At 35.5% G+C, this 128,286-nt stretch overlaps 6 protein-coding genes and 3 long non-coding RNA genes across 16 annotated transcripts; 5 read left to right on the forward strand and 4 right to left on the reverse strand.

The window, feature by feature from the left end:
* The first annotated feature begins 3,526 nt into the window (after window positions 1–3,526).
* LOC120328202 (NIF3-like protein 1) lies at window positions 3,527–6,378 on the forward strand. The gene has a single exon (XM_039394629.2). It carries the CDS (start codon window positions 3,995–3,997, stop codon window positions 5,063–5,065), a length of 1,071 nt encoding a protein of 356 aa, XP_039250563.2. The 5' UTR covers window positions 3,527–3,994; the 3' UTR covers window positions 5,066–6,378.
* On the reverse strand, window positions 6,193–9,165 carry LOC120328201 (uncharacterized). 2 transcript variants are annotated; one of them, XM_039394627.2, is made up of 3 exons: window positions 9,029–9,165; window positions 8,257–8,395; window positions 6,193–7,926 (listed from the first exon to the last, which is right to left on the reverse strand). In XM_039394627.2, exons 2-3 carry the CDS (start codon window positions 8,378–8,380, stop codon window positions 6,314–6,316), a joined length of 1,737 nt encoding a protein of 578 aa, XP_039250561.2. In that variant the 5' UTR covers window positions 8,381–8,395; window positions 9,029–9,165; the 3' UTR covers window positions 6,193–6,313. The 2 variants fall into 2 exon arrangements, with proteins under 2 accessions (XP_039250561.2, XP_039250562.2); XM_039394628.2 differs by lacking the exon at window positions 9,029–9,165 and having other exon boundaries at window positions 8,257–8,919.
* A 1,596-nt stretch (window positions 9,166–10,761) lies between these two features.
* LOC144425189 (uncharacterized) lies at window positions 10,762–14,701 on the forward strand. The gene is made up of 6 exons (XR_013477374.1): window positions 10,762–10,847; window positions 11,841–12,001; window positions 12,113–12,226; window positions 12,922–13,113; window positions 13,891–14,050; window positions 14,625–14,701. It is a non-coding gene; the product is annotated as an uncharacterized LOC144425189 (long non-coding RNA).
* Window positions 14,702–15,227: 526 nt separating this feature from the next.
* LOC144425179 (uncharacterized) lies at window positions 15,228–17,576 on the reverse strand. Its single transcript, XR_013477360.1, has 2 exons — window positions 17,222–17,576; window positions 15,228–16,964 (listed from the first exon to the last, which is right to left on the reverse strand). It is a non-coding gene; the product is annotated as an uncharacterized LOC144425179 (long non-coding RNA).
* Window positions 17,577–23,617: 6,041 nt separating this feature from the next.
* LOC120328323 (uncharacterized) lies at window positions 23,618–27,977 on the reverse strand. 5 transcript variants are annotated; one of them, XR_013477348.1, is made up of 6 exons: window positions 27,255–27,977; window positions 26,756–26,859; window positions 26,577–26,611; window positions 26,082–26,138; window positions 25,764–25,815; window positions 23,618–25,249 (listed from the first exon to the last, which is right to left on the reverse strand). It is a non-coding gene; the product is annotated as an uncharacterized LOC120328323 (long non-coding RNA). The 5 variants fall into 5 exon arrangements; XR_013477347.1 differs by lacking the exon at window positions 26,577–26,611 and adding an exon at window positions 26,991–27,142 and having other exon boundaries at window positions 26,082–26,516; window positions 26,756–26,844; XR_013477345.1 differs by having other exon boundaries at window positions 26,756–26,844; window positions 26,991–27,977.
* Window positions 27,978–30,619: 2,642 nt separating this feature from the next.
* On the forward strand, window positions 30,620–43,810 carry LOC120328287 (uncharacterized). Its single transcript, XM_039394730.2, has 14 exons — window positions 30,620–30,649; window positions 35,757–35,832; window positions 36,285–36,363; window positions 36,844–36,905; window positions 37,114–37,151; window positions 37,703–37,763; window positions 38,285–38,335; window positions 38,444–38,637; window positions 38,737–38,816; window positions 39,133–39,233; window positions 39,621–39,733; window positions 40,227–40,365; window positions 41,220–41,317; window positions 41,861–43,810. The coding sequence occupies exons 1-14, from the start codon at window positions 30,620–30,622 to the stop codon at window positions 41,978–41,980; spliced, it is 1,242 nt and encodes a 413-aa protein (XP_039250664.2). The 3' UTR covers window positions 41,981–43,810.
* A 5,280-nt stretch (window positions 43,811–49,090) lies between these two features.
* LOC120328126 (uncharacterized) lies at window positions 49,091–73,291 on the forward strand. 3 transcript variants are annotated; one of them, XM_039394532.2, is made up of 16 exons: window positions 49,091–49,164; window positions 63,530–63,749; window positions 64,720–64,908; window positions 65,245–65,415; window positions 65,653–65,765; window positions 66,175–66,347; window positions 66,700–66,861; window positions 67,643–67,751; window positions 69,030–69,100; window positions 69,728–69,898; window positions 70,237–70,397; window positions 70,647–70,795; window positions 71,343–71,491; window positions 71,736–71,830; window positions 72,320–72,468; window positions 72,627–73,291. In XM_039394532.2, coding segments are annotated over exons 1-16 (2,310 nt in total). In that variant the 5' UTR covers window positions 49,091–49,162; the 3' UTR covers window positions 72,853–73,291. The 3 variants fall into 3 exon arrangements, with proteins under 3 accessions (XP_039250466.2, XP_039250467.2, XP_039250465.2); XM_039394533.2 differs by having other exon boundaries at window positions 49,101–49,168; XM_039394531.2 differs by lacking the exon at window positions 49,091–49,164 and adding an exon at window positions 61,796–62,475.
* An 8,409-nt stretch (window positions 73,292–81,700) lies between these two features.
* LOC120328348 (GPI ethanolamine phosphate transferase 1-like) lies at window positions 81,701–92,367 on the forward strand. Its single transcript, XM_039394808.2, has 9 exons — window positions 81,701–83,024; window positions 85,517–85,737; window positions 86,186–86,402; window positions 87,082–87,215; window positions 87,789–87,915; window positions 88,262–89,631; window positions 90,805–91,004; window positions 91,446–91,577; window positions 91,794–92,367. The coding sequence occupies exons 1-9, from the start codon at window positions 82,789–82,791 to the stop codon at window positions 91,938–91,940; spliced, it is 2,784 nt and encodes a 927-aa protein (XP_039250742.2). The 5' UTR covers window positions 81,701–82,788; the 3' UTR covers window positions 91,941–92,367.
* Window positions 92,368–95,198: 2,831 nt separating this feature from the next.
* On the reverse strand, window positions 95,199–107,475 carry LOC120328539 (uncharacterized). The gene is made up of 12 exons (XM_039395057.2): window positions 105,068–107,475; window positions 104,576–104,712; window positions 103,906–104,205; window positions 103,003–103,164; window positions 102,155–102,283; window positions 101,787–101,960; window positions 101,232–101,338; window positions 99,956–100,073; window positions 99,487–99,660; window positions 99,023–99,120; window positions 98,380–98,592; window positions 95,199–98,090 (listed from the first exon to the last, which is right to left on the reverse strand). The coding sequence occupies exons 1-12, from the start codon at window positions 106,020–106,022 to the stop codon at window positions 97,943–97,945; spliced, it is 2,715 nt and encodes a 904-aa protein (XP_039250991.2). The 5' UTR covers window positions 106,023–107,475; the 3' UTR covers window positions 95,199–97,942.
* Between the last annotated feature and the right edge of the window lie 20,811 nt (window positions 107,476–128,286).

Raw genomic sequence — 128,286 nt, forward strand, 5'->3', positions numbered from 1 at the left:
TATAGGTATGATATCATAAAATAAACTATGCAATGAACAGCATATATATATATGTGCAGAGGTGTTACATCAATATTTAAAAGAGTTAATAATAATAAATTCTTAATAATTATAACTTCACTTGCTACCAATGTACATATTGAAATGAAGAAACTAAAATATATGCATGTCTGAACTTCACTCGTCCTTTAGACCAGATATTTTCAAAATAGTGTGGCTTATTTCATCATTGGTACCTGACAGTGGCGTAGCAAGACTCTCGTGGGCCCCCTCGCAAAAATATTTCGTGGAAATGACCCTAAAAACTCTCGGACATAAGCTAAAACATTTTTTTTTTTATTTCGTCCAAAAGCATAACATGTCCCAATTAAAAGACAATGATAACCTAAAATTTGCCGTTTATCTTGGTTACTTTAATTTTTTCATACGTGCTTCCTCTTCTGCCCTTTTTCTGCGTTTCTGACAGCCTTCGTAATTTTGCCGGTGCGATCAAGATCAAACCACGAGACGCCGAAAATCGCCTGGCATTGTTGCGTAACAAAACGATTTGAGCAGAACTAACATCAACGTTATAAGATGTGCACTACTGGTTTTGCATTGCAGCTTTTGGTTTTGCGGCTTAAATTTCTAAATTCTAACCGCTTGATGCTACGCCACTGGTGCCAGAGACTTTTTGCCCGATGGTATATTACACGGGTGGCCAGTCCGCTTTCGACCGCGATCGACTAAAATCTTCAAAATACCTCCCGATCCACAATAAGGTCATACACAAAAATGAATGAGTAGCCTACTGAATATGCAGACAACTGCACACACGCATACAAAAAATTCCACCGCGGCCAATAGGATCGACTCTTTTTACGTTCCATTTAATTTGGTTATGTGATTGTACCGAAGAAAATGCCTATTTTTTTGCCATAAATGTTGATATTTCCTCCCAAAAAAACTTGCCAAATATCCATGTAATATCTTAGCAGCAAAAAATATATATTCTCAAACCATAAATGTTACATGATTCCTCTAATCTCAGTATATAATTTGCAATATCTCCGAATCCGATTCTTCGACCACTTGGAATTGTGCATTCTGATGCCACTGCTGCCGTTGCAAATAAAATTTATTACACTACTCTTGGAGTAAGATACTGCAAAAGTTATTGTGGGATCTTTTTTCAGTCAACACAACCGACACTCGAGAATCGGTTAGTTTTACCCTAAGACCTAGACCGTAACATTATGCCAAAGAGGCGCTGTCCCTAAAAGCTGTACGTCGATCGTGGCTTTCATGTCGTTTTGTCACGTTGGGGAGCTCAAGCAAGTTTGTTTGCTGTGAAGAAAATGCGTGAAACCCGGAAACAAATCTTGTCTCCATGTTGTTGGCAGAATGTCACTGTCCCAGACCTAGCACAACCCCAAACTACGAAAATGTAAATTTCTGCTATGGGGACAAAGTTCCCAGGTATGGGCTATTTTTAAAATTGTCCGGATGTGCCCCCTGACATGAATATTTACGAGACAAATAAACCAATCACATATATATATGTCATTGAATAAACATACATACATACTAGGGTTGGATTATCCGGATAGCGGTTAACCGGATAACCGGTTAACCACGAGTTATTTTGCTATCTGATATCCGGATATTATTGTGACGGTTAACCGGATAATAGAGCAGTATAAATAATACATATGCGCGGCTAGCGATTTTTATATTTTTTTGTTGAGTGGCGACTGACATCTCCCAGAGCATATAATAACAACTTTTTCCACTCTAATCTGCCTATATATATTTTAGCCATCCGTAGAATCAGTGGCGTAGCAAGACTTTCGTGGGCCCCCCCGCAAAAATATTTCGTGGAAATGACCTTAAAAACTCTCGGACATAAGCTAAAACAACGCTTTTTTTATTTCGACATCATTCTGACAGCCTTCGTAATTTTGCCGGTGCGATCAAACCACAAGACGCCGAAAATCGACGACCCCCTGGCATTGTTACGTAACAAAACGATTTGAGCAGAACTAACATCAATGTTATAAAATGTGCATTAATGGTTTTGCAATGCAACTTCTGGTTTTGCGGCTCAAATTTCTAAATTCTAACCGTTTGGGCCCCTTTTCGCTGTGGGCCCTCCCGCGACCGCGGGGGTTGCGGGGGTGGATGCTATGCCACTGCGTAGAATGCTGGAGTGAACTTCACTATAACATCACAAAACACGCAGAACAAATGTGATTATTGCGCTTATTAGAAGAGCTCATTCCTTTATAAAGTTAGATTTGAACCGGAAGTGCAGTTTAAGCAAGATTAACTACGGATTCAGTTGAAAAGTATTGGTTGGGTGGGTGTGAGTTTGTTGCTTTTTTGTCGGGTGTGGCTTTTAGTTGTTGCGTGTATTGAAGTAACGCATATCATCATGAAGTAAACCAGTTTAAATTTCGAGGACTTATTTCACAATACTTCCGATTCCATGTAATCTGTGTAGCATTTTAAAATTTTGGGTACACAACCGCGCTTGCTTTTAACTTTGGTATATATGTTTTTTCAAATTTCCTTGTATCAATCAATATTCCAGCCGAAATAAATCTATTCTATCTAAGTCGGGTGTATGTTAAACTAATTGAACTTAAAAGCTTAAAGAAATGGTCATGATGAGGTCAGGTGAGTCTGCGACACCAAAATTTAGTACGAGTAAAAGTATAAAGAAAGTATGCTCTAGGTCTAGACAGAAAAAAACTTCCAAAAAATTTAACAATAAAAAAAGGAATAATATAAATTATTACATAGGATTTGAATATGAGAAAATAACTTAGCAGTGGAGGGAAAGACAATTAGGACACAGTATTTAAAACAATGTTTCACTATATTATTCAGCTGCAATTCTGTACGATTACAGAGCTTAAATTTTTATTTATTGACACATTCAACATCAAAATGCACAATCATTTTTATTCGAGAAAAATAATACATATGTACGTATTTACAATAGAACTGTGTGGTGATATTTAGTCAATTCGTCGCAAAAATCTTGTAAAATCGGTTCTCTGAAATTAGCAGTAACTATCCGGTTAACCGGATAGGTAAAATACGAAATACCCGGATATATCCGTTATCCGGATAGTATAAATTATAGGTATCCGAACTAACCCTAATACATACCTCTGCTGAGTCTGCTCTATGGTTAGTTCACCTTTATATTATCCATGTGAGGTGGGTTTACTAAGTCCTATTGTATGCGACTCAGAAAACAAGTTAATTTAAGCTCATTCTTTACGTGGCTACACTTCTGTATTGGATGAAGTGACGTCAATCTACTATAAAAATTGTATTTCTAAGAACAAGGGCAATCGACGACCATCATGGGCATTTATTAACCGAATTACAATCACGGAGAATAATTCTAGGCAAACGATTGGGGGAATCTGTCTTGGAATTTAATTAAATGACAACTGCCTAATCGCAATTGAATTTAAAAACTATTTTACAACAGCCGGGTCCACCTAGGTATTCAATAACATGTGGGATTTTAGGATTTACATATTTATCCATATATTTACATATTCATTTTATGTCATTCATTCATTCGTAATCGTGTGAGTAAATTAATTTTTATGATTTTTGCTACTGGAACGGAATCGATAGTGGAAATTTTTAAACTTGGATTAAAGGAAATCTACTAGGCAGACAACATTTCACATCTATTCCCCAAATTTGTTACAAATACGCGTGCGCCATTTCCCACGAACTATCCAACTGTTGTCTCTCGCTCCACCCCATCCCTGGAAGAATTCTACTCATTAAATCAGGTAATGTAAAACGTGTGTCAAATTATATGACAATTTCTCTGGTTTCCCACGACTTCTTACGGTGATATGCTCAAGGACATATTTTATTTAATTCTACTAGCTACAGGGCAAAAAAATCTACGCCCGTTTCTCAGCGTGTCGAATCAGGCGTGTTGTTCTTGGTCAACAACTGTCAATTCCTGTGCTTACGAATGTTCGGTTGCAGGCTGTATAGCTCGTTTGGATCAGGTGTTATGGATTTATCAATCGTAGTTTCAGCGCTGAATAGGATTGCTCCAATAAGATTGGCGGCAGAATGGGACAACGTTGGCCTGCTTGTTGAACCCAGTTCACCTCATCTAGTGCAGCGTATAATTCTTACAAATGATCTAACCTTGAACGTTTTGCAAGAATCAATAGACCAGAATGTCAACATGATTGTGTCATACCATCCACCGATTTTCAAGCCTATGAAAAAACTTACAGAAAATCATTGGAAAGAGAAAATTCTCATAAAGGCCATAGAAAATAGAATCGCGATCTATTCACCTCACACTGCGTCTGACGCAGTCCAGGGTGGTGTCAACGACTGGCTTGCAACAGGTCTAGGTGAATTAACAAGCACTCGACCAATTACTGCGAACAAATTTGTAAACTATGGTGGCTTGCTATTGTGCAAAAAGGCTGATGAACAATTGTTCATTGCACCTGTTGAAAATTCTAAAAAGCCTTCTCCTCCTACAAAATTCTCAACAGAAAATGGAACTTTGATGCAACTTGAAAGTGAACAAGTTTGTCAGGTTGCTGACATTGTAAGGACTCGTGGCATTTCAGATAGAAATGTACAATTCTTTCCAGCATCACAATTACCGAATTCTGGTACTGCTACTGGGGCAGGTAGAATTTGTGTTCTGCGTAAGCCAAATACTATGAAGAATGTCATTGATAATATCAAGGCGCATCTTAACTTGGACCATGTAAGATTTGGGTTGGGTGCAGGAAAGAGTCTGAATGATTTAATATCAACTATTGCTTTATGCGCTGGTTCTGGAGCTAGTGTCCTTACTGGTGTTAAAGCAGACTTGTATTTGACAGGAGAAATGTCCCACCATGAGGTCCTAGAGGTCACACAAAAGGGTGGAAGCGTTGTTCTATGTGAGCATAGCAACACCGAGAGGGGTTATTTACAAGTTCTCAGAACTAAGCTTCATGAAATTCTTGGTGAGGACAATCTAACCATTACTATTTCTCATCTTGACAAGGATCCCCTGGAAATATTGTAATTTCATTTTTGTAGACCAGTAGCCAATAGTATCATGTTTAATTTTACTAGCATTGAGGCGGTGGAAAGACTGTAGCTTAAATTATATAATTAAAAGTAAAACTGTTATAGACATGTAACTAACCAAAAAAAAATTGTGACAACTTCTCCCCATAGGAACACAGAACTTCTGAACTTGGAAAAGCTGACATCTTAAGCCTTTATCCCACACTGAATAAATCAAAATCTTCAAAAATGTATCAACAAGTTTTCAGTATTATTGGATCATTAGGATAGGATAGGATTTACATATTTATCCTGGGGGAGAGGAAAGCCGATAAGACGGCTTATCCATATGGCGAACCACGGCGGGTATGGGATTAGTTTTACTGTATTGTTTGTTTTCGGAAGAATGGACTTGGTGGTGGAGGAAGCCGTAACCGACACCACCCAACGACGACGAAGAGTCCAGCAATCCTCTCGCACATAACCATCCCTGCATGGGATTCGAACCTGCGAACCCACGCAGAGTAATTAGAGGTGCGGTGGCGAGCGTATTCCTAACACTTAGCCTGTTGAGCCACACCGCCGTGCCAATTTTTAATTCATGTCTTAGCATGTTGATGGTGGTGAAGGTTTGGAAAGAAAATATGGTTGTCATGACTTTCACTAATAGCACTCTCACTGTTTCGCTAAGAACCACTTATATGGGATATACTGGACAATTAACAGAATCATTTTCCATTCACCTCAACAGTGGCGTATTTACATAAAATGGCGCCCATGGCAAAATCAAAAAATGCGCCCTCTTAAAGTTATTTGACAATTTTTAACGACTGTTGTTGAATTGAGATATTTGTACGTTATTATTTGAGTTTCAGGTATTCCCAATCTGAAATTATTTTGTTGAAACTTTTATGATTAATACTTTTCGCCATTTTTGCGCTATGGCACGAGCCATGGCTGCCACATCCTAGATATGCAACTGCACCTCAATCGTGGTTTTGCAAATTCCTAATAAAACAAGGCCATGATAGAATTTTTGCAGTGATTCATCATCCAAGGTCAAAACAGCAAGAGCCATACTATACAAGTTCAGTTTGATTCAAAAGAAGAGGTCAGTTGTTATAAATTAATTAACAGCCAGTATTCAAATGAATTAGAGCTCGTCAATTGCCAATTTATTTTCATTCCTCACGATTATAAACTGTAAATGTCATATGACCATTATCACTGTATTGCAACTGTATTCGTAAAAGATGCATAGTAATTAAATTGAACTGGAATAGTTATTTACAAATATTGTTAACTTTTTCGCTCTTTCTATTATTTCAGGTCTTCTAGGCATAGGTTTTGATACACCAAATATATTTAGAGTGAACTTATCTTCCACTAAATCAGAAAACTTTCCATGTTGGCCTCCATTGAAGTCGCACCATTCGTGGGTATTGGCATAATCTGGGATTTCATGAATATTGATTACATGAGGGAAGTATTTATAATACAGCTGAAGATCATATAGCATCCGCAATTTCTTTATGAGTTGACATGAAATTGAACCTGGAATAACAAGGATTACCATAGCATCTGATTGATTTATGAGGTCATCCAATGATTTTTGCAGGTTGTCTGCTGTCACTTCAGTGAAATTAATATTTGCATAATTTTTCTCCTCGCATAAAACATCCATTTCAGTTTCACATTTCAAAGGTAGCGCCATTAAATAATGTGGCAAAAGTGGAGTTTTATACAAAACAACCTCCATGTTATCAATATGTGTTGCAGTTTTTGCCAAGTAACCTAAAAATTCCATGCTGTGCACAGCACCACCATACTTGAATATAGCATAATACATAAAACCAGATAGATTGAATAAACAGTGAATTATGAAAAACACTTTGTCAGAGGCGACATATTGAGAAACTAAAACAGTGATTGGAACAATAACTATGCACATCTGAAACCCTACACGACTTGTGAAAAATATGCTTAGAAAGATTACTAATAAAAGAGTATAAGAGAGTATTGCATCCTTGCGCTTCATTAGAGTTGAGAAAGTTTGTCTACATAAAATCTGTTTTCTCACTTCTTTAAAAATATATATCACTACAGGCCCATACATAGTGAACAAAAGTGAAGTAATTTGTAAAGTATTATCAGAAATATGGCTGTTGCTTTCAGGCTTTATATTTGAAAATGATGGCTCATAAAAACAAAATCTCAAACCTAAAGCTACAAGTCCGGTGGTGTCAAAATTTTGAAACAATTCTGCTATGATGTCGATGTTAGAATAGGTATTCCACATCACCACAAATAAAACTGACACAATTAAAAATGCAACACTAAACATTAAGCTTTTCAGTAAACACTTTTTTATCGATGAAAATGGAAATACCACCCAAAAACTCACTGGAATGAAAGCGAAATATGCGAGGCTTGAATTAATGCTTGTACCCAATACAATTAAAGTTGCCATTAACAATATGTTACTGATGGTGTCCAATTGTTTTTTCTTGATGTTGTTTGAGCTTTTTCCTATTAGGATTAATTCAGCAAAAATAATCATTTCGAACACGACATGCACGGTTCTAGTACAGTATATCCATGTTACATAAGAGCTTGCAAACAATGTCATTGACGTCAGTGCAGTTTTTTTATTACTTCCACAGTCAACTGCGATTTTGTACACAAGAATATCAATAATGATGCTGCAACATGCCATCCAAATTCTTGGCGAAACTAGAACTAAATATGATGTGATAACATTTCCAAAAATACCGACACTGTTTACGACGCGAAGAATTATGAATGGTATTCCAGATGTTATAGATGAATAGAATATTTCTTTATCTCCTTCATTACTTCCAGGTAAACCCAATATTCCTGTAAAATTTAAGATTAGCTGACGAACAGATAAGGTATTTGCATAATTATGTAGTTTGCTCGACATAAGTGGTTCTCAAACTTTTTAAATTGTGCCCTCTTTATAAAATTTGTCAAGTCTCGCGCCTCCCCTCACAAATAACAGATAGTAAAGCGAAAGTATGTTTTATTAAAAAATACGGAACATAAAAATTACCAAAAGCAGGCAAGATCAAATCTAACATATTTTTTCATTTTTAGTAGCTTCAGACCCCCTCAAAAATAGTCTACACCCCGTCGTTCGAAACCACGGCCTTACATACTGACTTGTTGACAGGCTAAAACACATACCTGCCATTGACTTTGGTGAATCAAACTCTTCAATATTTACCAGTCCATATTGTGGTATGATTGCAAAAAATAGTCTTAATCCAAACAAATTTGACCACATTAGCTTTAGGTACAATTCATCCATTTCACCACTAATTACCTTGAGCGATGAAAAATTTGAAAAAAATATTTATACGAAAGAAAGCATGTTGGCCTGAATTTATAGTTATCTGAAAATATACATTTTTAGACCTCGCAATCTTTTTTAAAAAATTCAAGGGCAAACAGAAATGCTCAATATGTATGAATATTCCAAGAAAATGGGGATAACATAGCCGTACTGTACATGTTTTCTTACAACACTGTTCCAGCTGAACCATGGCCACCCTTGGAGCAGGAAACTGAACTACAGAACTAAGTATTCCTGAGCACACATCACCTTTTCATGAGCATTTTCATATTACAGTAGACTACGGTATTAGCTACGGTAGTGAATGTTGGAGGTGCGGTACCGTACTGCACCCTGGTGCTTCAGTCTAAAACACACCCAGACACCCAAAAGAGAAATTAAGTTTATTGTTTTTAGACCAAGGTTTACTAAACCTGCTTTGTCCACACTGACATATATCACTATCAGCATATGCTGATATGTTTGTACCGGTAGGCCTAGGTACCGGTACCATATGTTATCTTAGAATTGCACGGCAGACGGCAACACGCCGCTTTGGAATATTTTGCAAGCCATTGAATTAATGTCGCAGTTTCCATGGTTCTTGAAAATATATAGGCCTACTTCCTATTAACTGCAAGTTCATGCAAGAAGCACAGCGGGGACCGTTTCACAGGCCATGTGCAAATATAGCCGGCTACAGCGGGGCGCCAGTACATTGCATTTGGATTTTGCCGGCGCGGCGGGGAAGTACCCCAACTTTCGAAAGGTCAAAGATTGCGCTCGGTCTCTCGTCCAGTTACGGATACCAGCCCATGTCGGGTATGGGATTAGATACATCAATGACATTAAACAACATGATGCGCAACTCCGGCATTTTTGTCCGAAGATCGTATTCGATAGCACGCTCCAATGCACATACTTGACGAGACGAAAACGAGCGGATGTGTGCTGCTTTCAAGGCGTAGCACGAATGATGTTCGTGCCTGCTTTGACAGTTGTTGTCGATTTTAATAATATTTTCGTAAGTTGGGGTAAAAAGAAATCGGTAAAAGGTAAGGTGAATACTATTGTTGTATATCACACCCGGGCATCGCACTGTTAAGTACATGTGGGAAAGCCAGCCTTTGTCAAATACTACGAAGTTATTAATTCAGTACGGTACGTAGTTGCCCATTTGCCGAAATTACATATTTACTTACCCCTTATGGTTTCAAATAGTTCATGCACCTCCAGTTAGATTTTTTTAATCAGTGAGGATATATACTCATTGTAACATACTATTACGCATTCACTTTTATTTGCGTATTGAATCAAAGTGTTAACAAGTTCACCTAACATTTCACTCATACCGGTCTATATTGTATAGTCTGATTTCTCAAGTATTTGGAGCCACGAATGCTTGTAATTTTCTGACTAAACCCTTTTATTAGTTGGTTTATATACCAAATTCAGTAAAATATTTTTTAAATAAAACATGAGATATTGGATTTATTAGCTTTTCCATTCTGAATCATATAGACTGCTTTATTTATTCTTAACGAAAATTAATAAATCTCCTCTCTTTCTTCAGATGTGAAAGTTGTGGACAAACCTGTCTAAGCATTGTGAGACTCTTGCAGCACAAGAGGCAATAGCAGAAATAGTAAGTATATCAATCAAGAAATTAAGCCGACATAAAGCAAAACTTTCAACTATTCGTCTAATCTCAATTTCCTATTATTTATTCACAGGACAACTATAGCAGACGGGGAAATATCAGAAGTCTGGCGACATATCAGTGACAGTGTGATTCCAAGAAATATAATGCATTTGAAAATAGAAAATTGCAATAGAAAAACAACCTATGGAGGCATGCAAAGACATTTGACCCTCCGGTAGAGTTGTGTATGGCCCCCACATTCTGCAGGGCTTGAGGAAAATAACTAAAAATTCCAAAGCGTAAGATTGCATAAGCGGTCTTATTTGTAAAAAGGCACAAAACACGCCAGACATACTTAAAACAGCTTTGGAAATGAGGATTACGGGTACCTCACTGCACCTGTGTTATATTTGGTTCATCAACTTTTGGTAGTACTATAGAAGAAATTCCGGAAGGGGTATAATCATCATTCATGATAAAATACTATCATATATTTTTTGAACAACTTCCCAGATAGCACAACTACGTTGGGCCAACGTTATAATCCGCCGGCAACCGTTGTACGAGGTTTTACAACCATTTACCATGGTAAGGCCATGATTGGCCTTCAACGAACACGCCATTATGCGAAGAAATGGGCGCGCGATTCGAATATAGCACATGAGGTCGGCATTCATTTTGGCGGTAGGCCTACTCGGAATGGATATCCTGTTGCGAGGTTTTTGCCGTGGATGGGACAGTGAAATTGAACTTTTAATGCTTTCATAGTAGAATGGCGAAAGTAGAGATAGTTGTAACCGTGTAAGTTAATCTCATTGTACCGGTACCCTAAGTGCGTTGTCAGGTCACGGTTCATAAGGGTGATACCATACCTGTTACATATTTATCCCTGGATACCGTAGGTACCGGTAACGACAGAACGAGATGAGGTACGGTACCGTACCGTTCTTGGCATTTTTTTGTTAAACTTTCTTAGGTTGCCATCTCTCGTTTACCAGTATTCGTTATCGAGTACCCGTACGGTACCTACCGGTATGGTAGATACCGGTAAAAGTTACATATTTATCCCTGGACACCGTAAGTACCGGTAACGACAGAACGAGATGAGATACCGGTACGTTACTGTACTTGGTCTTTTGGTATTTTTTTGTTAAACTTTCTGAGGTTGCCATCTCTCATTTACCAGTATTCGTTATCGAGTACCGGTATTGGTCCTTCATCCCTGGATTTGATTTTTTATATTTACTTTATTTGTCTAAGTGCAAACATTTCCGCAGCCCAAATCCAACCCGTTGGACGACTTAATCCAGCAATCTGAATAGTTGTACATTTGTGAAGCTTCTGTCTGATGAATTTCAACAAATCTAAATACAGATCTCAATTGGCTGAAATCTAAAATATGTTTTAACAATTGCCACAATCAAACTGAAACTAAAAATTGATGTTTTTAGGTAAAAAATAGCTCAAGGATTATTGTTTTCCATTCTTGTTTTTGTAACACTTTAAAAAAAATTTTGTTTTTAAAGTATAACTTTTTACGCCACACATGCGACATGGTCCGCCAGTCTAGGTGCGCAAAATTTTTGCACGCGGTGCGAGAACTTTGCCCAACCCTGCTTTAGTTCATATTTTCAGCTTTGTTGAGAAATAAATTACTGATTTCTGAATAATATCTATTTTGTTTTAAAGTTCAATAGAATTATATTGGGTATATATTAATATAATTTGTTTTCAATATGTATGCTATGTAAGCTTACCCAACCAACCTTAATTAAGTGTTATTATATTTTAAAGTGAATTGGAAAGTAGACCACCAGCAAAAAAGGTTCGGGCGACTGGGTCTGTACAATGTACAATGACTGCCAAATGTGCATGCAACTGTGCAATGCCCAGCGACTCTAAAAGCATGAAGTATTGTACGACACATCCTTCACAAATATTTGGACATATTTTGTGTAATATCCATTTTTTTCCGGTTATTCTTAATAATTATTACCGATTAGATATTCTGTCAAGTGTCAATATTACCATTGTAAGTTTAATGATATATACCATTTTTATAATAGGCCCTATGACAATGGACTAGAAAATTCACCTGCTTCAATTCCCTCTTTCACGCAGTCATACACTGTGTCATTTCAAGCATCTCAATGTTTCAATGCGGACAATGCCCAAAACAGGTGTTTTTGTTTTATAGTTTGATAGTAGCTCCTTGCATATCTGTGCCATGAAATATTGCACAATAGCTAGATATATCGGTTGAATAATTACCTAGTACAACATCATGTGGTTAATACTGTATTTTCGGCAAATAAGTTGCTTTTCTAGACCCAAATTTTTGGCCTGATTTTGGGGGGGTCGTCTTATTAGGCGAGTATGATCATTTTCATTTTTTTGTCGCCTTGTTATTGAATCCGGACAATAAAATACCTTCGGCGATAGCATCCCCCACGTCCTCATCAGGTTAGTTTAAATAAATCGACATTCTCGCGCTGTGAATCTGGAATTTCAATGCTGTGATTATCATATTTGCATTATCATATATGGATTGAATATTACGCTACAAGAAAAAGTCATTATAGGCTATTTTAACCAATGCGCAAACGCGGCGACCGCTCGAAAGGCATTGCATGGTAATTTGAGATTCCCGACGTTGATGCGATTTTACTACCCCGACTTATCGGCCGTTTATATGCAAAAACCCATTTTTTTCAGGCTTAATAAAAACAGGCCTCGTCTTATTCGCCGGAAAATACGATAAATAATATTAATGAAAAATTTATATTCTGGTAAGTAGTATAGGCCATTCGTTCACGTTTATCATCTGAAAGCCAATCATGTACTATACATTGGGTAACACTAATTTGATTTTCAGAGATCAAGCCATGCTCCAATCCAGTCCATGGAAAAATTGTTGGGACAGGCGGTAGAAACTCTTATGCTACAAGCTACGGCATCTGCAACTTTCCACTGATTATAGTGTGGACTCGGACATACCGGAATTGATGAAATTCATTGTCTGATTACATTTTGATCCAGACTACATTCAAGGATGAAAAAATGGCTCGTAAGTTGAATATTTTTATAGGCTGATTACGGACACTTTACGGCGGTGGTTCCCAAACTTTTTTTTCCGCGACCCTAATTTTTGTGAAATCACAGACTACAGATACTTGCGACCCCACAACGAGAAAACATTAAAAATCAATTTATTCTATTCTGAATATTCTATTTAATCATTCTGATGAAAATCGACTGTAAGTTTGCGGGGGGCGTTGGTGTAACGTGGTTGTACTTAACTGTTTAGTACAGTGGTTCCCAACCTTTTTACTCCAGCGGGCAAGCAAAATTAATTTAAAATAGTCCGCTGACCGGTAACACATGCCATCGTATGAAGACCACGATGTAAAAATCTCTGAGATTCAGAAAATTTGTTTAGTCTTAGTACAATGTTAAAATATTGCAGATTACTCCATAATTAATTCGAAAGCTAAACAGAACATGAAAGTAAAATAGGTGAAAATACCTTGCTGTGTCTCATTTTATTGAGTGCCTTTTATTTTTTGTCGTTTTATTTTTGACTGCATGGAGCGCTTCGAAATTATGTATGAAATACAATGCCCCATATTTTCGCTTCGTGTTCAAGGAAGATTTTTTAAATGTCTAAATACGATCCGATTGCAATATTAAAATTGTTCACTTTTATACGAATGCGATGTGGACAAAACACATATGTGTATATTTTAGAGTAGATACTCGCGATAATTAACATAGAGCTTTTGCAATGGATGGAAACCTTTCCATTAAATGTATTCTCATATTTGTGCTTATTTACTCATTCCAGATAAGATATTTGTCAAGTCTCGGGAGGTTGCTCCAAGAAAGACTGGTTTGGAGTATCATGAGCTCGGTTATAACAAATTTACTCGCCCGCTTTTTCAACTGTGCAGGACGCGGTGGATAAGAAGCAGTGGGTGGGACGCCCTTAGTTTCTGCTATTAAAGGTACCGGTATGTAATATGTTTATCATATTGTACCACCATGCTCTACCCTCTTCTATTTTATAAGTATAAGATTATTTTGACTCCAAATCAGCTTAAGATAATTCATAAGGGAATTGAACAAAAACAGTGGTTTTCGAACTTATTTGTATCATCGCTCCCTTACAGTACTTTTTATATTATCATCCCCCCCTAGCACAACAGCAAATGATGAAGTTACAAATAAATTTATTGTAAATCAATTAAACAAATAGCCTAATCATGGTGCATGGTGTTTCTAATAAGATAGATAAATTTCAACAAGGAATATTTGAAGACTATTTAGCCAGATAAAATCTCAAATATTTCCTCAAAACATTGTCTACGCCCCCCCTGCGGAATCAAGAATTTCTGTATTTTTCAATTGTTATTGTCTTGTCAATGCAAGCTTCACTCACACATTTGCGACTGCAGAAACTTGGCTTAAGATTCCTCTTCTGAAAATTTGTTGGGATGCAGTCATTCAGACTAGGCTTTGAACTCTGGTGCTGTAATTTGCTAATACTGCAACTTAACACAGAATTTTTATATTTTTCAGCTCTGGATGATTTGGCAACGAACTCCGATTAATTTTATTACATGTATACATATTTGTAAAATAAAGACATCTTGTTATCTTTTGTTTTTTTATTATATAAATAATGTTAGACTAGTGGGAAATTTCTATGTAGTATAGATCCATACCCTGTCTGTACAACACATCGCCTAACTTGGCCCGACCATATGCCACGATTATATTACAACGTGTCGCCTACGTAGGCCCGGCAATATGTCACGATTGTGTTACAACGTATCGCCCACATTGGACCGGCCATATTTCACGATTGTGTTACAACGTATCGCCTACGTTGGCCCGACCGTTTGCCACGGTTGCATTACAGCGAAAGGACCGACGTTGGCCCAGCGGCCAAATCTTCGCTGGAACATGGTTGTTCGCGATTATTGGGCCGGTGGTTTGAACAACGTTCGGCCATGGTTGTTCCGACGTAGTTGTGCTATCTGGGTTCAATCTAGACCAGGGATCTCAAACTCGCGGCCCCAGAGAACTTCCAGTGCGGCCCTCGAACGTTTAACAATAATTGTAATAGTATTTTGGAAGTTTTTTTTTTTTATCTAAATGTAATAGATTTTTCAAACCTTCTAAAGTGAAATTGATTATTCACACAGAAAACAATTTACTGAAAGTAGTTTTGGAATATTGATTTTTTTTGTCCACATTTTGACCCAATTAAGAATACACATCAAGCTAGCAAAAGAATACTTGAATAAAACACTTGAGTAATTAAATTAAACGCAAAGTACATGAAGAAGGTGGCATTTTCGAAGAAAATGGGAGTTGTAACATTTCTGCTCTTCACAAAATTCTGAAGCACATTGTTTAATTTGTCATATTTCCATCAATACCATCAAAAAACACAATAAGCTCAGCAGTCAATATGACAAATTCGAAGACCAACTTCGAACAGAAAATTTCCATGTGGGTGTATATTAATATAATTATACAACGACTTAGTTACTAAAAATCAATATCAATAATAATTCAAGCAATCCTATGCCACGCAATGTAGTGCGAAATGTCTTGTCGAAAAAATCTGTCATTTGTTTTTTTACTGATCTATACATGAAATGATAAAAGTAACTTTTTTGCATTACTGGAATTAATTAAACATTCGTAAAGATCCAGATAAACCCATGATCATGTGGCCTCGTTAGTTAGAGTTGGTACTATAAAATCATTTCAGACTGGCCTTAGTATGCTGGTGACACAAAAAAGATGCCAAACGCCAGGACAAATGTAATTATTAAAACATTGAGTTTATACTGTAGTATTTTTGTTAATTTTAGGTTCATATATTTAGATTAAGTTATTTTTAGTGTATGTATTATTCTTTCCTTATTCAAAGCTTGTTCAAAAATGATTTTGATGGTTGTACATAGAATTTTACGATTTTTTATAATAAATACTGTAACTTGCAAATGTTGCAATAATAGTGGAATGCAAATATTAATATGTAATTGCATTTGAAATTGAAGAAAATAATAAAACTTAATCCAACTGTTTAGTTGCATCACAATATATGTCACAAACTAAAACTATCTTAAAAATATCTTTTAAGTATACATTATCAAAAACTGTTTGCGGCTCTTTTTACAATTTTCAAAATGCAATGCGGCTCTCGAAAACCCATGAGTTTGACACCACTGATCTATTCTAGACGATTCAAGCATTGCTTTGGAAAATTATATCACTTCAATTAAATTGAAATAATCTCGCTATATTAAATACAAAATCTTTGCTATCATAAAGGTAAACCAATTCAGCCACTCGAAATATACTGGCCTTATCAAAGCAATGGAGGCAAAATTGAGAGTTCATGAGCTATGAACATTTGTTCTTTTCTTTGTCTTGAACTTTCCATACTCCACAGCCCCTATTAATTTTTTTTTAATTTTAATTACCATGTGATGGTCATACATATCTTTAACTTGTATTTTCTGTCATGATGTATTATCTCAATGTGCCAAACTATTAATTAGTGTGCATATTTTGCTTCCAGATGACATAAATGTATTGTCATGTTTATTACCTCAGCTTGGAGTATTGACAAGAAAAAGGTGCCAGTAAATTAGGTAAAAAAATTTTCAACTCATTGTTATAATCAGAATTCACAATCAATAGGAATTATAAACAGCCAACAATCAGTGAGAATTATATGCGAAATCCCTCAGAATAAATTTGTCTAAAATCGGAGGAAGGCAAAAAATATAGGTAGTTTCCATCCACACAAGCATTTCAAGAAGACTTGCTCGAGCCAAACTAAATGAGCATCGTCAGGTGATCGGTAAGGCTGCAAGTTGAATTCAGCCCTGCAACCTCCTGCATAGAAGATAATATTAATTAGTGGGCTATGAGCTAAATTCCTAAATTTAAACAAACCTATCTACGATGCATTATGTACCAGCAATGTTACCTACGATTAACTGAATATGGAATATGTCTAATAAATTCACCTACAAAAGCAAGTTCGATAGGTGCAAACTTTGTGTTATGGAATTGTATCGCAGCACAGTTTTGTATGACACCCTCTTTAAATGAAATTTCAATGATTAAGCGCAAACATTAAAATTACTAACTTTGAACTTTGTCATTATCTGCAAAATGTTCCACACAAATCTTTCCGCTATCGCGTTTGTAATCTTCTCTGATAAAAAAAAACGTCTATGATGTCCAGAATTGCTCTTTACAGCTTGCCTGTTATTCCAGCTTTCCAAGTAAGCAAAACTTCTTAGATATAGAGATTATTTTGTTTCGTTACAGGCGCAAAAAGGCAGGTACTATACGTAAAAAAGACGCCGAGTAGCAAGAGCGAGCGGAAAACGGACGCGAAAGGCGACGAGAAATATGTGCATTGGAGCGTATCATGAAATACAATGTTTTGCCTGTAGTCTTATGGAGTGACGTCAGAGTTGCCTATCATGTTGTTTAATGTCATTGGATACATAGACTTGATGCGGTTACGCGAACCACCCTACAAACAGTTTTGTATACTCCATCTTTATCCCTGTTATCACACCCACCCTTCTTGCACAACTATCTGTATGAAGGACCATATTTTACGCATTTGATTTATTGTAATTTATACTTATCGTAGAGGGTGCATGCCACACATTCGCGTGTGTTTAGGCCAGTATGGTCTTGTGCATACATCCCGTCTGCAGTATTGATATTTACCAACTTTTTTATATTGCTTTTACGAGACGAATAAACATACATACATACATGCATAATCAGAGGTGCGGTGGCGAGCGTATTCCTAACGCTTATCACGACGCGCGACATCGCCGAGCAAGCTGCTACGTGATACCCAGATGAAATTCTGTCAGATGGATAAAAAAAGGTAGCGTTATAATGCCTATTAGTAGACCTAATATTTTTGTTAGGTTACTACTGACTTACTAATCATAAGGTGGTGAAAAACGAAACACGACTTGAATGATGTACCAAAAAAACATGTACAGTTGTCAGTTGAAACAGGAATAAATTGCAATGAAATGAAAAATCATCTATCATAGTCAAGCCTACCGACCAACAACTACCAGATGTTGTAAGTATCTACTGCTAAAAGCTTACAAGTTACAACTTGTTGAAAAAAATAAATGAAGTATGAAGAATACACTCGACTCTGAGTTCCATCATTTATGCACCTGCATACTTTTGCACACACGGACATTTACACCTATGCACAATTGTAGGCCTACTCATTCATTTGCACCCGCATATTTTAGCAACTGAATACAGATTGCACCCATGAACATTTGCATCCACGGACGTTTGCACCCACGTATATTTGCACGCAAAGAAATTTACAACGATGGACATTCGCGCCCTTGTATATTTGTACCCATGGAAATTTTCACCCTTGTACATTTGCAGTTTGCACCAGCGCACAGTTGCGCCCACGTTCTTATGAGGACTATGATCCGACACTATTTAAACTGAATTAAAAAAAAATCCGAAGTTAGTTTGTTAGTATATTAATGAAAATTCAGCCAATAGAAGGAAAGTAATCAGTACCATCAACACTTATCAAATCCCCAATTTAAAGATGGAAGATAATTTGCCTAATGAGGCAACTCAACTTTGTCTATTCGTCAACTAACTAGTGTACTAAAAATGGCGCTCCAGAAGTATGTGCACAACCAGTGATGAGCTGGAAAATAGTAACAACCGGAACGCGCCTAATTCGCAAAAATGTAATATATATACAACACGACGCAAACCTTCACAGAAAGTTTTGTCCGTCCTAAGATAGAGTCAAAGAACTGCAATGAACGAAGAAATTATGTGAAATATATCTGTGTATAATTAGAAGAATATTCATAGCAATTTAATACTAATGTTATTATTAGAAAAGTATGGAATGAATTTCAATGGGGTCAAAGGTCGGGGAAACATATATTTACTGCTGAACTAACTACTTCTGTGATGTGATGTAAAAAGAATTACGGATTATGATGTAACAAAGCATAAATTAATAACCAGGGTTACCAGAAAAACTAGACTTTTTTACCATAATTTTATTTCTACAACATGAACGCAAATGCAGTAAAATGTCCAACAACCGGAACGCTGCGCCATTTTGGCGCACATACTTCGGGAGCACCCTAAAAAGAAATAAATCTTCGCGGAACTGCCGAAAGCCTGCGCCTGAACGGCACCTTTATGCTGACCAGCCGTTAGGAACCCACTGCTTAATGCAAATTGATCTTATAACCACAGCGATAAGTTTTTTGTTATTATTCGCCATTTCGATATTCAAACTGTTGAACGAAATCATGGGAATAGGCAGTGGCGGCGCGTCAATAGGGCCAACCGGGGCAATGCACCGGTTGTTTTTTCGGTATAATAAAAAACATTCGAAAAATACCTCAATATCGGTTGCACAGACTGTCTACACTAGCAATATTCTCCCGACATGGTTCATTTTTCGCTCGCAAAGCCTTCGCCGAACGTCGACAGGGCGACGCCGATTTTGCCCCGGTTGCTCATTGTATATCGTATTCTCTCTTTTATCTTCCACTCGCCGCGTTTGTCTCGTTTGTTTTCTGTTTCTTTTACTAAATCATCGGGGCCGATCGGGGCTAGCTCCGAAATTATGACGACACAATGCCGACGTTTCTTACAACAACGTGTTGACATATTCACGCATTCCTTCTCGAGTTGATAGATTCCTCGCCTTCGTTTTTGTCGCTTGTTTCGCTATTTGAATCAGTTAGAGACCTTAAGTCCATTTGCTTTTGATTTTCCACATTCCTTTTGAGCTCCTCACTTCTTTCCGGCTTCGCATTTCTTAGCCTTAGACCTCATAATGAATAAGGTTGATGCACTACTTCGCACTCCGTTTTCGCAGCTGCCGCTGGAACAAAAATTAGAGGTACAACGTCTTGGGCCTTATCAACCAAAAAATTGTTCACTGGAACAATCCCATGACGGAGGAAAGCGTCGGCGTACATTCTGCGCAGAAACTTGGTATAAAAAACACAAATGGTTGTGTTACAGTGAGGACAAAAATGCACTTCTTTGTTTTTATTGCCTACTTTTTGCTACCGCCCGTGACTCACGTCGGTGTAAATTTGGTTTTAGAGATCTTAAACATCTTTCCGAGCGTGCCAGGGATCATCAATCTTCTATGGAGCATCTGGACAATGCAGTAAAATACCGAACATTCGGAAATGTTAATATTGCAGCACAGTTGGATGAAGGACGCGCGGTTTCTATTCGTCGGCACAACCAAAACGTCGAGAAAAACCGCCATGTTCTCGGTCGATTGATAGATGTTTTGAAGTTCATTGGTTGTCACGAGCTGTCCCTCCGTGGGCACGATGAACGGGCTGGGCTGGCTCTTCTAATAGAGGGGTATTTTTGGATATGGTGGAATACACCGCATCCCTAGATACAGTATTGAGAGATCATCTTGATGCCGCAACTGTTTCGAAAGGGACATCTAAGGATATCCAAAATGATTTGCTCGACTCAATGTATAAAATTTATTTACAACATTTGGCTCTGGAAATTGAGAATTGCCAGTTCCTTTCGATTCAGTCTGACGAGACAACTGACATCACGTGCGTTTCCCAACTGGCTGTGATTTTTCGGTTTGTGAAAGATGGTAAACCTACCGAGAGATTTCACAGCTTTGTACCAATCGTTGATCGCACGGCTTGTGGGATATCGGCTGTACTGAAAGAAGTGTTACAGCCTTACAACGCGAAGTCAAAATTGATAGCTCAAACTTATGACGGCGCGGCAGTCATGAGTGGGTCGAAACATGGTGTTCAAGTTTATATAAAAGAAGATTTTCCTCATGCGCATTTTTTACATTGTTATGCACACCAATTTAACCTCGTTATTAAAAACATGTGTTTTGATACCCCTCTCGTCCGTATATTTTTTGCAAATGTTTCGGGGTTTTCTTCATTTTTTTCCGTTTCGCCGAAGCGCTCTGACCTCCTTCGCCAGATATGTAGCCGCCGTCTCCCAGCTTGTGCACCAACACGTTGGAACTTCCAATCACGCGTGGTGCAGGGCGTGTCCGAAATTAGATCTGAGCTCATTGAGTGTTTCAATGGCATTCAGCGCTCTCCGGTTTGGGACGAACGCTCTGTGAGGGAGGCGGCAGGTCTAAAGCGTCTGCTAGAAGATGGTGAGTTTTCATTTTTTCTCGCTTTTTTCTCCACAATATTCTATCACGTGGATGTATTATACCTATACGGCGCATTGCAGTCAAGGCTAATGGATGGAGCGTCTGTGCAGTCGTGTATTTCAGACTTCTGCGATGCTGTATCTCGTATCCGGGAAACAATAAAATACGACGACACATGGAGTGCTTCTTTATGCCGCGGGCAAACAACGCAGCGTTTGATTTTGTCTGCAAAGGAATGCTGTGACGTTCTGGTGAATCAAATAGGCGATCGTCTGCGCACTGAACACCTTGCCGCGTTCTCTTTGATGAACCCCAAAAATTTTTCAAAATTTGCACGTCAATTTCTCATTCATTTGTTGGCTACTGTCTCCAAATTTTACCCCATGATAAACGTGAGTAAATTGGAAAATGAATTGCGATGTATATACACCAATCAAACTTTTTTGAACATCACATCAACTTGCGCTCTCTATGGGTTCCTCATAGATAACACTCTAGTAACTACCTTTGCGGCGTCTGCAAAATTCTGGACATCATTTTGACGACGCCTATTTCTTCCGCCGACGCAGAGCGAACATTCAGCACGCTGAAGCGTATTAAAACGTATCTCAGAAACACAATGAAGCAAGATAGATTAAATTCCTTGGCTGTTTTATCCATTCACAGAGACGTTATTTCTGGGATGCATGACTTTAATCAGCGCGTTACTGAGCATTTTGCTTCCAAGAAACCGCGGCGTGTTGCATATATGTTCAAGCAGTAGAAGTATAGCAGCATATATATAGGGCTGGGCATTTTCGAATACCTGATGATTTCAGAATCGAATCGAATAATTTTTTTCGAATCGAATCGAATCTCGAATACTTGGAAGGTATGAAATTGTATGTAAATTTCTTAGTATTTTAGGTCCTCCAGACACATAAATTACTGAAAACATAGAATACATCACTGACAATAAAAAAAAAAACGTTTTCATCAATACCTCAATACAGAAAAGAGTCACAAGTCAGAATTGTGTTGAAAAAATATGGCTTCAATGAAAAAAAAATTGAGAAATTTACCTCGACCATTGGCGGAAAGAGTAAAACAAGATGGCGGCCATTCGAAAATTTACTCTAAACCGATTCGAATAATTCACTATTCGATTCGAATATTCGATTCGAAATGCCCAGCTCTACATATATATATCTATGAGTGAGCGACGCATGTCCTTATCTTTGCATTACCTTTCCTTTCTTCATAGTAACGTTTTAAATCTTATTTTAGGTTTTAAAGACACTTTCTTATCGTTAAAAATTGTCGCTTTTGCCGATCGGTTGTTACCGATGGAATGGTTTTCATACTCATAAAATGATGGGAGAACTTACAGCGCTCATCCTGTCCCCGTAGATGGGGGTGACTTGGTCCCGCAGTAGCTTGCCCCGGTTGTCAAAATAACCACGCGCCGCCACTGGAAATAGGTATGGTAAATCTAGCTTAATATTTAAATTTATAACACATTTCCAGTGTATTGATAACAAACACAAAGGATGCATCAAATAATTGTAACAATCGTCCAGACGGACCAAAATTGCTGATAACAACGGAATATCGTAATGCCAATGATTCCTATTTGTGATTTGTTTACGAAAATATCACTGCGTTTGTACTTGCTTTAATATGTAAATAAATAAATATAATGTATGTAAATCCTATCCGAAAGATATTTTTTAATGAGAGAAGAAGATGAGTCTTTCTAAAAAGATCCATGGAACATTTTAAGACTGTAATTGGAACTGAAAAATATAATTTGGCATTGGTTATTCGTTTACGCATTTATCGAAATACTAAACTTTAAATTTGTGTTCTACTTTACTTAAGCATAGACACACTCACTAAAAGGTTTATATTCAAATGAATCGAAATTAACGTAACTGCTGTCCAAAAATATTTACACTTCTGGGCCATGATCCGCTTTTGTGCGTAAAGACGTAGAGTTACGAATAGCTACTAATGTGCGGGGAAATTATGGGGAATTTTGTTCTTACCGTATTACGAGTTATGTGCTTTCTGTATTATGCGCTTCCCGTTTTAGGGACTAGCAAGCATCTTGAGCTCATGAAGCTGTAACAATTGTATTACTGAACGAAAACAGGACGTCGCCACAAGATTTTGAACACGGAAAACTCTCGGTATCTCAAAAATGTAACATCCTACTAATTTTAGCGTAGTTCTCCCATTGTTCTGAGTTAGGATAGAAACATATTGCGAACCAAATGACTAAAATTAATATAAATAGTGGAATTCGTGCTGATTTCTTAGTTATGGGATAAATATAATGTTTTGACAAAATATCATTTATGTGAAAGGAGATTCATACAATGAGACAAGGCTTAGATAAGTGGAGCAAGACAGTTTTGAAACATCCAATTTTCGATACTTAACCTGGTGCACAGCCTGAGTTCAGGTTGTGCGCCATCTTGGTGCGCATACTTCAGGAGGTCCAAATTTTCGTTATATTGCTCTAAATTGTCGTATAACCAAAAAAAGGGACTGTAGAACTGTACTGACTATAAGTGAGGTTTTCTCGTGGCAATGTTAAACATGAAAATAAAGTTTATTAATCAAGTATTTCAGATACTATATATATTAAAAGAACGGATGTACGATCATTGTACAAAACATTATTTTAATATTGGACTGAGTCTTAAAAATAATATTGATAAGAAAAATAAAAATACATATGACCAGCAAGCAAGCACAAGGAAAATTAATATCAAGATGAAAATTTTGAAAAATCAGCAATGCTCAAAGCAGTCAAGGAAAAGAATCAGTTAGTTGCAGAGGTGAAAAGTAGTAGAGAGCTTCTTGTAAGGAAAATGAAAACAAGGAATGGAAATAGAAAAAAATCGACCACGTCAGTCAAAAGGAAAAATAAAGACGGAGATCAAATATTTAGAGAAGCAAGTCAAAGAAATAAACCAGTATTGGCTATCGAGCAACGACACCTATGAAAAGTCTAACATTAGGTCATATAAAAGTAAAAAGTCAACGTGAAAAATCTAACATTAAATTATAAAGAACAGGATCGGAACGCCGAAATACTAACATGGTCTGTGGCATAAATATGTTTGAAAAGGCCGGATATTCCCGAACTCACTAGTAGCAAACGCCGACTATCAGATTACCATGACAACTAAAGCACAGATACAGTAATATAACTGGGGCCGGATAACGCAAGCTGAGCTGAGTTGCAAAGCTTGAGGCCGGTACCGGCACTGTGCTGATGCATGGTTCCTGAAGGCTAGGGACGAATTTATACATGAAGAGAGAGAAAAAATGAATAAAATGTATCCAGATTAAAAGGTCACGAAACCAGGTAATTACAGTAAGTTGCAATACTACAAATAGCCAATTCATGCAGAACATGCAGGCGCAAAGTCACTAATTTACAGCGATTTAAAGTCACACGATACTGTGTAATGTAAATAAGGTAAAATCTATTTTTGTAAATATGTAGATGACGCCAAAAAGTACAAAGACAAGTGACTCAAGACAGTTGTTTATAACTTCTTTCAACTCTCATCTTTCAACTGATCGCTGATTCAACGTTCCACTTGCATTATTTTCGACTTTTATCGGACTTGAAACACATTCAAAGGTGAGATTACCCGAGTGCAATCACTGATACAACTTCCGATAGTTCAAAAGTCAATATATATACCTGTCAGGCCAATCAACCCAGCTAAAAACACTGATTCAACGAGTACGTAATTACAAAACGTCACCGGAATGAAGGATATCAAATTTAAATATTATGTATATATATATATTTATGCTACATTAGAGCGAAATATGTGCATATAAAAAATCAAAACAAACAAATATTCAAATGCACGTGGGTTGGCGTCCCAGTAGTTATGGCTAAAAACATTTCTTGGCGTTTCGGCATTCCCTGTTGCTGCTGTCAGTCTGTCACCTGTAAACAAGAGATATGAATATCGATCTTTGAATTTTTGTAGACTTTTATAAAATATTGTATCCCACGTGTGTTGCGAAATGAGTTTCTTTTTTTTTTTAATAAGTTTTAACATGATAGAAAATTAGAACCTCCCGACTTCGTGAATGAATTTCCATGCTTCTAATTTGTATTCCTCAATTAAACAACGTTGTGTACAAGTATATTAGGTATTGAACTGCAGGTCCTTTCTCCTTGTCCACTTCGTATGTACATAGCCAAAATGATATAGATTAAATCCTTCCGCATCCTCATAATTCAACAATTATTAAAATCTTAACTTTGCAAATATATTATATTATATTTTGCCTCTCGAACTTAGACTATGACCCACCGAAAGCTCACAAATACACTTTCTATTATGTTATTATTATTTGACTGCATTATTTCTAGATAACACAAATGTCGTCATATTTAGATTGAAATTGAGTTGAATTTGATATTTGAATATAGCGAAATGGACTATGATACTTACCAATATTGGTCTGATGATGTTTTAGGATGTTTCCTGAATTTGATCGTTCAAACTAAAAAAAATAAGCGATTCTAATCGTGTCAAAAATGAAATGTGCGAGTCATTGCTTTAAAAAATATTTTTTTAAATCTGTTCCGAAAAGGTGCTTAATAGCAATAATAAAATCATAATAAAATTTGGTCAAAAAGTTGTCAAAACACTTACCTCCAAAATAGGATAAGACATATTTCACACAAACTTGACATAGCAATATTGATCCGAAATTTAAACTCAAAGTGAAGAAAAAGTATAAAAACCTAGTATAAATAAATACCAGACCTTCATTTTAGATATTCCGAGCTCTTCATCCATATGCCGAAGTCTTTCTTCTAGTTCCTAAAAGGATGAGGTCATTGTTTTTTTCACTTTCACGGGGCTGTAGAGCCTGAGAAAATTGAAATCGACTCCGCCGGACGATTTCCGGACTCAAATCATATTCAAGACCGACTCCGGGTCGTAAAAATTTTGACTCCCACCCCAGCTAAGAAATCCAAAATATTCGAATTTTTGTAACAAAACTACGACTCTGGGGAATTTAGAAAATACGACTCCTGCTCCGACTCCAGTGAAAACATGCCCCTTTCTTTATCAGCTTATAAAAACTTTTCGAATATTTTTTTTAATGTTTCTGATATTATCCGCCTCCTGATTGTCTTCATTACTTTTCTATTCTATTCTTTGAATTTTCCAAATCCACTTAAAGACGAGAAGTACCTTAAAAGTACGTTTCAAAATTTTAACTCATTTTAATAAATGAAGAAAACCAATACTCACAGACGTGGCCGAACGTCGTTTTCTTCAGAAAAGAACTTGAAACAAGAAATGAAACGGATTAAGAATTATCATAATTGATCCTTTCTCTCACTAAAATTATACTTATCAATCATTGTGGAATATTAAAGAAATATATATATCAAATTTTAGTTCATAATACATTTGATAAATATACTTACTTTTAATTCACGCTTGAAGCAGATCTCACATTTGTAGGACTGCTGGGAATCGTCGATTTGTTAACCTCACAGTTAACAAAACATGGTGTCTAAAAATGAAGACACTACTGCAATATTAGAACAAAGTAAATAAGTAGTGCAGCGCATAGTAAAAATCAGCCAAAATTACGACATTAGCCGTATAAAAATGATGAATGATTAGAGTATGTAATGTGTTAGGATAAATATAACTGACCTTCGAATTAGAGAATCTATGGCTTATGTTCAGCGTCATTTCATGTCGTTTCTAAAAGTCGATCGGATTTTAATCAGTTTTTGGTATAAACAATTGGTTTATTTTGGACTGGTTTAAGCTAGTGGATCAAATTGTTGCATCGGATTACAATTCTGAAAATATCAAGTATAATAAAATATTGACAGCTACTGTACATACTACTAATGCTGACACAAAAATTGCTATGAAGCTTTTTTGTTTGTTTTTATAAACTAATATACTTACTGTTGTTGATAATAAATGAAGCACAGCCGGTGTTAGCAAAACGATGTAATTTGCCGACGTTTCGAATTTCTATACAGAAAAACTTCATCAGGGCATGATATGGAAAGGACACAAGTGGATATATATAGAGCAAGAAAAAGAAAAAAATGAAAAAATTGTCATGGCGTCAACTCTAATCTAAAGGATGATGATAAGATAATATGTATAAATAAACAAACTAGCGCAAGTTCAAACAAAAAGGGGACTATTTGAACAATGATTTATACACAGGCGGGAAAAGTGTGGTTTCTTTCTCATTCATCGAATTCTTCTTTTTGGACACGTTTAGTGGTCATAACGATCGTTTCAATATTATGTTGTTGTTGTTTTGTTCTTGTTCTTTGACACGTTTTTAAAAAATCGCTTTTCTCTTCGAATACTGGACCAATTGCTTTGAAATTTCAGTGGTTAAAGATTAATTTCTTCGCTAGAAGGCTATTACTTTTATTTATTTCAAAATTTTGCGTGAATTCTATGAAATTTGATATTTCGTCTAAAATTTTGCTGTATTATTTTTTATCCATGGGAACACGGATTTTAGTCAGTGTCATGACTGGCTGTACGTTTTGATTCTGCAAAATTCTTGCTACTGGAAATTCAGAACTTTTTTGAGGGTACCGGTAGCGTCAAAGGTACCGGTAAAGACTGATTCGCTCTGGTCTAACGTGTCCATATATTTGTGCGTAGCTCTAATGTTTATTTATGTGATAAGATTCGAGAAATAGTCTTCTCTAGTATTGAGTTTCTTTTTCTAGTATCCTGCTGTTTTTCCAGTCGATGCTATGGTTATTAGAAAGGGCGTGTTTCGAAAGGGCCGACTTGTCAATTTTCTTTTGTTTAATATCTCGTAGATGTTCCTTGCTTCGAGTTTCCAGGCTTCTTTTGGTTTCTCCAATGTAGACTGAAGAACAATCGCAGCAAGGTGTCGCAACTGGTGATTTTCAAATCGCAGCAGCATGTTGTACCGGTCAAGAGAGGGTTGATTTTATTATTTTAAATTAAAGATATAGTCATATAGATTGTAAAAAAGTCAAATGAATTTCATCAAAAACTTAAAATTATGTGAATTTTTCGATTGTATTTTGATAATCTTACACAAAATTGACGTAACTCTTGTATGGCGATTTCGGTGATTTTCGAAGCCCAGCAGCATGTCGCCACGCTAATAACCGAATTGCGTAAGTAATTTTTGGCGATTTTAAGTTTTTTATGTCTGTCTGAACTCAGATTTTATTTTAAAAATTCCGAAACCCATAAAAATGGAGATTTAGTATGACATTCACATTTTTTTCGTCATAAAGAAATTATCATTGTTACCGCAGGGCTATTGTGACGTCACAGAGGCACAATAACCCCGGCGAAGTATATTCAAGTTTTTGTATCTCGGATTCCAGATTAGCGCGTATCAATTTAAATTTATACTACAGTATAGGAAGGCGTGCACTTGTGATATTCACTGTCCGAGTCCAATTCACCTTGGTTGGCTTTTATATTGAGTGCATTGCTGTTTTATTCTTTATATTTAATCTTAGTCTTATTTCGGTGGGTGTGCAGAACATGTTATATTATTGAAATATATATTTATAAACATAAAAAACAATGTAATTGAAACTGATTAGTTATTTGGGTTAGACATTGTAGATACTGAAAATTACATTCGTTTTTGTAATGTTTATTTTTCAGGATTGGTGCATATAGTAAGGTTGCAAAATTGCGTATATCCCCAAGTCATAGACACATTTCTGCCTAAGTCACAGTGCGCCATTATGACGTCACTTAACTGCGTCATACAAATTAACTTGAATCCGGCTACGATCAAAAAATTGAACCATGGCAAATTATTGACTCTCAATGGCATAACAATATCATTAGGAAGTTTTTTACGTTTTTCTCAAAACTGTTAAAAATGACTTACGCAATTCGATTATTGGCGTGACGATGTTGTTCCGGAAAAATCTTATACATTTTTTAAACTTACAATACTTTTTATAACTTACAATTTTAATGATTGTATCTTTCATTTGAATTATTAGAACCGTCCCTGCGCCGTTTCTTTACTATATATTAACAAGAAAAATCATTGGAAACATTTAATTTTACGCGTGGATAGTTTCTGCGATTCTGTCAGTCTTAATTTCGTGTTTTGCTGCTAGCTTCACAGACGTTTTGGTTCATCAGTATTTGGTGGAAGAGCATGTTTTTTTTTGTATCGTAGATTTAGTGTTAACTTGTAGGGAAATTGGGATTGTATTTCATGCAGAGATGTGTTAGGATAAGAATTAAGGTATTAGGTTAATACTTATTTATACTGTTTTATCGTGCATTCAGTTACATCTGTGTATCTGATCAATTGAGGATTGGAAGCATTGTAGTCCAAACTATTTTAAATCAGTTAACCTCATACCAGTGGCCACAAAAGTGCTGCTTATACAGTTGAGTGGACGAAATAAAGCAAGTGCGTTTCGAAACGGTGTCTGGTTTTGTGCATGAGAAATTCAGCGGCTGTCCGGTTCATCGCACCCAAGCTCGGAAAGGTTTTAGTGACTCATCATAAGAATTCTTGTCACCACAAATACTTGCTGATTGAAGCCAGGGAGTGTGTGCATAGATCTGCTTGCCATTCCAACCAATGAGTATTTACACTTTTGTCCATATTTATGACATTATTGCTTTCATGCTCACAAATATACGTATCGTTATATATTTTTAGTTTCACAAATGGGAACAAAGGACATTTCCGTGTTTATATAACAGTACTGACGTCTAACGTCACAACGGTCTTACCGAAATAATTCCCCCGAATTTTTGTTAAATTAAACTCGTACGTATGAGATCAGGCATGTGACTGTTGAAGCGATTGATAACTTATTTTTCTAATTACATTAAAGTACTTTCACGGCAGAATAAAGTTGAGAGATTGAAAATAACTATTGTCTTTATATGGTTTTGTGAATATATCAGCAAATTTTGAGGTATTTCAAAAAACTCGTTATTGCGCAACAGTAACATGGGGATTTATTAATTTTTAGGTACAATACTCACAGATAGTTTTTAGACATGTTTTAGACTTTTGGACAATGTGCAAAGTTGGGAACAAAACTGTAAGAACAAAAAAAGGACTATGCCATTTGTAGACAAATAATCTTGTAGACAAATAATTTATGTTACAATGCTTTGGACAGGCAGCAGACTTGATAGTAATCAATACGCATGGAATTTTTCTTATGATAAGTTTCGATTAGAATAATACTTTGTTTGCATATATCCCAGAGTACCTATTATAAAGCTAAAGATTTGGGTATCTAAATCGAATCAGGAACATCACGATGAGTGACGTTAATGCCAATTTGCCGCAGGTAAGTTCAAGTTTAAACAAGTTTTAAAGAGTATTCACATAAAATTGTTAAAAATCTAATTGTTGTTTCGTTGAATTATTGAACACAGAAAGTAATGTGATGGTTAATATAAAATGAAAGTATTAATCAAGGTTCACTTGATCTATTTATAAATCTTTTTTCAAGTCAAATTTTGAAAAAGTACATAAAACATTCACTTGGGAAAATATCTTAAGTACGATACATTACGAATGTTCATCTAAGACAATATTTTTATTATAGACGTTTAGTCAAAAAGCGGCTGAATGCGTATCTCGTTACGTCGGGCATTCAATCGGGGGAGTTGTATTTTTTCTAGCATATGCAATGGCAAACACTGGGATCGTGACATTCAGGCAAGTATATGAAGTATGGTAGCAATTTAGTGTGTCTTAATTTGAATCACACGAGTAACTTCGAGGTCCACTCGTCACACATACGTGTGTCTTACATGCTTACCTATAGGTCGTATCCATCTAGTACAGTGTTTCCCAACCTTTTTAGGACGCGGACTACTTTCTCACCGGCAAAAACCTTTGCGGAATCAACGTGCGTTGATTGCAACCGTAGGCCTACTCCGTGTGAAGAAGTAATATAACCGAACACAACAAGATTTTAAAGGTATTTCAAAATCGGGAATTCGCCGCAATCACGCGTTTGTTAAAAGAGCTGCATAAATGGCCTTTTCTGTAGCATAATATTCAATCCATGACAACGACGAGAATTCAAAAATGTCTTTATATTTTAATTAATTCAATTGTGTTCATGATCATTCGCGGTTGCGTCGATTGACAAGATAAAAGCATTACTTCTTTAAAATGCCACGACAATCTGCGAACATAATAATGTGAGACTATAGTGCCTGATTATATTTAGTTTTGATACATATTTTTTGCAATCTCGCGATCTCTAATAATTGGGGTATATTAGTAAATCAAAAAAAAAAAATATATATATATATATATCCATCGCCTTGCTTCAATATTAATTTAATTTTGATCATTTTAATCGGCGGTTATGTTGACGAATAAAAGCAATACTACTCAGAATTACTCAAAATATCATGACAATCCGTGGACACAAAAATGCGTGGTAATTTACCGGAGGATATTTTGTTTTGATTCGTATTTTTGTGAATTCGACAAATTTGAGCTGTTTGTACAACACTTACAGCGTATACTACGGTAGTCGTAGCACCCGAAATTTTGCGATTTGCAATGTCTAAAAAAGCGTTTTTAATCGGTCGCGAACCACCATAAAACAAAACTTATGGTGTTCTCAGTTTTATTCTCAGTATTTTGTATGGCCGCTCTCCAATTTAGAAAATTTAGGTTGCCACCAAAGCCCCACCATTGACACCTACCAGAAAAAAAAATTCTTCTTCTTTGTTCGAGCTTGCGAGAAACACCATTCAGGTATCTTTATTCACTCGTGTTTTCGTCGGAAATCCGCAAGTGAGTTGTGAAATCCAATAGTTTGATTAGGCGTTACCAAATTTTACCTGTTACCAAATTTTCGAATAGTAAATTGCTATTCTAATAGTTGAAAATTCGAATATATGCCCAGCCCTACTCAGTATCCAGTAATTATTCAATAGATTAATGTTATGTGAATAAACTTGCTTTTTATGTTTTATGTAAATATTAACGTACGTCGTAATTTGGCGGAAGGTTAAGTTTCGCAAAAACGTTTGCGGCCCGCAGTGAATTTCTGGCTCGTTGCGGACTCATTCGACCGCTCCGCGGACTCATTTGTGAACCACTGATCTAGTAGAACACGAACATTATTATAAATGCAATCAAAGAACAATTTTGCCGAACTCGAAACTTTAATAGTCTGTTGGTCGTCACAAGGTTTACGTGTTTAGTTGTGATCTGATGCATAACCGATGACGTCAATTGTGGCAAACTCTTCTAAATTTATTTTATGGATTTATCATCATTATGGTCGGTCATGTATAACCAACCGGTGGCTCAGAGGTAGTAAAAAAATAAAGTATTTACATCGAGCCAGCGTGTATAGATGACAAACTTAGATTGATCGGCCATAATGAGCTTAAAACGACACAAATATTATTTATATATATATTATATAAATTATGTTAGTATAGGATAGGATTTACATATTTATCCCGGGGGAGAGGAAAGCCGATAAGACGGCTTATCCATATGGCGAACCACGGCCTCTCGTCCGGTTACCATTCCAAGTCGGGTATGGGATTAGTTATACTGTATTGTTTTGTTTTCGGAAGCATGGACTTGGTGGTGGAGGAAGCCGTAACCGACCAGCGGTTACGTGAACCACCCAACGACGGCGAGGAGTCCAGCAATCTTCTCGCACATAACCATTCCTGCATGGGATTCGAACCTGCGAACCCACGCAGAGCAATTAGAGGTGCGGTGGCGAGCGTATTCCTAACGCTTAGCCCGTTGAGCCACACCGCTGCGTTACTAAAGCTATATATGATAATATAACTTTTAGAGTAAAATGAATTTATAACTGGATTGTGAAAATACATCAGCAGGCTTTATTAAAGATTACTAACTTATTTCAGATCAGATAATTTTCTGATTACACGACAAAATCTTTATTAATGTCATTAATTCATCAACTAACACCTTGACACCATAAATAATGTATACATCAGGTTGGTTGTTATTTTTAACCAAATTCATTAACAAGAACCCAATTAGGACCCTTTAAATTAAAAAGTATAAATATCATAAATGACAATTCAGTCAAGATATTTTAACAGTCATTTGCAATTATATTCTGCAGAATGGTGAGGTATAACCGCTATTTCAGTTCAATTGAAATGATTTCTCACTGTCGCTGACTGGATGACTCATTGAGTCTTTGGCGACTCCGCGTCAATTGCTATGAATCAATGTTTCTCGTTTTTTTAGTTTAATGTGTTCTTCTTTTGCTTTCTATTGATTCTTGCATGACGAAATAAAATATCTGAATCTGAATTACTGAATATAAGAGTGATCAGCAGCCTTGTCCATGGGCCACATTTTTTTGTCTCATCCCATCCCATGGAATTCTTATTGGAAATAATTTTCAATAAACAATGCTAAATTTATTTTTGGCGTCTACTAAGTGGAACTACGTGTATAAAGAGACATGCAAAACGACAAATTTGTTGACTTCGTTAACTTTAACAATTCAGAACTATATATCACTAACAAATGAGCTACGGTATGTCCAAACGCATGGACACGATTATACGAAGTCCATAGCGAAATGTTTTGCCGTCAATTCCCCGAAAATCATACGGTAATTTTGGATGAAATATCAGATTTCATAGCATTCATAGAAAATTTAGAAAAAAAAGTAATCGTTTTAGAGGAAAGCCATTTTTATCATAACGATGAAAAGAAAAATCTTTGTCCCATGTGTGTTGTCCCAGTGCTATCCCATTCCATCCCGTAGGCCGTTTCTCATGGACAAGCGTGATGATTAGTGATACAGGAGCTGGATAAAAACCTATTTTTGTAAACGCTTAAATAATACAAGATGAACCTGAAGAGTATAAATTTGTGTGAATTATTGCTGTCATATTAATTTGCATTTCGAATCATATGAATCAAAATATTATTGGCTTTATTACTATTCGAAAGGAACAATTAGTGACTTTCTAACCTTTAAACGTATATACCTCATTCAATGAAAGACAAACATACTGCTATATCAGGCGGACAACGCGTGATTAGATAACCACACTAATGTGTCTGTTTTTGATAAATGAGAAATTACTGTATCGTATACAATGCATTTCGCAATCATCGCCATATGGTTGCAATCTATGAAAGTTTACTTGAATGAAAAATACTATGAATAAAATTACCGAATACTAATAATTTACAAAACGACTATTCAAATAATAATTATGTACCAAACAAATGAGTCTCGAATAGTTAGTCCGATATTGTATATAATTCTGACTGTAATTCTGAAGATTTCAAAATGTTTATTGACAGTGCTTTTTGGTCAGTGGGATTTTAATATCATTGAAAAATAGTTATTTTTGCAGGCCTATAGTTGATTAGCGTAAAATAGTGTGTATATACAAAGATATTACAGTCTCAAGTCTTGACGAAATTATACAAAAACCACTTCAAATATTCATTAAACATATATCATTATTTAAGCGTTGTCTTGGCGATGGAAGCATATTTCACTGGATGTTCGCTTCTTCACATACAAGAGATGGTGCAAGAATAGAATCGAGGAGAAGAACGTATAAATTACTTTGTAAGCTTTTAATTTATGTTTTCTAGCTGCCATTTTTTAAATTGTGTCAATCTCTTAATATTTTACCCTCGTCGACCAAGTTCAAAAATGCTCTATTATTAGATCATCGGCAAGAAAGATGAAATAATGCAAAGAGCATTCAATTCTAAATCGTTGTCAAAGATATTGAACTTTTTAAATTACCTCCATTTCATCTACACCTGCTTTCTCATCATTTGAAGAAAATTGGGTCTAAAATAGTTTCATAATAGGTTTCAAGCACTGGGATGCTCCATTTAATCTTGCCTTGAAATCCAACTCACAAATATAGGCGTCACGGCGATGGTTCTACATTGCCTCCAAGTCCTTGGTATATGAATGGGAAACTGGCCAACGTCGAATTGATCGCCTGGTTAATACTAGCACTATGTAATAAAATAATAGCAGTTTTTCCTGAGCCCGACGACTGTAAAATTTTTTTTTTGAACCATACTTGGCAGTAACACGTCGAATTTGAAAAAAAGCAGTTTGCACATTTATCTGTTTACATTTTTTCGTACTCCCGAAGTATGTGAACCCAGATAGCGGACACCGGAACGTAGTATGTGTACCGCGTTAGGGTTAGGTCATAATTTCGGGTACAAATACTACGGGAGTCGTCACTTGGCTAGTCCCCGAACTCGTAATAGAACCAAGATAAGAAAAATTAGAATAAAATTGTGGCCTATCTCTAACCTGGTACACATACTACGTTCCGGTGTCCGCCATCTTGGTTCCCATACTTTGGGAGTACCCATATTTTTTACATACCTGTAAACGTATAATATTTACTTTCTATATTCCAACATTTCAGCTTGCCATTGAAAAGCATTTGTGCAAGAAAACACGTCAATTTATCAGATTCTTGTTTATCATTGACGTGATCAACTGTGAGTACCATTACATAATTTTACCAGTTCAAATACGAACTACAAAGTTGAATCAACTGTTCCATGAAACTTTATGGGTTTATGTCTTTAATTAACAATGGATTTCGGGTCAACTCGCCGTAGACTATTGAAGATAGATTTTGATCTTTTTTTGCTAAGGAGTTTACAACGTCTATTTATTATTATAATATATGAAAAAGAGGCTGTTTCCATTTCCCAAGCATCTATGAAATATAGAATATGTGACGGGTGCAGTGAAGACAAGAAAAGTCTGTTTAGATTGTTAATTGCTCATAATTCAGCAGTAATAGTTAACCAATCTATCTTATATAAGCTGTTCACCTCAAGCAAGCTTACTAGAAAAGTGGATTGCAGTTAATATAGCACCATCGGTGTAATAAAGATATTAGTGCTGATTTTTTTTATATTCATTCAATCTATTTTTCACGTAGGCACCGCTTTCTACTACAAGATTTGTCAATCATTATTTGAGTCTCTTGTGTTTGAAAACCATGTTGAAGTTAAATACAGGTGATATTTTCTGACACTATTCTGTTTTTCAATAGAGAGCAGGCAATTATATTCAACTTAATATAGTATTCCTTATCGCTAACACGAATTATTTTGGGGTGAATCTTACGTAATCAAGAGAATTAAAACATTTATTTCTATATCTCAACTTTGAGTGTCCGGGGTATAATTTGGTCTATCATTGTACTCGCATTCCTGGCTCACAATAATTATTTTTATGTAGCAAGATATTGACTTTAATGTAACTTTGTTGCATCATCAATCGTCTGTGTGTTGACTTTTTGTTATCACGACTAAAGAAACTCAAATCGCTCATGCTCACGAATTGCTCACGCTTTTATTAATATGACAAATTTATAGACTATTGAACTTGTTTATGAGAATCGAATAATTATACTTTAAAGATGTTTTTCAACATTTGCCATCGTATAGCATGTTGTTAAAAAATCATTTGAAAAATATGTTGAATTATGTATACAGAACTGGAACAACAGTTATTGCCTGTACTCTGACCACGGTATTCCTCATCGGAATGGAATATGGTAAGATTCATATTTCGTAAAGAAACTGTAGGTGATATGTTATCCCCACTTTAAAAGTTCAAACTATATTTTCTGCAATGCATGGCGTATGTAGATAATAAGCCTTTAGTAGCTTACCAAATATAAGGGTTTTAAAAATCTTAGCACGGTTTCAATCAAATAAGCGTTGTTTAAATATAACTTATGTTAAACGCATTCAATGTTTTAGGTCAAAAATATTGGCTGAAGTCTCACAGATCTTCACAGGTAAAAACATATCTTTATTTGGCGCTCCAGAGGTAGGTGTACCAATATAGAGGTAACTAATTTTGTTCGCCCATTTTACATCATTTTGTGTAAAGGAACTGAAAACTATGGGCAAGGAGTATATTCACTTGGCTAACACAGATAGTTCCGAACTCGGAAAGGAAAATCGGAATAAAATTATGGCCCAACCCTAACCTGGTACACATACTACGAGAGTACTCTTTTTTCATTGTTATGGCTTAATTTATAACAGTAATTATCAATCATTTTCAAACTAACTTCTTGAGATTTAAAACTTTATCAAATTCTGAAAATCGCTATTGTCAAAGGAGATTTTTTGAAATAATCAATTCATTCAATACAAAAATTAGAATTGCTTTTATTATCTCTAATAAAAACTATTTGCAATGTTTAATTGCACCAAAGAAAGTAAACAATGAAAGCGAGGCAATGACAAATTCATAATGTCTATATTAATAAATACAAATATGTGATTATACTTAACTATTACCAATGAATCATTGTATTCCTATTAAACTTTTTAATGGCAGAAATTGATTACAAGCATCAATATGTCTCGGGTTCAAGCTGGTGTAATTCTCCTTGACCAAAGTGAGTAAACTTTGCAACCTTGATTTTACTTCACCGACCTAAAAGATAAACTTATTCAATAAAACATAGAGGACTAAAAACAGTGTTTAATTCGCATTCGACAAAATGTATTAAAATAGAATAAATGTTCATTATAAGCATGTTTATCAAAATTTAAACTGGCGTTGTGTTTTTCATTTAACGTTGCGCAAAATATGATTTTTGATATTACACTATTTTGACGGCTTTATCAAGTTTTAGTGTGTTTGTGGTAGGTTTTGGACGGTTTTTATAATTTTTTACTCAAGATCTGCACTTTGGAGAACCACAAAAAAAACTCCAATTCGTTATTTCTCTAATGTTTAAATAAGCTTAGTTTTTAATTGTGACAGAAGATGTAATTTGGCTAGTTATTGTAACTGGTATTAATGGTATGTTATAATGGATATTTTAATTTATAACTCCCGATTTGTCAATGCAATATCGTTTTTGCGAAGCAGTTCTGTATGTTTTTCCTAAAATATGAACTCATTGCTTTATAGGTAACAGTCACAGAATACAGCCTGAAAAAGATAAAAGAATAAATTTGGAAGGTAAATGTATATATTTATTTATATTTATTTGGAAATTAATATCGAAAAATGTTAGTGTGACGTAACCAGGCATAATACATACACTACAGCGTATTTTAAATATTTCAGCCGTTGAAAGAGAAATGAACAACTACAATCGTAAACGACCAGTATTACTCCTTCTATTTATGCTTTTGTTATTTTCAACAATTACCGTCAGTTACGACACAGTCAGCTCGGAGGAGTTGAAAATAATATTCAATGCAAGCACTCAATGCTCCGGATTGTCGCAACCGATTGCTTTTGCAAATTTCGACACCAGGGTCAGTCTGGTTACTTGTCAGTTTTTTACTCTGCTTCATTTCTTGGTATTGAAAAATAAAATGTAAAAATTGGTAAAAAGATGATTTTTATTATTCCAGATTTTCAGTGCAACAGCTATCGTCATCTTTGCGCTAAAGAATTATACTTTGATGCTGCCTGTCTGCGTGGAGGAATTGAAGTACTGTTTTTTTGTTATTATGCCATCAAAGATGATAACTGGGTTTTTATTCGATTCTCTTTTCCAAGCGCATGAACTTATACTAATCTATACCATGGCCCTGTATTAGTCCAACAAAACAAGACATTTTTGATATTGCATTGATTGTGCTCCATACAAATTTTAAGATAATAAAGCAATGTCACAAACATTTCGTTTCAATCACATAAACACTTCTTTAGAAAAAAAAACTCAACCTTCCACAGAAATTGTGAAATTAAAAATTATGTCAAACTGAACAAGAAATAAACTTGATCTGATAATATTTTACATTTAGATATCCGAAAAAAGAATTTACAACGCTTGTGTTTTGGTCAGAAGCAACCCTGGTTCTAATTTATACATTGTTTGCAATGTCAGTTTATATGACATTCGGAGGTAAATGTTAAAATGGATGTATGCTGTTCAATATTGTTATTGAACATTTTGACTGTATGTACGTTAAAATGAACGTCGTTAGACGCATTATTCCTGATTAATGGGGTCTGATATGGCACACCCACTATATAGAAGTAATTGTGGTTCTATACATATACTAGACCCGATTAAAGTTCATCGCATTGGGATACAATTAAATAAAGTTTATTTGGAGTAGAATTTTTCCCCGGTAACAATGTTAGAAAAAAAATAGAAACAAATCAATTTTAGTACTACTTCTAACAAAACCAATAAAAGTTGTTTTTTAAATATTTCAAAAAATGTAACGTTTGATTAGTAATATTAGCTTCATAATTGTTCATTTCAATTCTTTTTTTTATTATTAAGAATCCGTTTCACCATTGTTTTTGACAAGTTACGGAAAAAATATTGTCGGATTTCCTTTGGTTTGCATCGCCCTTGCCATGACCCTAAATGCGATGCTTCTCAGAATTATCGGGGTAAGCAGCTACTATTTCCCTTTTTTGATTCTTGTTTTTTTATTGGTTTATCTATATATAAGCTACCTTTTAGTTGAATCTAACCTCATGTGTATTACTCTTGTGCATACTTTTTCACCAATTGTTCCGTATTTGGCTGTTTCAATTTAAAACAACTCCAAGACACAGTTTATTCCGGATATTGACGTTATAATCATTGATGGAACTCAAAATGTTAGAAACAGGTTCTTTTTGGTGTCAAATTTGCTAACAACAGGCTATCATTTGAAAATACATATGTCATGCCACGACGTGAGCTAGATTAACATTGGAAAGCTTTAAATAAATCTAAATTATAGCATCCGAACTGCCCAATTTCTGCTATTGTCTAATTAAGTCTAAAACAAAAACTAAAAAACAATGATCACGACATTCGCAGAACGAATTCCCTTGAATCTCACACCACTGGTTAAACCCAGTGTGCAGTATTTTAACGTAACATATTTGTATACAGTGCATCAAGCTGATACAAGTATTGTTCATTGACAACGACACAGAAAATGTTTTCTGGCTTGTTGTAATATTTTCAATATTTGGATCTCTTCTGTTGGCACTCGTTGTAAAAGACACGGTATACCTTGTGGTACTTGCAGGTAACCCGAGTTTTAATATTGTTCATCATATCTTTATTGAAGTTGAATAACCAAAATTATTTACCATTTCGCACTGTATTTGGAGTCTTTTTTTATAGGCGCACTTTCCTCGAACCACATTTTAGTTGTTATTACATTTCTAATGCTTTTATATCCTTTTACGTTAATATTTCATTCTGAATTTGATTAAGATGGTAGCAACAATCGTTATAAGGGGATCCCGAAGTATGCGAACCAAGATGGCGGACATCGGAATGTAATATGTGTACTAGGTTAGGGTTAGGCCATAATTTTAGGTATAAATACTACGGGAGGCTCTTGGCTAGTCTTCGAACTGATAATAGGACTAAAATAAGGAAAATTGGAAAAAAATTATCGCCTAACCCTAACCTGTTACCCATGTTACGTTCCGATGTCCGCCATCTTGGTTCGCATACTTCGGGAGCACCCGGTATAAAATGTTTTCACATAACAGTTCAGCACGTTGCCAATATGTAAACAGCTAATTATCGTTTTTTAACATTATTGATCCCATGTAGTAACGGTGTGGGTTTTACAAAGTAAAGGCGTGAACAAGGGAGCTTTTGTAGAAATCCCCCGCCAGTTATGCAAAAATGTGAGATTCGTGAAAGACACTCTTGCCGCGTTCCAGTGCTGCAGATTGCGCTCGCCACATTTTAAGTACTGCAAAATTCTTTCTGAATGTTATTCCTAACTAAATAATTACTAATTTTATATTTTGGCGATGGCGGGGGTGGTTTTAACAGTTGAGGCTAAATTCTGAACTTGTCTTAAGCATGTTATTATATAGTTGAATTCACGTTGTCAGGTTATTTCCAGTTTTTATTTTCCAGGTTCAGTGACTTGCAACCTGCTTTGCATAATCTTTCCTTGCATCTCCTACTTGAAGTTTAAGAAATCCAGAAGAGAATTCAGTTTTGACATTGTACCGGTATGTTAACTGCTTGTTAGAACGATACTCAATAAATTTATTTATTGCTTGTCATCATATAGTTACAACTGACAACTGTTATGTTTGAATTTATTATTTGATAAAATACTGTCTAACATCTTTGATCTCAATATGCATTAAAATGGCTGCAAAAAACAAAATCAAACAAATACGGAACATATACAAAACAAAATTGTAAATCAGTGTTACAGTTCAATTGATGGTATGCTAACTGCTTGTTAGAACGATACTCAATAAATTTATTTATTGCTTGTCATCATATAGTTACAACTGACAACTGTTATGTTTGAATTTATTATTTGATAAAATACTGTCTAACATCTTTGATCTCAATATGCATTAAAATGGCTGCAAAAAACAAAATCAAACAAATACGGAACATATACAAAACAAAATTGTAAATCAGTGTTACAGTTCAATTGATGAATTCATACCAGTTGCAATAGTTTGATTGATTTAACTTATCGTGATTGATTTCAACAGTGCAGCTTTTTTTAATTTTTTTTATTCTATTTATTTCAGACTTTCTGCAGCCTTTTATGGCATAGCGTGTTGCTGATGTCTGCACCGTTCACTCTCTACACGCTTGATCCTAATATAGGTATAGGTTGTAGAAAAATTTTCAACATTTACTGGAAATGATCCATCCAACTTTATTTTGAACTACATCTTTGTATAAAGTATATATATTGAGGAAAAAGTTTGATACATTTAAGATGATTATTCCTGTTGAACTTGATAACATTTGCTAATGAAAACATACAACTGGGTCAAAATTCAAGTAAATAAAACACCATATTCAAGAATTGAAACTTTTCCACAATTTCATATTTTGATAGTGTAGATTAGCACTACGGTATTTTTACATAGCCGATATTTATTACCACGACTATATATAAATATATTTTTATTTCAATTTGCTTAAATCTGCTTGGACATTTTATATTTTTTACTGCAGTGGAGCAAATTGAAAACTTTTATTTTGCCAAGCTCCCTGTTATTTGCTATATATATTTTACCGGGACTAAACAATGAGCAAACACTTTACATAGCTGCAAATTCTAGAACTGATTAGGGTTTATCATTATCTTATATATAGAAAAATGTTACTGGATTTTAACATTATTATTTTACAAAATGCTCCGTATTGTTATATTCATATGCAAATCAAAGAGTTATTATTTGAAGAGCAATAATTTAATATCGTGTAAAGATGTCATCAATCGATCTTCTACTACTGAAAGGTTAAAATCGACTGAGTCAAATGTCAAGACCTACATTACAACAGCTAAATTAAACCCAACAAACAAAGTATTAAAATCAGATATAGATCCAATTATTCTCACCACTTATTGCAACAAATAAATGGGGAGAATATATTTCTACATAAACTTCAGAAGTGAAAAAGCAAAACAAATTTATTCTAGTTCAATTTGGATTGATGATATGTTGATTGCATCAGTTGTAAGAAAATATTCAGTATCGCTATATTTTTATATTCCGTGGGTTTCGGACTTCGAAGAATCTTTGGATGTTGTGTTATATGTTGGATGCATTATGACAATAATATTAATTACAGACCACAACGCCATCTTAAAAGTAATGTGCTATTTTCAGTATTAAATGTAAAAATGCACTTTTATTTTATACAATTTATTATTATCTTAATTGTATTGTGACATCTATATTAAAAATCATATTCCTATAATATGTTATGATGAATTCCAAAATAATTGTACGAAACAAAGTATTGCGTCACAGAGCCCTAACTTGGCAAATTATCTGTGGGATCATGCCAAAAGAACGCATGGTAGCGCCATAGATAAAACACTGGTGAAGTTAACTTGAAATGGCGCGTATATAAAGATATTACTTTCTATTCAAATACTTTTATTAATTAAACGAGGAAATGTAAAAAGGTGTGAATTGTGCAGGGTTGAAGCTAATGAATTGTCTCGTGTCGGATTGAAATCGCACTCTTCTGAAGACTTGATATGACTGAAGGTAATTTTCGAATCAAAAATTACACCACTCGATTCAATCTTTTGTGAAATTTAAAAATGTGAATACAACTAAAACGTCACTGGAGTCCGGCAGATAAGTGGCGATTTTGGGCCCCACCTTGCCGTGCCATACCGCTGAAAAGAGAAGAGGGAATTGAGGACTCCTTACAGTGACGTACATCACCCACATAACCTCAGGCAGATCACAGCTTTCATAACCAGTTCTTTGTTTAAAATTTAACCAGACGAGAGACCGTGGTACGTCTTGTGTGTCGCTGCTCGATAACTAGGTTCCTCGCCACTTCCCATCCCAGTAAACTGTAATTTTCATATTTTTCTCGTACTTTCTGTGTTCAATCGTTTCTTTATTTACTGATTAAAAAAAAATTGACTTTACTCGCCAAGTGATTAAGCCATATTTGCGGCTTTTCACTCCCCTGGGATAAATAACTTGTACCCTATCCATGTTATCAAACATTTTTTGAATGAATTCTATCTAGGCATATATAGGGCGTCCCAAAATAAATGGAACCCATGAATTCGATTACCCAGCCACTACCCACCCAAAATTTGAAACTGGTAAATCTATTGGGTTTCAAGAAAACAATCTTGAGGAGTAAGTACCGCAATCTTCTCGCTCATAAATATCTCTCACGGCATACGAACCCGCAAAGGATAATAACATGTGTGGCATGCTTAATCCTCACGCTTAGTACGATGTGTCATGCCGCTGAAGAGAGTGAATCGCGAACACCTTACTGTGACGTACATCACTCACATAACCTCTGGCAGATCCATAACCAGTTCTTTGTTTCAAAATTTAACCGGACGAGAGACCGTGGTACCTTGAGTGTCGGCGTCGCTGCTCGATAACCAGCTTTGGTTCTTCGCGACTTCCCTTCTCCAGTAAAACTGTATTTTTCATTTTTTTTCTCTTATCTTCTGTGTTCATATTTTATTTACTGATTGAAAAAAAAAATTTGATTTTACTCGCCAAGTGATTGGGCCATCTTAGCGGCTCTCCACTCCCCGGGATAAATAGCTTCTATCCTATCCATGTTATTAGGCACTGCGATGAATTCTACCTAGGCATATACAAGGTGTCCCAAAATCAATGAAACCCAATAATTCGATTACCAATTTTGTGGGTTCCATTAATTTTGGGACACCCTGTAGGGCCAAGGGTCTCAAACACGCGGCCCGCGCGCCGCATGCGACCGCAAAGCGATTTTTTGCTGCCCGCGTCGAAGTTGAGATTTTTCCAGAAAAAAAACTAAAATATTACGATGTCAACTATGAGTTTTATCGTGTTCATATTTTTTCTAGTGTAATATTTAAATTGTAAATTCAATAATTTTGATTTCGTTTTTATGATGACGAAATAAACAAGTTTCTGTCAGATCATTGAAGTGTGCAGTACTGAATGAATCATCAATCTGCAGTTAACGCAAAACTAGATTATTATAAACTTTTTATAAATGGTGAACCCATACGTAATGGCCAATAAGCGTAAATGTTCGGAGGAGCACAGAATATTTTATGTGGAATAAGAGAATCTGTATTTTCTGTGAAATTATAATAACAAGGTTCAGTGTCTCATATGTTGTCCAATTATTTCTGTTCGAAAATAATACAACATCCGACAACATTACGGATCATTACATAAAGAAAAATATCATGTCTATACTGAAACAATTCGTCACTAAAAGGTATTGCAATTAAAATATTCACTGATAAAACAAATTTTTCTCAGACATGAACAAAACTTGTGAAGCTTCGGTGAAAGCAAGCATTGCCATAAGTGAGATGATTGCGAAATCGTCGGGTCCTTTTGTTGTAGGAAGCTTTATTAAAGAGTGTATGTTGAGGGCTTGCAAAGTAATTAGCAGCATTTTAGCACAGTGAAGATTACCAAATCAGCCTTTCGCACACGACTAGCGCACAAGAGTTTATATGCTGTCATAGGACTAGCAAACCAGCGTAAATTAAGGCCAAACAACGCAGTCTCTCACCGCTACAAAACGGTTACATATATCCAGCACAAGTAAATTAATATGTTTCATGTCTCGTTTGGTGTAAGATTCAACTGTAATTTCAACGAATATATTCTGATTTTCTTTGTAATTTTTGTATAGCAATTTAGAACCTAATTTGTTTGCCTATTTTTTGTACCTTATTTGTTGCCCGCGTCGTCAATAAATTTCAAAAAGTGGCCCGCGACATATTTTGAGTTGGAGACCCTTGAGGTAGACGAAGGCTAGGCCACAGAAACAATTTCAGGTGGGTCATAAACCTATTAAAATTGTTAGAGTAGTAATTTATTTGTGTCACTTTATTTAAATTTTTATTGTAGTAGCAATGAATGATGATGCTTTTTATTGCTATAAAGTGGTAATTTTCATTCTGATTATTAGAGGTAGAATCTCTATTTTTGCGGAAAGAAATTTCGTTTTTTCTCTAGTTTTTTCCTTGCATTAAATAATGAATTGACCACAGAATTATATTGAACGAAAATAAGCCACTTAAAATAGGTTGAGGACCACTGGTCTAGAGAGTGGAATATATCACCACTGTGCAAATGAGTTAACATACAATTAGCCCATTTGCAAAATGTGTATGTCATTTCTGATCCAGGATTTCAACTTTTGAATATTACGACAAGGATGATGCATAGCCTATATGTTTTGAATGAACCTCCTATAATATGAATAGGAACAAGCAGGCGCATTAGTAATTATTGGACACGTAGTGGACATAACGATCGTTTCAATATTATGTTGTTCTTGTTCTTGTTCTTGTTCTTTGACACGTTTTTAAAAAGTCGCTTTTCTCTTTGATTACTGGACTAATTGCTTTGAAATTTTCAGTGGTTGAAGATGAAATTTTTCTCCAGAAGGCTATTACTTTTATTTATTTCAAATATTTCTGTTAGCTCTGTAAGATTTGTTTTTGTTTGCTATGACGTCACTAAACGTTCTGCGGATATCGGACGCCATTTTGTGTCCAACGGACCATCTTGCAATTTCAATTCACGCTGTCACAAGACAGGAGTTCTGGTACCGTAACACAGCGCGGTGACACTGAACTAACTCGTAGCTGTCAAAAGCTTGAAAATCCATACAAATATGAGAAATAAAAAGATGAAACTTGGCAGGTGGGTAGAGTTGTGTTTTATTTAACCATATTTGAAAGTTTCGCGTTTCTACATTTGAGGGAGGGGGAATAGGGGGTGTGCATTTCCGATACGTCGATAATATCTTTGTCAACCAATTTGCGGCCACCGTGTTTTCGTCTGTTTGATTGCTGTGATGTGGTGCTTTGTTTATAATTTAACGAGTTTTGTTCGAAATAACCGTGTTCTTGAAATATATGACGGTCAGAAATGCAATTAGAAGCCTAATGTGTTCACGCTGTCACAAGACCAACAATTGTCAACCAATTTGCGACCACCGTGTTTTGTCTGTTTGATTGCTGTATGGCTGCGTATGCGATAGTCTCGACGCAGCAGAAACGATGATCAAGGCTTGAAATCCGCACACTGTGGTCGCACACTGGTAGTTCGGTCGCAAATACGTCTTTCGAGTGCCGTACTTTGGGGATTTGTATAGCTTGAACCCTTTGTCGTAGAAAGTTAATACGAGGTTTAGCGTGTAGAATAAATGCCGCCAATGCACCCACGGTGAAAAAATTAACGGGTTTGATATATTGGTTTTTGTTTTATAGCGGTTTGAATGAAATTGTCCGCAGACTGGCTACACCACCCTAGGCCTGGTGAGTTGTCCGTGTAGTCAAATTGTCCATCAGCCCTAAACGGCTATGACAGTCACTGTACCAAAAATTGTACCCCGATTCGGCTGGTGTTAAGTTGACGCATGTTATTTAGTAACGTTTTTATGTGAAATGTTTGACTGTGGTTCGGTACCTGATCCGATAATACGGTACATAATTGACTCATATCACGAGATATTTCAACTGATGTTTCAATTGTCACAGGACCTAAAATATCTATGACAGTCCCTGTACCGTCACGGTACCCCGATACAGGTACAGGTACTGGTCACCGCCGGTATGTTAGTCGTTGGTCACCGCATATGATTTTTGGGGAATTGTTCTGCGTGTCCATATATTTGAGCATTGCTCTCTTGTTAGACAATATCATTGAAAATTGCCTAGCCATCCAGAATGTACATTATCTACTACGGTACTAGTGACGACTAAAAAAGCTTGGCAAGGTAGGGAGGGGTAATCAAAGTAATGGCAGTCATGAATCAACTGAAGTTCTGGTTGATTTTGTGGAGTCGGTACAATATCAAAGGTACACCAGGTGGCAGTTCAACCGTTTGACCCAACCCCTTGAGCTATAAAACATACTTCACGAAACCGGTAGTCGATATGGCTGGTTATGAGATCGGTAAGGTGGCAGATATTTTCAGAATAATTAATTGGTATAGGTAGGGTTACCATATTTTTGTGACTTCAAATCGGGACGCCTCGACAACGACCCCTTAGCTATGATTTTACAACTTCACATTTTCCGATTTTACTACATAGGCCTACATTTAAAGCTGTCTCGGCTGTCTTTATTGACCATATTGTTATCGGAATTTCATGCGCATATTCACTGTCAATATATAGGGTTCAGTTCGAAAAATAGGAAGGAATTTACGCTAACGATACCGGTACAAATAATTCGACTAATTAGTATTGGTTTTACATGCGATACGTCTGTCATCAATGGGAATCAGCGGGAAACGAATGCATTCACCTTCAGTAAGTAGGCTAGCGCTGCGCTACACAGAAACAATAGTAACGAGAACATGTTTGTGTATTATGCTGGAAAAGCGGGACTTTTGGCTGACTTATCGGGACGGCGGGACAAAACGCTGAAAAGCGGGACGTATGGTAAGCCTAGGTATAGGTAAAGAAACAGCAACCTCACGGACAAATCCTACAAGGAAAAACTAAATCATAACTTTAATTTTGAATAACGCAGAGAATAGAATAGCGCATTACAAAACATATTTAACCCAAAATTTATAATATCGTTATGTTATCTCTTATTGAAATACAATTTTTATGTGCTTGATGTTTTGAATAAATAAAAACCAAACTTGGTAAGAGCAGAACTGTACCACTGCACTTAACACTGTATTAAAGCTTATCCGCTAATAATGGTAATTCGAATGTGAATTTCCAAATGATATCCGTATCCCTATACATCTGCTTCTTCAAATCCATATTACGTTCCAAGATGCTAATCAAGGTGAACATAAAATTATATTGTAAAATTAAATGTGAGTACGTATTTGCAGTAATTTGCGGCTTGACGGGTCACCGATATAAACCTACAGAATATTTAATATCTATTTACTAGATTAGAGTTAGTAGATTATGTATTCGATCGCAGGATGATCCGATTTGAAATATTATCTTTTTTTAATTATGAAATGTTTTATTCGTCGCATTCCGAATATATTCCTCAGTCACGTGGACTATTCCGTCGTTACACGTGTTTTGTCTCTTTCGGTTTCGACCTTGCAGGCACAAGTTCATTTCGGCCAGGTTCAGGTTTGCTCCAGGTGTTCGTGTCGTCTTGGTATTTGACATGTAAAGGTAGTTATTTTATATTTGTTTCATACATCATACGCATGCTATACGTGATATTTTCTACCAGTTATTCTGAATATCCTTGCCTAAAATTTCACGGCACAATACAATATATATTATAGCCGTCTATGTTTTCCATCTCATGGGCAGGAACTTGAAAAAACATTGCAGTTCTACAGAATGATGAAAACAAGGACTTCAGCGAGGTTCGACGATGTAGGTATTTCATACGTATATATTATTTTTCACGACGTTTTGTAAAATATCCTTAATTACCTGTGATAGGTTGATGGAAAGCTGGGAATTTCAGGAAAAACTTTAACCGTTAACCGGGTAAAATTAACCGGTTGACCGCAGCGTGACGTTTGGCATAATAATTTATAATTTTAGCTTTTTCGCCGAGATGGTTACAAAGCAATTTCGGGTGATCTCATCCCGGTATAGCACAAAATTATTCACGTATGCTGCCAGAGATATGCATCGTTCATCGGACATATGGAAGTATTTTAGTAAAACTCTAATCCGGTATTAAATGTCATTCATGTGACAAATTTTAGTGTGCAAATTCTACTTTGAGATATCACAAAGAAAAACAGCATCAACTGCGCACTTGTTGGATGACATTGATTATACGATTTTGCAATGAAATCGTGAACAATATTTCGACCGAAAACTGATTCTGAATTTATCATTTTCAAACATTAATAATCAGCAATCTTGGTACTTCAAAATTGTTTTCACATTCATTGGGTCCTTACCAATACAGTTAGTAATATTATTTTGAATTAAACGTCACAGGAGATAATTTTGCGATGACGTAATCATTTTTGAATGAATGGTACATTATAAAGATGATTTATACCAGAGATGTCGGTTAACGGTTAAAATAAATCGTAACCGTTAAGCATCTAAAATCAGTTAACCGATTAACAGGTTAACCATTCTCAGCCCTAGTTGATAGAGTAATATAATATAGTACGTCCTGTTTTCATTTCTGGGTTGTTAGCAGAAGATACATGTTCTATAGAATTGCTGCGAATGCACGAACGATGAAACTGAATCATAGACCTACAAGATGAGTAAGCTCCATATTATTAGGATACGATTCAAGTTAACTATTATTTGTTGAGGGCCATAAGGCATGTTTAGGAAATCAAGAAGTTAGTGTTTTTAATGTTTTAGTGGTGTTATAAGTGTTTTTTTTTATTAGTATATATAGATATAAATATGAAAAGTTAAACGTTTTGTCTCATACGCGCAATGGCAACGGTGCTGTTATTTGACTCGTACGGGTGCTCCTTATTAACATTTAATATTAACGTATTAATGTATATCACGCATGAGATGTGCTTAATAAGTGACGACTAATATCAGTTGTAAGCAAACTCACGGCGAGAATTTTCAGCTAGAACCTAATTTGTGCCTAAGAGAACCATTAACGGATGGGCACTGTAGGCGCATGTAGCCCACCATTAACGGATGGGCACTGTAGGCGCATGTAGCTGCGCCTATCTGTTGAACTCGCCAGAGTATGGACAGACTTATGATTTTCAGCACTTGCGTGTAACCGACACTACAGAATGCACAATTTGGTCACGTTTTGTCAATACTTAGTTTCAGAAAAATATCTACATATTCAATTAATGCAATGAGTATATCATTGCAACATTGTGGATGGTATACCTCTTAAGCATCTTCTAACGAACTCTTCGTTCTTGAACAGCCCTTCCACCACGTGCGTCCGACATTATACTTGTACCTACCTGGTGGCAATGAGGCTGCCGAACGTAGAATTGAATATTTGTCTTAATCTCGATATCTTTTGCTCGCTATCTTGAGCCTCAATGACTGTCACTCTCTCTTGTCTCCAATTTTATAAAGCAATGTTTCAATGAATTTAGTGTAGTCTTATTCATCTTTTTTCAACGCGTTTTTTCAAAATGAAATAGAACTGCAATAACAACAATGTTCAAACAAATAATCTTGGGAAGAAATCAAACCATGGTAACATAACGGCGAATTACTACCAAATGATGTACATCCGATTTGGCACCAGAAATGTCAGTCCTAATGGTTGAAGCTAATATGAAGTCGATTTTCCTTCGATTCGAAAATAGGCTTCAAATAGGGCAACATGTTACTGTGATTGACCCAACATGTCGGAGCGAATGGCGAGGTCTGATCGTTATTGAGATCATACATCCTATTCTACCTACAACAGCTCCTCTGGTCTCTAATCTTATAAAACTGCCAGAAGGGCTATTGGCAACGACCAACATGACGTCTTTCTGTTTTGAAGTGGAACACATAAGAGTGATACACGCCAATTTTGCCGAAAGCTGAAATCACAGGTATTGTGACGGACGTTATGAGACTGAATGTCCAGGAAGTACCGTAGACAAGAAAATGATTGTTGTCAAAATTGGCATTGACATTCCTGGAACTGAAGTTGAATGGGAGCTTTACAGTAGCCGGACGATCACTGTAGATGTTTTTGACCGTTCATTACTGTATGTGACTCCAAGTAATTTAAATTATTTTGGAATGTTGCGTTTTTTAAAAAATGCGTTGCGGCTGCACAAGGGATTCCGTATATTAGGTTGGTTTGGACCAGGAAAAAGTGGGTCGCATACGGTCACAAGCAGTTTTGAATTGCACATAAGCGAGCTCAAATTACCTGGTGAAAAATTGTCACGGTTTGGAAATGGAGATCTTGTGGTGTCGGAGGGTCATAATATGCCGCCTAAAGAGCACGAACCGACAAACAATTTAGTTCTAGTTCCTAAATAATGTACTATATGCTTTATTTCTGATTTAAAAGTTTTTTATTCGTGTGATTTACAAATCGACATAAGCTAGCAAATGGTCGGAATAGCCTACAATTTGTATAAATTTGTATTTACATTACTTATATATAAAATAAAAGTGGTTTTATATGAAAATTGAGTATGCTTGTTTGATGTGTAATTTGTACTAGTGGACTGATGATTCAAAATAACTTGAAATGTCTGACAAGCCAGTTTGACGGCGTTTTAGCATTTCTTCAGTTATAATTAATCTAGAAAATTCGAGTTATACATTGAAAACTCGTTTTTCTGAATGAAATAAATATTATAAATAAAATGATGAGGTATGCGCAAACTGCTTGAAAGTTAGGTGATAATATAATAAAAATATCATAATAATAAACGTTCAGCAGAACTAAATTGCCATACGCCCAGCTAACATTAAATAAAGCCCATTGTGCATATTATGGTCAGAAAATACCGCCATTGATATTGTAATCAAATGTATGGATGTGTTTAAATTGATACACGCAAGTCATTATTTGGCCGCTATTGAATGAGCGAACAGTGTTATGAAATATAATGTGTCCAATTTGTAAACTGAATAGAAAGCTGAAGAAATGTAATGAAAAATATTCCAAAAAGTTTCACTTTTCAACCATGCACTCATTTTGTTCCCGTTGGTACGTTTCAAAACTTGTCTACTTCCCAAATCTTCTTTATACGATGCGTTGTTGCTATATTTTAGTATTATTAGTATTATAAGTATTACTGACTAAACACATAGGGTGCAATGCTTATATATACTGTCGTCAGTAATACTGATTTCAAGTAACTGCTTTTCTGCTTCACGACGTATTTGAAATTAAATTCAACAATCAAACAGATGGCAGCAAAAAAAAACATATTACAGGAGCTTTTAATTAATAATAATAATATAATAAAGGAATATTATTAATAGTTATAAATAACAGTTTCCTTATAAATATCATATAGATGTAACCACTTTTTCATATATACTCAGAATGAATGTGAAAATCGAATCTCGCGCGCAATTGAAAAAGATTTTAAGTTTGGATTCAACGCAGTGGCGACTAATCTGTTTTTTTGATAAATATCTATTTTTGTTTAGTTTGACTCTGTCATTCCTCCCTCAGTATGCATAAAAATAATTATGTCCGTTGTTGTATCGTTATTAAAACGGTCTTACGCGTTTGTACAGTTCATGATGTCTCCGTGTATATATACTAATAATATAAAATGATGAAACAAATGCAATCCTCCTTCAACTATAGTTTAAACACTTCCTGGATGGAACCGCTGTAACAATATAAGTTACGAGAAACGAACTGATGAATTGTAGTCATAAACTTTATAAAAGAATTCTGCCAATAGCTGCATAGTGTATTCTGCTGGGCTTCGTCGAAAGCCCACCTTATTGAGCGGTAGCATTGCAATCAGAGCCATATAAATGGGAAGCTAATTTTGGGCAAAGTTATAAAATAGCTGTGTGAAGCCGGTGTTGTGTCACAATGATGACGGCTGCATGAAAAGCGGGTATAAAGCTGGTCGGTTGAAGAGGTGAAACCTGATCAAGCAAAATGGAATGGTGATAAAATTTCTCATACACGTTGGTAATTCAAGTCATTCGTTTCTCAAACTCCAACCTGCATTCAAATGCAGAAACAAGCATTAGCCCATTGTTTTATAGAAGGATGGATACAATATAGCTGAGCGCTGTTTTTGGGAACAAATAAAATTGAAACGAGGTTCCGTCGTTGCCATGCACATTCGCAACTTTGTCCTCAATTTCAATGATTCGCTTCCTTTTTTGTATTCGATTTCAGTCAGAGTAGAAAATCCGTGTTCACAGAACCACGAAAATGCGAATGGCAAAATTACAGGCTTGTCCATGGGACATATTTTCCTGTGCCATTCCCATCCCATAGCAATTGTGCCTGTCCCATCCCATCTCATGGGATTCCCATTAAAATAAAATTCGATAAAAATTGTTAAATTTAGGTTCAGCGTTTACTAAATAGGACTACATGTACAAAGAGACATGCAAAACAACAAAATGTATTGACTCTGATAACTCTATATTCATAACTATTATGCATGTGTCCATCAGCCCCTTCATGGAGTATATTGTTAAGGCTGAATATATTTTGCTCTTTATAACTAACAAGAGAGCTATGCTCATATATATATATGAACACAAAGTCCATAACGAAATGTTTTACCATCTATTCCCTGAAAATCATACGGTTTTCGTGTTCCACGTGTACCATGGGAAATACAAACGTGTGCTATCCCATCCCATGGGAAGTTTCCCATGGACCAGCCTGCAAAATTAATATGGTGGCAGATAGCGAAAATTTGCTTTCATATTCGCCTAACTCAGCGCATAAGTCAGCATGGTGGAAGGTGGACGTCTTGTTTAACAAAGACATTATACCAAATCACCATACATCGACAAATGCAGGCAAATGCAATAATATTTTGAGTTATTTAATGGATAGTAAACTTACGGTATCTGTGACTTATATATCATCTCCAAGTTAGGCTATTTGTAAGTTGTTTGAATCTATGTTGTACTTACTTTTTGCCATCGGATACAAACTATTTATATAAGTGAAACAAAAAATATTAACTCGCGTTTGAGTAACATATGTTACAATGAATTGGCACAAATCATAACTGAAATTCCCAAAACATGTTTCACGAAATTGATCTAATTATGCGCAGGGAAGATACGTCTGGAAGAATATTGTAAGAGATCGAGAAAACGACTTCATTGTTCAATGACTATGCATTAAATATCTGGAGCCAGGATATTCAAACTCCTCAAAACAATTCGATAAAAAGTAATTATAAAAGTTAGTGAAAGAAAAAACATATGTGTGGGTTGCGGGATATAATCCTATTGAGTGTCTTTTGCCAAAACAAGAAAAATTTAATAACCTGAAAGTGTTGAAAATGAGCATTGAGAGTTGTTTTGCGGCTCTCTTAAATGAGTAAATTCCAACCATGGACCCAGTTGTAAAATCACCATATTCTGTGTCGAGTTGAGAGTAGTTAACAGTGGAAATGCTTTGGTCATACGCAAGAGTTGGAAACACCCGACAGTATATTTGAAGAAAAATGGATGCAATGAGAGAGCTCCACAATACTGCACCTGATAATTACTAGAATTGTATTGTAGACTGAATAGCGAATACGGAAATCTCTCGCTGTATTAAAAATGCCATGCCGATCCTACTATGTTTAGCACAGTTAATCCATTGTTAGTTAGTGTATATACATATTGCGGGGTAAACGATTAAAATTAGAATAAATAGTGGAATTCGTGCTGCTTTCTATGTTATAGAATAGTTATAATATTATGACAAAAAGGTTGTAGTATTCATATAAAAGGAGATTCATAAAATATTACAAGACTTATATGTTGAACGAGAAATTTGGAGAGCCAAATGTGTGGCTGTCTCGTGCTAATGTTAACCTTTAAAATAAACGTTGTTAATCAAAAACGAAAAGTTAACGATAGTAAAAAAAAACGATGAACGATCATTAAACAAATCATTATTTAAACACTGAATTAAATCTTAAAAAATCGAGATTAAAACTGATAGAGATCGACATGTACGTTATACTATTGATTTCCACCATTGTCCTTACGCTTACATGATAACTTGAAATTGGGTACATAAAATTCTCAGTCCAGGCCTGGTATTATATATTTACACTAGATGTGATTCCCAAACAATTCTCCGACTCGTTTACTGATTTACATTTTTGTCGGAAAGTATCGTAGATATTATTCCTCAAACATGACGATTTCACAGATAGCGATCATCTTTAATTTCATTAAGTAATTTTAAAGTTAAATATAATACTTGCAATAATGTTTGAAAACTACTTTCTTTTATATTTGTCGCTTTTCAATTTAGAAAATTCGGGTTGCCACCATTGACACCTACCACAAAAAAATTTATTCCTCGTTGTTCGAACTCAACAACTTTGGTATCTATCTACGCGTGTGCCGACTCGTGTGTTTTCGTCGGAAATCCGCAAGTGAGTTGTGAAATCCCATCCTTTGATTAAGTGCAAGTGACCTGTCGCTTCACCTGTTATCAAATTTTCGAATAGTAAATTGCTATTCTAATAGTTGAATATATGCCCAGCCCTACTCAGTAAGTTCCGCAAAAACGTTTGCCTTTCGACATCATTCTGACAGCCTTCGTAATTTTGCCTGTGCGATCAAACCACAAGACGCCGAAAATCGACGACTCCCTTGCATTTTTACGTGACAAAAGGATTTGAGCAGAACTAACATCAAAGTTATAGGATGTGCATTACTGGTTTTGCAATGCAGCTTTTGGTTTTGCGGCTTAAATTTCTAAATGCTAACCGCTTGGGCCCCTTTGCGCTGTGGGCCCTCCCGCGACCGCGGGTGTTGCGGGGGTGGATGCTACGCCACTGGCTCCGCGGACTCGGGTTGGGAAACACTGGTGTACTGTAAGTGCAACCCATGCAAAAATAGCCAGTGTCGTGTCACAATATTGTCAAATTGACCGCAGTCCCAAAACAGCCTGTGATGAAGAATGACCCAGAACTCCAGTCCCATAATTCGCATTCATCACACATCCGCGTGTAGGGAGTTTAACCTTTGTAAGCTCTCCTCTGACTGTAATGAAATCAAGCATGCTAGGCAGCATCAATCAAGGTTGATATGATTGTTTTTTCGAAGAACAACATAATGAAATAACTACAAACATAAATTTATTTATTATTATTTACTTCGTTTTTTTATTATCCACTAACTGGACGATGCGGTGCATACATTTACTCACAGCGCATCATGAATGTGCCCAACAAGTCAGTTTCGTTTTTTCGACTTGAACATCATTAGGGATGAAAATCTATGCACGCACTCCCACTTCGAATAAGAAAGTAGCAGTTAGGCAGTAGCGTGAGAAGTCAGCGTCGAGTACGAGGAGATTATGCTAAGCCAGAAGCACAATCTTTGTGTTTCGTCTTTGCTGTTCACAAATCCGCTTGAAAAGCTAAATATTTTGAGCTGACGTTTTAGCGGATTTTACCATTTTGATAAATCGGTTTGAGTCCGATAACCATCTCGATGGGAGCACCCTAGCGCCAAGGGTGAATCTATGCTCGCATTTAACTTACCGGTATACATTCTCTGACGTCGCAATTGTGAGAAAATGGACGTTCCTCAGCATGGGCGTAGGCTACCTTACCACAACGACACAGCTTTAAAAACTCAAAATCAACCCTATCTCAAACAAGAGAGCTACGCCCAAATATATGGACACGTCTGTTCGCAGTACAGTACGGTTTACCGTACCGTCAGATCACAGTCTACAAATATATTCACACCAAGCGAAGCAGTACAGTAGGACACAAAATGGCGTCCGATGAAGCAGAACGTTTAATGACGTCATAGCAAACAAAAACAAATCTCACAGAGCTAACAGAAATATTTAAAATGAATAAAAGTAATAGCCTTCTGGGGAAAATTTTTATCTTTAACCACTGAAAATTTCAAAGCAATTGGTCCAGTATTCGAAGAGAAAAGCGGTTTTTTAATATTTCCACTAGGTGTATTATTCTGTGTCAAAGAACAAGAACAACATAATATTGAAACGATCGTTATGTCCACTACGTGTCCAATAGGAACACTTTTGTTCGAATAAAAACAGAATGTACTCGCGTACCACCTGGAAGAACTTTGTACCACAGATTGGAAATCACTGGTCTACAACATATAACACGAATAAATAAAACAAAGTACACAGACAATGACAAAATCGGGAAAACAGGTAAGAGCTAGAGAAAGGTTGGTAATTTAATTTCAGATCTTTCCTATAAGACACCTTTCAGAGCTTCAGAGAAAATAACCTTATTGGTGTACACTAAATTCCAAGGTCCATAAAACTGAGTTAGCCTACGTTTTATTAGTAGATTACAAATGAAGTAAGACAAAAACTCCGATTGAATCCAGGTTAAAAACTCCGATTGAATACAGGTTAAAAACAACAAAATAAAAGGAGCCAAGCCGCCAGTGCAAATTATATGACGAGGGTTTGGATCCTTCCAAATTCTTTCTTTAGAGATAGTAGGATTAATTTGTTACAAATTCCAGACAAAAAATATCAACCATCCAATAAATATGAGATTTGGCAATTGTGATCTTGTTCATAATATCACTGGATTAAATTCACTTTGATTTCATAACCACTTGTTTTAATACATATATGCAATGCATTAGGCAGCGGTTCCCAACCTTTCTACCCTGGCGGACCGGTAAAATTAGATTAAATGTACTCGCGGACCGGAAAAAATTGAAATGGCCGTAACGCTGGAAAGAATAACATATATTTGCGTAAAATAATGCAATGTCGGGCACTCAATATGCTTCTAGACAAAAAAGCACACTTTAAAACCTTTCACACGGAGAATAACTATCAAATAATCTGCCGACAAAATATTAAAAATGGGTGAAACATAAAATAATACCATATATTTGCGTAATGAAAGGCAGTGCTGGGCACCCATTATGCGTAAGAAAGGCACGCAAAAAAGTCTCACATTAAAACATGCACAATTAACTCCTGTGAGAATTTTGCTGCTGTTTCGTTTCCGATATAAGATTGCAAACGAGGCCTCAAAGAAGTTTTTGCAATACGTATAGCTCTGCAGCCGCGTGCAGCCGATTTCTTTGCTTCGTTTTAATTGAATCTAGTGATGAAAATGTTTTTTCGCATAACGCAGTAACTGGCTGAAAATCCGGACAACAGTTTGATTGCTCGATTACTTGGCGATGGGTATTCGTTATCAAGAGATATCTAAAATTGTGATAAGTAGTTCTTTTTTAATCCTTTTCTTTTTCATTGGGTTCATCATAATCCCTCTGCAGTTAATCGACGCGTCAAACGAAATGAATTTGCATTACAATGACAAAGTCGTCGATAACTTGGCGACAAGCTCAAAATCCTACTGTGTCTAGAAAAGATCTCTGCGGCCCATCCTTTTTTTGCGTGTTTCGTGACCACCTGTGGGGTCGCAACAAGTTCATATCTTACTGGATTATTATACTGTTCTTGACTGTTTTCTAGTTTAAACAAGGATATATCCATTACGTTTTATATGGATGGTCATATTAATTAGGAAAAGCACGCAGAACAGAAAAAGCACGCGTGCCGATTTTTAGGCTTCCTGAATTTGCGAGATTTGATGGAGCGCATTCGCGATGAATCGGAGCTGGAAAAGCGAAGAATGTGAGTGATCGGCGCCAACATGTCGCGTAAGAAGGCGCCAACATGTCGCGAAAGACGTCGCAATATGACGGCAGAAGAGAATTGCGTAATGAGCCAACGCAACTTTGTCTACGGTGAAGCGGTTGAGACGGCATAAAAAAACAAAACAACGAAATTTCTCGCGGACCGGCAAAAAAGCTTCGCGGACCGGCAACGGTCCGCGTACCGGCGGTTGGGAACCACTGCATTAGAGCATAGTTTCTCAAAGTGCTCCGTACGGAGCCCCAGGGCTCCGCGAGAGAAAGGGCTCCGCGCATCATTCTTCGCGATAAAAAAAACGGATAACGAGATTTTTGTTGCGTAAAACATTCAATCCACGACCAATGCAAGCGTTAAAAGTATCTTGACGTAATAATTTAATTGTGCTCATCGTTACTCACGTTTGATTCGAGATTAGTATTAGGATTACTAAAATGAAAATACTATTCTAAAATAACATAAAATACGTGATAAACTGCCAACTATAAATAAATTGGAGTCGTATTTTTGCAATCTTGGGATTTGTCAAACTTGATTTGTTCTTTCGCACTCGAGATTATTTTTAAGCAAGATATCGCCGTTTAAAAAATCACTAGGTCTGGGCAGAATACGAATGATTAAAATTTATTTTATTGCATGCGGCTCGTCGGTAGTTTCAGAATGAAAAAAAAGGTACATCGCGCGCACAATTGACTGTGCTTCGATTTCGCAGTTACTACGATGAATAACCAAAGAAAACCTAACATAACACCAAATTTTGTGATTTACAATGCCTATAAAAGCGTTTTTAATCTGACATGAGTCTGCTGAAACCAAATTTATAATGTTATCGTCCATTTTATGTTTTAATATTTTAGAATGCCGTTTTTCAATCAAGAAATTTGAGTTGCGGGTTTACCTCTTTATAATAAATTATTTTTGTCATCTCGTCGCCGATGACTATAATATCGTCACCCTAATAACCGAATTGCGTAAGTCATTTTTGGCGATTTTGAGTTTTTTATAAAATAGGTATTTATGTAATGCTGCGCACCTGTCTGTTAACTCAGATTTTATTTCAAGAATTCCGAAACCCATAAAAATGGAGATTTAGTATGACATGCCCATTTGTGCAATTGTTTCGTCATAATGAATTATTCTTGTTATACGCAGGACTATTGTGACGTCACAAAGGCAAAATAACCTCGGCTAAGTATTTTCGAATTTCTGCATCTCGGATTCTAGCTTAGCGCGTATTAATTTGAATTTATACTACAGTATGGGAAGGCGTGCACTTGTGATAGTCACTGTCCGAGTCCAATTCACCTTGGTTGGCTTTTATATTGGATGCATTGCTGTTTTATTCTTTATATTTAATCTTAGTCTCATTTCGGTGGGTGTGCAGAACGTGTTATATTGATAAAATATATATTTTTAAACATAAAAAATATTGTAATCGAAACTGATTAGCCATTTTGGGGATTAGACATTGTAGATACTGAGAATTACATTCGTTTTTGGAATGTTTAGTTTTCAGGACTGGTGCATATAGTGAAGTTGCAAAATTGCGTATGTCCCCAAGTCATAGACACATTTCTGCCTAAGTCACAGTGCGCCATTATGACGTCACATACCAGCGTCATACAAATTAACTTAAATCCGGCTACGATCAAAAAATTGAACCATGGCAAATTATTGACTCTCAATGGCATAACAATATCATTAGAAAGTTTTTTACGTTTTTCTCAAAACTGCTAAAAATGACTTACGCAATTCGGTTATTAGCGTGACGATATGGTAATATGTTTTTCACATTGAACTCATAATTCCCCACGAGAACAAAAAAGCAATTATCGTTGTCATTGTGGAACAATACATGTATATGCCGAAGGAAATTTTTGATTTAGGATAAAGACCGGCGTAAAGATGTTTAAAAACACGCTATGCTGACGAAACAATCGGCGATTGTAACAAAAAGCAATCGCGCACGTTATTAGCGACCTTTTAATTCTTCCGAAAATGTCAAAAGGGAAAAGATTCGACCCCTAATTTATTAATATGGTTGTCGAGTGTCAAATTTACAGCTTTAGTATATATAATTTATCTTTGAAATTTAGATTTATTTAGGACGTGTATTAACCCTATTAAAAAAGGTTTAGCATTTAAATTAAGTAAAGTACTTTTAACTTACTCAGGAATATTAATCGGAAGGTAAAAATTTTAACATTTCTTCTGGGGCTCCGTGAATAATAGTCAACCTTTTCAAGGGCTCAGCAACACCAAAAGTTTGAGAACCCCTGCATTAGAGAATTAAACATATATATGGGATGGGTCAGCACTCGTTTGTATTTCTCGTGGCCACTTGAGTCTTGAGTACGACAGAGATATACTTACTTTATAATATATATGGTTCCATTACATTTGAACCCACGTACATTTGAACCCATGTAAATCCTATCCTATATACTACTACGCATCGCGCTTGCATAACAATGCATATTCTGATCGTAAGACCCGATTTGCGCATGCTTGCATAACAATACCGGCTTTAATCGCTAAGCTAGCGATTCCCGAATGCGATTAGCTAAGTGCGCCCCGAAACATATCATATATTTTATTTGTTCTAAATGTTTTATTGTTTCTCATTACTGCAAATGATTGGTATATGAATCAAATTCATTCTACCGTTCTATATTGTTTACTTTCTATTACCGTACGTAGGGGTCTATTGTTACGTAAAAAAAGAAGTAAACCAACCAGCAAGGTACCGGTACATGCGGCAATTTCGTAGGCTGCAGTTTACTCATTTGCTGAACCGAGTTTATAGAACATGAGTGATTTTTTAGCATTTTAAAGAAAACCTAGGCAGAGATAAGAAAGAAAGGTTAACCTTGATTTGCTTCAAAAGGCATAAAGTACCGGTACCGGTACATATTAACGATGACTAAATTGTGTTTCATTTTGAAGCAGTACCGGTATATTTTTCGTGTAGGTGCGCCATGAGTTTTTTTCTGATAATTTGGAGCACACAAACCGATGCCTTATGTTAAGTTTGATCAAGAACAATACCGGATAAGGACCAGCCGTCGGTGGCCAGACATTGTAATTCATCAGTTCTGCAGTTAGGCCTGCATAAACAAACATTGCGCCACGACTGGACTTGCTATGCAGCAAAAAGCATTCGCACCATTACCTTGAATGATTGAGTACCCTAATCCTGTAATCTGAGTGAATATGTGCTTGTTTTTGTTATTAAGTAGGCCAGGCCTACTGAAGCTGGGAATTAGCTGTGTCAATTAAATATGAAAAATGCATATTTCGAACTGTTTAGCAATATTTAGTTACTTGAACAAGGGCCGCGAAAAATTTCAATATATCAAAAGGGGCCGCGAGCTCAAAAGTTTGGGAAGCCCTGATATAGGTCATAGGAGAACATATATGGGGTTAGTACCGTATCCACTATCGGTGATAAAAATTGAATCTCTATTCAGCTATCAGAAAATTAATAATGCTTCTAATTTCTGATTTTCCGGTTATTCCTGTTGTATTATTTCATGTCTAATGCTGGTTTTCTCATTGTACTTTTTCCTCTTACAATACTGGGGTCTCATGTAGTTTCGTACCTAACATACTTCTAGTGCTGTAGTGTGCGTAGCATGACAATTTTTTCACGTATCAATCCTAACCCCCACCTGACTACACCATCCAATAATTACGTCAACACGACATCACAGTGACGTAATAGAGCCCTTCAAACTATACGAACTACCATCCAAGACGCGCAAACGAGCATCCGGAATCAAACAGTCATTTCTCTCGTTTTCTCGTCGCAACGATTCCAATAGGAGAGAGATCGATAACGTCAGTCAGTTCTCTATCGTCGGCGCCGATTCCATTTCGGGCGATTGTACGTATATTTGGCAAGCTCTATGACGTGATTGTGATGTCGTAGTGACATAATTTTTGGATGGCGTAGTCGGATGGGGGTTAGGATTGACATATCAAAAAATTGTTATGCTACGCCCACTAGAAGTACGTTAGGTACGAAACTACACGAGACCCCAATACTGCAATATGTAAAATCTCAAATTGCAATCTTATGGCAGTATGGATGAATTGCACATGGGGATATTCTTATGGGGAATGAAAATCAACTCCACTATTATAATTATTATCGGAATTGAACCATCTATCCCGGATTATGAACAATTTACTGTTTCAGTGTTTAGTTCAGTTAGTTTGTACACAATACAATACAAATACATTGTACTGCATTTATCAAAATCTCTGTGATTGGAATCTACTCAATACTGCAATATCTAATGATACTCTGGACTGGATGGCACTTGATAAATTGTATTTTTCAATTTCATATTAAAGAGGGGGATGTCTGAATGTGGCATACAATAAACTTTTTATTAAGTACATGAGTGGTAGTATAACCTCCTGACCCCTGAATTTAGCCGTCTCTTCTCTGGGTAAATGAATCTCTTATAGGTCATTGCTTGCCAAGCGCTGTTTGAAGATGAGCAGATATCAACACAATGCAAGCAAAAATCCGCTGCCTGATGATTGTCGGCCTGCCAGGAAAAGACCCAGAATATTTTCATCTTCAATTGATAACTGTACCAAAGCAATACAAGAAGATGACGATCCTTTTGCTGATGATGATGTCACTGGGGAGGAATTGAAGGAGTGGGAATTTTTTGCATCTCAGGTAATAATTTTAATGTAAAGCCCGATTTTCATATGGCCATTGGTGGTGAGGTGAATTAAATATACTTCCGACCTACATGTATAGGACAGCATTTTCATCTCTTAACAATATGATTATGATTTATGATCAGAAACACAGGTCGACACTTTCCCTAGAGTCGGATCCATGAGTTTGCTTATCACCAATTGCTCCTAGAATCGATAAACTTTTCAGATTGAATCTTCATTTACTGGTTTTGATAAGTTTTCATTTAATTTACACCTTCTGTTTAATGCAATGGACAATAGTACAAAATCTGATCTCAATTCACCAATAAATCATATTTTCACTAAAATATCAAAGCATGATAAATAGATGTTTGGGCACATATGTCATAAAAGTACTTCAAATTTAGCACATGGGATACGGTGATTGTGGATTTTCGCAGTCTCAAACCCGGATTTTTCTGAATATATATTGGTTTAGTTTTATATAATAATGAGAATGCATTTATTCTTCAATATTACATTCCCTTGTATTTATTACTTACGGTAATAAATAATGATAGTTGTAATAGTGCATTTTCGATCGTCTGGCAAGGTTATTATTATTAAGTATTGAAATTCATTATATTTCTAATTCTAATTGTGTCTATTGAACAACCTCATATTGATCAGTGATTCATCAAAATGAGTACTCAGAACTCTCATCATCTCGTTTTATGAAGATTTTTATATGTATCATTTGGTAAAGGATAGTCAATAAGAAGACCGAATCACATGGTAGGCCACGGCCTCACGTTCAAATGTCTGAAATTGAATTAGTTGGCCATTTATTTTGCAGAATATATGCTATTCAGTTTAGTTTTCTGCTGTAATAAAAATAAAATAATTTGATCGCGATATTTGTGAAGAAATCGAGGGGTAGTCACTGGCTGTGTGCTTGCCAAATACTATTATCTTTCGTTAATCTGCATCTTCATACTTTGCAGGCAGAAATGAAATTGACTCAAGAACAGTCGAAAGTACAAACCACACAAGTTAATGGGCATCATCAAAATGGGACAGGGAACTCTTCTTTCAAAATTCCCCCAAGAAAAACAAGCCATATTATCACTAATCAAAAAAACTCTGATTTTGTAGAGGAATTGAAGAATAAAGTGACTGTTTGTGAGAATCAGGTACCGGTACATATATTTTATTAGAGATCTAGACTTTGGAAAAAATTGCACAATAAATTATGATCCATATAAGAGAAATGATGTTGAAACCCAATTTTGATTGATGCATTCTTGAAAAAATTGATAGCAGATCTGTATTTCATGTACAAAATTGATAAGATCATCTAAAATACAAACATCAATATTTTGCTCCTGAGTTTACTTGACATTGAATATGGATCACAAATTATCTATTCATGTTTGTGTTGAAAGAGACCTAATGTATAGAAAAGAATTGTAATTCTATTTTATCGATATAAAATATTTTCAAGTTTTTCTTCCATTATCTTGCCATAGATTAAAGAATTGGAACAATCATATAAAATGAAAGATGGTGAAACTTTGATTCTTCGAGACAGATTGTCCAAAGCAGAAAAAGATTTAACTCAGCAAAAATTAAAAGTTGTTGAAGTTCAAAAAAGATATGATAATGCTGAAGTTGAGCATGACAAAAAACTGCAAAAAGAAGTAAATAGCGTATTTGTTTGCAATATTATTGCCTTTATAAGCAAGGCATCAGTAACTGCAGCGCACAGTTTGAGCATTACCTGGTGTAGGTGATTTTTCCGGCTATTTCTATTCATATAACTTTGCTATAATTATTTGATATTACATTATTAAATATTAAAGTTCATCTTTTATTCGACTAACAGCAACTCAGAAAAAAGACCCAACATTTATTATCTTGAATGATTTTTTTTTCAGCTGGAAAGATATAAGGATCAAGTACAGTTCAAGCAAGCTGAAATAATGGAATCTCAAAACTTGATAAAAAATTTAGAAACAAAATATAAAATTTTGGAACAGCAAAAATATAGGTCAGTGTTAGTATTGTAGCCAGGTAATAAATGTTAGCTTGGTCTGGTCTACGACGTCTGTCTTTATTTAATCATAATATCAATCGTCAGAGGTGATACAAACACACATGTTCATAATTCAGATTTGTTCTGCTTACAGTAAATGTCCAAGTAAATACTTTTGATTAATGCACTGTGGACTACAGTGTAGTCCTAGGTCATTCAAATTCTCAATTTGGCCAAGGAGTAGGAATCAATATTTGTGAATCTTTTAATGTGAGATTGTGAGATATCAGTGAATCGCCAACAATCTGTACAGTCCTGCCAGTTCTATTGATTATTGTATGCCATAACCATAATTGGTCGTCTAGTTATTTTATCCGTAATTGTTTTTATATTTTTCATCAATAAGCTGGTTTATTTTTTCCAGTGGAACTTCTGATAACATCCTGAACAATACTAAAAATGGTTTTCATGACACCATGTGGACAAATTCTCAATCTGAGTCTGGAACCTCTGCTCCAAAAAAGATACGATTAGTTAAACCAGAAAGTCCTAGGGTCCAGAACTCTCATCTGCTAAATAAAGCAAGCTTCAGTGATGGTTTGTCCTTAGTTTATTACTTTTTTATATCTTTTAATCACAATGATTGCATTATGTTTCCATTGCTTTACTTTTATATTTCTGAAAACGGACAATTTAACAAAATGTAATTATGTTTGCCCCATGTGGTATACTTCATGGTGCTGAATATAAATTGTACCCCTGCTCTCATAATTTGATAATGGATAATCATGAATAATATTCCTATTTAAGATGTTTTTTTCCTCTCTAAATATAATATTATTGTTCATTTGTCTGTCTTGTTGCAAATTACCAGAGTGAATGTAAAAGTATTTAAACTAGTGACTGAAGCAATACTAAATAAATATAATTGAAATTGTAATATTTTCAGATCCACTTGGTAGAAAACAACCAATGAAATCTTCGCCTAATAAGCATTCTTCTGAAATATCATCATATTCTGCTGATGAGGTATCCTTGACAAAAACAAGGTCGCCAACACATTCAAAGAGATTATCCAAGCTTAAATTGAAGTCAAAATATTTGTCAAATGGTAGGTATTCATTTGTTACCGTCAACTCTTTATCATAGACAAAAGAAAGTATGATTACCATTTAGTCCAGGGGTGGGCAACATACAGCCCGCGAAGAGATTTTGACCGGCCCGTTGACTGTACATCAGAACATTATGATATTACACTTTTAGTACATTGTAATAAATTCATTGTATTTTTTGGTCTCTATTTTTCGTAAAGTTTAAACTTTACTTTAAACGCGATTTATAATTTTTTTTTCGCATTAGCGAATAAATATGTGATTAAGATATTGAATACTATTCATGTAATAATCCGGCCCACCGAGGACTTCATTTTCCCGCATCTGGCCCGCCAACTAGAGAAGTTGCCCATCCCTGATTTAGTCACATTGAATGAAATGTCATTAAAATCCTGAAGGAAAAGTCATCTCTCATTATTCTCATTATTTGACAAATTTTTGCCACATGTTAATCAACCACAAATAAAACTAAAGAGTAACAAAATAAGTATTAGCGATAGTAAGCCTCTTAGCATGATGCACCAACCGCCAGACCATAAGATATTCTAAATGCTCGGTCAGTAGCCACATGCCATCGTCATAGTCTTTTCTGTTTGTCTTCTAATCCAGGTTTCGTATTGACATCGAATTGCATTGAAGCAGTTTCAGAATATTTTGCTGATGACTTCGTTTCATGTCTTTCTTTATTTTAATTAGGTTACAGCTTTTAACATACTAATACATTCTTATGCTTACCCAAATCCGTATGATAGTCATTTATAGCCTATTCATTTCATTTAGAAAGTTCAAGTGGACAAATGCTATTAAGAAATATTCTGTCAAAGACGGATGAGGCCCATTCAAACACTAGTCATCATTCTTTCATGAATTTATTAATCAGGAAAAACAGGTTTGACCTTGCTATTTAAAAATTTGTGTTTAATTAGTTCTTGAAGCTGAAAAGTAAAGAAAAAATTTTAGAGCTATAAATTTTGGTTTCTTCTATTGTAATACGCGTGTGTGTGTGTGTGATATTTGTTTTGGGGGGTAAAGATTCATTACCCTTTTAGATAATTGCTTTAAAATTTTGTAATATTAACAAGGTTCATTTGTAAGTTATGTTAGACAACTGAGAGATTTGATTAGGATATTTATTCTAGCTTTTTTTATCTCTAGTAGAAAGTTGCTAAGACGGCTAAATTATATGGAAACCGAAAATTTTTGTCTAGTTAACAGATCAGGTTAATTATGAAAAAAGTTGGCTAGTTTTTTGTTTCAGATGAATAGTGAAGGATGCCATATCTGCGATGAACCAACTTGTGATACTGAGGTACCCAGTAATCCTCTTGCACATAATCATCTCCTACAGCAGGGTTTCCCAAACTGTGTGCCGTGGCACACTAGTGTGCCGCCAAGGTCTTGATAGTGTGCGGCAGATTTTTCACAAAATCACAGATTATTACACAATCAGCATGACCATTATTACATAAGAAAAGTCACACCAGCAAAGAGAGCGAAAATATTTAAAAAAAATTTTCTTGAAGGCCTTCCCACAACCTTTCCTTCCAGGCCTCTCCTTCTCCACAACTTACTTTTGCGAATCCGCCCTTATCACAGATGAATAACAAACTAAGGCCACGACTGAAATCCATTGAAGATGAACTAAAGGCTTGCTTGACCTCCAGTTCGCCGCGCATCGAGACAATATGTGCTAAAAAGCAATTGCATGTATCGCACTAATACTGCACATGTCACGGTTATTTTTTAATGAACTGTGTCATTACCGAACTAATTAGTTCTTGAGCTCGTTTTCATTGTTTGCCAGTTTTGATATCTGAATAAATATACAGCAGTTTTAGTCTAGGACCTAGGTTCTAGGTCGAATTCCGAGTGTGCCGCATATGAAATTTATTTTGCGAAGTGTGCCTTGAGCAAAAAAAGTTTGGGAAACTCTGCCGTACGGGAATTGAAACTGCAAATCCATGGTGTAATCAAAGTGCGTCCCTTATGCTTCCCATGATTTAAATAACTGTCAGTCGATTAGAAAAAGACTTCAACCACAATTTTAAAGAACCCCTCCTCAAAGCTGTATATATGCATATAAAACTGGAAAAATGTTGTTAAGCTTGGGTGCAATGAATGTTCAACAACAAACTCTTTCCTAATGTGAATTATTATTATGACTCAGAAAATCAGCGTCATTACAAAGCCTACACCGAATGATGTTGAAGAATAACAAATCCCAGAACAAAGTATTTGGTGAGTTAGTTTTAATTGTACATGGTTCTGGGACAAATTTCGAATCGATATTCCATCCGGTTATTCTGTCATAATTGCTTAATGTTTTTGTCAGTGTGATCGTTTCGGCGGCCGACATCCTAACATCGGTCAACATCGGTTTCTGTAAATTCTTTTTTCAAGCAGAACTGGGTCAGAACTTTGGAAAATTGGGAAAGTTAAAAAGCGATCATTGGCACGGATGTGGAAATTAATTGAATGATATACATTTATTCGAAAAATTATCTTTAATGCCTGCCCCCTTTTCCACGTTTATGAATTACGTTTTATGCCAATGCTACCAATACTCTTAAACAGTGGTAATGGTAACACTACAAGTTGAAAACTCACTTACAAACAGTTGGCCGTATATTAGGGATAACTAATTGATGATGGTTGTGGGCTGGATGATTTTGCATGCTGTAGCCTGCCGACCCCCTGGTTTAAGCAAAACTGCTGGTTGGAATTGATATTTACGAATCTGGTATGGAAGCCTGTAAATTATATCTTTTGATTTAGGCCCCAACTGTTTCTCTTTATTCCTGCTCGACTTCTTGTTTCAACCACAACTCATCAGTTTTCATTCTCTCTATCATTTATTTCTACCAGGTAATTTATGCCAATTACGTCATAATGAAATCAATGATGTTTCTGATATGAATGATGAATTTGAAATTTTATCTCTCATCAGCGATATATTCATTTCTTATATCAACCTACAAGAATCTCTCACTGGAAACAGAATGAACAGTCAGGATACTTCATCTTATCATACTGCCCGTAAGTTTTTGTTGAAGTTTTGAACTTGCAGATGAACGCAATTATAAGAATCAAAATACGGTTTGTTCACTGGGAAAAGATTTGACCGAATATGCTATATCTGAAATTGAGTTTTTCAAAGTTGACTTATCGTAGTTGCAAATTAGAATGAATGAATTTTTTTTTGTCTGATTGTTATTGCTCACAATATGGTTTTATTTTTTATTGTTCTTATATGAAGAACGGATATAATTCTCCTCTTAATACTCATTAAATTCACTTTGGTAAAGTTTCATACCAGATTAATTAATATATGTTCGTGAAAATATTCATACTGCGAATATTATTTTTTGATTTAGCGCTGGAACAACCTGCCAGTACCGCAATAATTCCACATTGCACCTCAAACGCACACAGCAACAATAGATCGTCTATTTCTAAAGATACTGATGCTGCTCTACAAGTACTTCATATATTAGTGACCAATTCTCATAAGATAAGAGACTTTTTACTCAACCAGGTATGATTAAGCATGGTAATAGTATTCATAAATTTATGTTATATGCATTTTATCTTATTCCGGAATTTTCAAGCATGTGTGTTTATGATTTATTTTGGTTATCATTTTACACTTGTGAGAAATGGAGGCTTTTGTTTGGTGAACTTACGACTGATATCTTATTTTCAGTAAATGCATAATATGTCAGTTATATTTGGTTTTCCTACGTTGGGTATACTTATTAAATTTGCGTTAACTGATTTATTTCAGTCATCTGATATTTTGACGAATTTGTTAGCAATGTGCCGTACAGAGAGATGGAATTTGAATCTCGAACATCGTGAATGTATATCATCAACTGCATTAAGTATTGTCAATATTCTTGCCAAGTCGATCATAGCGGACATGTCAATCACGAGGTAAGAATGTTCGCTTTTTGATTTCTGTAATAAACGAGAGTCATTGAAATAGGTTATATGGTGAATTTGTGATAAAAATCAAGCTTTGTGGAAAATTGTGCTTTTTAAACAGTTTGATTCCAGTCTCTAATGACCATGGAGAGGATCTTTTGCTAAATTGCCATTGTAGTTTTTTGGGTTATTCTTGTGGGGGTAAAAATCTCTTTCTCCTTCACTAATGGATCAATTGTTTTCCAAATTTCAGTACATGATCTTCAAAAATCCCTAGAAGACTATTGTGTATATTTTTTCCCCAAATATCCTATAATCCCAATGTTTTAGCCAAAATTTTTCTGTTTTATTTCTTATCCACTCAGGCTGTATCTGTACAGATGTGAGAACTTGGTTTACATATATTTGAAAAGTGCTTGTTTTTTCAAGATGCAGTTTAACCCCAAATAAAGTTTTATAGGAGCAACCACTGATACAGAAACGTACCTGCTTATTTAACCATGTTAACTGATAATATTGAATAGTGTTTTAGAAGTATATTCAACCTTTTTAACAGATTTACAACTACTCTGAAGCCAGAAGTAATGGCTCCTCTAATAACACATCAAAATATTGATATTAAATTAAACTCTCTTGACGTCATCATCACTCTCTCACATCATCCATCTTATGCACTTTCTATTGTAAAAGAAGAACAACAATCAGGTATAAAGCTTTGTTAGTTTCAGTAGTTTTGTTCGTCTTTTCGGTCAATTTTGTCAGAATAAATAGCTTATATAATAGGTGATTTAATAACGAACTGATTATTGATTTTTCTTGTTTCAAAGTTTTTAAATTCTTTACTACAGAAATGAGTTTCAAGTTGTTTGATTTCTAAGTCCCTAGATTTAATAGTGAGTATTATATATTTAACCGAAACATTATTTTAACAAATTATTTTTTATGGTAGACACACCGAGCATTCTTTGCCACATTTGTGATATATGCTGCACTGTACGACCACAGACTGTTATCGAAGGTGACTGGCTGATATTACTTACAAAAGTGAGGCTTAAATCTATTTAAACGTTATTTGGGAAAATAATTTTTTTTAAAATAGGCATCATATACCTAGGAATGATCTGCTGGCTTGGGAGTCTGCGCCTGAGTTTAAGTGCTAAACTCGGAGTCAAAATTTTAAGCATCTAAAGGTGGTTTTATGGAAATTAAAAATCAGCGAGACAGCTTAGGCTTGGAATTTTCTACAGAAAGTAAAAGAAATCAATTTGTGGTGAAAATATGTTGAATTTTGGATATTTTTGAACCCAGAGTGCCTGGTTAAAATATTCATCAACTGGAGTTGATAGTGAGCTGAAGTCATTTTTTTGCTCAGCTTGCAGTTGGAGTGAGACGCAATAATAATATGAAGAGATATTGATGAAAGTTATCATGATGTACCAACACTCGATGTTAAGACCTTCAGTGCTTAAAGTTTTTATACATGTCAGAATTTCATAATGTATTTAGTTGAATACAAGTGTTATTTTGCAACAGGTGATGACTTTGCTTTCAATTCTAATATCTGAACACGAATCTCTACTCGTTGATCATTCATGTTATTCAGAAATATATAGAGCTGCTGATGTATTGCTGTATAATCAGTTGGTTACATGGAAAAAAGAAAGAAGCAATTGTCTTAAAAGGTTAAACCTTTTTTACATAGTGGTATTTACTGTGCAGTTTCATTTTAAATAGCTGCAGATTTAACAAGCAGTTTCAGTCTGGAGTGTAAATTTTTATGATTCATTACAATATTGGTATTCATCAAATCTTAATTTTTTTTTATGCGTCTTGTCTTCAGGGTCAATCTAATACAAAAGGCACTCTGTCTACTACATTCATGTGCAAATGTTTATACTGATGCCATACCTGGCAGTAGAAGAGATCATCGACACCAACTAGTTTTGACAAACTTAGAAGAGTTCTTAAACATTAATGGAGACCGAACCTCTTTTTGGTCACAAGAATTGAACAGGATTGTAAAATTGGAAGTCAGTGCTATTTTCGAGGATGTTGATATAACTTGAATTTAAAAAAATATCTAACTCTTAAGATATGCAATGGTATTATGACATCACATGGTATGTGGGTATGGACTTACCTGCAGTCTCACATGCATGGGAAAACATGCATGATTATTGGGTTTAAATGAGATGTACTTTGATTTAGGACAATTGTTTTACTGTTCTTCTCATATTATTGATTCTTTTAATCCATTGAACTATGAGATGACTATGTGCATTGGCGGGTGTCGGTGGCCTTCATCCAAAGTGAAATGTCGTCCGGAAACGATCATAGAAGATATTTTCTAAGTGCTTCATGTTGAATTGATACGCTCAGTTGTTTTTTATTCGATATGCCAGTTAACAGTTCCTGCCTTATTGCCAAGTGGTATACTTTTAATATTGCCAAATAAAATTCTCTGCTGTCAATTTTTTGAATAAAAACTCATGTTTTGAGTTTCAATTGTCTAGTGTCCACTTCCGATATATACCATCACTTCACATGTCGCCATGTATTGCGCCAACGCCATAGGTAGCCAAATATGGACTATGAGTGTTCTGTGCAGCATGTTAAATTCTATCCAACTGCGCAATTCTGACGAACAAAATTTGAAATATCGATTGAATAATTTTGCAAGTGAAGATAGTAAAAAGTAGGTATTCAACCAGTATCCGTGCATACTCTCAAACGAGGACTTCTCTTAATTTTCATTTATTTCTATTCACACCATTTATAAAGGATTTCTGTATGCATTTCTTTTTTTCCCTGTCGTTTTACTGTGGCTCGAAGTCCTAAAAGACACCTGAAATGAAAAATTGTCATTTATATGTATTGATTACCGTATTTCCCAGCGAATAAGTGTGCCCGGTAAATAAGACGAGGCCCGTTTTTAAGCCCGGAAAAATTGGTTTCTGCATACAACCTCCCAATAACATCGGAATCTCAAATTATCATGCAAAGGCTTCTGAGCGTTTGTGCATTGTTAAAATAGCTCCTAATGACTTTTCTTGTGGCGTAATATTCAATCTATAACAACTACAGGAATTCAAACGGTCTTTCAAATTTAAATTGTGCTCAAGGGAACTCGCATTGCGTCCACCTAATAAGAGCATTATTAATTTAAAATAAAACGGCAGTCTGCGGACATGGTAATGGATATAAACTGCCTGATTATATTTAGTTTTGATACATAAATTTTTGCGCTCTTCGTTATCGCTGTTATAAAAATCCCGAGATCTGCTATAAAATCCCGCAAAGTACAATTTAGTTAAGTTAAAACAATGAATATACATATAAAGAGTATATCTCAAACATACATCTTCATCGCCGGGAAATCTCAACAAAACGAAAGTTGTTGCTTCATTAATTTAATTGTGATAAATTTAATCTGCGACTGCACAATATAAATAGTATCACTTCTCCAAAATACCAACGCAATCGGTGACCATAAACATGAATGAGTACATGTTGTTTTGATTCGTATTTTTGCAAATAACATATCTAAGCTGTTGCTGCAACACTTATTCCGCTCCATCGCAATGCTACCACTCAATATTTTGAGGATGTCACCGTAAGAAAAAAAATCTTAAGTCAGCGATAGCATCCCACAAAGTAATATCGGTCAGAACGCCGATTTATTTAATCTAACCTGGTGAGGACGTTATGGGGACTGCTATCGCCCAAGGTATTTTATTGTCCGAATTGAATAATAAGCCGACCCCGAAAAAATGAAAATTATCATACTCGCTCAGCCCAATAAAACGCCCCCCCCCCCCCCCAAAATAAAAATCAGGCCAAAAATTTGGGTCTAGAAAAGCGACTTATTCACAGGGAAAGTCGTGAGGCTTGAATTTGTGGATATTCTTTATTGTGGGTATAATCTCCTAGGAAAACAAGAATTCCCGCATTTTACGGAACAAGCACTGTCGGTAATTTGTAAGAATTAGGTTCTTATTAATACATATTAGATGAAGATGACATCAATACGTTTTTATAGTTCACCAAATGGTAGAATTCGCAGCAAAGAATATTTCAGGCACAGCTTTGCTTAAAAATTATCATCACTCGAGGACGGCCTTGATATTGACTTAGATCAAATCGTATCGATCGAGAATGCTTTCCCCGCATTTGATTGCTGTTTGAAGTCTGAGATATGAATGACTCTAGCTAATATCTGTTTTCGGCTTTCGGAACAACAAAATAGGAATTGTGATCTGTTATCTTTGGAGTCGCACATCTTCTATTAATAGATATTTCTGTCAACAAGTCCCCTGCCATCGGCTATTTCGACACAGTGTATTGGAATCTAAGGTTACACTACGATGATGTAGTTTGTCTGAAAACTGTGCAAAATTCCGAGCAGTATTTTATGAAATATGTAAATCAAAAATGGGACTTGTTAAATGACTCTGTGCAGTTAATTCTCTTGTTGCAATTTATGGGTATAAACTCCGTGAACTGAAGGCGGTTTCGTTTAACCTTTCACAAAACTAGTTTTCCCATTTCGAATTTTTTTTTTGCACTTCTGATTTAACTGTTCACAACAATGGTATTCTACTAAAGCTTGCAGAATAATATAGGATTTCTGCAGGTTCACAAAGTTTAGGAACCACTGCATTAAAGTCACTGAATCATTGCTTAGCATGAGTTAAAATCCTAATCTAATACAACCAGGCATTACTTTGTGAGTTGAATGAATCTTATAAGACTATAGTCTAATACTTATGGGGCTGAATTCAGTCAAGCATCAACCGATAACTTTTTCTTGATATAAGAAATTGTAAGTGTTGTTTCAGAGATAAGATGGACAATAGCAGACTCTGTAATGTGTGCCAGTCGCGTATCCAATTTACATTTTGGAACAGATGAGCATCAGTCGACAAGTCTGTTCAAAGAGTTCAAGATGGATAAACACATATGCCTTGCTCAGTGGTGTTTTGATCGACGATAAATTCTACTGAAGTTGCCATGAACGGTAATAAAGTCTATAAATTCTTCGAACGTATCCATAATCTGCCATCGCGCAATAACAATACCTGCAATTCATAAATATTTTAAATTTTATTTGTATATTACTGTTCACTGTCAAAGTCTATATTCTGAGTCTTAATTTATCATATCAATATCTAGTAACTAAATAAATTTTGTGCAATTCAAGTCGAAAAAATATTGCCAACTTTTTAAAAATTCCATCCACACGGAGACACATGTGTGTATGGTAAATAAAATTCAATGCCAGAATGCTCAGGACACAGTAACTTGAATACAAAAAATAATATCTTTACAAGGTTTTTTTTTCAAAATTTGAATCCATCAATGTGGCGGGAGAACTTTAACTATTCACTTATTCTACTGTCTCATCGCTGCTGTGGTAAATTTTTAATTCACCTTATTCGTTTGCGGTTTTGCAACGTAGATGTGCATCTGTGGACATACTAAACAAAACGAAATAACAGAAGTTACACACGAATAGCGGGTTACATGAAAGATGTAGTTTTTTTATCACAAATTATCACAAAACCATTTATTCTAAAATACAGATACTCTGTGTCCGGAAAATTAATACAATTTGTAACTAGCCAACACGTACACAACTTCATTCGCCGAAACATAGGGACTTTGAAATGGATGGGCATTTGTGATAACTGTTTTTTTTTCTTCCAGTTCCATGTTTTAGTTTGACCTATTCAGTTTACTTTACTAACTTTCGGCGTTTGAAATTTCTCGCCTAACTTGAAGTATTACAATATATATATATTTGTTACCGCGGGGTGTCCAAAAAGTTTTGCCCGATTTTATAGTAACAGCAAATGTAATTTTAAATATATTTAATTATATGATAAATGAGAACTACAAGCACAATAAGAACTATTAATAAACGAATAATCAAATGAAAAGATGTAAGGTTACAACAATGTTCAAACAGGTCATCCAGACTGTTCAAGTTGTTACCCGTGTTCAATACAAGAAACTAATCGTGCACAAACACTGTGACAAACCTTTTGGCGTAATTTAATATCAATTAGGGCAATTTCGTCAGCAATAACTCTCTCTGTGCACAATGTCTTTAAGAACGCCCCATTAGAAAAAGTTCATTGGAGATAAATCAAATGGCCCACGTCGACCAATTCATTTGTCATTAAAGTTCATGTCAAACCATTCAAGAATACAATGCGCATAGTGTGCTGGAGCACCATCTTGTTGAAAGTAAGTGTCTTCTTGTGGCTGTACTTGAGGCAAGAAACAGGTTTGAAGCATGCTGCAGATTGAGAGAGAATGCATACGTGCAAGTCATCGATACCTGTGGCGTTTCGACGGGTATATTGACGATAAGAATCGAATATTTACATGAACGTTTTTGTTTTCATCTTTTAAATACAAAAGACACAAATAAACAACCATTATAAACAAAACAGATGTGAGAAAAACTTGTTTAGTGGTCCAGACCGTGGACACATTCCGTGCGGCCCACAGAACAATTTTAGCGTGTAGCCTACTGCAGGGAGTTCTCGACTTACGACGTTGTTACGTTCTCTAGTCGCGGTGTAACCCGAATTTCAGTGTAAGTCGGAACATTATACTGTACAGTACATAAAATACTCTATACGTATTGTACTGTATTGTAAAGTAGGGTACTGTAATAAAATGTACAAATATGGCAAAAAAGTACTTTATTAAAATAACAGAAAACAATTCCATATCAAAGGAATAAAAGCAAAATACTGTACAGTACAGTAAGCTCGAAACAGCGTAAGTCGCGACCGTCGTAACCCGAGGACTCCCTGTATTGCACTAAATATGAAAAATTACACACCAATGCTGAAGGAAACAACAACAGCAATGCTTGAATAGCACTATAGCTGGTTCTGCACAATTCCTTTGAACGACTTGCACATCGTAAACAAGAAATCAAATAATTTTAAACAATTGCCTGTTCAGCGCACCCCCTTTCACATTGTTCACCATTTTTATCACTGGTGCTAAAGTTAATCAGAAAGTTTGCATCACAATGCAAACCAGTGGATCAAACAGTGCAAAAATATCACACGAGGAGCTACTTCCATGACACGAACTCTAAAACCAGACTTTAGTCCTAACGTAGCTCGGCCCCATCGATAGTGCAGCGTATTAGACTTTCCCATTTTGAACAATGTTGCTTGAAAAATGGCATTCACGATTTGAAATATGTTACCATTTTAAGTTGTTGCTTTTAATGCCGCAATCATCAAGAACTCCTCGTTCACGCCTTCATTTCCTCCATGTCGCACAAAAATTAGTAACTGAGCACAGTTTGTTACATCTGTAGATTCGTCAAGTTGAATTGCGAATCCATATTTCAATCTCCAAATATCACTAATCACGTGCTGAAAAATATCCACCGACATTTCCCCAATTTTTCCTTAAACTGTATTAGGCATTATTAGTTGTTTCATTGATTCACCTTCAAAGACAATGTAGGCCTACTATTTCTTTTGCAGCAGGTAGAAACATCCCAGACTGGGATGGAAATGTGACATCTTGGGGAGTTCTTAAACTCTGATCTTCAAATTATGGAAAATATGGAAGATGAATGACCTAATTTAGTGGAAAATGATTTATAACTTTATATGTTATGTTTACTAATCGTTTTGCGATATTTGTTTTTTATTCGAGAAAAAGAAATTTTTTCAAGTTCTTCTGATGCAGGTAAGCAGAAAGTACATGTACAAATGGCTAACATCCTATCAAAACTATATACAAAAATTTCAACAGTTCCAAAAGTAGCCCAAATAACCCTATATCCAATTCAATCAAATTTTCAAACCTACATTTCGAAATACGGCATTCGTTGTTCTAAATCGACGCACTGCCTAGCGATATTACTTGCCATACTGTTTATATCTATTGCAGGACAACTATACTTAATATATATATATATATATATATGTGTATTATTAAGATATGAATATTGAGCGAAATACTCTGACAAACCTGCTGCTTGGTATTGTTAAAAACCGTGAAATTTTAGAGAGGGAAACGCGAACGTCCAACTGAATGTCGGAAGATACAAAACGTGATGTCTAAGAATAAAAAAGATACTCTCTACAGCACGCCCCGGAAAAAATGGCGGAAACGAATCTACGAAAAAACGAAAGGTAAATCCACTAAATATAAGTTGATGTCTTGTGGATAAAACATTCATTTTACATTATATTTGTTGATTGTATACATTTCAAATCGCCTATTCCAGCCGTAATGAAAGATTTACATTCAAATTCTATACGACAACAAGCATATCAAATTTTTGCAGAACGAAATGAGGATAATAATAAAAAATAAGACTAAAATGTTATCATCGCCTCTGAGAAACATCACAAACATCTAAATGGCCAGTAACTGCGTCAAGAGCAATAAAGAAACTTTTTTTTATGTTTCAAACAGATTTTTCTACTTATTCGATGAGCCTGCGTTTGTTTCACATTTTTTTTTATGTGAAAGCGTCTTCAGTGGAACTACCATTAATTTGCTTCCAAAAATCTTGCACATCACCTTAGCCCTACCGGCGGTAAACATATTTCAAAGCAATATAGAGACGTCTGATCTTCTGCGGATATGACTTGCTAAACTATTTGAATATTTACTTATTTTATCCGGGTGAAAAGACTAGAAACTTGACGAGTCGCCGAATCAATGATTGCCCAACAAATTTTTCTTACGCCACCAAACGGTAATTGTGTTTTCGGTGATTCATTGTTGCTGGGTGTTTTGGTGAACTTAACGTACTCATGTGCATATGGTGATGCACATTATTGGACCAGGGCTTCATATATTAATCTAGAATTATTCTTGCGACTTGATAAACTATTATTAAAACTTGCTTGTAACATTAGTGAGATGAAAGTTAGCTATAGCTAAAGATGCCCTCAAAGAAATAGAAATAAATGAAGATTTTTATATTTCGTGGCATCATTACGTTAGAACTATCCACTCGGGTTATTTTTAGTTCTTATTTTTTGAATTATCAAAAGAGTTCATTTCATTTGTATTTTTTCGATAAATCTTCAAGTTACAGTAATATACATGATGGTTATAGTAGGTTTTTCTTATTTAAATCAATGCAGGACGAATTTGTGTTCGTGTAAAACCAAGAGCTATCGAAATTCTCTGATTTTGTTGCTGTTTGTCTGATATTTTTGCGGCACGCAGGCATGGCCCCCGTAGGATTTAGTTGTGAGTGTACTTGTATCATTATTGAATTCATACTTTGACACCTGCAGTGTACATTTACCGCAAGAGAATTAATATGTTTGCTTTATGTTATTAACTAATTAGAATTAGAACTACGAAATTATGCGCACATTATTTGAAGGAAAATAGACACAGCGCACAATATGAGCTTATGAGCGTACTCTGAAATCAGCAATCAGTTAAGTTAAAGTCTCAAAACTGGGGGCATTCATGTGAATCAACAAACAAGACTTTCCGATAGTTACATGTAGACGTGGTAACGCAACCTTAGCGTTTTTAGCAAGAAAGCTTCACTATAGTCTCGTTGGCTGTAATTTATTAGACAGCATTTATCGGAGGATCCTTCAAACAATAACGAAAAATTTCCATATAGATTTTGCACTTTCAGCATATTCTCGCTTTAAATGATTGGGATGTAGTTTCAATGGCTGATTCAGATTAAAGGCTATGGTGACGGCAACATCGCATATATATATATGTTGATTGGAATGGCATTAGAAATTCTCAATATCAAAGTATAAAGATTGATCGAGGATTCTCATCGAGACAATTTCTGAAATTTGTTTACCATTAAATGCGCTGTCATACACTTCACGTAGCTCTAAAAGCAAGTTTTTATCGTCGCAAAAGATATTTATCCGCTTTCTCTGCGAAATTTGGTTATTACAATGATTTCAATCGTAAATATATACTACTACGTTTTAATTCTTTACTTTTACCGGATAAAATGAAAATATAATTTTTAGGGAAACAAACAACATACCACTATTTCTACTTCATCACCAACACCTATAGAATTTAGAATAACAACATATGGATTTTATGAATAACTCTTCATAAAATGTCATCATGATTGACGTTTATATACATTTTTTTCTTCAATAAATGATGTCACAATTTGCACTCAACGTTTTTGTACGATTACGTGCATATTCTCAAACGACTTCCTTTTGCGTAACCAATTGACTAAACTATTTGCAAGCGCTCATATCAACGGTTGGTCCGGACGTCCCGGACAGATATTTGTTGCTATACGCATGGGAGCGCATCTCGTGATATGCTCTGTTATTGCCCTCGCTTCACAAATTCCAAAATTTGACTGAAGATATTTTGTAAATACTATTGGATAGAACCGATTGTCATTTATCTTGCTTACTTTGCTGCAGTATTTCACCCAATCAACTAACTTAATTCATTTTGGGGAGAGATTTAGATTTTGGTGTATGATGCGTAGGTATATTTTCTTGAATAAAGCGTAACCCAATTTTTCTCAAAAAAATCATATTTTGGACTTATATGAAATTTACCAATGACTAAAAATTCTGAATTTGATTTATAACGGTAACGGTAACATCTTAACCAGATAGCAGGGTATAAATGGTCACGATTCACTCACCAACAAATTGATTTACAAACTCCAACAGTCACGTCACCGTTTCAACGGCCTACTCAGCAGAACGAACCATATCGTAATATAATAGGTGCGCTGGGTACGCTTCACTTGACAATTTAAATAAAGCAACCAATGGGCTTTGTTGGACCTTCCCAGCCATGTTTGCGTTTGATAACGCACCTTACTTTCGGTCACAAACGCTTAAAGATAATATTGGGACTTAATATAAAAAAATGAAGAGCGTTGGTTCTGTTAACTGGCTTTGTGACCTGTATTTGTTGGCTTCAGTAGCAGCGTAAAATATTTAAAAAGCGTTCCGCGTATTTAATTAAAAGAAGTGGGTATTGGAGATTCAAATGTACGTAGCCACCGAGATCACTCAATATATCTGGATATATGTATGTGTGTGTGTGTTTGTGTATTCACGTACTTTACTTGATAGCAGAATACGCCGATGGACAGCACTGGTGTAGTTAGAGATTGATCAGAATTGTTAATTGGTTATCACTCATTTTAAACTGATTCAGATTTTCAACTGATGAAAATAAGCAAATATTTTGTCAATATTGCCTATATGATTACAACGATTTAGCCTTGTTTCTGAACAACGGCCTTCGTGACATTGTTACTTTTGAAATGAGGATAGCATTGGATCTTCATATTATGCTGTCGTACCGTTTCCTACATAGAAATATTGGCCTCATCCTCGTAAAATTGCTAGTTTACTCATGACATACCTTTAATCTGAACAAAGCTTATATAGTTTTAATTTCCCCACTTGTGTTGTTTGTGCCAAATAGTTTGATGAATGGTGAACTCGTTGGCCCATCTTTTCTTTTCTGCTTCAGGCTCGCAATAATTTTTCAAGTAATATTCATCTCTCATGAAAAAAAACTATAGTCAATGGCGAAATAAAAGTAAACTACGAATTATTGTGCATTCTTAATGGTGGAACTCTTTTAGAATAAAATTGTCTGTGAATCAATGATTCTCAAATATTTAAAATATGTCATTCGAATCATGCGGGTATATTTATTCATTAGGTTGTTTGTGCAATATACATGGCGCTAAAAGAAGCGTCCACAAAAATGCGATGCGTATAGGCGGAAACGAGGCAGTGCATAATTATTTACACAATAACGGAAAATTTTCCATCCGGATTTTCCACCTCCACATATTTTTATGTTGTGAACCAAGACTTAGTATTTGCAAAGGTACTCTTCCCTAAACGATATTCAAACAGTTTCTGGTTCATGAATTTTCTCTAATCATAAACATTCTCGAAATAAAGTATATCATCACGAAATAATTATTACTCTTGATATTTGTATCTAAAGAAATGTACAAGAATCTTCTAACTTTCTTGATAGGCCACGTAATTGTGCACGGCGTTGTGCTATTATCAATATTCGATATATATTACCAGTCGACAGTGGTTGAGAATATTCGTCCATTGCAATGGTCAATTGGTAATGCTGCTGCTACAAGACTAGTATTATTTGTAGCCGATGGTCTTAGAGCGGATAAATTCTATGAATTGAACGAGGAAAATACATCAAGAGCGCCATTTCTAAGGTAATGTGTCGCAATTTTTTTCTGCATTGTAGGGTCGAGCATCCACTATGTTCACTTTTGTTCTTTATCTCCTTATTTTATGAGTGGCTGGTTTCGGTTTAATTCAGGAGTAGGCATCAATTTTAATTAGAGCGCTCGCATTGTTACTGCATCGAATATGGAAGTAAAATCATGATTGCTTTTGTATATTTTATAACATGAAAAAAAAATGATATTATATATCTCTTGAACTTTTTACGTATTTTTAACTAGGATTCTGGGATATCTGTTTTTCAAATTGCAACATTTTTCACTTCATATATTGTACGAGAACGAATATTTCACCTCTCCAATCGCACACTGAAGAACATTTTAAAAATTACGTACTATCGGTATCGGTTAAATCGTCAATTTTAAATATCGGCATCGGCACTTTTTTCACGGTAACCGGTATTGACGAAAAGGGTGACATCGGCACATCTCTACTCTAAACCAATTTCACCTTGGATGCTAAAAATGAAGACGTGAAGAAAACGTTAGTTTACGCATTAATTAACGACTTGGGCTTCAACTGACAAGAAGAAGCGTGTGATGAGCCACTAGGGTCGTGAGTTTCGCGCATGAATAGCTTCGACATTCCCGACTTGGCTTTCAAATTCTAAACCAGCGTTTCCCAACCTTTTTTGGTCGCGGACTATTTTCTCACCGGCGAAAACCTCTGCGGACTCAAGGTGCATTTATTGCAACCGTACTCTGTGCGAAGAAGCAATTAAAGCAATTACGTGCTCGTTAAAAGAGCCGACTATTTATTGTATAATGGTCGTTTCCGTCGCACAATATTCAATCCATGACAACGACGAGAATATAAAATATCTTTTTATTTTAATTTAATTGTGTTCATGGTAACCCACGGTTGCGTCGACTTACGACGAGATGAAAGCATTACTTTCATCATTACAAAATGTCACGGCAATCTGCAAACATAATAATGCGAGAATGATATTGCCCGATTATATTTAGTTTTGATACATATTTTTTGCGATCTTGCGAATTTGCTATCGCTGTTAGAAAAATCCTACTATCTGCTATAAAGTTCCAGAAAGTACAACTTGATTTAGCACTTATTAAAAATATATTCAAAGTATATTAGTAAATCAAAAATACAAATTCATCGCCTTGCTTCACTATTAATTTAATTGTGGTGATTTTAATCTGCAGTTGTGTAATAAAAGCAACGCGTGGTAGTGCCCGATTATATTTTGTTTTGATTCGTATTTTTGTGAATTCGACAAATCTGAGCTGTTCGTACAACACTTATGGCGCTCCAGTACTGTACGTACCAATGTGGAGGCAGTAAAGCAAGGAATCCTAAGGAAAAATGCCCTGGTACGTGTACTACGGTAGCACCAGTAATGGGATTTATGAGATCAGCGAACCGGTAAGCCTTACTAAAAAAAACATGTAACAGAACCGGCCGAAAAACATGACTTTTGTGATGGAACCGGCTGACAAAAAATTTGAATCCCACCACTGGGTAGCACCCGAAATTTTGCGATTTGCAATGTCTAAAAAAGCGTTTTTAATCCGTTGCGGACCATAATAAAACAAACCATATGGTGTTCTCTGCTTTATTTTCAGTATTTTGTATTGCCGCTTTTCAATTTAAAAAGTTTGAATTGCCACCATTGACACCTACAAAAAAAAAATTTATTCCTCGTTGTTCGAACTCGCGAGAAACACCACTAAGGTATCTATCGAAGCGTGCGCAGACTCGTGTTTTCGTCGGAAATCCGCATGTGAGTTGGGAAATCCAATCGTTTGATCAGGGGACGCGTCACCTGTTACCAAATTTTCGAATAGTAAATTGCTATTCTGATAGTTGAGTATTCGAATATATGTCCAGTCCTACTCATTAACCAGTAATTATTGTCTCGAATATTGTTATGTGAATAAACTAGCCTTTTTATTAACAGACTTATGATGACCATCTCTGGTCCTTCGCGACTTCCAGTTAATTGCAATGAAATCCGTTACTGTAACGCATAATTACTTTTTCCTATTTTGAATTTGTGTTGTGATTTCTTGCACGACGAAATAAATTTATTGTCTATTGTCTATTTTATGTTTTATGTAAATTCTAACTTAAATCGTAACTTGGCTGTTATAATATTGTTATGTGAATAAACTTGCTTTTTATATTTTATGTAAATTCTAACTTAAATCGTAACTTGGCTGATAGCTAAGTTTCGCAAAAACGTTTGCAGTCCGCAGCGAATTTCTGGCTCGCTGCGGACTCATTCAAACCCTCCGCGGACTCATTTGAGACCGCGGACTCGGGTTGGGGGACACTGTTCTAAACTGATGAAGAAAGAGAAATTATATATCACAAATGGTTATGCCCTGCAGAATCGGATCCGTGTATAGTTTTGTGAGATTCGTCTTGATTTACAATTAATTTAATAGCTACAATGTTTTCTTAATCGTTATATTAATATCTCATTGCAATATTTTAGAGACATCATTCTTCATAACGCAACATGGGGTGTTTCTCATACCCGAGCACCTACGGAATCTCGACCTGCTCATATTGCAATGCTTGGTGGGTTCTTCGAAGACCCAAATACACTGATGGCAAAATTTCAAGACAATCTGGTGGAATTTGACACAGTTTTGAACGAAAGTAGGGAAACATGGGCCTGGGGTGGTTCGGATGTTTTACCATTTTTTAACAAAGGTATGGCAATTATATAAGCGAAACGTAACTATTATTTTAAATTCAATATCTGACGCAGTTTTCTATGCGCAATATGAAGCACAAGTCCAAATCAAACCGCGAATCATTACCTAAACCGCATTTTTACCATTTGTCAAAAACTAATTCCACCCTACCAACGAGCTTCAAACTTGATAATCCCTGGTACGATGTGAAAGTAGTGAATGCTTTGAAGAACTCAATACTAGTTGGAAATACTTTGTGTACAAATAAGTGGAGGAAATCTCCTATCTTAGATACTATATATAAGTTACAGTCAGTGAAATATAAAATATTCATCGATTGTCTAATGTTAAAACTTGTTTCGTTTTCAAATAAAAAAGACTGAAGATTAGTAGAATTTCCTCTGTTCCATAAATTCTACGTGTTGTACTTTCTTCTGGTAAAATAGATGATTTAATTAATTTAGGCTCAGCCAGATCACACGTGCATGTAGACTGTCATGATTACAACGAAGGAAAACTTTCTAAATTAGATGTTTGGGTTTTCAACAAAGTAAAAGAGTTGTTTAGTAACGCAAAATCAAATGAAAAACTACGTGAGAAACTTATGCAAGATAAGATTATATTTTTCCTACACCTGGCAGGAATTGATAGTAACGGTCACCGACATCATCCTGGATCGAGGTAAAGTAGGCGTTTTGTTCGTTTTCCTGTAGAATTGTGAGTGAGCATGTATTATGGCAGATTTGAAATATTAGAATCAAGTCTTGGCTTTTTTCGTGCTGGGCAACACATAACCACCATCGCCAATTTAAAAATATAGAGTCCAGTTCAGATTGCTGATACGCATCAGTGGCCAGTTAAACGCTAACTAGTTAGGTTAGTTTTGCTGTATAGTCATAAATTTCATACCTTATTAAATAAGAACACGCTTATACACCCCAAAGGCCAGAGAAACATCTACTATTACTTTATTTTTATTAGTTATATAGATTATATTGCAATATACTTTTGCAAGTAAAAGTCAATCTGAACGTGTGTTGCAATGAAATGGTTTGAAAAATGAGACATTTTTGCCCCAAATTGTTAAAGGTGAAAACATACCTAACAAACTATACCTGTCGCAACTCGATTTTTAACGGCGTTTTTTTTATTTTTTATTTTGGTCCAATGAAGTCATGAATATAAGCATTGATATACTTGCAATCTCCTAAAGTTCATGTTGAATTTATGATAGAATATTTTCATTGTTCTTGTCATTCTCATGGTTTTGATTTTCGTTGATTTCATCAAATCAAAAATTCACTTTTTATTTTATTATAATATTTTTACTATCATATCATCATTACTATATCATCATTAGGTTCTATCTTGAAAACATAGGCGTTGTTGATCAAGGAATCGAAGAAATTGTAGAATTGTTTAATGGATTTTACAGAAACGATGAAAAGACCGCATACATATTCACCGCCGATCATGGAATGACTGATCCCGATGGTGAACAGATAGAAATTTTTTTGAGTTTTTAATTTTGGCGCATATCTATTGATCATCCATGAGTGTAAAAAGAACGTATTGTACATAGGGGGAAAGCTAATTAGCACAAAAACTGATCAGTAATTTAATATATATTCTATTTTGGGGAATTAAAATACGTCAAATATGATTTGAAAATGTATAATAAATAGGCATGTTATGAAACATCAATTTTTTATATCATATTTATAACTCTATTTCAAGAAATTGCGGTTATTTTAAACTTGTATTTTTTGTTCTATTCCATTTTATGACACGCCGACGTGGTATATTATTTTTTCATAATCTGTCGTGCCCAAATTCTTCAATTATATTGTTACATCGATATTAGTGCAACAGAGAGTGGACGACAAACCCCTTCCTCATATGGGTGGCTTGACCCCAATCTTCGGCCCAACTTGTGCTTATGAAAACGTCGTCGTGGGGTTGGTTATAGAAAACCTGTATATGAAGGCAGTGCTAGGTAACTCCAAAATATTTGCTACAAAGGTCAAATATTTCAGGAATGAATATTACTTTAGAAACTGTTTTCAGGTGGCCATGGCGGTGGAAGTCCAACCGAAATTAAAACACCTATAGTTTCATGGGGTGCTGGAATATCATCAAAATTGGTTGAAACTGCTGCTTCCGAATTGACAAATGAGGAAATAAAAGAAACAAAGTTAGTAATAAAATATTTATTTCATTGCGGACTGACTCCATGTACTTGCTTCGATGCAAATAAGATTTGGTCAGTTTACTCTTTTTGACAATCATAAGGCGACAAAGTGGTTAACTTCGTCCACAAAAAATCAGAACTAAGTTTTTACAGTAAATATGCGCTGAGGATCACATAACACCTGGACATTTACAACGGTTTATAAACATTGCGATAACATGAGGATTTAAAACTAGCAATTTGCTGCTGAATGTAGTAATGCTTGTTGCTGTTGTAATATTGTACAGATAAAACCCAATGAACTTTTGGTTTGGTGAATGACTCCCATCTTTTTTATCTACTTTCACAGTAACTGGCGTTTGAATCCAAAGATGAGATCAGATATCTCACAACTCGATATATCTGTCATGATGGCGGCATTACTCGGGGTACCTTATCCCGTCAACTCACTGGGATCTCTTCCTATGGCATATTTGGGAGGTGGTGAGAGAGTTAATGCATTGCAATCATTTGCAAGAGCATCACAAATGGTTGAAGGCTTCTTCACTAAAAAATCGTATGTTCAGAAAAATGTTTTCTATATTTGGTTCCGGAGTTTTCAAAGAAACGAGGTAAAGATATGTGATGAAATGATATTCAACATAAAGAAAAAATTAGATAATGGCAATTACGGACCAGCAATTGCGAAAAGCAAGATTCTTTTTGAGTATGCAACAAAAGGTTTACAATATTATCAATATTACCATCGAACAAACATATACATGTGCATAATTTCATCACTTTTTGGATGGATGATATTGGCGACGTTGATGGCATTTCAAGAAAAAACTTTCATTCAAGGTACTCGCACTGAAGTCGTGAAAACATCATTCGTGTCATATTTTGGACTTGTATTTGCTATATGCATTCTATTAATTAGACTGAGGATGTTTGAAGTTACCTGGTCGTATTACATATATGTCATCATGCCCGTTTTAATCTGGTACCTTGTTTCCACAAAGATCCCATACTTACTAAGTGCAATGAAGATTCTTCAAAAAGGTCGCGTTGGTGTTGCGTTCTTCATCCCATTAATGGCTGCATGTCTTTACATATCAACAGCGGGATTCTTCAAGAAAAACGTATTTATCGTTTTGACCATTGCTGTAAGCATTATCGGTTTGATAACTACAAAATCCAAAAATCGTTTGGCAAAAGTAGCGTGGGCTGCACTGTGTTTATGCTTGCTTCCATTTTTCAGATTTACTGAAATTGTTAGATCTGACGAAAAGAAAGACTTAGTATTTCTTGGGGGAATATGTGCGTCATTTTTGTGTTTCTGTCTGCGTATTTTACACTCGAAACGAAAACGCAAAGAGCCTGCAGTGCCAAGGAGGACTATTGTTTTATGCTCTTATATTACATCGATATTGCCTTTCACATCGGGATTTTTTGGATATTTTGCACCTGTGTATTCAACCCTATTGGCAAGAGGAATTTTATTTTTCAGTTGGGTAATACCCATTTTCTGTAGCACAGATGTGTACGACCGGTTGGTAACTCTTCACATATGGCATTTATCATCTTACATACTGTTAAGCCAAGGTCATGATGCGCTATTCTACGTTATATGGACTGCGCTACTTCATACTTGGATAATTTTGGAAGACGAGCAAAGTATCTTGAAAATGACCAACATTACTCAAGACAAAGATATTGAAAACGTGGATCCCGAAGCAGGTAAGTGTGCGCAACTAGACTCAAATGTCAGCCGTCTTCTGAATTCTTCTTGAGAATTTTCAATTTTTGAAAGTTTGATAGCGTTAGTGCTTTCTTTAACACAGGGTGGTCCAAACCCAGGTCCACGGGCCACATGTGGCCCGCAGCATCATTATCTGTGACACGCGTCGCATTTGCTGGAGTGTAATCTAAAATCGCATTTGGTGTTTGTTCGTCGTGTGTAGTGTCACGGCTAGCTGAGGCACATAGCGACGTCGAATAATGTACTTGCTTTGCTCAAATTGTTCACTGGCTTCCTATCTTTTTGGTGTGAATATATGCTATCAATATAATACCTAATTAAGATAAATAAATATTGATGGTATGCCCTAACAATATAATTCCTTTCGGCTTCGGTGGCATTTTGCAACCAGTCTAAACAGTATTCCAAAAAAGCTTCTCATATGCCAGAAAAGATAGTAATTACTCTTCTGTACTTTACATTTGGTAATCAATCAATTTGCAGTTATGACAAAAATAATCTAAAACGCCATTTTTTTAATCATGGGAGCAATGAGCATTTCCATTTTAATGGATTTTGTTTTAAGAATCCTATCGATGTTCGAAAGCACTTACATTTGCGGAATCAACTTCTCTGTTATTAAGTTTTTAAAATCTTATACCTAATGTAGATATAGAAAGACTTTTGCACGTTTCATTGATAATATTGATGTTTTTTGCATGTTTTAGCTTGATACATGACAAATAATGATTGAAGTATTTGCACACTGTTTGTTTTGTAATGCCCTGTTTACCAACTTTGACAATATCGTGGCCCGCGAACAATGCAATAATAATTTTGTGGCCCTCGAAGCCGACAATCTTGGACCACCCTACTCTAACATATTTCGTTTGATATCCAATTGTTTCAAAATTTGAATCCCACACAATTTATCAGATTTCCCATTACCACTGAGGTTTACTTTGGCTTGAATACATAAGTACCCGAAAAACTGGAAAATTTCAAACAACGCAAAAACTTGTGGCATAGTATTTTGCCAGAATTTGAAAACATCTAGAATTTTTTTCATTTAACTGCATACCTAGTTGTATTGAAACACGTTATACCATTTGACACACTTTTCTCACAATTTGATTTTGATTTGCTCAGTTCAATTTTACCTTCTTTTGCAGAACTTCGTTCAGAAAATACCCGGAATCAAAATTTATCAGGCCTGGATGACGTTCGACGCACATGCATTGTTTTATTTTTTCTTCTAATCGCATTCTTCGGCTTATACAGCGTTGAATGTTTCAATCATTTCCGTGTTCGAAGACTTCCGTTTCTACCTATTACCAACTCATTTACGTTGCTTTTATTAAACTTTTATAAGGTAAAGCTTGAATGTGTTTGATGTTTTCTGAATCACTAAAATGTACAGTATAAAGGTTCGCATCTTAATAATCTTCTGTTTTTATCCGAATTCGCCATCTGAAACGTGCCAAATTCATCGCATATAAAATTTGCAAAAAACTGACCTCTATTTTGTTTATTTTCTATTCATTATATTCAATTTGTGACCACTTGATTCCTAGTCAAAAATGAAACCTCAACCTCCGCAAAGATAAGGCAAACGCACAAGTTTCGGAGAACGTGGGCGCTGAGTACACTCGGTATCTCAGATTAGATGAATTCTATTCAAGTTTTGGTTGTTAGCATAAACTCTTGCAGTCAATTGTGTCGGGGCGTGTTATTTTGCTTCGATTTTTTATGAAATTATATTGATTGGTAACAAAAAAAATTCATGTCATTTTATACATTATATTTATTTCAGATATTCCTTCACTACTTAACTGTAGGAATCTCTATTTGCGCTATTGCCTCACTAAGAAAAACGTCTGGTTTTGTTAACTTGTATATCGCAGTAATATTGAGTGATATATTGACGGTATACTTTCTGTTTCAAGTGAGTATTCATACTGTATACCTACACTATCTATTTAGTTTTATAAACTAGATATACAAATGAAAATTCTTGCTCAAATGATACTATTATACTACTAATTTGAGGACAACTGTAATTGTAATTGATATTCATACCGTAGCTCTCAAGTTCAAATTTGATGACCCCATAAAACTACACAAATAATCATTACTCATCTCGTTTAATTTTCTTATTCAGGTGAGAGATACCGGATCGTGGGCCGAAATTGGATTTTCAATTGCAAATTTTGGAATTGTTATAGGACTACCTATTGGGCTTCTTATATTGGTTTTAATCGGGAAAATGCTTCTATCTATAAGACTACCAAAACGACTACAGCTTTGAGGATATTTCTTCAACTGATATTGTGGGTGATTTCTATGCTATGGGGATACCATGATACAGTTTTTCAATTCACCAAATTTCTAAAATCTATCTGTTTGTTTCCAACAGCTATTTAGTCACAAAACAAAATCAGATCTCTGCTCATCATCCGAAAATACTTGTTAATAATTAAGAACGAACGGAGATAGTTTAACACAACATTTCTTTATTGACAAAAATTTGGTATGGTTCATTAGTTCATTGGGCAGTAAAACAATATAGATGGAATTAATTTGAATTGTTAGTTAGTCAGATTTCTAGCACTGAATATCATTGATTCGTGAATAAATTTTTGTTGTCTTTATTTTTATTCGGAAATTTGCATGCACTGTGTGTTTATATATATATACAATTTTTTTTTATCTTTTAATACACAAAAAGGTCGATATGACGTTTAATACATTCTGGGATGGTCATATTAGCTAATAGAGAATACTACAACTGACTAGATCCCCAGTATTGTACGAGGTGTCTGCTGATGGTATGGGTCGTCATAATCATTATTATAAGCAAGAAAAGCATGCCAGAATCAACTTTCTGCAATACTGATTAGTAGCTTGGTATTATCGACGCATAGTTTGGCATCATTCATATATTGGCGTACAGTGTTATATTATGACACTGTACCAGGAATGTTTGGCCCATTGGCAGATGTAACTATCTAGTGCAAATTACTTGTGAAGCCTGCATTGTACAGACCATCACTATTAGACTCAATATTTGCCGAACAAAAGAGTTGTCTATGCCTACAAACGAAAACGATATTTCATCTTTCATGGTGATTTTTTGGGAGCAAGAGAAGATTTGATCTAAACTGGTTGGATTGAGAACAGCTCAATGTGTGCCAGTGGTTCCGAAACTGGGGGTAATTACCATAAAAGGGGTGGGTTGAAAAATTCTGGGAATTATTCAGACGTTCTTTGTCTTAACACTTTTTTTGTAATCCCTGTCTATTTATTTCTCTTCGTAAAAACTGGACCTACAGTATGCGCATCTAGTCAATGGGTATTCTAGTCAGCTGCGAGGTTAGTAAATACATAATAACGATACTTCGCCGTATAGATTGTAGGCTAAAGTGCTAAGCGAGCGCAAGTTCAGCATCTTGGAGTTGGAATGGAAGGTAAATAAGTGTCATAACTGAAAAACTGGATTTTTTAGATTTCGTGACGATTCAATTCTCAAAATCGACTCGGCAAAGACTGGGCTGGGTTAGCCACTAACATGCATATATCCCATTCTTTTCAAAAAGAAATAATTTGTGTTTCGTCTGATATCAGTTTGAGAAAACAATATACCTCTTTTAAAACATCGAACGGCAAAAATTTATAATTAATACAATAAATTAATTAATAAGTAAATTATTTATTTTTATAGTATATATATATAGTATTCTCCGCAATGACATCCATTAAAAGAAGATATCGAAATAAGAACACGATTAGCAATGATATGAGATACTGTCTGTCGTCTCAATTGCTTAGTTCGTTAGATATCGTGGAAATAGTGCCACCAATCCTACAGAGATTAAATCGGGATGATGTTCTTGTGTATGATTCATACCTTATTGTTGCTTTTATATTTGATAAATTGCGTAATTGATCTCTTGGTAACTCGATTTAGGGGTAAAAATATTAAAAAATCTGGGAATCACTCACTGATCTATAATTTAGGAAAAATCTGGATTTTACACCCACGTGAAAGCTGTGTATACAAACGTGACAGGTGTTCATTGTTTTACACATCGATTAGCCATTTGCAGTAACGTGCTATCATTGAAGTGGCTATTTCCCTGAACCCAACGCTCAAATTGTCATTATTTTCAAATCGTTCTGAAGAACGAGATAACCAGATATTCAAAATGATCAAACAGAAAAAACGAGACGCAAAATTGTTCTCCATTAACACATGGTTTGCAATATCGCCTTCGTACTCGGTGCACGATCTTCGCGCTATGACTACTAATGCACACTGAATAAATTTATTGCACGCATGCACCAGACGAAGATAAAAAATGCAGCCGTCACATAGAGTTGTGTTGATGTTCTCTTTATTACTTCGTTGCTTGTTGTGCTGCTTTTTCGCGCAGTGACAGAACGAACTATCACCATTGATACGTGATCAGAAAAAGGTTGGGAATCACTGATACTCTGAGATTATCTGTGCAAGAGTGGGAGAAAGAGACTAGTTTTGTCGTTCTATAAAGTTACCAAACTTTAAACTGCTTTTATATCCATTTCTATATATGCTTTGTTAGATACGCTGAGTAATATAGGGCTAATAAAGCAATTTAATTGCGTCACATTATATATTACTTACCGAGTGTATCAGAAATATCTACGATGCGAGTGCTGGCAAAAGAGAAGCTTCATTCGGTTCATGAGGCAATGTTATCCCTGGGCTTGCTACTTTTTAGAGACTTATGATGGGGTAGGAGTCTTCCAGGTGCTTTATATACCCGACTGTTTTTTAGCATAAAGGACGGGGGTTCCTAAAAACTTCCTAAAGACGGGCGTAATTTGCGTTCATTCATCGTTTGCAAAATTAAAAACTAAAAAGAAAACCGTAGAAATATTGCATTCTAGATTTATCATTGATTTGAACATTATGGATCGAAGAATTTTTCACGCCGAGATCTTCTAGGCTTTACAGATGATAACGCACATCTGGTGTCGTATTGTCTTTACATCGACTAGAGAAGAAAAACTGCTATTTAGAGTTAGGTGTTTGAAATCGAAAGATACATACTACACACATTCTTATATGTAATACGCAAACACATTCCGCGGACAAATTAGTTATGAACATTAATACAAATTCGCTGGTGGCGAGTTGAATTTCATGTCGAAAACGCAGTTATATATTTGTTTTCATCCATACATTGTTTCCAGTGAATATTATTGCGCCCCCTGCGGGGGTATGTATAGTTTGTTTTAAATTAAATCGAAAAACGTCGCTAAACAAAGGTTAATCTCCTGTGTACCATTACCTTTGTAAATAAAATCGAAATTAGAACATAATAAAGAACCCTTTAAAACACACAACTGGTCTAGAACCGGTACACAATTGGCAATAGCACTAGCGATAACATTCGCCAACCACTGACAAGTGACAAGTTGATAATCATGGCAAGACCATCAACGCCATCTGTAAGGGAGGTGTAGAAGAAATATATCTGCAAAATACGCTTCACTTAACCATGCAGCCCAAGATTTTTGTAAAAAGGAGTTAATTTTTCATTGTTTTATTTTAATATTAGAATTAGAAAAACGTAGTTAATTCATGATTCAGTTGGCAGTTGGATGAATGATAAAGGGTAAGAATGAATAAAACAAGATTCAATAACAAATAATGATATTATAACTTCAATATTAAGCATATTTAATACACAAGAACTTTGAGGGTAACTAAAAGGAAAAAGAATGAAGGAACATATGTACAAGTATAAGCCACCATTTTACATTAATGATTCGAATTAAATAAAGGTCCTAGGCATATACTTGATTCAAGTATTCAGTATGTTATTCCACGTGTGGCTAGTGCTAGTCGCGTCGCTTAAATAAATTCTGGTTAATTCTACTAATGATTTAGCTTTCAGTATGTTGAGAAAAATAACTTCAAAATTACAATAATAAACAACAGAAGAAGGAAAATACTAGATCCTGAGAGTAATTTTAAAGAATGACATGTAGCATGGAAAAAAATTGACACAATTCTAGTAGGGTTGGACATTCGCTTTTTAATGCTAACCTCGCTTGTTAAACTAAAAATCGAGATACGACGAATCACAAAGTAATTCAAAACATTCAACTCTATTATAGTAAATGCAAAACTTTTGTGATAATTTCTAGACAAATAAATTTGTGATATGACATTTTTGAAATTGACATGTTTCAATATTGTGTGAAATGGATAAGAAGATTGGCAATGGCAAGAATATGTTAGTAAATATTAGGCTTGCACGTAACTCACGGATTTACGGAATTACGGAATTATTTCCAGTTACGGAAGGGAAGTTACGAATTACGTAAAGTCGTAATTATTGGTCGAGCACTTTCGCGATTGAAACGAGCTCTCTTTAAAGCAGTCAATTCCGTCGATTGTAAAAAGTGAAAGTTTAAAAAGCAGAAGAAGTTAGAGCTTCGGTATTTGCAGTCGTTTTTCTCACTTTTCTCTCTCTTGCCATACGTCACCGTGATAATTAATGTCGCGCTTATCAAACAGCAATATGACGACGGAAGAGAAATTGCGTAATGAACCAACGCAACTTCGTCTTTTCGGCGTCGGTAAAGCGATTGAGACGGCAGAGTAACAACAATATGACGGGATTTCCCGCGATCCGGTAAAAATCCTTTGCGGACCGTTGACGGTCCGCGGACCGGTGGTTGGGAACCACTGTTTTAGAATACTTGAATCGAATCCAGAATCCTATTCTATTTTTATAGTTACCCGTATTTAAATAGTGGGATTTCTCCACCACAATGCATGATTAAAATTTAAAAAAAATGGCTAAATTGTAGCCTAAATGTTTAATGTATATATAACTTACTTTGTGCAGTATTTAATTGAAAATGTCCTGATCATTGGATTATATTTAACCAAGGCAACGAGATTTAAGAATTTCAACGATCGTTTTTTTGTTTTCAACAGTTCAATATTCTCAATTTAACTACTATCAAATATCAAGTATGAGCCAGCGTGTTTATTCTGTGCGAGAACCATTTTCAATTACAAAACCTTGATGTTCTGTTACCGGTTTTATCGTTTTATATCAGTCCGGACTTGTCCTTGCTCAATATATTTTCCACAATGCCTCGCAATATTTCGGCCAAATATGATTAACTGTCTTTACCAAATGCGGCAACTTATTTTGATTCTTGAATACCACCGACACTCGACCAAATTTGTGTCAATCTTGGCCGATAGGATCGTCGACTTGAGTTAGAAAAATAAGTTAATTTTTTCGTGAGTGCAAAATAAATGTCACAATATGCATTTTTTTGCGATATAACTTTGTATTATCGGAAAAGCCATGTCATATAAGTACGGTATTTAAATTATGCGCAAATAATTAATATTTGATCTAAATTTGTCGCAAATAATGTTACAACATTTAGGCCGCGAAATGATTTGATGTAAAATGAAGCATGGTAATCGGAATAACGTCAATAAGTTGGCATCAATAATTATTATAAAATGCTGACTGTAGTGAATATAAAAAAGTCTTCGTCGCGAGGCAAGCGCAAGTATAATCAAACGAGAGAATACGCTCGTCGTGGCATTGGTAAATTGGAAACCCGACATTTTTTTTAATACGACTTTAAAAAAGTCAACTATCGTTTCATTAATATCCGTATACCAGTGTCGGTGATGATAAAATTGGGACGGTTAATTTGCGAAGGTGATAAAGGAAATCAAAGTTAGCACAAAATATAAAAATCAGAATAAAATTAATTTGAATTCACTCTTGTCTCAACATCCGTCGCCGGCGTGTAGTACTGCCAGGAATATGAAAACCCAAACTCGATGTCCCAATCGAAAATGAAGTGGATTCAATTGGTTGTTATGAAAGGTTTAGATGTGTGAAAAAATATCGCAATTACGGGGTCATTACGTAATCGATTTGGCCGTAATTACGGAATTGATTTTTGTCAATTACGTGCAAGCCTAGTAAATATAATGTAAATATAATAAAAATAAATCAAAGCTCGCAGATACTCATAAAATACAAAGGGAAAAAAAAATACGAAGACAAATTCAATCAACTGTAAGATACAAGATATTTGTTATTTCGTAGATAATAGTAGTAGAATAATTATAACGCCAGCGTATTTTTCTATTTTTTGTGTGAATTCACATCAGACTTTTTTGAAATATATCGTGAAATAAAATAATATTTTCGAGACAATTATTGATTTTTTATATATGGTATGTCCTGACAGTCTTGAAACTCGTTCGCTACCAGTCTAAGCACAAGATTCTTTGTTAGCTGCTGTCTTAATGTCTCTAATGTATCGAAAAAGAACTGCGTATATTTCAGGTCCGTGTGCAGATGTAATCTCATAGCTTCTTTTAGTGTGAACAGTTATTGTCAGATTCGTTCCAAGTTGAGGACTGAAATACAATATATCTATTTACAACAACCCAGGTGGGAAATGCTAAAAAGTATTATACAATTTGGCATAAAAAAGAGGTTATTATATATGTTCGTCATATTCAAAATCTCGGATTCGGATCTTCCCGATTTTCACCAGCGCCACAGGTATTATTTAGACCGTGTCTATAAGTACAATTTATCAAAATAAATATCGACATGACTTTGCAGATATACAATGAAGCGGGTATGCCATTACATTCAATAATTAATCAAGTAGATATAGTAAGTTAACTATATTCAACTTACTTTTGTGTTTCGAGTTTGACTTTCTTTAAATTTTTAGCCGGGACATCCATCAAGATTACTGGTATTGTTTCTACATCTGATTCTTCAGACTTTGCACGATCAAAAAGTTTGGTATCGTTACCTTGACGCACCGTGACTCCTTCATGAGACAGACTGAGAGACAGGTCACTCGTATATGTGCATGCTCCTCCAACCATAGCAAAAGTTGTAATACTGTAGAGTGTAGATGGAAGTTGTATTAAAAAATGTAATAAAGTATTTTTTTTGGTTTACTAGACCAATTATTATATTCCAACGTCCTTAACACAAGCGCATCATACCGTCGAATACGTAAATCTATTCTTCTTATAAATTTATATATTTGTTTTCATCCATACATTGTAAATAATATTGCGCCCCCTAGGGTCTGTATAGTTACTTTAAATTACATAGCAACAAAACGAAGGTTAATTTCCTGTGTAACATTACCTTTTAAACAAAAACCGAAATTACGAATTATATATTCCATTATTATTATATTTCAACGCCCTTACCGCAAGCGCCTTAGCGCATTTATAAAACGGGAAAAAGTGTAACAGTAAAAAGGTTCACAATTAAGAAAACTATACTGCTTTCGGGATGTTAAGTTCCGAGTAATGTTTACCTGTAAGTTCTGATAAAATATGACGTCAAATTGTGCATTGCATATCTTATTACTTGAGCCATTATGTCCACCGGATTCATTGCTTGAGTATGTTTTCTCTGTGTAAAAGTTGAAATAATATATAACTTTTCACTATTATTTTATAACTCCAATATTAATACAATAAGAGATAAAAACATAAAAGGTACTTAAATACGATCGCCGGTTGTGATTGAAAGTAAACAAATACAACGAAAAGGTTTTAATAAAAAAAAACACGTGGTGTCGCTAGGGCTTGAGTTTGGTTTGATAGACAGTGATAAAAATATATGTTATTTATCACCATTGCGTGTTGCCCCTGAACAAAAAGAAAATAAAACGAGCAACTTGACTTTTTTGTTCGTAGCTGTAATTCTATCTCAGATCGTCTACTAAATAGTGTTTATTTGTTGTAGTAAGTCATGAAAATGGAACAACATTCTTACGGCCAGTGCTCGTAGTGTATTGGTCACCATCCGTAACCAATTTTTCTTGTCCGATTTATAAACATCATGTGGGAGACATTGGTCACAAACTGCAGCGACTCGTTTCTCGTCTATGAATTCGATGCCATGTCGAACGCAATACTGATGAGCAGCAAGAAGACTCAAATCTTGGGCCTGATATAAAAAAATTCAGTTGATGTAAATCAGAATCAAATTTACTGCGTTTATCTGGAGTAATTAACCCATAATTTCGGTGGTGTGTGCCCGTCCTTAAAACAGCATAAAACCGTCGACAGGGAATTTATCTATCATGAGAATTGCTTTTCAGTATGCAAGTTTAAAAAATCACTATCCAATTTGAATGCTCGTGTATACTAAATAAATTTTCAAGAAAAAAAAAATTACAGCAAACTTTTATTCTATATCACCCGTCTATGACAAAGCTATATGGGCAAATAATTTAACATACTTTTTTACAGAAATATTCTCCGGTATGAACTCCTCCACATATCTGGGAAAACGTTAACCATGTTGACATATGTTCATCACTCGCACAAAATAAATCTCTGGGTGAAAATATGTCTCTCCTAAAAATAATTAGGTTGTCAAAGTTCTTTTTCCGGTCTTGTCTTTACCACATTGCCCATATAATACTCTATAAGTCCAAAGTTTTTTGATGCGATATTTATGCAGTTATTCATGTTGAGTTGATTTGGTGTATAGTGTTAAACTGTCTAAAATCTCGTTTATATTCCCATTTGTTCAGTAATTTTATTGCATTCGGTATTCTGGGTATTGTTGACCTTGCTTTTGAAGCGTGTTCATGAAAAGCATGAATATGTTCAATTATTATATAAGCTTTTGCATCATAAAGGCACATTTAAAGAAGCTTTTCTTGTGATATTTCGATCCGTCTCAATTTTGTAGACTTAGTTCTATTGGCTTAAATATAATATTCAATCATAAATCATTTATATTTTTGCTTTATTTCCAGTTCAATGACTTGAAAATAAATGGCATTCCAAATATTAACCACTCAGTCTTACAATGTTGATCGGTCTTGTATTAGCATTTGTTTTTTCTACATTATTCATTTCATTTTGGTGCATACAAAAATCGTTTTTTAAACAATAGACGAAAGATACGGTCATATAAATAGTGAAAGTTGGTCATATTTGATTTTAACGGTTTTGTGAATTAAAAATCATTTCACAGTATCTAAGTTCGCCCTTTTTAAAAAGGTTTCCTTTTTTATCGTTTCAGAAGCTGAACTACGAGCATCAGCAGGAGATGCTAGTATAGTTTCGAAGGCTCGTTTCGAAGGCTCGAAGGCTGATGTATGTACTTTCTCCTATAGTTTGCCAAATAGGACATTATGCTCTTTTGCTATTTTGGTGCTTAGCCTTCGGCGAGATTTGCACGATGCAACGCTTATTATTACTAAAGATATGATATAGCTGGACCAAACTAAAATCACTCAACGGATGCAATTATTATAGATATTCCTAGCGTGGTCATTTTAAAATAGTTTAAGTCATGAATTATTTTTGCCTGAGGGATAAGGTATACAACGCCTCAAATATTTGTAATATAAATATACAAATAGAAATTTAGTTATTTTATATGTGAAAAATTATAAAGGTATTTTTTATAATTAACTTTCATTTTTTAACATTTGACAAATATTATGTAATATGTATCACATATAGTATTATTCCCAAACACGGTGACAACAATACACTAACCTGTAATAAAGTCTGCAATTTGTTTTATTGAATTTATGGCCGGCATAAATTTCGACTTGAGAAAATGCGTCCATTATAGAGAACCTTCCCGATCCAAGGTTGATAATCTATTAAAACGATAGAAAAAAAGACATACAAAAAGAAAACAAAACTTTGAATACAAAACACCAATCAATTCCATTGCCATTGAAATATGGGTTGTGTTCAGTATTTTGCTGTATATTTGGAGATACCGTAAAAACGGTGTGGTAGCAGACTGTATCACATTACAAATATTGATGACTTTTAGTTTATAAATATATGATCAATACTCTGAGCATTGGACGGAAAAAATTGAAAATATAATGCTCGAAGCGAGAAGATAAGCATTTGGAAAATTTAAAAATGCCTCGAAACAGGCATTCATTCCAATATAATCAATATCCAAAATATAAAGTCGACAATTTTGCCAATTAACGTGCCTACACGATGTACGGCATGGAGACCATGATCGGATAGCATCGGTTCAATTCTGGATGTTTGGGACAGTAGTTTTGTGTGTTTTAGATCATTCACCTTATCACTGGACTGTAGAACAACACAAAACCCAAAATGTTCCTTGATTCTGTTTTTGTCGGCCATAGATTCCAATATCTCCTTGGATGTCGATGCGGGATCTACTGGAACTGTTCTAACGGAGTGATCAGCACAGATAACAGGGAATAAAATTGGTTCTTTTATTGTGGCAGCCTGGAATTTATATTCAATATTAAGAAAAGAATATCTTATATTTTCATTGTTGATATTTTATATGGAAGGCATGCCGTCGATAAAGCACAGTGAATATGCTACTAATGACGCACTTGATTCAATACGTTAACAATGCCTGGATTTGCTGCTCAAGTTAAATTGCTTCAGAATTTTTCCATTTTTTTTTGTGTTACCTTAATTTCAACCGAACATGGAGGGTTAACTCTCGGTCCATTTTGTACGGTTCGTCGCAGTCTTTCGCTGCAGTAATTACTCCATGCGTGACGGTGATGATTAATGAACTTTTCGACCAAGGCTAGAACCTGTAAACAATAGGCGATATTCTGAATAGTGTGGATCGAAGACATATACCGATCAATTTAGAAAATGACAGGAAAGGGCATTTTCCAATGCAGTTACAGTCTAATATTGTGTAATGTTTCTAATTTGTGTATTCTATAGCTGATATGTACAGATTTCACAGATTTTATATCTGATTATTAGGTAGGCACATTTGATATTATTGTCATGGGTATCCTAATGTAAGATTCAAACTACCGAGCGCCTATTCGGCCCATTGAGGTTATATACACCTCAATGATTCGGCCTCATATTGGTAATGCAACATGCAATGATATGGATTCTGTGCTGTGGAGCAGAAGCACTGGCTAATTCTTCTTATTCCTGCGGTCGTAGTGTTAATTGCCTTAATTAATTTTATCATGATCACTGATTGCTTTAATGGTTTATTTCATTTGTTTACGTCTAAACAATACCACTATTTCAGAGTGTGTTGTTCAGCTATTCTAAGAAAATTTTAGACGATTAGGAGTAATATATGTTAAAATTCTACCACATGATAAGTTGTATGAAAATATGGACGAAATAGTAGTTTGTGACTTTTTATTTACATTCTATAATCAGTAAAATCTTAAACCAGTCAGTGGAAACTCCACGGTGTCCACGAGAAAGTTTTCTCTAATTCATAATCTTTTATATTGAAAATTGTTTAGTCAGTAACCATATTACAACAAAAAATTACCTTGGTTGATGGAGAAAAACTTCCCATGACTAATGCGAGTAAAATCCACCCGAGTGCAGTGCTGTATTGAGAAGGATTGTTGATGAGTTGCTTGATGACAAGACAATAGATTTCATCTCGCAAATAGGGAAGTTTCAATCCCACGTTAACCAGGAAGTGCACCTGAAGATATTGTGAGTATTTCTGGTAAGAGGTAAAACTATCATGGAAAACTGAAGCCTGTAATTTGATCTCAAGTTGGTTTGCAGTTGATTCACGTACAAGATTTCGTCGTGAAATACTTATTTCAAAGTGACGTTTTAATCAATATTTTAGCATATTAACTATCGCATTTTAATTTCACTGGTAAACAACAATTGTAATTTCGAATGATTATATATAATGATTTTGAGTTACTAAAATCACATTATCTTAGTTCACGTTTTGAAGGGATTCATATTTTAGTATAGAAAAATAAAGCAATCTCAACAGCCTACTTTAAAAAAGCGTTGGAATAAACCTGGATTGTTATCCAAAGCGTAATGCATTATGTATCTTAGATGTATACAGCAGAAATCAAATAGAAAAAAATTGGCGCTTCCGAAGTATGTGCACCAAGATGGCGCACAACCTGAACTCTAACCTGGTACACATACTATTTTCAGGTTGTGCGCCATTTTGGTGCACATTCTTCTGGAGGTCCAAAAAATTAGTACGTCAACAGAAGTCCATATGGAAGAATGCAATTCGGAGGTAGCTCATAATATCCGTGATTTATTATATTTATTAATATGGCTGTGAACAGGAATAATATTTTCAAACATGTCAGATGATAACTTTGAATAAGATGTTGTGTACAAATGTAACAACAGTTTATTGTGTTCTTGAAAGTATATAGAATTTTCTGCCAATAATTATTTTTACCTTTTCTAACACTGAAAGGTACGACATAGGACTTGTCGTCGATTTGAAACTAGTTGATGAAGAATGAGGTTTCGAGACTTTTTTTCGTTTTAGCTCTGTAGATGTGGGAGCATCCATTGGTGGAGACGAGGGAACAAACATGGATGTTGGTCGCGCTAAATTCACCTCTCCTTTTATTGTTGAATTTGGCGAGTGTTTTGACGAAATGTCGCTTGAATCAGCGCTTGATTTCCTCCAGAGTTTTTTTGAGTTTCCAAAGTATTTTTTCTTTGATGTAACGATACTTCCAAGAGATCGATGCTGAAAGAAAAATACAAATTCGTAAGATACATTTGTTTCCCCCTGTTATATATGACGTTCGCTAGTTCAATTACAAAACTGAATATCATAGATTTATAATGTTTTCATGTAATTTGCACTTGTGATGACAAATGCAACTGGCCAGTAAGACAAATGTTTTTACAACCAGCAACATAGTAGATCATAGCAAAACGTCACGGCGCAACACGTGACTATCAAACATTTTTCTTGGGCAGTGTAGCAGGAGCTAAATGTAATACTTGAAATATTTTTGGAAACTGTCAACCACGATTCGAAACTACTATCTCATATGTTTATACCACATTATGCACAATATTGCAAATTATAAGTGGGAATTTTAGAATAATACCTTTTGCAAGGAATGGCTGTCATCTCCCATAAACGACAGAATAACATTCCAGCAAGCTTTCAAAATCTGCATGTCCGGTTGTACAAAGACGTCTGACGCGCTCGATCTCGATCTAGCCATATTTGTATTGTCTTCAGCTATAAATAAAAAAATGAAATTATTAATGGATGGGGTTGATTGAAAAACATGGCACAATATAACCAATTATGGATTAACATCCTCATATATTTTTCATATGCAATACTTCAGTACAACTGCATAACAGTTTTCGTGTTGTTCTCAATAGTGTGAATATTTGCTGTATATATGAGAAATAATACGTAATGTCAGTCACAAATCGGATACAATTGCTACATCTAACATCCAACATTGTTCATACAGGAAGGAGTATGTGATGTTAATCCAGATAAAAAATCTCATGCAATAACCGAAAGTTATCAATAATTTTGAATTGACGTGAAATACCCTTCTTTATAGGACCCCGATACTAACCTCTTAAAGCAGATATTTGTTGAGCTTTGGGTTTTGCACCTTGATTTCCAGGAGATGGAGGAACACGATTCTTTTTTGCGTTTGATATTGAGCTTCTGCGTTTTAATATTGCGGAATCAGTGCTGATTAACAACGGCATTTCAGTTTTATGTTGAAAACAACCTTTTGCTCCAGGCACAAAAAAGTCTTTAACTAATTCATGTATGCCGGGAGGGAGCTCGCTGTCTACAAATGTAACACCGTCTTTGGAATGTCTCCTGCGCACATTACCATTTGCATCATTTCGATGCATTGCTGATTTTAAAGGAGATGGCTGATGATTTGATACTGCTAACGTTTGTTTTGTTATTGTAAATGTTGGAGAAGGTGGAAGTGAATGAGAAGTTGAAGTATTTCCATTTGATGTGACAGGAGTTTGAGCGTCTGTAAGGCCAGGGGGCAAACGTTGTTTTGATAGTCCATGTCCATGAATTCTCTGTAAGGGCTGACGGTTATTTATCTTTGGTGTACATTGTGCTGAATTGCTTTCTGAGGATGGAAGACTTGATAAATCAGGGGCGGATGTAAGTAAGTTAGAATCATTCACGTTTGTTGGAACTTCGTTGTTTTTACCATTACTAATTGGAAAAGCTTTTATTGGCCCGTTGTTATTGTGATAGGATAAATCCGACTGCGTTTCATACACGCGTGCATTACGATTTCCTCCATTTTTACCTCTTTTAAGTCGCATTCGAATGATGTCAATGCCTGCAGCATCGGATTTTTTGTTGTCGGAAGACGAGCGTTCGGCAACACCATTTCCATTAGTGCTGTTTACATGGCGTCGTGTTGATACGTCATCACTGGAATATGGACGCCATGCGCTGCCATTAGAACCATCGGTTTTCACTTGCCGGAAACTAATGCCGGAAACGGGATTATGACCATTAGACATTGTCAGGGTCACCGTTGGCATTTTGGTCTCCCATACAGAATTCTGATTCGAATTTTTCCCAAATTACACTGCACGATACAACAAGTGTCTCGGCTATCCTGTGATTTGGGTATGATTATATCGGATAATAATTTATTGGTTTCTTTGTTTCTTGAAAAAGGTCCGTATGTCTGGGGGGAGATTAATTGTTGATGTACAGTTACGATCTAAGCTTATAATACAAATGAATAATCTAAAAATACACAACGTTGTCTATATTTCATAAATTAAATCCATAAACTTCCTTTTTTTTCTATATAAAGCAATTGAAAGCATGTGCAATTAAGCCACATGTAAGGATTACTTACACTCTCAGTAAGTAAAAGTAAAAGCCTCCTCCGAAGAAATAACAGCAGTTTTAGGTTTTGAAAAGACAACTAAATTGAATTATCATCAGAAAAGCACTTAAAAAACTCTTTTCCTCTTGACCAATTGAAAAAATTCCAAAATATTTTTTCCGAAAAATCATTCGCTCATTTATGGTGTTACTATTTGAGAAATTTGCCCAAGACAAACGTCATGTTTTTATAATCTTTTTAGTTATTCAACCTCAAAGAGCTAATCATTGTCAGCCATGTATCGTGAATTAAATGTTTGCTTTGTTATACTCATCCTTCCCTTCACAAGTGAAAATCAGTTTATATATTAGATTTGTTTTAACGACAACAAATAAAACATAATGTAAAGATAAGTCTCATATTCTGAATTTCGAAAAACTGATCGTTGGTATTATTCTCCTCACTATTATTCCTTTTATACAGAAAAAAACTGAAAGCGAAAGAATATTGAAAATTAAAATACATCTATTCTCCATAAAATAAAAAGTGACACTACAAAATGGGAATATGAGTAATAAACACGGTGCCTGCGTTTCGCGTGTAATGGGGTTTAATGATGCGAACTAAAAACGATGACAAACGAATACTTTCAGATTTATTCTCGGATTGCTTACTTTTCCAAAGTAACAGATAATGTTGTAATTTGAATTTTTTGTAAAATAGTGATTTCTATATAACTTATAAAAACACGTTTCTTCTGTCAGGGACTTCCCTCAACCATTAAATTTAACCCATGCAAGATCTCAAGTTAGTGAAGGTGTGCAAATAGCGTCAAATTTTTTTATTAATGTCAGCTCCACACAAAAATTGTCATTTCAACCTATTCAGTACAGCTCACTCAGTGACTCGACGACAACTCAAGCGCCACCTCTAAATTTTAACATCCTTTATTCTGTACGTACTATGCGCTGCTTTAGCTATTGATTTCGAAGAAGCGTTCTTTTTTAATTTGTGATGGAGTATATCTTCATTATCTTAATATTCAGTGTTTCTTACTATACCTGCGGGACACAACAATATAACCGCCTCCAGACAACTAATAATGACTTGTGATTACGTATATTCGACAGACATTCAAAACAATATACTAAGATCTACTTTTAAAGTATTGTTTTATCATGGCAAAGATTTCACCTACATGCAATTGTTGTTCATACGTGGACCATTGAAAAAATTAAAACTCCAGACGCTCTGTATGCACGGACAATGTTGGGAAATATTTTCGCAACATGAAACAAATGTGAATCAAATCACATGAATCATGAGAATACCACGACCTGCAGGGCATACAAGCACGGTAGATAGAAACTCCAGACTTATTTGGTTGGATCATACCTGCTTAAACAAAGTCTGTTTATGGAAAGATTTATGACTTAATATATCTGTGCCAGAAAGATTTGTCATACGTAATGCTGCTCATTCTTTACGTCTATGGCAAAAGGTGACGCATCGACTTATACTTTGAGAGAAATCTAGATGGTATTATAATTAGGGACCGTTCTTAACAATATCTATTCTGCGAATACACAAAATCACTCGGATTTTTTATTTTTAACAATTTGTAATTATGATTACGTATGACGTTATATTTATGTTTTTTTTGTCTTTTACTCTTCTCGGGAATGTAATAATGTTGTCTGCACTCAATGCGTAACAACCTGAAACAACAATTCTAATTTCTAATACAAAATACACGTACATCTCATCTAAATTACTAACTTACATATTTCGACTATAGTAATCTGTTCCAATACAAAGGACTATGCACCTATTTAGTCAGTTTTGTGGGTAACAAGACGCGATCACGCGCACAAACCGCAAGCTTAGAAAATGACTCCAATCCACTGAGCTGCGAAAAGCAACCACGCGTGTATCGTTTTTTCCACTTAACCAACGAACGCATTAATTGATACGATTGCAAGTATCTATTTCACGAAACATTTTTTAAAGGTCGGACGTAAACGAAGTGGCTTGAAAATGTTAAATTAAAATGGAACGAAGTCGTTTGGGTTAGAATCGGCAATAGGTTTCTTTTATAGTTTACAATGATGGTTCGATTATATATATTTAATGTGCGTCGATTTTATGACTATAAAACGTGATCAACGTTGAATTTGTGCTACAATTTTGGCACATCCAATTTAACAAAAACAGCCCAATAGCATAAGAATACCATTTTCCCACGATAATTACTAAATCATTCAGGAATAAATACTTCTGGAGGTGACTGTTGCCAAATTGACAATATTTAAATTACGATTACCCAGATTATGAAATCGAGTATATTCAATGAGAGACCTATCATATATCAAATCATATATATCAGAAGTTTGCTACAAGTCAGAATGCAAGTAGCAATTCAGATTAAATTAGATTTTAAGATTCTGGCCGATAGAGTTTATGGTATTATACAGGAAAGATCTTGAAGTTTGTCACAGGCATTTTTCCCGTATAAAATGCGTAAGTTATTTCTATATAACATTACCAATCAATAAGCATAGTTATGGGTTGCACCCGAAGTCGTCGCACACTTCAGGAATGTACATCCGCACATCCGCTTGAATTTTACATCAAAATGACCCTCTCTTCTCATTTTTATGATTGTAATTATACTTTATGATGTATACTTACTTATCCAGTGCTCGGTAAGAATAGTTATCACAAACAAAAACAAAATCAAAGTTTAAATATCATGATATTTCAACGCTAATATTGATGTCGAAACGATTGCGTTGATTAGGGGCGTCGGGGACGGAAATGTGTGACATACACGCGAACATCAGGCTGATTCCGATCGAACATCGTACAATGATGAACATTCGTTTTTCAATCAAAGCTAAATTCAAAAAATAATCCATCTTTAACTCTGTTAAAGTCACATGAACACTAGATTTTTTTTATAAACGTCGTATTCTTCACATTCTTGCACAACATCTTAGAGAATTCGGAAATATTTGACGCTTATAATTCCAGCATGAATCATTTTTAGTTGTCGGATATCTATCTGCCATACTATGTTGTCACGATTGTACGGTACGACATGCAAGTAAAACGAATTCAAATTTCGCTCTGATGATTACTGCGTTACTCTGACAAAAACAGTAAATCTGAATCACTATATGTTCTAAGCTAAGGAAACAGCCTGGTGAACAATCAAAGTTGAAGGTATGATAATATGGAACGCGTGATACACGAATCTAGCGAGAAACTTTTCCGTTCGGCTGCTTCTAACCGCGGTTGTCAGTGGGTAAGTAGTTATGGTGCGAACATAAAATCTTCCAAGTTTGTCACGATCTCCTCATTTTATCGCAAGTGGATATAATTAAATCGCTGCAGGGATACAGATGCAAATCAGAAGAAATACTAATTTTAAACACGATTAGACTAATGCAATGAAATCTCTGACACAACGTCAAAGAAGATACGCTTCTATCACGGAATATTATACATATATTTCACGGCGTTATTAAAAAATAACTTCCGCATACATCATTTATAACTATTTTGTTTGATAATGAATGTCAGTCATATTGTCACAGTGAAGAAACGTTGATGTTCCATCACACGAAAACCTGAAAATGCGAGATATCAAAAAACAGATAAATTCAAATAAAACTAACATCGAACTTGTTCCAACCTTGGCAGTAACTTCTTTCCGTTACATTTTCGTAGACAGTACCAAGAGTGGTTCTAAAGTTGGCAAAAGGAAAAACTACTGTTGATAGAAAAAAATTATCAAGTCGACTAATAATGAGCGTAATGAATGTGATTAGAATGCAACTGGCAGATTTCGTACACGAATATATGAAAATAAATATTTTATTAAATATCACTCCCAATTTTGAATTTCAATATTCAATTTCTGAATTTTTGTAAAAGGGCTTGTGCCTTAAATGACTTGAAAATTTAATTTCAATCGCAACCTACCCTGAATAAATTTGTAAAAATAGATGGAACAACAAATTCAGAATATTTGATCAAGAGCCCAAATTAACCAGTCAATACACAAGGAGAGATAATTAGAATGGTGTACTTTTAACCACAGTTGATATCGTCCATCAATTTTCTCGTTTGTAGTATTTTACGAACAATGGTGCTTAATGCCAATTATGTCATCATACAGTTCAAATTTAAATTAAATCACCACCTTTACTCGCAGTCCAAATTTTTCTAATGTTCAAAAATTAAGTCTTCCTGATCACATTGTTGATAACATATCGAGGAAACAATTTGTTCATGAATCATTGTGAAAAATTATGTACCAAAAATTGAACACTGCCTTGCTTGGTTCATTTGTTGAGTCGATCTCCCACATTTTGTCATCTATGGATTGTGTGGAAAAAATTGCATTTGGGTTGAATGAATTTTTATGCGTATCGATTTAAATTTAGCGTGAATTGTTGATAGGCGAAATTGCGTCTTTAAGATCACTCTGCAAAATGTTATATATAATCCAGATAAAAATTAATCAACTCACACTCAATACCTATATATCCTAGAACAGGATTAGGAATTACATCCATTTTTTAGCAACTTTGTTCTACATCGTTTTGTTTTCTTCATTTGGCTTTAGGCACAAACAAATAAACAGCATAAATATAGAATGATACCTATAAATTGTTTATAACTCTAGCAGCAGGTCTAAATTACTAAAACCTCTATAAGTCGGGTTCAAGCAAACGTCTTTCCATTTTATATAATAAATTAATATGTATGCTATCTGTTCCGACTCAAAAATTCTAAATTCTCGAATCAGTTTAAAGGTATTTTTAAAATAATCTATTCGGTTCGTAAAATTCGTGAAAATCTCACGGATCGTAAAATCTCAGGCCAAATCTATTCTGAAGTTTAGCAAATTATTTTTGCGGAAACGGGACGATGTTGCCTCCGGGCTTATTGTTTTATTTGTTTATATAGATAGCGCAGCTTAAAAACAGACTACGTAAGCTGTTAGCAAAATACATAAAGTGCACCATCGTTTTAATTTCATTAGGTTAGAAGCATAATACTAGACGTTCATTGTTTTGTCAATATTGAGTGCAAATCATACATGTGGCATGATAGGCCAAATATTCAAACCACCTATAGTTCAAACTCGATATGTATAAATGACCTAATTTTTTACTTATGAATTCCGACGTTCCGGTCTGCATGTGATGCATGTGAGCACACGTTAAAACGATTTTAACTTTAATTATATACAACATCAAATGCCTCCAGAATAACATCTCTGTACAAAAACTGAACGTTGCGCCATTTTTATTGCTCGTATATCAGATATGTGACAGTCTTAATTAAAAAGTAATGCCAATAAGAAGAAACCCTGTCTCTATTCAGAAGATTATATAAGACTCCCGCTTGTTTAATCTTAGTATCTCTCTCTATTTGTATGTGCCACCTTCGAATACTCGTTGCAACTTCAGTAAGTGCTTCCTAAAAATTGGTTTAAACATTAAATAATAATGACTTGACAATTTTATAAAAATACCACATCAATATTTATCGATGGGTCGAATACCAATGAACAAACTGCGTGGTGGTTCATGAGCGTTTCCAAGGTTAGTTTTGTCAAATGCAGACTATGGAGCATGTAATCAATCAGTGGAAGTATTTTTTCTCTTGAATACTCATGAAATACAAATACGGAAATTTTGCAATGCCGTGAGTCATAAAACTATACATTGTGTTGCTAAATACGTCTTACGTTTGATCACAAATTTGTATCCTGGACTTTCTAATTTATTAATTTGTTTTAGAAGTTCTTCTTAATTCATAATTTCTAATGAATGGTAACACATAACTGACTCTTTCTGCAGCGTCAGTTGTCCCTTAGTCACTAGATAGAGGAAATACCTTTTATGTATAATCATGGTAATTTGCGTGCGGAATTTCGGCCAATTTGCCACGAACAATCGCATGGTTTGCATTGCTCGTAACGGATGACAAAACAATGTCTCCAAGGCGATCCAATTAAGTCTTTGAATACAAAATTAAAGTTTTGTTCATTAAATTAGAATTGCATTGATAAAAGAGTTTTCTTATTGTCGTTAGATGGCTTTCCTGTAAATTGAATCTGAATCACTTTTTCATACAATCGGATTTACAGTAAGTTAATAATTTGGAATACGCCAGCTATCGGGTCGCGCTGTTTGAGTCTGGCAGTGGAAAAAATATGACAAAAGTGATGAATTGACGACGTGGGATTATTTGCGCAACATTCAGGTTCCTGATTTATCTTATTCTTCGAAGTATTATTCAATTCGTCAAAATAATAAAATATACACATATTATAGTTTTCGAATAAACAGAAAATTTCAAAATTCCGAGACGAAACTGAAACAGAAAAAAGATCGCAAAGCTTTTTATGGTCAATATTTTGTCAAATATTGATAATCCCAAAGTTTGAGTGAAATATGTTATCTACTTGGAAACAGGAATCGTGGCTGGAGGCGTATTACGGCCCAACGTAGAAGTCCGATCAGACCTGTGTATAAGGAAGGTATAAGAGTTGTTCCGCAAATTATTCATCTCAAAATATTCTGAGTTACTATTACTCATTACATAAATTAGGGTAAATAGAGTAAAATATCGGTATCAGTAAGGTCAGAATGATTCTCCTATTTAAATATATATTCAGATATTCCTTGAATTCGACGCATCATATGGTCTTGTTGAATTACAGTTACAAGTTGTCTTAGAAACTTAGGTATCGCTGGATAATGAACAGTAAACTTATTTCGATGAATAATAACATGATTATATCATAAAAATAATTTGTATCAGGTCATTCTATTTTGGGCAAGAGTCAATCATTGTTACGGCGTTGTAATACACTCGTAATAAAGACTTTACCACTATCCACGAGAACTGGGCCGAAGATAAACCAAGTTATGCAGTGCAGATCAAAATATATTTTTGATTAATTTTTCCATCTATTATAAAAACACTGCTTTAGGGCTTATTGAGTGATTAGAAGTGTCGTATGATTTGCTGTTACATGCTACGTTTTCATTAACATTTGTTCAAAAAGTAAATACAAGTCCTGACTCAATATTTAAAAATATTCAAAAGAGCGATTATTGTTAGTAAATCTAATAATATTAAACTAGGATGCTGTCCACCGTTGACCATTATAACCCGGTTGTACTCTAAAGTCGAGAATTTCTAAATAAATTTCACTGACTAGCTATTAACAAGGCCGGTATCAAACCGCTTACAGATCCAAACAATACGCTCGTTACTTCACCACAATTTTATTCTAACTTACATCGAGTTCGTCGTCTAACAATGTCCCAGCAAAAAAGCAAATTAGTTAAGCACCAAAGTTTTCACTAAAATCTTGATTCATTCGACTCTGCCAAACTTAGAAAATACAACTAAAGCTACTTGTGGTCTGTTATTTGTGATTTACGAAGATAGGTTATGTATCCTTTGATTGATTGGCACAACCTTTTGAAATATTGGAAATTTTGGTGTAGAACAGCAGGTATTTAAAGAAAATACAAAACTATACAAGAAATAGCTTCCCATAAATATCTCCATTCTAAATTTTTATAAATTTAAGCGTGGCCTAGTGTATAAGGTAGAAGAGGGAATTTTTTCACACAACAACAACTACAACAACAATTGTCTGTCAAACTGTTGAACACTATGCCTCCGAATACCGTGATGATTGTATTTATTCGGTTGTATTTATATGGTTGCAGAAGTAAAGAGATTACACCCGCTCGTTTGTCCGCATGCATGAATACCAGCTATGCAATATCCTATGTAATTGTAGAGTTTTACTTCGGTCTTTCATGTATTTGGCGCTGCGATGACATACAAGCACTTAAACTAAGAATGTGGTTCAGGCTTAAAAGTAAGTTATTTGAATTTTCCACTTTTTGTCCGACGAATATGGATTAGATATGGAAATGCGAATGGAGCTTTCAATTCCTAAAGTATTCTAATCTAATGAATTGATAAAATGTTAGTTTTGTTCAGTTGGCAAAGAGCAAAGAATAAGTAAGTTTCTTAGATATAAATGGGCTATTCAGGCATGTCCGCGCCTGAACGGGCTGAACAGTTAATGTAAGCAGTGCCGCATCAACCGCCTACTTGTCGAAAACGACGTATTGCGTATATATATCAGCAAATCAAAACATCTTAAAAGGAGTTTGGTTTGTTCAATTAATTTAGTGAGAGATAACAAAACCACAGATCATTTTGCATACGCACAAAATTATCTAGATACTCAGAGTGCAGAGATATAAATTATACCAGTGTTCTCACTCATTCGAAACAGTTATGTCGGCCTTTTAATTTTATTTATTAAAATATAACTTGTTACCGAACGACACCTCTCATGAAAATACACTAAACAAGTAAAGTGTTTGATATCAATGATGATATCAATAAATATTTTTGGGATAAAGCTATTTACTACCTTTTATTACACGAAATGTTCTATTTTTAAATTTTCAACTTTGAGAGACTCTAAGTTTCGTTTTAAAGGCTAACTAATCTTTTTCAATGACGCTTACTGGGCCTACATGGTCTGGGGTTGGGTTATGTTTAAAAAAATCAATTCGTAACACCATTTGGGGGCTTTGTGAACCGATATGCATCAACTCATTTCAGAAAAGTGAAGTATACTTACAAACAACCAAACATGGTTGTACTATAGATAAAGTACGGTTTTGTACTTATGCCTCGCTTCATAGAGTATGTGGCTGACAGCACGTCATGCCCCAGGCTGAATGGGGAATGTATTTTCACGCTATCCTCTTTCTCAGTCAAATAACATATAATATAACATATAAATAACAAATATTTAATATATGACTGCAAAGTTACATTTCGAATAACTAGCTATAAAATTAACAGTTCTTATTTTTGCACAAATATTATAATATTTATCTGAGTATCATCTTCTTATTTGGAGCTAAAGTAAAATGCAGGTAAAATTCACGACTGTGAGAATGTAGTAGTTGCCAATGTAAATTCGTGCTAGAAAAATATCAACTCATATATCAAGAGGAAATACTGATATTGATGACATCCTGTTTTCTTTTTGCGCGATAACCCACGTAGCCGAGAAAACGAATATCACAGGCAAATGGTCGGATTCAGTAAATAGACATCCAACTTTAGACCAGTCTTCGTTTTTTACGTGCATGCCAAATGTATTTGCTTCCTACAAACGAGCAGAGAATGATAATTTCTTTTTTTTTTCTTCACAGTTTGACAACGTGTAAATGGAAGCATGAGATGGAGAAGGGAGAAACTGTGAAAAGTCTGTACTTTTATTTTGTATGCTATATTTAACTTCTACACTTTCCTTTGCTCGAGGCTACATTGGATGTAAACGGCATGAACCGTACAATAAACAAACATGAGTACATACGACATTGATATGAAGGATTAGCATTCCGTGCCAAACAAACCTGCATGTTACGAAGTAAATTGTATTATTAGCGTTGCAACATAAAACTTAACGTAGACTATTTTCCACGTAAGTAGTGTCCTTGAGGTAGGATCAATATACCATAAGATTTTTACTGATCTGATTTTTACTGCTTCGCACGAGCTATAAGTTCACGATAAAAGCAAAATATACTCACATTTATGACTCTTTGTAATCCACATTAGCAATTAATAAAATTATAATGAGAATTCAATACCACATCAACGTATACATTTATAATTTTATCTATATACGCAATATAACCCGAATATATTATGCTTGACAAATCATAACGCCCTACCTCATCCTAAATATGTGGTTGGCAAGCTTAATACCACCTTTCAAGTAAAGATTGTTAGATTTGCATATATTTACTCCACTACACTTCACGACACTTTCAAATCAGATCACGATATATCGCCAAGACAATGCATAAAAATATTCAACCCTATTAACTTGGTAATTCCAACTATACCATTCCGCATTCTTTCATGTTTCACAGAATCAGGAACAGGGTGATATATATACTGATATGTCTTGCTAAGCTCACTTATTTCTATAAAACAGATTTCTATGAAACACTCAAAATTACAATGCAACAAGTATGCGCCATTGTTCATTAGTTTATGCCATCATTTTTTACACCAAGCAAATTTATTAAAAAACTTCGCGCTCATTGACGTGAATCAAAGCATGCCATTACGAGGCACAGACATTCTTCCAAAATCTTGGCATGGAACTAGCGAAGGCATCGCAACAGGCACCTTCGTCATAAACACGTTTAACCAAGCGTAAAACTGTCGCCTTTCTCCTGCTATCGTTCAGCGATAGTGTTTGTAAAAGTACAACACTGCATTAGGAGGATAGACATTCCACCGACTTCTTCAGGTATAGGTCGGTCAGATTCTAACCGAATGATATGATAGGCTAAAAGTCGGTTGCATTTCTTCGCCTCGCTGGGTTCGCGAAAACCGAATTCTTGAATTTTGGATGTAGAAAATTGAATTGATGTTCAACACTCTAACTAATACATGTAACTATGTAACATGTTCAATAAAATATATGTTTATGTACTAATTTTAACTTTGAAGCTCAAAAACACAACACGAAATTTATTGCGTTCGAGTGCTTGAAGCAACCTGAAACTTTGCACCTTACTAGAATGATGTTGTGTCATAGTAGTGTTCAGACTATTTTTTGCTGCTTGCATTTGTTTTCTACTAAAAACGATTTTTCTGAACAAGTGATGTAATATAATTCGCTAAATATATATAGATATTGACAGTAAATAAAAAAAGAAATACTTTAATTCCGCTTTTAACTATATTTATATGGGGGAAGTATAAGAATAAAATAACCCCAAAACTGCCGATCGACAACCCCCGAAATAAGACCGATAGATGAGGGTGATGTAATGATCACAAGACTCTACGCGTAGACACTACCGAGTCATGATTTCTTATTGATATCACAGGGGTATGATCGACTCTGAGACTGCGGTGCAATACATTTTGTAGATAGCAGGCGTCGAGGGTTGAATATTCTTGTATAGTAGTGAATCCGAGTTATACTCTGGACGTCTATTAATTTGAAATTAATTTAAAATTTTTCAAAAGGTCAGACAAATTTCGTTTATTACAATCCTTATTACAAGCTTATACGTCACTAAGAGTGAATTGTTCACGTAGCGAGTCTGGTCAAGAATAGTAAATAAAAAGGCTTTCTCTTTTTCGAGGTTAGACTTAAATTGAAATTTTGGGATATATATATATAAGTAATCTATTTTGAATTGGCCCGATAAAGATGAATTAATCAGGATAAATAAATCCTTTTAAAAAATCCTATCAATCGTGAATAAAAAACAGCTATGCAGCTAATCAACCGTTTACCAATTCGAACCAATGTTTAACTACATTATCTACATCAGTAGTTTTTAATCTTTTTTGCGACGCAAGAAACCTGATGACGACACATCCCTTGAGGATGGGTCCAATTGCAAATAAGAAGTCGGGTAAATTCATATCAAAATAAGAAAAAGACAGCAAGTGTCGGGGAGGTTTGAAATTTCTACGAAATGACGCACCGAAATCACGTGATCTCTTGGCAACAAATTGCGACCAAGGCCGTCATTTCACCTTCTACGGGACATGGAGTTGGGGCTAGTTTTGTGATTTGTAGAGCAACATCGTTCAAAATCAGATGTAAATTTTGGTCAAAGCAGAAAGGTACGAGACGAGGGACAAGCCCGCATCCTGAAATGCAGTGAAATTGCGCCGTGCTTCCTAGAAAACCAGCAGTCGGGCCTGATCGAAGTTCAGGGGTCGTCTGGAACTCCTGGTTTTGTTCACCAGAAAAGTAGACCATAACTAGCGGATCCGAGCCGTGAAACTGATACGCATATGCCAGACAGGAGGTCAGCAACGCGGGAGTGCATGCCAATGGGGTCAACGTGTTTTAGTGAGGCTGTCCTACCATCTGCTCGACCTAGAGCCAAATCCAATAATCGGTCTAGGCTACAACATTCCATCTAATATATCCAACTTGGTACACGTTACCTGGCGGATCGTATAGCTTGTACAGTAAACATAATTGACAACCCAGATGTGAGACCGATAGGACAATAATTCGCGCTCTAATAGTAGTGAACGAAAAACTTGTGCATCTGACAAAATCGCGCAGAAGAGTGGCAGTCATCGCTTCCTTTCGTTAGGTTGCAATAGAGATAGGTCCTGCCTCCGGGGTCTGACAGGAAGCATACACCAGGAGCCGTCTTCGTTTTCACAGCGGTCAAGTAGAACGTGAGCCAATGGGGGCAAAACTCCGCACATTGTCAGAATAGTCAGCAACACCCATAATAGGAAAGAACTAGGTCTAGACAGGAAGGGCTGCAGAAGACCGTCACTACACTGCATTGTGTACACCGACGTTCATATCACTTCGCCATCAGAGCAGCATAATGAACCTGGTTCCAGGTTGTCGGGCTAGCACTAGTTTTTGGTGACGGTGGACAGATCTACTTGGTGACGACGATATTGAACAGTCAAGATGATAACGGTCGTGTAGAAATCGTTCACGGATTGTATGTTCGATCACCCTTGCTCAACCCAGATGCGAAGAGTAGCCCCATCAATTGAGGAGGTCGAGGGTTGATCCGTCAAAAAATTAATAATATGATTGAAACATAAATGTGTTGTTATGATGGAATTAATTTGAAGAGAATATATGGGTAAATATTAATAGGTTCGATGTTTCCGATAACGTAAAAATTGTTTTCCAGGCAAATTGTGGAGTCACGAGAAGTGCCGGCTCAGTTCGTGATAACTCAATCATATATTCGGACCAGACAACCACTATATAATTACCAGATTATGTAGTTTACTGCAAACGAATTTTGCTGATAGGAAACGGTGAATTCTAAGATGTATTGGACCAAAATGGATGAAGTTATGTTGCCGTCACATATTGTGATCTTTATAATATCTCGACAGATGATTGGTGACGCTGTAGGCCAGGTAGCGTCTCTCGTTTAGCATATGAACCTTGTAAATATCAAGTTGAGGAAACTTTGAGGTTCGGAAAGCTGTGCCCTACTGCTAGTATTTATATTGCAACAGTAACACTATCAACGTGGATCTAGTGCCTATAGTTTCTCGTTCTTCATCCATATTTGATGAATGGTCATTGCCATTTGTCTCATTGACATCCGACTAACTGACATATCGCAACAAGCTCATACAAATCCGCGGCCCCTTGTATATGACTGACTGAACCCTGTAGTCAGTTTGTTACATATTAAACTCACAAATACTGTTTCGGCCCAAAGAGCAGTCAACAAAGTCAAGAATTTGAAAATTGCAATTGGCCGCAGTTTTCGTGTTGTGTGCACTTCCGCATAACTTTTGTTTGTTTGCCTGATTATCTAAAAGATATATATATCAGTGGCGGCGCGTGGTCATTTTGACAACCGGGGCAAGCTACTGCGGGACCAAGTCATCCCCATCTACGGGGACGGGATGAGCGCTGTAAGTTCTCCCATCATTTTATGAGTATAAAAACCATTCCATCGGTAACAACCAATCGGCAAAATCGACAATTTTTAACGATAAGAAAGTGTCTTTAAAACCAGTCCAAGTCAAGGGATTAATAAATATAGACATAATTTATTTTGAAACCTCTTTCAAAAGGAAAGGCAATATTTACCCAGATAAATACAATGACATATTAACAGAAACTTCGGGAAAGCAGACAAAACCTAAAATAAGGTTTAAAACGTTACTATGAAGAAAGGAAAGTTAATGCAAAGATAAGGACATGCGTCGCTCACTCATAGATATATATGCGGCTAGACTTCTACTGCTTGAACATATATGCAACACGCCGCGGTTTCTTGGAAGCGAAATGCTCAATAACGCGCTGATTAAAGTCATGCATCCCAGATATAACGTCTCTGTGAATGGATAAAACAGCCAAAGAATTTAATCTATCTTGCTTCATTGTGTTTCTGAGATACGTTTTAACACGCTTCAGCGTGCTGAATGTTCGCTCTGCGTCGGCGGAAGAAATAGGCGTCGTCAAAATGATGTCCAGAAATTTTGCAGACGCCGCAAAGGTAGTTACTAGAGTGTTATCTATGAGGAACCCATAGAGCGCGCAAGTTGATGTGATGTTCAAAAAAGTTTGATTGGTGTATATACATCGCAATTCATTTTCCAATTTACCCACGTTTATCATGGGGTAAAATTTGGAGACAGTAGCCAACAAATGGATGGAAAATTAACGTGCAAATTTTGAAAAATTTTTGGGGTTCATCAAAGAGAACGCGGCAAGGTGTTCAGTGCGCAGACGATCGCCTATTTGATTCACCAGAATGTCACAGCATTCCTTTGCAGACAAAATCAAACGCTGCGTTGTTTGCCCGAGGCGTAAAGTAGCACTCCATGTGTCGTCGTATTTTATTGTTTCCCGGATACGAGATACAGCATCGCAGAAGTCTGAAATACACGACTGCACAGCCGCTCCATCCATTAGCCTTGACTGCAATGCGCCGTATAATACATCCGCGTGATAGAATATTGTGGAGAAAGCGAGAAAAAATGAAAACTCACCATCTTCTAGTAGACGCTTTAGACCTGCCGCGTCCCTCACAAAGCGTTCGTCCCAAACCGGAGAGCTCTGAATGCCATTGAAACGCTCAATGAGCTCAGACCTAATTTCGGACACGCCCTGCACCACGCGTAATTGGAAGTTCCAACGTGTTGGTGCACAAGCTGGGAGACGGCGGCTACATATCTGGCGAAGGAGGTCAGAGCGCTTCGGCGAAACGGAAAAAAATGAAGAAAACCCCGAAACATTTGCAAAAAATATACGGACGAGAGGGGTATCGAGACACATATTTTTAATAACGAGGTTAAATTGGTGTGCATAACAATGTAAAAAATGCGCATGAGAAAAATCTTCTTTTATATAAACTGAACACCATGTTTCGACCCACTCATGACTGCCGCGCCGTCATAAGTTTGAGCTATCAATTTTGACTTCGCGTTGTAAGGCTGTAACACTTCTTCCAGTACAGCCGATATCCCGCAAGCCGTGCGATCAACGATTGGTACAAAGCTGTGAAATCTCTCGGTAGGTTTACCATCTTTCACAAACCGGAAAATCACAGCCAGTTGGGAAACGCACGTGATGTCAGTTGTCTCGTCAGACTGAATCGAAAGGAACTGGCAATTCTCAATTTCCAGAGCCAAATGTTGTAAATAAATTTTATACATTGAGTCGAGCAAATCATTTTGGATATCCTTAGATGTCCCTTTCGAAACAGTTGCGGCATCAAGATGATCTCTCAATACTGTATCTAGGGATGCGGTGTATTCCACCATATCCAAAAATACCCCTCTATTAGAAGAGCCAGCCCGTTCATCGTGCCCACGGAGGGACAGCTCGTGACAACCAATGAACTTCAAAACATCTATCAATCGACCGAGAACATGGCGGTTTTTCTCGACGTTTTGGTTGTGCCGACGAATAGAAACCGCGCGTCCTTCATCCAACTGTGCTGCAATATTAACATTTCCGAATGTTCGGTATTTTACTGCATTGTCCAGATGCTCCATAGAAGATTGATGATCCCTGACACGCTCGGAAAGATGTTTAAGATCTCTAAAACCAAATTTGCACCAACGTGAGTCACAGGCGGTAGCAAAAAGTAGGCAATAAAAACAAAAAAGTGCATTTTTGTCCTCGCTGTAACACAACCATTCGTGTTTTTTATACCAAGTTTCTCCGCAGAATGTACGCCGACGCTTTCCGCCGTCATGGGATTGTTCCAGTGAACAATTTTTTGGTTGATAAGGCCCAAGACGTTGTACCTCTAATTTTTGTTCCAGCAGCAGCTGCGAAAACGGAGTGCGAAGTAGTGCATCAACCTTATTCATTATGAGGTCTAAGGCTAAGAAATGCGAAGGCGGAAAGAAGTGAGGAGCTCAAAAGGAATGTGGAAAAACGAAAGCAAATGGACTAAAGGTCTCTCAATTCAATTAAACTGATTCAAATAGCGAAACAAGCGACAAAAACGAAGGCGAGGAAACTATCAACTCTTCAAGCAACCAACGAACGAGAAGGAATGCGTGAATATGTCAACACGTTGTTGTAAGAAACGTCGGCATTGTGTCGTCATAATTTCGGGGCTAGCCCCGATCGGCCCCGATGATTTAGTAAAAGAAACAGAAAACAAACGAGACAAACGCGGCGAGTGGAAGATAAAAGAGAGAATACGATATACAATGAGCAACCGGGGCAAAATCGGCGTCGCCCCGTCGACGTTCGGCGAAGGCTTTGCGAGCAAAAAATGAACCATGTCGGGAGAATATGGCTAGTGTAGACAGTCTGTGCAACCGATATCGAAAAAACAACCGGGGCATTGCCCCGGTTGGCCCTATTGACGCGCCGCCGCTGATATATATATATATATCACAAGATCAATAAATTGTGTCCATTGCATAAAGACATTCGAAAATATACAGATTCAATCATAGTTTTCGTAGGTGTATTTCGACCACTTCAACTGTGCAAATTAATAATACCATGGACAAATCGATTATAAATGGGAGTGTTGCCACTCATTGACTAACACCCGGAGGACTGTAACCCGCTTGAACAAATTCAAATAAAAATTATACTTATAGTGCTTTCATTACTCACTGTATATTTGGTTTAATTTATAAAGCATCATTGGATCATCTTGGGCCTACATAGTGCATAACTTAAAACAATGATCTTCCTCATAATCTCATTTGCAATTCACTCATTTATATTGGCGACACAACTATTTATTCTTGTCTTCAGGTGGAATCCGACAAACAGTTTGGAGCTTGCAAAATCTTCGAAGGCGGGAATCGGTAGCAAGTCTTTCTACACTCGACAAAATCAAAGTCTTGTTTCTATCAATCCTGATACAACTGATAGAACTGATCTGCGGGTGGGCATTGGCAGCCGGCATCCTTTTTAGGATCGGTTTCAAACTAGAATTTTGCACCATCAAAACACACAAATCTTCAGCATTAAAATATTTTTTCAACTCAACTTTTTTTAAACTTCACTACAAATTACTGACACGTCCATGCATGAAGTATTTCTGTTACATTTGAGCTGGCGCTCCTGTACAATCTTTGCTCTATATATATCTATAGTTGTATTTAAATGGTATTTTAACTATTGATTTCAATTGATTATTTCAATTGATTATTTAACTTACTGGTGTCTAAAAGTATTAAAATAAAATGTTATATGTATGAGTGAATTTAGTGAACGGAAGTTTGCTTCAAAGAGTATAAGATGGCGACTCCTTTGATCTTGTTTATTGACAGATAATTTTGCAATGTTAGGTAATTCGCTAGATTCCATTATCTTTAGCTCGCACTCCAGATTGTCAACTGACAATCGGGTTTGATATATGTTTTTCAGATAGGTCTACATCAGGGTTCGGCAAACTTTTGTCGTTCGCAGGCAAAAATTAAAGGTTGCAAGTCATTTGCGGGTCGCACATATTTTTAGAAAGTTAGAAAACCGAGGGTTTGGAGAATGAATCACATTTTTTCACACAGATTTCAGTTAAATTTTAAGCAGCGTGCGAATACTGATCGTTTAAATATTTTTTGCGCCATTAACCATTTGCACTAAGCATGAACATTTTTACGTTCTATTACCATTTGTCTTTTTAATCACGAGTGCTTGTGAATTATATACCTGTTAGGTTATAATATAATCTAGTGTATCAAAACAAATTCTGTTACGTTAAGAATACAATCGTCAATACAGTTGTTTTGGTAATATAATTCAGTGAAGCGTTGCGGGCCGGATTATATTGTTCCGCAGGCCCGATCTGGCCCGCGGGCCGTAGTTTGCCTACCCCTGGTTTACATCATTCTTGTAAATGCTGCTTCGCAATGATGAGTCTTTGTTTCTAATGAACTAAGTGTTTTCTTGCCAATTCGTGTAGCATTGGGTACTTAGTTGCCTCCTTCCAAGTGTACAGCCAATACTCTTTGTCCTTAAACGTTTTTACAAGTTGCTCGTTATTCTCTAACCTCACCAGTCCCAATTGAAGATGCCACGGGGCGCTTTCAGTTTCAACAAAATGTTGGAAATGCAACGAGTCTCAACGGGCATTTGCGCGAATGAACAAATGCGATAATGCGATTCTCGTCCTTCAAATTGGCGTATAAAGCAACAGATTGAAGATAGAGCATGACTAAAGATTAGTAGTTGTGTAGAGTCGTTGATACCAGATCTACCAACAACCAAAGAAAATAATGTCGCATTTTTATCAATCAACGTCAGTCTGCAGTGATGAAACTTCTTGTGAATATCATCTTGTCGAGTTGTATGGTTCCGCATCAGAACTCAATTTCTGCACCGGATAATCGTCAGAGTTCATCTCCTCATGAGAGTGCGGTTCCTCTGGGTGTCCTCAAATCTAAACCTGGAAGAGCTGCGTCAAAAACTGTCCCGCTTGGTGAATGAATCCGTCTCAATGTCCCCATCACACGAGTCTTTCGTCCATCTTGAGGGGTCTTTCGAACTTTGGTCTAACCGTGCCTCTGTTTTCCAGGGTGTCGGACTACGGCCCCCAGACCGTTATTCACGTTCAGCCCCAGAAACGGGCCAAATCAAACCAATTGAACGGCGAACGTGGGTAACGGCCGGGGTTCGGTCCTCTCTTGAGGGCGGCTCTCTGGAGAAAATCAGAAAAGTACGGTTAGGTAGGGCTGGGCATTTTTGAATATTTTTTTCGAATCGAATCGAATCTCGAATACTTAGGAGATATAAAATTGTATGTAAATTCCTTATTATATTAGGTCCCTCAGACACATAAATTACTGAAAATGTAACTTCTAATGTCTTTGCTTTCTTATTAAGCGAATTAGATAAGTATCTGACTCCAAAAACAGAATATATAGTAGGTTACGTGTTCAATTTGAGATATCTGTTAATTTTATATAACAGTAAGGATCTTACCCATTTGCCTGTAAAGATTTTTATTTCCACAGATAATATATCACAATAAATTGACTTACAATAAAACACACTCACAATCGTGAAAACCAAGTCGGTGATGAATTAGCATTGTTGCATCGAAATTGAAATAGAAAAGCCGGTTGCTGTATCGAACGAATAGAAAAGCCGGTTGCTGTATCGAACGAATAGAAAAGCCGGTTGCTGTATCGAACGAATTGAAATAGAAAAGCCGGCCAAACCACGATCAAAATGTCTATTTAAACGGTAACATCTTTTTCATCTCGCTCGCCAAAAACGGTACCTTTCTTTATTATCCAAAAATCTCGTTTCCCACGGAGCAATTTTTGCTCCTATCTAGAATGTTCGGTACCCTTCTTACAATAATTACACTTGTTTATAGGTTACCTGACATGGGAAATATCCATTTTCTCATACACGAGAAAGATCTAGACTCAATATTTCGAATGATCTAGAAAGATCTCTTCAATATTTCGGTTGTTTATGGGTCACCCGACATGGGAAAATATCCATTTTCTCATACACGAGAAAGATCTAGACTCAATATTTCGATTACGTCAATTATTATATAGAATTTGACTTCCATTATCCAAATTATTGGTTAATTTGTTACACATTCCTGGCACCACAAGTGAAATATTTTAAAAGCACATATTAAAAATTAACCGATAATTGTAGAAATATAAGAATGAAATCGAAATTATCATGTCATTAATCAAATCTCGTAACTTTTGAAGATGGCAATTTGAAATGTCAAAGTAATTTGTTTGAAAACTGTCGGATGAAGAGCAAAACATCCACTACGAAGAGCAAGAAAAAATGGTCGAGTGTAATTAATCAATAAGACATAAGACTCAGAAACGACAAGACAAATTCCTTAATTTTGGTTATTTAAAATGGCAATTGAAAGATTTATATACAAGAAGAAAAACATGAAATTTGAGCACTAATTATACATGCAAAAATTAAAAACATACAACTTAAGAACTCATTGTAGCCCCATTTATTGTGATTCTGACTTGGGGTCTTTTCAAATTATACGGATGAGACATTTGTATTGTGAAAGGCATTTGAATTGTGCAATTCAGTGAAACAGTAATGGTATTATTATACCTTCTTCTCACCTACACGACTTTCAAAATTGTGAGCACTTGTTTGATGTACGATTTACTATTAGATAAATTAGGCGATAATGACTTTAAAAAATGAAGAAAAGATGGTTTATTGATTCCCAAAAAAAAAAAAATCTTACAATATGACTGGATTGTGAGAAAAATTTGTTTTTCCAGCCGGACTGTATTTTGAACAACAAATAGGCAAAAAATGGAGACAATAAGGTGGTGGGGAAGTGGCCACTGCATTAAAATGGGCAAGAAATAAAACATTGAAAATTAGGCGAATATATGTATAAGACACTGAAAATTGCGAGAAAACTACGGCAAAAATATATAAGACACTGAAAATCGGACGAAAAAAAAAGGCGGGAATGAAACAATAAAATGGTGGGAAATTAGTACTGCAATATTTTCTTGATTACGTATGACACGGTAAACCAACGAGAAAATAAATTGAAAAACTGGCGAAAAATAGACGTTGAATTGACGAAAAATTGCCACTCCATTTGGTGGAAATTGGGCACTTCAATATTTTCTTGGTGTTTAGCTCAAGTCATAAGCCTAGTTGGCTGCTCGACTGAGCTTCTTTCTCTGTTACGTGTCAATGTTTGCGCGTTACCAGCTTGACTTTTTCATCTGAAAAAGATCCTTTAGACCCCATTTGGTCATCCTCATGGGTGCCTCTGGTCAATGTAACTTCTAATGTCTTTGCTTTCTTATTAAGCGAATTAGATAAGTATCTGACTCCAAAAACAGAATATATAGTAGGTTACGTGTTCAATTTGAGATATCTGTTAATTTTATATAACAGTAAGGATCTGACCCATTTGCCTGTAAAGATTTTTATTTCCACAGATAATATATCACAATAAATTGACTTACAATAAAACACACTCACAATCGTGAAAACCAAGTCGGTGATGAATTAGCATTGTTGCATCGAAATCGAAATAGAAAAGCCGGTTGCTGTATCGAACGAATAGAAAAGCCGGTTGCTGTATCGAACGAATAGAAAAGCCGGTTGCTGTATCGAACGAATTGAAATAGAAAAGCCGGCCAAACCACGATCAAAATGTCTATTTAAACGGTAACATCTTTTTCATCTCGCTCGCCAAAAACGGTACCTTTCTTTATTATCCAAAAATCTCGTTTCCCACGGAGCAATTTTTGCTCCTATCTAGAATGTTCGGTACCCTTCTTACAATAATTACACTTGTTTATAGGTTACCTGACATGGGAAATATCCATTTTCTCATACACGAGAAAGATCTAGACTCAATATTTCGAATGATCTAGAAAGATCTCTTCAATATTTCGGTTGTTTATGGGTCACCCGACATGGGAAAATATCCATTTTCTCATACACGAGAAAGATCTAGACTCAATATTTCGATTACGTCAATTATTATATAGAATTTGACTTCCATTATCCAAATTATTGGTTAATTTGTTACAAAAACATAGAATAGATCACTCAGGCATATTGCTGAGCGTTCACACACAATAAAAAATACGTTTCCATCAATAACTCACTACATAAAAGAGTTATATGTCACAATTGCGTTGAAAAAAATATGGCTTCAATAAAAAAAATTGAGAAACTTACCTCGACCATTGGCGGAAAGAAAAAAACAAGATGGCGGCAATTCAAAATTTTGCTTTGAACCGATTCGAATTATTTACTATTCGATTCGAATATTCGATTCGAAATGACCAGCCCTACGGTTAGGGCGATCATCGAGGCTTCACGTCGTGGTCTGCGGTGCTCTATTTCATCCTCGATACTAGAGGAGAAATATCGCACTGATTCG

Source organism: Styela clava, chromosome 7, assembly GCF_964204865.1.
Source record: "Styela clava chromosome 7, kaStyClav1.hap1.2, whole genome shotgun sequence".
Classification (NCBI taxonomy): domain Eukaryota; kingdom Metazoa; phylum Chordata; class Ascidiacea; order Stolidobranchia; family Styelidae; genus Styela; species Styela clava.

Bases quoted from the DNA above. Each gene is read 5' to 3' on its own strand.
- LOC120328202 (XM_039394629.2), top strand. From the start codon at position 3,995: ATGTTCGGTTGCAGGCTGTATAGCTCGTTTGGATCAGGTGTTATGGAT.
- LOC120328201 (XM_039394627.2), bottom strand. From the start codon at position 8,380: ATGGATGAATTGTACCTAAAGCTAATGTGGTCAAATTTGTTTGGATTA. The intron at 7,927-8,256 runs GTATGTGTTTTA...TAAATTTTACAG, and splicing joins TTCACCAAAGTCAATGGCAG to GAATATTGGGTTTACCTGGA.
- LOC120328287 (XM_039394730.2), top strand. From the start codon at position 30,620: ATGAGTGACGTTAATGCCAATTTGCCGCAG. The intron at 30,650-35,756 runs GTAAGTTCAAGT...CCAACATTTCAG, and splicing joins TTAATGCCAATTTGCCGCAG to CTTGCCATTGAAAAGCATTT. The intron at 36,364-36,843 runs GTGATATTTTCT...TTATGTATACAG, and splicing joins CATGTTGAAGTTAAATACAG to AACTGGAACAACAGTTATTG.
- LOC120328126 (XM_039394531.2), top strand. From the start codon at position 62,342: ATGCATATTTCGAACTGTTTAGCAATATTTAGTTACTTGAACAAGGGC. The intron at 66,348-66,699 runs GTTTGTCCTTAG...TAATATTTTCAG, and splicing joins TAAAGCAAGCTTCAGTGATG to ATCCACTTGGTAGAAAACAA. The intron at 70,796-71,342 runs GTAAGAATGTTC...CCTTTTTAACAG, and splicing joins GCGGACATGTCAATCACGAG to ATTTACAACTACTCTGAAGC.
- LOC120328348 (XM_039394808.2), top strand. From the start codon at position 82,789: ATGTACAAGAATCTTCTAACTTTCTTGATAGGCCACGTAATTGTGCAC. The intron at 87,216-87,788 runs GTGAACAGATAG...AACTGTTTTCAG, and splicing joins TGGAATGACTGATCCCGATG to GTGGCCATGGCGGTGGAAGT. The intron at 91,005-91,445 runs GTAAAGCTTGAA...TATTTATTTCAG, and splicing joins TTTTATTAAACTTTTATAAG to ATATTCCTTCACTACTTAAC.
- LOC120328539 (XM_039395057.2), bottom strand. From the start codon at position 106,022: ATGCCAACGGTGACCCTGACAATGTCTAATGGTCATAATCCCGTTTCC. The intron at 103,165-103,905 runs GTAAAAATAATT...CAATATCTTCAG, and splicing joins ACCTTTCAGTGTTAGAAAAG to GTGCACTTCCTGGTTAACGT. The intron at 98,593-99,022 runs GTAAACATTACT...TACACTCTACAG, and splicing joins TATTTTATCAGAACTTACAG to TATTACAACTTTTGCTATGG.